Source organism: Poecile atricapillus, chromosome 6 (assembly GCF_030490865.1).
Source record: "Poecile atricapillus isolate bPoeAtr1 chromosome 6, bPoeAtr1.hap1, whole genome shotgun sequence".
NCBI classification, from domain to species: domain Eukaryota; kingdom Metazoa; phylum Chordata; class Aves; order Passeriformes; family Paridae; genus Poecile; species Poecile atricapillus.
In genome coordinates, this window is record NC_081254.1 from 7,919,885 (window position 1) to 8,054,712 (window position 134,828).

The 134,828-nt window shown below is 41.1% G+C and overlaps 4 protein-coding genes across 7 annotated transcripts; all 4 read right to left on the bottom strand.

Moving 5' to 3' along the window:
- Positions 1-23,594: 23,594 nt before the first annotated feature.
- CISD1 (CDGSH iron sulfur domain 1) lies at positions 23,595-34,918 on the bottom strand. 2 transcript variants are annotated; one of them, XM_058840716.1, is made up of 3 exons: positions 34,764-34,918; positions 30,653-30,858; positions 23,595-26,429 (listed from the first exon to the last, which is right to left on the bottom strand). In XM_058840716.1, exons 1-3 carry the CDS (start codon positions 34,792-34,794, stop codon positions 26,340-26,342), a joined length of 327 nt encoding a protein of 108 aa, XP_058696699.1. In that variant the 5' UTR covers positions 34,795-34,918; the 3' UTR covers positions 23,595-26,339. The 2 variants fall into 2 exon arrangements, with proteins under 2 accessions (XP_058696699.1, XP_058696698.1); XM_058840715.1 differs by lacking the exon at positions 34,764-34,918 and adding an exon at positions 34,295-34,593.
- Positions 34,919-41,203: 6,285 nt separating this feature from the next.
- On the bottom strand, positions 41,204-50,179 carry TFAM (transcription factor A, mitochondrial). The gene is made up of 6 exons (XM_058840798.1): positions 49,857-50,179; positions 47,902-47,972; positions 45,869-46,018; positions 44,418-44,513; positions 43,530-43,586; positions 41,204-42,959 (listed from the first exon to the last, which is right to left on the bottom strand). The coding sequence occupies exons 1-6, from the start codon at positions 50,137-50,139 to the stop codon at positions 42,744-42,746; spliced, it is 873 nt and encodes a 290-aa protein (XP_058696781.1). The 5' UTR covers positions 50,140-50,179; the 3' UTR covers positions 41,204-42,743.
- Positions 50,180-52,120: 1,941 nt separating this feature from the next.
- Positions 52,121-68,289, bottom strand: UBE2D1 (ubiquitin conjugating enzyme E2 D1). Of its 3 annotated transcripts, XM_058840800.1 has the most exons (7): positions 68,157-68,289; positions 60,173-60,236; positions 60,058-60,089; positions 57,329-57,406; positions 57,000-57,105; positions 54,685-54,778; positions 52,121-52,994 (listed from the first exon to the last, which is right to left on the bottom strand). In XM_058840800.1, the coding sequence occupies exons 1-7, from the start codon at positions 68,178-68,180 to the stop codon at positions 52,949-52,951; spliced, it is 444 nt and encodes a 147-aa protein (XP_058696783.1). In that variant the 5' UTR covers positions 68,181-68,289; the 3' UTR covers positions 52,121-52,948. The 3 variants fall into 3 exon arrangements, with proteins under 3 accessions (XP_058696783.1, XP_058696784.1, XP_058696782.1); XM_058840801.1 differs by lacking the exons at positions 52,121-52,994; positions 54,685-54,778 and adding an exon at positions 54,785-56,353; XM_058840799.1 differs by lacking the exons at positions 52,121-52,994; positions 54,685-54,778 and adding an exon at positions 56,360-56,918.
- Positions 68,290-78,409: 10,120 nt separating this feature from the next.
- On the bottom strand, positions 78,410-121,700 carry REEP3 (receptor accessory protein 3). Its single transcript, XM_058841436.1, has 8 exons — positions 121,570-121,700; positions 100,530-100,602; positions 96,188-96,264; positions 95,569-95,689; positions 94,150-94,263; positions 86,873-87,020; positions 82,885-83,036; positions 78,410-82,144 (listed from the first exon to the last, which is right to left on the bottom strand). Exons 1-8 carry the CDS (start codon positions 121,674-121,676, stop codon positions 82,088-82,090), a joined length of 849 nt encoding a protein of 282 aa, XP_058697419.1. The 5' UTR covers positions 121,677-121,700; the 3' UTR covers positions 78,410-82,087.
- Positions 121,701-134,828: the final 13,128 nt, after the last annotated feature.

Here is a 134,828-nt window from a genome sequence, read left to right on the forward strand (position 1 = left end):
TTTAGCAGCCTGTAAATACTGCCTTTTCTTTTTGCTGTTTCTTTCCCTTATAAAATTAGCAGATCTCTGTGAGTATTAAATCTGCACTTTTGCTGTGATATATGCCAGTCTCAAGTTCTGTTTAGTATTAGTAGGACACAGAAACAGGAAAAAAAGGCCAGAGACAGGAAAATTATTTAAGATTCAAAATTATTTAAAAAATATTTAAAAATTATTATTAAAAAATATATTTTTGCAGATATAAGTTGTTTTCCCAGGTTGTATAAAATGGCCTGATGCATATTCAAGAATTGGCACTGACATCAGAGAAGCCTCAATATGGTGAGCTTGGCTATTTACCACCCCATCCTGTAGCCCAGAGATGTGGCAGGTGGTTGGGAGAAGTGATGGCAATTTAAGGGATTTACTGGGGAAATTAGAGTATCAGAAAAGCAGGACGGTCACAGGGAAAATTAGGACTTGAAGAGTGAGAGAAAGGAGCAAAACATAAATCTGTTGAAACTGAGTTTCTTAGTTCATTGTTCATGGAACCGTTTGTTTTACACTCTTAATTGGATAAGGTTGTGCAGACGGGAATTGCAACTCAGGAAGATCCTTACTGAAGTAACGAGGCTGGGCAGAAAACATTTCTCCCTCCTGATATCATCTTCTCATCAGTCATTACTGTCCAGCCCTAAAGATTAGGAGCCAGATGGGTGCAAAAGTAAGCTCCTGTCTTCAGATACTTGATGAATTTTCCCAGGGGGTGCTGGCACACGAGAGAAATGCCACAGATTGGCCAACTCTTGCACAAGAATTAGTGAGATGTACAGCGAAAAAAAAAGCACAAGTGTGTGTGTCTGGCAGAGAGGAGGCTCCCAGTCTTGACAGCAGTAACTGCCACAAGGTTTGGATGCCAACCTGAGCCTTGCAGAAAGATATTTCCCTCTGCAAAGATGTGAAGCACTTCAGCTATCTGGGTCTAAACACAGAAAAACAGATGGCATTTCAAACTTACCTAAGTGCCCATCTAACAATGCAATCTGCCTGAACTCAAAATCTCAATGGAAAAAAAAATTGAATTAAAAGGCAAAAAAACATGGAATTTAAAGATTATTCAAGCAGCTAGTCCTCAACAGATAGTTCTAGATATTATTGCAGCTAACAGAAGTGTGCCTGGAGGACATTAAAAGAAATAGGAAAGCATGAGTAATTAGAATAAGCAAACACTGCCTCCTTCCTTTTCCCTGACATTTGCTTTAGTCAGATTTATGCGTATAGAAATCAAGTGACGTGAGTGAGACTATCCTCCACTCACTCATTCCACCCTCACACTTCAGCACATGGAGTTCGCTAAACTTTCTGGGAACTTCTCCTAAAATGAAGCAAGTGAAACAGAGAGAATAGCAGAAATGGCAAGTAATTTCTTTCTCCACAGTGTGATACTGTAAGAGATTGCACTGAAAACTGAACCTACCAGCAAGATTCCTGAGGAAACTTCTCATCTCCAGGCTGTGACTGCACTCCAAGAGAGAGCAGAAGAGGCTGTGAACAGCTCCTAAAGGAGGGGCATTTGTTTGAGAATCTCCTCCAATTCCCCTGATAAAGTGCATTTAGTAAAATTGTACTTAGTTCTGGATTACTCTTTCTCACTGTTGCTGAAAATCAGTTTTACCTCATTCAGTCTGATGACAATGTACAGACTAACAATGCCTAGAAAAACCAGGACTGCATTTGTGCTGCGAGAGGATGCGCCATGAGCAGATTGCACAGTTGCCCCAAACTGAGCTGAGATTACAAAATAATCACTTTCTGCTGAAATAAAGGCCTTTTCTAAACACAAAAGCTAGTTAATAACTAACCACAAGGCACATGGTAGTTTAGTACAAGAAATAAGCTCCTATTAAATGGAAGTGCAAGAGGATATTAGGTGAACAGTAGTGGTTCTGGGTCTTCACCAAATTATCGGTACTCTAGAAGTATGCTGACAGCAAACTCTGCTGGATTTTTCACTGTACTTTCACATGGTTCACAGCCACCTTTTCCATACCTCACCAAAAATACTGCTCTTTTGCCAGAGCAATGCTTTCTGCGCAAGGTCTGTGTGAGAGACATGGATCCTGCTACCCACAGAGCCACTTCCTGTATCAGGCTGCCATATGTGCGTAGCTCCTGCCAGCCCAACAGATTGCAACAGAGCTGGCCAAGACTGTACATGTGGGCATGAGAACAAATGTCCATCACCCAAATCACTTATTTGCTGGACAGGCGGAAGCATCTGCAGTGGAGCTCCTGCAGACAGGGAGGCCTGTCCCACTCACACAATGCAAGACAGACAGCATTGCAGCAGCATGGAAATTGTAGCTGCATTGCAGCTCTTTTTTCTTGCCATTTCAAAGCAGAAGTGTTGCTGTATTGTGACCTCTTAAAATCACTCGGGGTGGTTAATGCTTAGTTAAATTCACCTAAGTTCTGTTCTGTTTTGTTCTTGTTAAGTGAAGGAAAATCTAAACTTACCCTTATCTGCTGCAGCTGTAAAATTCAAGTGTGCCGTCCTGTTTTCTTTCCCAGCTGTGGCCATGTCACTTAGGCAACATGCCCCACAATGATTAATATTTTACCTGGCAAATGGAGGCAAACCCTTTGACACTACTCTCCTCCCTGGTGTTATAAATACATATTATAATATTGGATTTTTGTAAGTATTAAGATGAATATGTATAATATTAGAATGGCTTTGCTGTGTGAATGTAGTTTTTTTCTCCTGCTATTAGCAGAAATTTAGGCATGAGTGGTAATAGTCGATATAGTATGTTAGAACTGCCTGCTGGTTAGGATAACCACCAGTGAAGAGATGATGGGAACCTGGCTGCTATCAACGCTCACCGCCTGTGGAAAGGAGTCAAAGCACAAATTAAAAGATGATAAGGAGAGGATTAAAACTGCAAGCCAAGAAATGTGCATGCTCTAAAAAGGTGGATCCAAGGAGTAGCCATGCAAAATAGTTCCTGGAAGATGTAAACTAGTTAATGGAAAAATTTGAATATGCATAAAGTCTATGAATATGCATCAAGGTGATGCAATAGAAATGGTATATAAAGGGTGTTACTGAAACACCAAACATGCTCTTGGGAGAGTGCCAAGCACCCGGCTGTTATTTCTTTTATTATCTGTGTCTCTTATTGTCTTTATTAAACCTTTTCAATTTTACCAGGAGAGTGAACCTCATTTTTCACACTGGCAACTGGTCCATTTGGGTTTTCTAGAATGAAAATAAAGGCATACTGTCAAAAGTCAACCTTCACTCTCTGTCATAATATGGTGGTAGATTTAAATATGGTACATTTAAAAAATTACTGCAAGGTTAACTCATAACAGTTGTGTATCTTCTGTATCACCTTTTCTACAATCAGAACTGCAGATGTAAATTTGGGGAGGTCTGTTCTGTAATAGTGCGGAGGGTTAGGTTAGTTTGTTCCTTCCCACCAATGGAATTTTTGGCCATTAGTTGTGGGGACACCTGATTGCTGGTACTTGTTGGGTGCTTGAGAAACACAAGGAGTTAGGCTGGAAGCAGGGGGGAAGGGGGGAAGGAGGGCAGGGGAGGGGGAGAGCAGGGGCAGCTAGGGGTTGGCTGGTTTCTTGTGCTAAAGAGTTAGACACTCTCTCGGAGCTGTTGGGGCTTGGAGAAGGGAATTTGCCATCACCCAGAAGGCGCTGCTGCTGTTTCTTCTTTCTTCGTTTGTGGGCCTCGCACCCCCTGTCCTGCCAGGACATGCGGCAGTGCCAGCCACCGCTGCGGAGCTGCTGATAAACCTCAGCCACCAGCCCAGGAGTTCTGCTCATTCCTGCCGTTCCAGCTGGCTAATCTGCCGAGTCCTGCAGGAGCACCGGGACTGACTGCCCCAGGAGGTTTGTGAAGCAAAAGCCTCTCCTCCATCCTTTCCCATCTTGGCCGAGAAGGCTGTCACGGGGTTCCTAGTTCTCTTTTGTTGTTAATGCTGTAGTTAATTGTTTGTTTGCCTTGTTATATATACTACATATAGTAAAGAACTGTTATTCCTATCCCCAGCTCTCTGCCTGAGAGCCCCTTGATTTCAAAATTATAATAATTCGGAGGGAGGGGGAAGTCTATATTTTCACTCCAAGGGAGGCTCCTCCTCTCCCTACAGGACACCTGTCTTCCAAACCAAGACAGATTTGGTGCCCAAATCTGAGAGCCCGAGGCCACTAAGAGAGAAAGGCTGAAAAAGGAATAACAGTTCTTAAATAACATGTTTGGGGTTTTTTTGTGCTGAATATAGAAAGCTCATTAGGTGATATCATATGGTCTAGATTACCCAGCTTTTGGTGGCATGTGGTCACGGCTACACTTCTCCCATTTGCTGTGCCTTACCTAAACATGGGTCCTATAACTAAAGCTACTGTGGCTGTTATTCAGTTTGTTTTATGTGTTAATAAGGTGAGAAATTAATGGATTTTTAACTTTTTCTGGAAGGCAGGCACATGGATTCAGAGCTATTACACATTAACTGTATGTTTTTGGGGTTACTTTAATAATGGTACTTACTGTGAGGAAATGACCCTAGGGGAAATTTTCCCCCAACTCTTTGGGTCTACCCCACCAATTTTTGAAGGGTTCAAATCTTCTCTAAATGCCAATGATATCATACAGTGGCTGGTGTTGCTGATATGCCTGTTCTGTTTAGCATTCAGAGATAAGGGGAGATTGACTTGGATAACCACCCTGACACCTACCCCAGAGACAAAGGATGCTGCCCCAGAGCCTGACCCTGCCTCACAGCCCACCTCAGAAATGAACCACCCAGAATGGATGGGGGCTGTGGTGAGAGAGATACATGAGATGGGCCAGATGCTAAAGGAGTGCATTTGCTCAGCTGTTGGGAAACCCTCCCCGTGCCTCAAAGAGGGAGAGTCTGATGGTGCAGCAGTAGAACCCACAGACGTTACAACCATCCAGGTTCCAGCTGAACCACAAGGGCAGTCACAGCCAGCAGCTGTTGCCCCTGTGGAAACAAGGAAGTCTAAGATGAAATCACAGCACCCTGTCGATAAGCATAAGAAAGAGAGGCCCTCACCACCCACAGGGGAGCCAGAGGTTGAGATCATCACCAAGTCTCTGACATATGACAGTCTCTGTAATCTGCAAAAAGACATTGTGAGGCAGAGGCCTGAGTCTTATGCAACCTGGTTACTTCGGGTCTGGGACCTTATGGGTACAGGCGTGCAGCTGGATGGTGGTGAGGCAAGGAATGTGGGACCCTTGACGCAGGACTCAGGTGTGAATCAGATATTTGTCAGGGAGCAAGGGCCCCTTTCCCTCTGGGAGTGGCTTTTGATGAGTGTAAGAGAGAAGTTTATCCACAGAAAGAAAACAGAAGAGCACTATCATAGAAGGGGCTAGAAAACCATTGAGAAAGAGATCAAACAACTGAGAGAAGTGGCGGTATTAGAAGGCCTTTTTGAGAGGGGTGGACAGCATGATAATGACCCAGACAAAGTCAGGTGCACTGGGCACATGTTGTGGAATCTGGCAAATCTAGGGCCAGGTGAATACACTACCTTCATTGCAATGATTAATGCTGATAACATCCGAGAAACAGTGGCTTCTGTTGCCAACAAGCTTAGAAATTTGGAAAGTATGATCAATGGCCTGCAGCAGGCTCGGGTCTCTGCTGTGATTAAGAGCCTCCAAGAGGAGATGAGGGAAATGAGGGAGGAGATGAGGAAGAACAGTTCCCATATGGCACCAGTGCAAGTCACAAGCCCCAAACTCCAAGCACAATGTCCCCCAGCTAGAGAGAGAGGGTACACCCCACGAGCTGAGCTGTGATTCTTTCTGCATGACCATGGGGAAGACATGGGAAAATGGGATGGGAAACCCACTTCTTCCCTGGCAGCACGAGTGGGTCAACTCAGGGAGGGAACCATTAACCAGAAGAAAAGGTCCACTAAAATGAAGGTAGCCTCAACCTCCCATGACCAAACTGCCAGATATTACAGAAAGAAGGATGATCTGTCGGATCCCATTGAAGGAACCTCTAGCATGTATGCCCAGAGAGGAGAAAATAACCAGTGCTAGAGAGGCCCTGCTTCTAGCCAGGAAGAGGCACAGGAAAACCGGGTCTTTTAGACAGTGTTTTTGTGCTGGATATAGAAACCTGATCGCCATGCACATCAGAGCCACAAAAATACAAAACTTTAGTTGATGCTGGTACACAGTGTACTCTAATGCCATCAGGACGTGTGAGGGCAGAACCTGTTTCCATTGCTGGGGTGATGCAGGGATCACAGCAATTGACTCTGTTGGAAGCCGAGGTGAACCTGACTGGGAAGGAGTGGCGGAAACATCCCATTGTGACTGGCCATGAGGTCCCGTATATTCTGGGCGTAGACTTCCTTCGGAATGGCTATTACAAAGACCCAAAGAGACTCAGGTGGGCTTTTTGAATAGCTGCTGTGGAAGCAGAGGACATTAAGCAACTGAACACTGTGCCTGGACTATCAGATAACCCATCTGTAGTAGGACTCCTGAAGGTGGAGGAGCAACGAGTACCAATCTCCACCTCAACAGTGCACCACCAGCAGTATCAGATAAATCAAGATGCTGTGATCCCCATCCACAAAATGATCCATGAGCTGGAAAGCCAAGGGGTAGCCAGCAAAACCCATTCACCCTTCAACAGTCCCATTTGGCCTGTGAGCAAATCTGAAGGAGAATGGAGATTAACTGTGGACAATCGTGCCTTGAATGAAGTGACTCCACCACTGAGTGCTGCCATAACGGACATGCTGGAGCTCCAGTATGAGCTGGAGTCCAAGGCAGCAAAGTAGTATGCCACTACTGACATTGCTAACACGTTTTTCTCCATTCCCCTGGCAGCAGAATGCAGGCCTCAGTTTACTTTCACCTGGAGGGGCATGCGGTACACCTGGAAACGACTGCCCCAGGGGTGGAAGCACAGCCCTGCCATCTGCCATGGACTGATCCAGGCTGTCCTGGAAAAGGGTGAAGCTCCAGAACATCTGCAGTACATTGATGACATCATTGTTTGGGGGAACACAGCAATGGAAGTATTTGAGAAAGGAGAAAAGATCATCCAGATTCTGCTAGAAGCCGGCTTTGCCATCAAGAAGAACAAAGTCAAAGGACCTGCTTGAGAGATCCAGTTCCTGGGGGTAAAGCGGCAAGATAGACAGTGTCAGATTCCCACTGAGGTCATCAATAAGATCACTGCAATTTCTCCACCGAAGAGCAAGAAGGAAACACAAGCTTTCCTAGGCGACAAAAGTTTTTGGAGGATGCACATTCCCAAGTACACCCAGATCGTGAGCCCTCTCTACCTGGTTACCCACAAGAAGAATGATTTCCAGCGGGGCCCTGAACATCAACAAGCCTTTGCCCAGATCAATCAGGAGATTGCTCATGCAGTAGCCTTTGGCCTAGTTAGGACAGGACCAGTTGTGAAGAATGTGCTCTACTCTGCAGCTGGGAACAATGGTTTGTCCTGGAGCCTTTGGCAGAAAGTGCCTGGTGAGGCCGACCACTGGGATTCTGGAGTTGGAGCTACAGAGGGTCCGAAGCCAACTACACTCCTACAGAGAAGGAAATCTTAGCTGCCTATGAAGGAGTCCAAGCCGCCTCAGAGGTGATTGGCATGGAAGCACAACTTCTCCTGGCACCCCAACTACTGGTGCTGGGTGGATGTTTAAAGGAAAGGTTCCTGCTACCCAACACACCACCGACACTACATGGAGCAAGTGGATTGTCCTCATTACACAGAGCGCTCGTATTGGAAACCCAAATCGCCCTGGGATTTTGGAAAGAATTACAAACTGGCCTGAAGGTGAAAACTTTGGTCTCACTGATGAAGAGGAGCATGAACAAGTGACATGGGCTGCAGAAGCTCCACCATACAACCATCTGCCAGCAGAAGAAACATTATGCTGTTTTAACTTATGGTTCCTGTCACATCATAGGGATGAATCAAAAGTGGAAAGGAGCCATATGGAGCCCCACACACCAGGTCACAGAAGCTACTGAAGGAGAAGGTGGATCAAGCCAACTTGCTGAACTCAAAGCCGTTCAACTGGCCATGGACATAGCTGAAAGAGAGAAGTAGCCAAAGCTCTACCTCTACTCTGATTCATGGATGGTAGCCAATGTTCTGTGGGGATGGCTGGAAAGATGGAAAAGGGCCAATTGGCAGCTTAGGGGAAAACCAATCTGGGCTGTTGATGAGTGGAAAGACATTGCCACTTGGGTAGAGAAGCTACCTGTGAAAGTCTGTCATGTAGGTGCCCATGTCCCCAAGAGTCAGGGTAATGAGGAGCACTGAAATAATGAACGGGTGGATCAGGCTGCAAAGATAGAGGTGTCAAAGATAGACCTAGATTGGCAACACAAGGGAGATGGGCCCATGATGCCTCAGGTCATCAGGGTAGAGATGCCACCTATAAGTGGGCACGAGACCGAGGGGTGGATCTAACGATGGACAGTATTTCTCAGGTTATCCATGACTGTGAGACGTGTGCCACGATCAAGCAGGCCAAGAGGTTGAAGCCCCTATGGTATGGTAGGCAGTGGTCCAAATATAAGTATGGGGAGGTCTGGCAGATTGACTACATCACACTGCCCCAAACCCGCCAAGGCAAGCGCCACGTGCTCACAATGGTAGAAGCCACCACTGGATGGTTGGAAACCTACCCTGTGCCTCACACCACTTCCCAGAACATCATCCTGGGACTTGAAAAGCAGGTCCTTTGGAGGCATGGTACCCCTGAGAGGATTGACTCAGACACGGGACTCATTTCAAAAATAGACTTATAAACACCTGGGCTAGGGAACACAGCATTGAGTGGGTGTATCCTATCCCTTATGCACTAGCAGCTGGGAAAGTTGAACGGTGCAATTGCCTGCTTAAAAGCAGCTTGAAGGAACTGGGTGGGGGGGACTTTCAAGAACTGGGAGATTAATTTAGCAAAGGCCACATGGTTAGTGAACACCCAAGGTTCCACTAACCGAGCAGGCCCTGCCCAATCTGAGCCCTTGGGAACAATAGATGGACATAAGGTTACAGTGGTATATATGAGAGGAATACTGGGAAAACTGTTTGGGTTGATCCTGCATCTAGCAAAGACAGTCCCATTCATGGGGTTGTCTTCCCTCCAGGACCAGGCTGCATCTGGTGTGTGAGGCAAAAGGGTGCATACCTCAAGGGGACCTTGTTTTAGGGTGAACTACCCATGACACTGCTTGTATCTGTATCTGCACATACATATGTATCTAATTAAGTGGATGTTTGTATATAACTTAAAAGTTTAAATTTTGATGTAACATTTTGGTATGGGAAAAAATTCGGGGTGGATAATGTTGGGGGTTGGGTGTCCTTCCTTTTGTTTTGTCTCACCTATGGAAATTTTTGCCCATTAGTTGTGGGGAAACCTGATCACTGGTACTTGTTGGGTGCTTGAGAAACACAAGAAGTTTGGCTGGCTCCAGGGGGGAAGGGGGGCAGGAGTGGGGGAAGGCAGGGGAAGCTGGAGGCTAGCTGGTTTCTTGAGCTAAAAAGCAAGACACTCTCTCAGAGCTCTTGTGGCTTAGAAAAAAGAATTCACCATCACCCAGACAGAGTGGCTGCTGCTGCTGCTTCTTTCTTCTTCGTTTGTAGGCCTCACACCACCCTGTTCTGCCAGGACATGCAGGAGTGCCAGGCACCACCACAGGGCTTCTGATATACCTCATCCACTGACCCAAGATTTCTGCTCATTCCTGCTGTTCCTGCTGTTCATAGTCCGCCAAGTCCTGCAGGAGCACTGGGACTGACTGCCCAAAAAAGTCTGTGAAACAAAACCTCTCCTCCATCCTTTCTTGTCTCAGCCAAAAAAAGCTGTCACGAAATCCCTAGTTCTGTTTTGTTGTTAATGCTGTAGTTTGTTTACCTTGTTATACATACTAGTAAAAAACTATTATTTGTATCCCCAGATTTCTGCCTGAGAGCCCCTTGATTTCAAAATTATTGTAGTTCAGAGAGAAAGGGTCTACATTTTCATTACAGAAAAGGCTCCTGCCCTCCCTAGCAGACACTTGTCTTCTAAACCAAAACAAAGATACAAGTACTATAAAAGTCAGAAGCTCATTTCAAAAGTTCTTCTTGGATCCTTGGATTTTATTTTCTTCTTGATGATCAATAAAGAAAAAAAGCCAAGTGTTTGAAGGAAAAGTTCATTTTTGAACTGAGAGTAGGTTAAGGGCTGGGAAGCAAATGAAAGAGCTTTGATGGAAGAGAAGAGGCAAAGTGGGTGTTTGCTGAGACTGGTTTTAGTCAACATCTTCATTCAAAACCTGCAGAAGGGAGAGTGCACAAACTCTCCAGGTCTATGGGGTTATCCCAGGTATCAGGCGTTCTGGGAAGCCTGTACCTCTCAAGTACCTCAGCCTATGGGGAAAGAGAGAAGGGACAAGTGGCTGGGAATTAGGATAAAAGGGTGGCTGCGCCCTCCAAAAATTTGAGAGACCCCAGGGGAATGCCCCATGGCCTCTTCCTTTATTCGAATAAAGTAAAAGTAAAAGGACTCCTCTCTCTCCTTTTTGGACATAAACCTCTGGTGTTTGTGTATTAATTTTCCTGACAATTTTTGAGGGCTTAGTCCAGGATATTTCCACCGTCCGGGGCGGCAAGCAGCAAGCGGAGCTGAAGGTGCCCCACCCAGTTTCGGTGATCAGCTCCCCTTGGTGGTGGTCGGCACTGGGCGATCGATTGGGTTCCTGAGACTGTCCAGGAGACAGACGAGTGGCGGAACAGGGGGGTCCATGAAGAGTTCACAGGGAAGGACCACTGAAAATCTCACCGGTGAGTAAAATGGGATCTTCAGGGGGCAAGCCTGGGAGGGCACCCATGAAAAGTAGCACAGGCAAGCCTGGGAGGGCACCTGACGCTGCACTCTATGGCTTTCCAAGCCTCGGGCTAGCTCCAAATCACTTGGCCGATGGCAGCGCCAAGAGTGGGGAATGGCACGGGAACGACGGTCCACGTTCCGAACCTCCAGAGCTCCCTGCACTCGGGCCCTGTAGATCCCAGGCGTCGCAGGTTTCAGTAAAGGGATGGAGGAGGCTCAGAGTCTCTTTGTCTTCCCAGGAACAGGTTTTATTGAAGGGTAAAGGGAGTGATGACAGGGAAAGGACTGGGATGGTGAGAAAGGAGAGCAACTGAGCCCTGAACCTCTCTGTGCTACCAAATTTAAAGAGGGGAGGGTACAAACTGAAAACCAATCAGAACACAACCTGGGAGGAGACGAAGGAGGGGTTTACAACACTCGGGACCAATGGGAGGAAAGCATGGGTGGGACGGCAGCCACAACACCAATGGGGCCTTGAGTAGGGGATGAAGGGCATGGAAAACACTGGAACAAAGGGCAGGATTAACAGTGACGGACAAGGGCTAGGGGCAGGCTGAGGGTGATAGGCAGGGAAGGTTCAGGAACAAAGGGAGGGGTTTACAAATTTGACAACTGGGCAAAACCATTATGTAACAGTAACAGGGGGATAACAGGAACATATCATCAAATCACACAAACAGAATTAGCAAACAGAATGCAACAGGCACCCATGGAGGGTAGCACAGGTAGAATAAGGCCCCATGGAGGGTTGCAATGGTACAGCCAGGAAGGGGTCCCAGCAAAGGGGATGATGATCCCATAATACCCCCAGAGAGTCCCTTGGGGAGAATGCTGAGATCTTGGAACAGATTATGCATACACAGAGAAGTAACTATGGAGATGGTGGTAAAATATTGTTATTATGTATGGCCAGAGTATAAGTTGCCAAATGGACTTATATGGCCACCCTAGAAAACAGATAGAATTCATTGGTGTTGAATTCTGTGGAGGTATCTAGAGGAGAATTGGAAAGGATGGATTGAAATGGAATGTGGAACAACAGGAGAAATCTATGTGTTAAGAAAAAAGGAGAAGAGGAAAAAGGGGGGGAAGAGGAAAATGGTGAAAATTGAGGTGTTTTTCAGCATCTTCCCCTGTCTTGTCTTCCGGTGTTGCCAGCTGACCCAGGGCCAGCTGCAGATCCACTGTATCCTCACCTTCCAGAGCAAAGGGATCAAGGAAATGCTGTTCCTACAGCTCCACCTGAGAATAACAATGGTGTAGGGGGAGGGGAGCTGTTGCTGCTGAAGATGAATAGATCACACGGACACAGGTCGAGGTGTGGTGAAAAGAAGAGCAGAGTTTATTTTTCCTCCCAGGATTTATAGGCTTCTGACCATGGCCAGGGATTGGATGGTCAGGATAACACTTTCTCACTGCACTGGCCATGAGAGATGTCCATCACAAGATGTGTAACAGAAAGAATGTACACATATCTATGTTTATAGTTACTGTCCTGAGAAAGTCCTTAGAAAACCATGTCAGCAAGCTCAGAAGCTGAGTTTTCAGGGTGACAGGGAGCAGCATATCATATCACCCCCTAGAACTAGAAGGGGTCTCAAGAATCTACGCTCGGAGGGGAAATAAGGGGCGTCAAGAAAGAGTCTTGACAATAGGGGATGGACGGATTGTGTTGGTGTGCTGGAACAGAATTGGTTAATGGGGAGTGTGGAGAGATATTGTGATAAATGTGGCATTGGATAAAAATTCGCGAAGGAGAATAAAGAAATATATGTTATATTTATAATAATGTAAAGATATAAAATGTAGTATAATCTAAAGATTCCTTTCCGAGTCAAGCGGTAGCGATCCATTCAGGCGGTAACGATCCACTGCGAAGCTTATCAGCCCAAGATAAAGAGCAGGACACGAGCAATCAAGCCAGACAATGAGAGTAGCCCGGCTGAGATATCCATCTGCTTCGCACCGGACCTGGACACTCCACCCCGGGAGTCCACCCAAAAGATGCAATCAGAAGGCACCCAGGACCATTCGTATGTGAAAGGACTCTGCCCAGTTGACTATTGACTCAGCTCGATGGATCCAGGAAATCTATTCAACTGCACATCTAGACTCTTTGTTGGACAGTGCTTACTCTGGGTTTTGCCTCAGGATACGAAAATCCCTATAAAAACCCCCGGACTGCGATCCCTCCTTCGTGGATTTGGGAAAATCTGTACCTCTGGGTATAGACCCCTGTCCACCCGGCGCTGCGCTGATTTATTTTATTGTGTTTTTTTCTCTCGTTGCTTGTGATTGAAATTGTTTTATAATAAATTGCTTTTTATATTAACCTTATTTTGCTATCACGTTTATAACAATATGGTTAAAGCAAAGACCAGGAGCAGAGCTCTGGGACCAGGAGCACTGGCTGGTGGCCTGTGAAGCTGCTGGGACTCAGCACTGGGCAGTGCCTGACCCCAGCGGCCCCGGGCAGGGGCAGCAGCAGCTGCCGGCCCTTTGAGGCTGAGGGATGCCCTGGCCACCTGTGGTGCTGCTGGCCTTGCCCGCCAGAAGCGCCAGAGGGGGGGTGGAGCTGTTTGGACAATGTGGCAAGACAGGGACTGGCTTTGGTATATGGTGTGTGGTAAATAGAGTGAGCACAAGGAGGAAAGGCAAAGGTGAAAGGCCTTTTTCCGGCCCAAGAAGGAAAAACTGCAGGGCCCAAGGGGTCCCCTGGGCCAGAGGGGACGGGGTCGGCCAAAAGGAAGTGGCAGAGGTGTTCTCTCCCCAGCAGGGGAGACCCGACCCAGACCGTGGCTGGGAAAAATCAGTGTGCTATCTGCAGGGCAGAGGGGTACTGAAAATGGCAATGTCTGCAAAAAAACAAACAGCTGGACTTCCGGAGAAGGTCCGGAAGATAAGGGAAATGGATTGTTAAGAGTGTCAAAGGCTCTCATATCCACCAGCCTGGAGCCTTTAACTTTTAAAGTGGGTCTGGATCAAGAAGAGGTGTGTGTCTTAGCAAAAACAAAGATCTCTCGATTCACCTTAATTTTTGTCCCTGAGGGGGAAAAATTGTCTAAAGAATTTTTTTGATTGTTCAAAGGAGTTCTGAAAATTGTGGTTTCTTCTGTGGGTTCTGAAGTTTGAACACATCTTTCTCTGAAAGAATTGTAAAAATTGTAGTAAATGAATTTTGGGATTTAATTCACTTGTCTACATGAGGTTTTGTGCAGAGCTGAAAGGCTCCAGTTTGGAGTGGACCACACCCCTCTGCTCTTTGTATGTTTTGTTGTAAAAATCCAGAATTGGCAAGTTTCAGTTATGAAGCCAATTCTGCAACTCCTATTGAAACAGAAAAATTAAGAATTAGGAATTAAACATAAAGAAATGCTTGACTAAAAGAAGGGGGTTGACAAAACCATACCCTGCTCCACAAGAGCAGGGAAAAAGCGAGACTGCAAGATAAAGAGCTAGAATACACAAACAGGATGCAAAGACAAAGGCACCACAGGATAAGGGGATTCCTTGAACCCCTAACCCGGAAGGAACGGTATCAAAGTCCAAAAGGTGATCAAAGGACTGAAAGAGGCATGCACGAAAAGACAAGGTGAAGAGTTCAGCTAAGGAGAAAATCGCTGACCTCATCCCAAAGACCCCCCAGACAAGCACCAAATTGACCAGAAATCACCAGTGCGCAGCTGCAAAGGGGCGTGGAGCTAATTGTAATATGAAGTGAAGACAGGCGGGTTAGGAAATCAATATGTATTAGGCGTATTGTGCAACCCTAGTTTGTAAGGGATAAAAGGAGAAAGCCAAATCTCAAAAAGTGTGCATGCTTTTCGGAAGAGATATCCCCCATGCACCTCAGCGCTGAATAAATTCATATCTACTCATATAACTACTCTGCGAGTTATAGAGTTCTTTTTCTATCTGCATATCACTATCTTGTGAGGACCCCCACACCAGTCTGTAATTTGTTGTGGAGGGCTAGAATTGGTAAATTCTAATCCTAAAGCAAATTCTGTAGCTGCAACCTTCTAGGGATAGAGTGTCCTATGGAAAGTCTGGGTATTTGTCATGCACTTCCTCTGTGGAGGTTATGGGAAAACTTTGAAGGAAAGTATTTTGTTGTCTTTCCTTAATAAAGGTTATAAATGTTAAAAGTTATAAAATGTTATAAATATTGAGGTTTCCTTAATGAAGGTTAATCTGTTAGTCACCTCCCTACGCCTAGGATGGACTTGATGCAAAAAATTGAGATGGGGAGTGGTTAGTTACTAAAAATGAAGAAATGTGATGTGATTGGCTTGGGTCAGTGGCATTGCTTGCTGCTGAATTAGATCATGTTTATACAGAGTCACCTGTTTTGTTTGGGCAAAGTTCACAAAAGAAAAATGTCGGGAGAGTTTGCTCCACCCTCAGAAGTTAAGTTGTTGCAGTGTGTAGATGATTTGCTGTTATCAAACGAACAGGAGGAGAAGTCATGCAAAAGAAATTTTGGTTCAAGAGCATGGAGGAACACAGAGACCTGCTGCCTATTTTTCAAAAAATGTTAGACCCGGTGGCCAGAGGCTGGCCCCATTGTCTGCAGAACTGTGCAGCCACAGCTCTGATGGTGGCTGAGGCCCGGGAGCTGACAGGGGGAGGGTATTGGTTGTTGGAGTTTCACAAGCTTTGTTTCAAGTGACAGATCTGCAAACTAAAGCAAGGAAAGCCATTTGCAGGATGCTCTGTCATGAATGGAGTGCAATTAGAGGGAGGGGAGGTTACCACACACCTGGTCAGCTAGGACAGTGGAGCTGTATGGTCTTGTAAGAGCCTGTGAATTATACCGAGACAAAACAGTAAATGTTTTTACTGATTCTAAATATGCATATGGAGTGATACATGCATTTAGGAAACTATGGGAAGAAAGAGATTTATTAACCTGCAGAGGAAAGACGTTGGCTCATGAGAATCTCCCGCCTATTGGAGGTAGTGAATTTGCCAAAGGAGGTAGCAATGATGCACATCGGAGGGCACCAGGCGGGGTGCTCGGAGGAAGCAATGAGAAGCAGACTGGCTGATGGGGAAGCACGAAAAGCTGCATTGTTGCTGGAGGTCTCTGGGATACTTCCCTTGCTCCCTGTGGCTGCTCTCTTGCCAGAGAGATTGTCTTTTCCACCGGTGGAACTTTAGATAGTTGGGGAGAGTGGGGCAGAAGAAAAGGGGAGTGGTTGGTTTGCAGGGGATGGTGAGCAGTGGATGCCAAGAGCTCTGGCCTTGCAGTTGTTGAAGCGGCTTCATGGGGAAGGTAGTTGGGGTTCCCGAGGGATGACGGAGGCCTTCCTGAGGATGTGTGCTGCTGTGGGTCTTTTTGCTCTGGCAAAGCGAGCTATTGGGGGTTGTCTGATTTGTGCTAAGACCAATACCAAAGTTAAAAAGAAACTTGCCAGACAGAGGCGGCCTTGGGCAGTACGTCCCTTCCAGAGATGCCGGGTAGATTTCACTGAAATGCCCCGGGTGACGAGATTTAAATATCTTTTGGTAATAGTATGTCAGTTAACAGGGTGGCCGTTTCAGCAACTACAGGGTCAGTTATTAAAGTATTTATGGAACAAATAATTCCAAGATATGGAATTGTGGAAGCAAGGAACTCAGATAAGGGAACTGATTTGCAGGAAAAATTCTTAAAGGGGTGATGACTGCTTTAAAGATACAATAGAACCTCCACACTGCTGGGCATCCTCAAAGCTCAGGCTGGGTTGAAAGGATAAATGAGGAAATAAACACCTTCTGAAACCGATATGCTATGGGTGCGGCTCTTGTCACTGGCTTTAGCAAGAATAAGGGCCAGACCCAGGAGGGATATTCAACTATCTCCCTTTGAACTGAAGCTTGAAATTCCTTATCCTTGTAACTCTCAGCCTGGGGTAGGGGTAGAGATGAGTGATGTGTATTTAAAACAATTTGTGGCCTGGATACTGTCTCTTGTGAAATCTCTTCGACAGGAAATTCAGCTGGCACAGACTCTGCCTTTGGGCAAGTGAGAACCAGGAGATTGAGTCCTAGTTAAGGACTCCTAGATAAAGAGTGAAAAGAAGCACCACTGGTGGCTAAGTAGCATGGACATTTCTAAGTGTTGCTGACCACAGAAACAGCCATCAGGACAGCTGAACACGGGTGGACCCATCACACTCAGGTCAAGGTCTCTGAGGCCACAGAGGTTTGGACATCTCAGCTGGAGGAGAAGGATGGGAAGCCGCGACTGACACTCCGCAGGAGTGGACTGGAGCAGTAGCTGTGCATCGACGTCGGGGGAAGCCCTGAGTGCCTACCCACAGACTGCCTGCTGAAATAGTCTGTATGGACATTCCTGCTCTCAAATCTCCAGACACTGGGAGCCAATCCATGCTGTTGTTGCTTTCTTTATGCTAAACTGTTTCTGTGCCTTCACTTGCCACAGGTGGTGTGGAAGACAACGTGAAAGTGAAAATTAAGTTAGGAAATTAGATTATTATACAATTAGAATGTTTCCCTTAATAATTTTACCTTTATTTTGTTAGTTAGGTTGGAGCCAAAAGTGGCAAAATAATTTTTTAATTTTAGGAGAAGAAGTAGCAAAAACCTTTAACCTTATCAATTGTTGGGTCTACAGAGGGCCAGAGAAATCTGAAAACTGGCCATGGGTGGCTAGCAGGGTTGAGCCTAAATGGTAAGTTAGCACCCTAAGTGATGTGCATAATAGAACAAGATTTTGAGACAAAGCTGAGCTGTCCATGGCAGCTTCATTTTTCTGAAAGATACATATATTGCCTAAATAGAACAAGAAGCCTATACGTGAGAAAAAGCATTTGTGACTGGAATTTATCTTCGGGTTTAGATTATTAGACCCCCAACTGCCCTCCTTAAAGCTGTAAAACAGTGGGGCAAAGATGAATGACCACCTGAATGAATATCAGGTGCCAGAGAATGCATTTATAATTTAAAATCAGATAATTAAGTTGCAAGCTGTCTTTGAAATAATCAACCAGACAGCTACAGCTCTTGACCTCCTTGCTGACCAGTCTACTCAGATGAAAAATGCAGTATTTCAACATGAGATGCTATTAGACTATGTATTAATGAAGAAGGGGGAGTGTGTGGAAAATTTAATGACTCAAACTGCTGTTTGCAAATAGATGACAGTAGAAAGGTGGTAAAACAAATAACAACAGGAATAAGAAAGTTAGCTCATGTACCGGTCCAAACACAGAAAGGATGGGAATGGGACATGTTTTCATGGTTACCTGGTGGCCTATGGGTTAAAAAAATGCTTTTCTTTCCTCTTATGTGTTGTAGCAACTCTAATCTTTTTACCATGCATGATCCCTTGCTTAATACAACTCATTCAACATGTGATCAAAGGGATGCAGGTAGTAGCCATACCTGCTGACCCAGAAATGGCTACAAAAGGGCAGAGAATGACGCCACTGCAAATAACTGCAAAGCCAAAAAGGACGCAAGAACAAGAAGTTAAGTCAATGATAACTAAAGTTTGTAAAGACAATTATTAACAAAATTAAAAGAGGAGGGATTGCGAGGGATGACAGGTTTGTCTTTACCAACAAGCTGTGGGTCTGCTGATAAAATGCAACTATCACTGAGAGATAATAGAAACAATGAGATGGATTCCATAGAAAGATGAAAGATGCACTGAAGAAGCACCATGAATTCCAAAGGAATTAAGAAGGGATTATGCATGGGGCGGGGGGGGGGGGGGGGGGGGGTATCCCAGGTATCAGGTGTTCGGGGAAGCCTGTACCTCTCAAGTACCTCAGCCTATGGGGAAAGAGAGAAGGGACAAGCAGCTGGGAATTAGGATAAAAAGGAGGCTGTGACCTCCAAGAATTTGAGAGACCCCAGGGGAATGCCCCATGGCTTCTCCCTTTATTCAAATAAAGTAAAAGGACTCCTCTGTCTCCTTTTTGGACATAAACCTCTGGTGTTTGTGGATTAATTTTCCTGACACAAGGGACCCCCGAAAAGCCTGAAAACATATAAAAAGAACTCTGGGACAGTCGCAGTTTGTGAAGCATGGTGAAGTGGTGCTAGCAAGCTCCTCCCTGGCTCACCCAATACTGTTCACCTGGTTCAGTGCCAATCTGACTTTTGCTTGTGGCTTTCTACGATTGTATTTTGATTATAGAATAAATTCTTTTTTATTAATCAAATTGGCTACTCATTTATAACACTCAGCATGACATATACTGAGTCTGACTTCCATGTCTGGTCACTCAAAGAGAATAGGAACATACCATTAACTATCAGTGTGAAAGATTAAACCATGATTTGTGGAGAGCCTAAATAGCTGAAACAAGCTTTAGCTGCCTCCAGTCCTAGAAAAGAAGCAATGACAGATGTGTGTGCTTTGACACCCTTAAGAAAGGAGCTGAGCGAAAGGAGCTGAGCTTCTATCTAAAACAGAAACTTCAGATCAAAGTCTTTGGTACTATCTCCTGATCTCATGGCTTACATGCAGACACAGATCCTCCTCTTGTCCTTTTAAACAGGGATTTTTTTCAAGTAAAGTGTTGTACCACTATCCAGGGTGGGTTGCTCAGGGTTTAAAAATGCATTATAGTATTTGGATTTTACCAGTCACATCCTAATGCTTTAGGATAAGCCCAGAATTTGATTTAAGGTGATTAACATGCCTAGCGGTTTATTTAAAATGCCTGTTTGTCTTTCCCTACAGGTGACTTAGATTGCCTCCACCCGTAGTAAAATTAAAGACTTATTTATTGATTAAACTCACTGGCATTAAAAGTCTGTTCTATTAAATTATATGCTACCACCAAAATTTATTTGCAAAACAACAGTCACAACCCTTAAAAAGTAATTTAACTTGCACAGCTGTTAGAGCTAAGAATGAGATTGAAAGAACACAGTTTGAAAAGAGCATCAAATTTAAGAATTACTGCAGTAGAAGTCTGTGCTGCCCATTGTTTTGGTACCCAAATCTTGAGCAAGAGCCCTGGCAGTGAACAGACAGTGCATCTTGAGTATGTCTTACCCATGTATGGTGATATTTTCCAGCTGTAGGAAAGTATTTGAGAAAAGTTATGCAGTGTGACCTTATCATTCATTTTGCTGACTGTTCCTAGTTGACTTGAGTGAACAGAACAAACATTGCAGTTATTGGGCAGACCCTTGGAGTACACTGATTTTTGAATGCTTTATACATTAAAGATGTAATCTCTGGGATGCTCAGGAAGTCTTTTTGCACAGGCTGCTCCTGGAGAAGAGAAGGCACTTTTTTGGGGTTTAACTCTGCCACACATAGTAAAACAGCAAAAGAAAATCACACTTTGTGTGACAAAATAGGATACAGAGTAGAGTGGATTAAGGGCAGTGCAATGCCAAATAGGAAAGAGGGACGGTTGAGTCTTCAGCTGGGAAAAACATAACAAGAGACATGATCTATCTGTGCTTATGTGAGACCTTTGCAGCTTCTATATATTGAAGGAAACAGAAGTTGCTTGAGAAGCCAGCTAAATCCCTTCTTACCACTCCAAACTGCACATGCCAAAGGTAGACTGCATCCTGCTTTGCTAGTCCTGTAAACTTATTGTGATTTTACTGACTTCTGGGAGCATACCAGTAAATACTCCTTCTATTTAGTACTACTGCACATCTAATTAAACAGCTTACAAAGTACGGTGTGGAGGAACAGCAGACTGCTAATGGGACCCACTGCACCAGTGTGTGTTGCTTTCTGTCCAGTATTACGGTATTTCACAAACAGTTGAGGAAGAAAATCCCCAGTAAGAGATGTCTGCTCAAACATATAACCCCTTTAACTCTGAGAAGCACAGGTTTGGCTAATAGAACCACCACTTTATACTTTTTATGCCTGGCTCTGTAAGGGTATATAATGAAATGCAACATACCATCATGTTTTTTGATTTATCCCTTTTTGCTACCATGTAGTACTGTTACTGATCTTCTCTAGCTTAGGCTCTCCTCCCATCCACCACATTTTTTTTCTCCCTTTTTCTCTTCTTCTTTATCTTCACAAATTTGCTTGTTTATTTTTATGTTATTTAGTTTTTATTCAGTTGCTGTCTGCATTAGGCAAGTTAGGCATTAGGCAGCTTGGAAACCATCCTGCCAAGAAATGCACTACACACCCTATATAGCTATAGAAAACAAGCATCAGAGAGTTTGAAGCAGCAGGCCCAGGTACCCATTCTAAATTAATCATGGCTCTAGGAAAATTATTATGGCAGTTCAAAACAAAGAAGCCACTCACCAATGCAGTAAAACCACAGCAGAACAAGCCTGGATACAGAGAACAATTGGAGGAACAGGTATCCAATACTGCTGGACTGAACATGAGTCAGACCTGCATGAAATGTTCTGCCTGGGCTGAAATAGCGATGGTGAACACAAATAAACTCAACTTCCTGGCAGTGGTGTTGGGTATCCTCTCTCTGCCCACAGGCAAGGGGGAGATTGTCCACCTAATCCAGTCAAGGCTCACTGTGGGTTTTGTCAATCTTGAAGTTTCAGGAATTGAAACAAAGGCCAAATTTAGCATGAGACTTCCATGTCCAGGGTGGCTGAAGAGAAGCCAGCTGAAAAGCTTCCTTTGCAAAACCAATGTTTAGTTTCATGCCTACCCTTCCTGCTATTATAAAATGTTCTTCCATTTCTTGTGAGTGAGCAACTGATACGACAGCAACTCATGTTTCCATGTCTCTAGTTGCATTACACTGAAAGGAAAATCCAAGTCTAACCTCTATACAATTGCATGAGGTAAGTTTTACAGACCCCAACAGCATCAGAACAAGACCCAAATAGTAACAATATGGTAATTTTAGCAGGTTCGCTGTCAGGGAATTTGCAATACACCTTCTGGACTCAAAGTATATGAGGCTCTGGCCATGAAACGCTGCTTTCATCGCTAACATTTATGCAGCACTTCCAGCTGCCTGGGCTCAGCCAGCCAGCACTGCTGCTGAAACCCCTTAAATCCAGAGCTGTGGAGAAAGCCCCTAGATCAGTGCTCATGGAGGCCCCACTGCACGGTGTGTTGATTTGGCATGGACTGGTTTTCTGGTAGCAGGGGAGGGCCACAGGAGTGGTTTCTGTGAGAAGCTGCTAGAACCATGTCCACAGAGCAAATCTCTGATGGCTCTGAAGATGGAAATGCTGCTGGCCCAGTTGGAGAGGTTGGTAATGCCTCTGTGATGACATATTTAATAAGAAAATCAAAACAGCGTATGCAGTTTTTTTCCCAGGGCCGGACAGGCACCACCACCAGGGCCATCCCAGTGAAGCACACAGCAATGTGCTGTGGCCACCACCATCTTGGTACAGCCTGCAGCAAGCCTTGCCTGCCTGGCCACCTCTAGCCAGCCACGCTGCAGGCAGAAGAGCATGGGCAGCTTCTCCTTCCCAGCACCCCGCCTAAAGAGAGGCATTAAATAGCACCAGTGCCACAGCAGCTGTCACTGCCTGCATGCAAAATCATGGTGAGTGACTCTCCAGCATGGAACCTAGACAAGATCAACCTCTTAGCACTGAGAGATCCTGCAGAAATCTGAATTAGTGGAACTTGCTGGCAATAGTATAGGCAGCAGTTTTTCTTCTAGTTGGAGAAGAGAAGGAAGTAAGGACATGGGAGGGACAAAAACATGGCAGCACCAAGGTCAGTGGAAAAACAGGGAGGAGGTGCTCCAGGCACCAGAGAGAGTTTCCTCTGTAGGCCTGGTGAGGACTATGGTAAAACAGCTGTCCCGCTGCAGCCCATGAAGTCCCTGAGGGATGCAGCGATCCACTCACAGCTTGTGGAAGAAGTGCGCACACGGGAATGGATGGATGCCAGAGAAAGCTGTGATCTAGTGTGAGATCCAAAGGGACAGAGAGGGCCCCTGCTTCCAGAGATAGAGGGCCCTTGATTCCAAACTAGAGCAGTCTATTCTTAGAAGACTGCACTCCATGGACAAGTGACCCACAACACAGCAGTTTTGGGAAGACTGTTTGCCCACAGGAGTGACTCATGTTGCAGCAGATTTGGTAAGACTGCTACTTATGAGATTACAGCTACACTAGAGAAATTGAGAGAACTGTCTCCAGTACCAAGGACCCCATGGCATTGCAAATACTCCTCTCCCTAAGCAAACAGAAGATGATCTTGAATGATAAACTGACCAAAAGCCCCACACCGTCTCCCTGCACTGGCAGTTGGAAGGAGGGATGGGCTGGAGGGAAAAAAGGTGGTTTAAAGGCTTGTTTTACTTCTCATTAGTCTTCTCTGACTCTGTTAATAACAGATTTACTTTATACATATATAAAAATACTTTATACTTGTTTTAGGGCAACCTGTCTTGCCCTTAGAGTGTTTTCTCCCAGTCCTCATCCCAACACATGAGCCCTTTGTTAATTTTTTTCCCCTCTCCTCCACCCAGCTGAGAGCAAGAGAGGATGAGTGAACAGCTTTTGCAGATGCCTGATGTGTGGCCAGCGTCAAACGATAACACACAGCCTCTGTTTCCATCCAGTGGAGCAGCGCAGCTGCAATGCTGGCTGCTGGCCTCCACCACCTCCCCAGCCTGCAGACTAAGAGTGCTCCAATGGCACCTGGAGGAAGCACCTGTAACTGACAGCCTCTCCCTTTCAAGGATCCTGACTGCAGAAGCACTCAAATACCTGACATTCACACTATTTTGATGAATCACACTCAATTACTCAAGAATCAGTACTTTAATTTCTTGACCTTCCCAACAAACACTTGCATGCTGAAAATAACAATAAGGAGCAGAAACAGTTTTACTCTGCAGCAGGGATTTTTCTCTGCTTTAATTTTTGAAGGCTTTATATTAGGAGTTTCAATCTGAAGTCAAAATTGCACCATTTGCATAATTTCTTTATGGTTAAAACTGGTAGAAATGTAACCAATGCACTTCATACTCTAGAGAGTATTTGAGGAAAGCACTAAAGAAAGAGACTTAGGAGAACATTGCAACAGTCAAGCACTCTGCCCATTAGAACATGACAACCTATTACGGTACTAAGAGAAAAAATTAAGTGCTCTCTGTGATGCTCATTGAGACTGCTTGGTTAAGTTTGTTTCTTCAAATCCAAGACTCTTCTCATCATCACATTTGAACAGCTTGCATAAATAAGGTACAGTACAGGAATTGTATGTGCCTCTAATTAAGATCTGAACACTCAAATGAACATTCAGAAATGCAATACTTCTCCAAAACAAAAGTCACTAGGATGTAAATCAACACAGATTCTGCTTCTGCAACTTTGCTTCCCAGAAATAAAAACTTCCCAAAGGGCCCACTTCCCAAACTCCCAAAAATATTTTATTGGCAAACTCCACAAAATACTTTTATGACTCGGGAGACTCATCTGAAGACCTTAGGACTTCATTTCTTAGACCATTAACACTGGATTTCTATTCCTTCAGGAGCAGCCAGGTTTTGATGTTGACAGAAAAAGGAGTTTCAGATGGAAAATCCACTCCAGACACATGTTCATGACTACAGCAGCACTGCTGTACAGCACTACTGAAAGAAAAAGTATACCCATGAGAACACAGACTAAAGCCTTGAGATTAAGATGAGCTCAAATGGGTATTTGACAAAAATACAGAAATATCCAGTGTCATACTTTAATAATACAGGAGTTACTCTGCTTTGGATAAAATGTATTTGATAATTTTAGGTTAAAACAACTTTCCATATGCATTAGTACTCAGCAAAGTAAAAAATATTGAGTGTCTTTACACTCAAGACAGACAGAAAAGACTAACGTATTTGACTGTAACTTCTTTCAAATAGAGGTCTCCTGGACAGTAGTGCCCTTACTCCAACACTCCACCTTTCTCTACCTGTGCCTCCTTCTTTACATTTTGTGCCTGCTGCCCAAATCCAGACCAGCTGGCCAAGACCTCAGCCTCTGAAAGCCTCACACAGAGACTATGCAAAACATCTTCAGTTTTAACTAGTTGTACCAACCACTCTTAAAAAATAAAATAAACAGAACCTCTCCTGCCCTGATCATCTGAAGAATCCTTAAGGGTCCAGGCTAAAATGCCAGCTTCTTAACAAGGCCTTTCATCTAGCCCTGAGGTAGTTTCTTGTCCCAGGATATTCAGAGCTCAATCTTATGCAGGCCGCAGTTACACTCATGGACTGGATTTAGTACAAAATTTCCCCCTGTTGCCCCACTCTTTGGGTTTTGCTTTGTACTTACATGCATGTTAATAAATCAAAGCTATTTAAGGAAACCAAAATGACAGCTATTAATGCAACCATGCCAAACAAGAAGACAAGTGCCATGGGTAAGGAGGGTAAGAGCTCTCTCTGTTTCATCCTTCCTTCTTGTTTCTGTCTGTTTTCAAAGCCTCTCTTCATTCATGCCAGGATTTTTTGGTAAAATCAGCTTAACCACATTAGCAGCTCAGGGAGGCAGGAGTTAAGACACATAGAACCTAAGCCACATAGTAAGAAAGGTATGCCTCCTCCCTTCTCAGCAGGAAAAGCTTTCCAGAACCAGCCAGTGCAATGGTGAAGCAGATGGTGATGATGGGTGGGGTTTTAGTTTTTATTTTAGCTTCTAGAATTAATCAGCATAGCCACTCCACAGAAGCATCCCATGGTCTGAGGAAGTTGGCTTTGCTGAAAGACTGCAAGCAAAACTAAGGCTCTCTCCAACAGCAAAAACAACCCTGCCACCCTCTGCCCATCACTCTTGAAGCACTTTGTGTCATTCCACTCATCTATTAAGAAATCTCTCAGAGACCATTTCCCTAATCCTACTCTAAATACAGATCTGCGGTTTGGATAGTATTTTCTTGATATCAAATGGAAGTAAGGTCAAGTTTCAACACTGCTGTAAAATCAAAGGTAAACTTGCCCTCTAGCCCCATCTTACTTTCAGCCTGTTGTCTGTTCATAACTAGCAATGTTGAATTTGTTCGTTTACAGAAGCCATACAGCACAGTAGTGTAACAAGACAAATGTGACACCTGCAGAAAATGCAGCATAATCAGAGATTAAGATGACACTGCAATTTCTGCCCTGCCATTGCCTTTTACATGGACATCTGTCCAGCTCTGTGACTTCAGAACCTCTCCAGGGTTTTAGTATTTACCTTTTGATACACATGTATTTGAAAATAATTTAATACCTATTTCCTGATGAAGTACATTCTGTGACTCATTTTAGTTTCACACTCAGTGAGAGGGTACACACACTTTACAGGACAAAAAATTTAAACCATAACTACTTAGTAAATTACACATTGTAGTGACTGAAAGACAAGCACCAGAGAAAATATACATGCTGAAGCCTGATGTATATACTACACTGGGAAGTCTTCAGTGATATGACAAAGAATTTGTGGGTTTTTTCCCCCCAATTACAAGAGAACAGAGGATTTGTCAGACACTGATTCTGTAGTTTCTACTGTCCACTCTATGCCTCCTTCCTCTTGATGATCAGAGGCCCAACGTTGTCGCCAGTCTCCTCGTTGTGCTTTGTGTGAGAGCCATCACACAGTGGGAACTGAAAAAAAGAAAGAATAAACACATCTAAAGTACATCCAGAGTCAGAACTAAGAACCTAGGCTGAAAGTTTATTAGGCATCTTCTCATTAAATCCACTGAAGCCACAGACCACAACTTTTATGCCAGCATCTCAGGTCTCCCTGGGTTTTGGCTGAACACTAACTTTATCCTTACAAGCATAGAGCAGACAAGAGGCCTGTTCTAAAAATACAGCCACCAAACTCTACTCTCTTCGGTGTTCCTGCCTCAAGTGAGCAGGAGAAAACTGCAGCCTGAGCACACCTTCAGCTGTAACCTACCTCGAGTATCTTACTCTCAATCTTGCCCCATGCTTCCTCAGTGCTGCCCTTCAGAGCAACATCGGTTGGAAGTAATTTGAAGAAATATTTGTTCCATTAAAAAAAACCCCAAACAAACCCCACCCTAGAACAGGCTGGTCTGAGCAGGAATTACAGGGACTCCTTTATCAAGCTCTAACAGCACAAGTCACAGAGAAATGATAACTATTGTTCCTGGGAAGCCCTTATCACATGGAAGAGTCCAAAGACATTCTGTGAGGCAGTAAAGTGTCAGGTTGGATCCCATCACTTCTCAAGGATGTGTTTTCAGGGCTACATCAACTCTTCATAGGAGACTCTGGAGACAATCACAGAAATCACACACTGGTATTTTGCATCCAGTTACAATTTTGTTTGCTTAGAAGTAATGGGACCTAAGTTGGGCCTTACTCAGCTCTTGCCTTTGCAACAGTACTATTCTCTTTCAGTACTGTCACAGTCAGTATTCAACGTTCCACTGAACTCAATGCTCCTACTTCAGTCACAGCCTTTGAAAAACATTACTACCCTACCACCCATGCTTAACTAGAATAAAAAATTTCAAAGTACTGCACAAAACCAATACAATGAAACAATATACACAGCTTTAAAGTAATGCCACCTTTTCTGTAGGGTAGTATTGGGAGGGAAGGAGAAAGGTGAGGTGAGTGTTTCTTCTGGCTTTTCACAGTAATGAAATGTCAAAACCTAAGCTAAAAATGGCATGCAATATTTCTGAATAAAGAAACCTTGAATTCAGAGAATGCTCATGTAAGCTGATTCATGAAGAAACTTTCTCATCTCATCAGTCACTTGTGACTCAATGAATAAGTAGTGACAAGATACTCGGACAAAATCTGAGCAAACAGGAATGTATGTTTCTGGGACACTGACCAGCTTTCAACAGCAGATGTTCCTGGGCCAGCTGTTTTTCCATGCAACACCACAGTCCACTGGTCTTCACAGATACAATGACACAGCTTCCATCAAACATTAACATCTCACAAGCTCCAAGGAGGCAACCCAAAGTCCAGCTACATCAACATCATTGCTTCAAGTTTTCAAGCAACAAAAATTGTGGGATTCCTAGGTTCAGATAGCATCCAGACATCTTTAACAGCTACCAACAGTGACTGCTCTGCATTCATCCTACTGGTCAGCTGGTCTCAGAATACTAGCTCCCAGGAGCTGGTACACTGTACTTGAGCTTCTCAGGGAAAAACACCAAACTGAACACCACTTTCCCGGAGCACCACGTAGTCACCTTGAAGATGAGATACGGCATAGGATATTGGGCCTGACACAATGTGTTCATCCCTGATTAAAAGTAAAGCAGGATAGCAGCAACAGTGGCCAAAGCTCAAACACCAGGGGAATTGCACAGTGATATGGACAGCTCAGCTGATTTCCCTTGACATTGAACACATCTGGATTTTCTATTTTCTACTGATAGACTGCAGCAGTATTCCTCAATCCACAACTTGGGGACTAATACTTCTCTGGAAGACATAGAAGCTGCAGGTCATTGTAAAAAGACAGCAAATTAATCTCCGCCTCCCCTAACTCACACCTAAAAATGTAGACAAGTAAGAAAACAAGTGTTCTAACTTTAATTACAGTTTAAAGACAAAACTCTTGCCTCTGGTAAGTTTGAGCACTGGCTTTTTCACTAAACTGGACAATTACAAAGTGCCTGCAGAGCACAACACTGAATAGGAAAAGGTTAATTAAAGAACCACCCATTTATTATTAAGAGATAACTGCATGCCAAGACAAACTTATTTCAAGATACCACATGTGGTTTGTTAAAACACATACATTCCACAAAGACTCTGGCCAGCACAAAAGCCTTTTAAGCACACTATTTCAGAAAAAAAAAAAACCCGGACAAAAACAACTTATTTTTTCAAGAGTTGCTCTAAAATACTCGGGTGTAGTCCAACTGTTTTGTTATTCCGTGTAGATGAGGAACACCATGTGGGGTCAGGTGTAAAAGCATGCACATCATCAGTGCAACAGAAACATCCTGTGGCTCCTAATGCTACTGGTTCTACCAACAGCCTCACGCCTCAGGTGAGCCTGAACCTCTTAAGAAGTGCACAGAGTGACACAAAAGGACATTTCTTCTAGCCTATATGCACCCATTTAACAAAAACACAGCAGGTACTTAATGCATTTGAAGTAACTGCAATTTCCTGCATTGAAAACACACACATTAAAACACACAACTAAAATAGTTTGAGAACTCTAAGAGCTAGATAATGCTAGCTGACAACTTCCAAAGATGACAAGCATGTAAGAATTATGTATTTTATTACTGTGTGGCAATAACAAATGTGAGAAAAACACAAACCCTATTAGAGGTTATGCTACCCATGCTGCAAAGTCAGCCCATCAAGGCAAGAGGAAAGCAACAAAACTGGAAAATATAGTCTTTGAGGTGGAACATGTTGACTAAAATACTTATCATTAAACAGCAGTAAAAGGAAACAAATACCTTCCAAAATTTCCAGCAACCTCCTAAATGCCTTTACAAGACCTTTCAAATCAGAATTCTAAGAATGTACTCATTATAGCCTCATCTACTTTCTTTCTAACTCAGTGGAGCAAACTGACAATACCCCTTAAACATATGCCAAAACATACTTCTTAAGGTTTTTATCTCACACCAAGAAAAGGGTAATATCAAACAATAGTAAATAACTGGTAGGAGCTGCAATGCAACCGGAATCAGACACTATCTTTCATTTCTGTTTAGAAGATCTAATAGAAAGCAGAAAGCACAAACACCAGGGTTCAAGTACGGTTTTTTCAGTTCAGACTCCAGACAGAATAGAGAAGACAAGGCCACCTCCACAAGACTATTTCAGCATCAGATCATAATGCTGTTTAATCCTTAGCAGTGTTACACTGCAAAACCAAATTCAGGTACAAATGTGTAAGCTCCTGAGTTACCTGCAAGGTAATAAAGTCAGATCTGACAACAGAAAGAACCCGAAGTTACAGCATCTGGAAATTGCTGAGTTTGGCCTAATAAGACCAATGTATAAGACTTGAGAAGTTGTGTATTTACCTCCCTGAAGGAGAGAGAGCTAAATTTTAAGGCAGTTATCTGGCTCTGAAGGTCTGTATTATTTCCATCTCCATACACTGGCACCTTCTAAAAAAGCTTTTAAATGTGCACCAGTGGTAAATGGACAGGATTAATCATGCAACCTGCTTTCTCTCATTACAGATCCCAAAACTACCATTATAGATAAAGTACATACATCTCAGCTAGATCAGGTGTCACACATCTCTAAGATCAGATGTAAATCTCAGGTATTGTTATTGAGACGCCAGGTTATCACTAATTTAAGGCAATTGAAGCAACCCAAATTCAAATGCAAGCAATCTGGAACAATATTTAGGCTCAAAAACAGGAGCTTAAAGTATATCGCTGTGACTGCGCTGGCATACGCCATGTACTACCAGCAAGGTACTTTCTGACTAAGCTTCCAACTTTCTCCAGAAAGAGGTGTTTAAGATCCTCACAGTGTTATCTGTGCTCCTATTGCCAACAGGCCAATAGTTTTAGACTTCAGTATTAGCACAGGTAGCACACAAAATGATATCTGTCGTTCATGACCATGCTCCACACAGTTGGTCTCTTTTCAAGAGATACTTTTAAGAGCTAGAGAAAAGTTATGTCCACTGTTAGCACTGAACTGCAGGCTTTACTCTGAGCATCAGCACACATCTGTAGATGTGTGCTAGTTCTACAGATTAGAATATTGCTACATCTCAGTGCAGAATAGTTTAGGTGAAAAGAGGTTAATTTTCTCTAAAAAATGCAGTTTAAAAATAGTTTTGCTGAAAGATAGATGCACATGAACAACACTGGACCCATTCATTCTTCTCTTACCTTCTTAGACCTCCAACAACGACAGTACACAGCCTTGTCTCCCAGATCTTCCATGTCAAAGGCATGGACTACCTTGGGGTTATCCTTCTGGATATGGGGATTCACCATTGCTTTGCAGCATTTGTCTTTAGAGATAAATTTTTTGTAAGCTAGATATCCAACAGCAGCTGCTCCAGCAGCTAAAGAGACTGCAGCAATCCATTCAACTAGAATAAAAGAAGAAAAAAGCAAGAGACTGTCATGTTTTGACCAAAACATTCTATTAAAACTATTTAGCAGTGTGTTCATGCTTGCAGCAACACCTTTTTACTTTCCAACAGATCTTTTTGTTCTGTAGTAACTCTCTACTTTAGAAGCGTATTTTCCTTTGACAGTCACCTAGTTAATATGCTCTTTTCTGCTGATTGGAGTTCTACTTCACCCAAGTCCTTTCTGGACAAGGGTAAGAATTAAACTGGCAGAGATTTCCTGTTTTTGTTTTGTTTTTTACTTTTCTGTTTAGCAAACTCTGATATTAACATCAGTAGTACATTGTTTTGAAGTTCAGCACATTAAACCAGGTGTAAGTACATCCTGTAGCAGCAAAAAAACACCTGTGTTGTTTGTTTCAGTTGCAAGAAAGTCACTAAAGAGGTTAGCACCAACAACCCAAAACCAGGTTTCTCCCCCCAAAGGCATGGGCACTGAGTAGCTTATAATAAAATGCAACTTGTAACTAAAAAAAACTAAAGTCAGCTGTTTGGCAATGGGGAAATTATTAAATATACTACCACCAGTAACAAAAGCCACCTTAGATTAAATCCCTACTGTGGTATAGAAGAAAGAACAAGGATCCAAAAATATTACATTTAAGAATCATAGCACATGTTTATTTTAACTAGATTAAGTCCTGAATCTCTGCAAGACAATTTTCATTAAAAATCCTCTTGCCATCACTTCTCATCCTCACTTCTCCTCCCTTTATTTACCAATAAAATTTATGCAGTCTTAGTACAATGTCCATTCCTGCAAGAAGTTTTTCTACTTTTTTGTGGCTCTACTGCTTTCTCTCTGCTTCATGAAAATATGCTGATCTTTGGCTCAAAGGTTCAGGCTGCAGCACTAGGTCTGGTTGTTTCCTCTCAGAGTAACAAGTGGCTGCTCTTTCTTTGCTTTTTATCCACCACTTCTATATATGCATATACTGCAAGTTCTGTTTACAGACAAATAAAAAGGAATTTAAATTTTAGCACATTTACAGAACTTAATAAAATTAGAACAATCTCCAGTTGGAAATTTCTATGTTTTAATTGGATTTGTAAGATGCCAAGCCAGATGGCATCTGTGAAGCAAGAGACATTGCTATGTCCAAGTCTAGAAGAAGTTAGTTCTTGCTACTTTCCACGACCAACTGACTTGCTGTATTTCCACTGTGAGCTTGGACTAAAAGTATCAAGGTTTTCTGTCCCTGTCTCACAGACTTGCCTAAAAATCGTTATCAAGCCCTTCCTCAGCTAAAGCACTGTTAGCTCATAGGCACCACACTGATCCACAGGTGTCTGGCTCTGGCAATACGTGGAATTAGACAACTATCTGTACAGTGTCTGCAGCTCTGTAAGATCAGGGAAGGCAGGCACCACTTTAGAGTGTTACTGAAGGAGTAAAAGATGCAGAAATCCTCCAGAGTTAATTTTCTTAGTAAATGACACAGAAAAGACCGACATACACTGAGACCGTCCCTGCTAATGAGTGACAAACCCTTCCTGTAACAGTAAAGTGATATTAAGATACAGAAAATCATTTTAATGTTGAAGAATTTAGGGCAGGCATGTTTCCCTGCTCTCCAACTCCTTAAAACAATAAAAGCCCCAAAGACTATACTGTGAATGCTGTGTTTTATGTCCATCCAGTGAGTTCTCACCCTCTATTCCCCAGAGTAAAGCAAGACAAGAATGGCAGTAAGACACTGATAGGGATTTATTATTTTCTTTATTCTTTGGTCATATCCTAAAGAAAGAGACTTAGATCACAGTTTCTCCTCTCTTCTTTCTCTAAATATCTGGAACACTGATTTGGATGTTTCCAAATCTATGCTACAGAGGGAGTTTTTGGATCTGCTAGAGAGCTCTGAGAGACTTTATCCACAGGAAAACACACATTTAAGATCTGCATTGAGAAGTGGTCTAAGAAACTGAGGTGGTCTTGCCTCCGCCAACATCCTTGTTAAGAACCCAGATCAATTTACATTTTAGCAACTATCAACAACATGGGGGAGAGCTACACCCTGACAAAGTTAGTCCAAGACCATCCTAAGAGGCAATATTCAAGTTATCTCTTCTGCTTAGAAAATATTTGTTATTCAAAAGTCATAGAGTAATAACTCTAGACATGAAGAACTGTATTTTATGTCTCCAGAAGTGCTTGTAAACTTTCAAGTAGTTTTCTCCTCATGTGCCAATGAACAGACTATTATTGTGCAAGAGTTGCTCATGACAGTGCAGTGGAGTCACCGCCTACAACAAAAGGCAGTGCTGGAGAAACACATTAAACTCATTTACTGAAGAGTGATCCAGGATAACTGGATGCACAAAAAGCCTAACAGAAAAAGCCAAAATCACTTCTACCACATCACCCACAAAAAATGAGATAATGACTGGTGGGTTCAATTGAACTGAAGCTGTATGGTGAAGAAGCCACCTGAGGGAAAAGGATTGTTGGATTTCACGAATAAGCAGAAAAAGACAAGTCACCGTGATCAGATCTGTGGTTGGTGTGAGGTCACACCTGCAAACCACACCTCTCAGATAAAATGCATTAGCTGTGCTACTCACTGCCTTCCAAAGGGCACACATGCACAGAAGCAATTAATTCCCCCACTGCTACCACGAATTAAATCTCACAAAAATATGGTAAGTTTCTGGTGTCTAGTTTTCAGTAGAAAATAAATTATTTTCAAAATTCATCAGCCTGAGACACATGCCAGCTGGAGGAAGAAATGCAACATGCCAGTCACAAGGCACTGATTGAGTTTGATCTCATCAGAAATCACAAAAAACTAATGCTGTCTCCTTCTAAACAGAGCACCCTCCAGACTGGTCCCATCAGCTGCTTCCATGCTTTTATTTTTCTTAGATAATGAGGACATTTCCAGTTTATTTAACAGCATGTTCTAGGAACTGTTCTAATTTTTACAATATTATAAATGACAGCAAGCTACCGTGGGGAACACAACCTGGATGCAAGCTGTTACCAAGTCATCCTCAGGGCTTTGATTATTTTAATAAGCATAGACTCCCATTACTGTAGCCCATTTTATACGAACGTCTTTGCTACCATCCTTCGTACCGGCAGCCAGCACCCTCCCCACCTCTCGAAAAAAAAAACCGCAATCCATTCGCCCACAAAATTAACGACATAAACCATGAGCAGCTTTGCAAGTGGAAACCCGTCATGCACGTGAGGCTCAACTTTTTAGAGAAAATTAGGTAATTCAGCTCTCTATTCTATCCTCCACCCGGTCCAACTCTTTCATCCTGTCCGGTTGTGCAACAGCATTCAGAACATACAACGCTATCTCAAGCACAGTTCAAGTCAATCATTACACAGCAGAAATGTTACCGTTACCTGTACGTACAGTACCAGGTATTGAGAGCCAGACATTACCTCTGAAAGTTATAGGTTTTAGCGAAATTTTCATTCAAACAGGTGGAAAACAAAAATAAAAGCCCGTCTGAAACGGGCTGTCACCTCTACAGATAAATCCCCTCTGTGAGGGCCGAAGCAGCCGCAGAAGTCGGGCGAGGACCTCGGCGGCTCCGGGCCCTCACAGCTCAGTGGGGTGGGACAGGTCAAAGGGGGAGCTCTCAGGCCGAGCCAGCAGACCCCCCCTCGCTGACCGCAGCAGGGGTTTTACTGATGAGCGGATCCCACCGGCCGCTTCCAGACCCACCGCAGCCAGCGGGGACGGCGCGGGGACGCCCGCCATCTTGTCCCGGGGGTCCAGCGGGGCACGAGCCGCGAGGCGGAGCCGCCCCCGGAGGGGCCCCCCCGTCACGCCTCGCACGCTCCGGTGCCCCCAACCCTGCCCCGCCCCTCTGATCAGCTCACACCTCCAACTCCCAGCCGGCCATACCCCTCACGGCGCTGTTCTGTCCCGGACCCATTGCTCCCGCTCCCGCTCCGCACCGCGCACGCGCCGCTGCCCAAGATGGCCGCGGAGCCGCCCCTTAAAGGTCTCTCCCCCAGACAAGGGGTTAGGGGACAGGTGGAGGTTACGGGATATGTGAAATGGCACTGTGGCGAGGAGGGGGAGGGACAGGGACGAGCGACGAGTGACGAGCGGACGAGGGCTGTCACTGGCCTTACGCCCGGCAGAGGGCTCTCACTGAAGCTTCTGCAGCTGTAAAATGGGTGTTGAGCACCGCTGTGCATCCTGTGCCGACACTAGCTCGGCGCGGCGTGCCGCGGCCCCGCCGTTCTCTTCTGCTTGTGGCGCTCTTTGGTGTCCAACAACAATGCAAAATGCTTAGGCCGAATCGCTGCACGAGCCCTCTCCTGTGCAGTTATGGAAAGATGAAGCTGCAAAGTTATAGCATCTGAGTGACAGCCGCCTCGAACCTCATAAACTTGGGTATTGACGTGAGAACTACTATTCTTTACTGTAAAGTATTATCGAAGTTCTGTGTCTGATTAAGGACTCACTACTCTGGAACCTCGCTTATGGTTGGACTCGCTATAGATGATAAAATAATACAAGCATTTGCATTCATAGATTAGCTTTTGCATCACAAGCATTTTGATATGGTCCTGAAAAGAACAGGCAAAGAGACCAGCTTCTTTTTAATGCCTTTATTGAGGTCAGCTCTACGTGGGGCATCTCAAGAGGCTGCACCCCCGACTGCTGCTCCCAATGGACGACTCAGAGAAAGAAATATTCAGCTTTGTCGCATGGCAAAGCTGGGGCTTCCATCTTTCCAAGAATTCCTAGGAACGCTTCGGCTTGCTGTAAATCTAGGGTAGTCAGGCACAGCAAGTGTTGTGTAGGTATGGCGACAAGGTCGGGAATATCAGTAAGTAGCATAACGTTCTCGCTTGCTCCTCAATGTAGTTTGGAGTCCAGTTTGTGCCATGGCTCACTGATTCTAGGGGTCTTTAGATGTTAATCCCACTTCCCCTGGGTGCTAATCCCCGTGGGAGTTTGACTCATCTACATACCGGGCGGTGTCACCAGTTGCCATTAGGGGGTGCCTGGAGCAGCAGAGGCAATATGAAAGGTCAGGTGGCATTTAACAAGGCTGTCAGAATATTTATATTTACCAAACAGGACACAACATGAGGTATTTAACAAAGAAGGCACCTTATGGTGAAAATATTCTACTTTTCAAACTGTAAACATCTTTGTATACTGATCAGGTCACATATAACTCTACAGTACAACTTATACTTCTAACTGCTTTGTATAATCTGTCAGTTTATGTATGCACTGTATAGTTCATATGAAAAGTAGTGTAAAAATATATTGTAGGCCTTAGCAAAATGTCAAAATAGACACCAAAATACTTCTATGTAACTAACTCAGAGAATGGTGTAAAGCAATTATTCTGTTTCTTACATCTATGGGCTAGACTCTCCAACTAATAACAGTGACAAGAAACAGAGCATGAGCATCTGGGAAGGATTTATTGTCTCTATTGGCACTATCAGGGTGTGTGAACCAACAGGATAAACCTACAAGAAGAAATAAAATATATGGACCTAATTATCCCATGGACAAATCAGAGGTTAAAACCAAACAACAGAGTTCCTAGAACATCAAAAACTCAAAGCAATGTTTACATAATATATAAACTAATTAATATGCATGTAACCCCAGCAATGTAATGCTGTCTAGCGAACATGATTTTAAGCTACCTCCATGCTCTTTGGTGGGGAGAGAGTGAAGAGGGGCACCGGTTGTTCCCTCTCAGGGAAGTACCGACGGCCCCGGGAGTGATCGGATTTGTGAATGTACCCCTTAACACCGGAGACGTAAGAGCATTTAAGAAAGAGATGGGGCGGTTGTTGGATGATCCTTTTGGTGTGGCTGAGAGGTTAGATGAATTTCTAGGGAGTAGTATTTATACCTTGGACAATCTTATGGCAATCCTAAGATCATTGTTTAATCAGGAAGAAAGAGAAATGATTAAACAAGCTGGTATCAGGGACTGGGACAGACGCAATCCACAGGGGACGCCAGGCAACCAGAAATGGCCTAGCGTAAGCCCGAGCTGGAATGCACAGACAGAGGAAGGCAGACGGAACATGGTAGATTTGAGGAGCATAATTATTCAAGGTATAAGAGAAGCGGTTCCTAGGGGCTAGAATATTAGCAAAGTTTTTGGAGAGTGTCAAGGGAAAGAGGAATCACCCACAGAATGGATCGAGAGATTACGGCGAAGTTTGCAGATCTACTCTGGAACTGACCCGAACTCTCCTGTGGGGGAGGTTCTGTTAAAAACGCAATTTGTTTCTAAATCTTGGGAAGACATTAGGAGAAAATTAGAAAAGATTGAGGGATGGCAAGATAAAAGCCTCCAGGAGCTCCTAAGGGAAGCTCAAAAAGTATACATGAAGAGGGAGGATGAGAAGCAGAAATTGCAAGCTAAGGTTTTAGTAGCTGCAGTAAAGGAGGTCCAGAAACAGGAGCTGGCACAGGGTAAGTTTAAAACACTGCCCAGAAAACCCCGAGGTCCTCACAGGGCAGCCCCGACCCCACGGAGAGAACTCCCTGAATGCTACTACTGTAAACAGGTAGGACATGTTCGGCGAGACTGTAGACAAAGAATAAAGGACAAGAAGATTTTTCAAGAGGATTAGGGGTGTCGGGGGCTCTTCAATTTGGGGAACAGAACATCCAAAGAGCCCTTGATAAAATTAAAGGGGGGCCCCCAACGACAGGAGGTAAGTTTTCTTGTGGATACTGGAGCGAAGTACCCTGCAGAAATTGCCGTATGGATGTGTGGCTAGCAGAGAAAAAGTTTTTGTAATCGGTGCAAAGGGAGACCCCTTCAAAGTGCCTGTAATAAAGGATGTAGAAATAGAATCTGAAAATAAAATTTGCTTAGGGAATCTGTTATTAGTAGAAGAAGCTGATTATAATTTGTTGGGGAGGGACATGATTGTCACTTTAAGAATTAATATCATTGTTAAAAATTCTGAATTAGTAGTGAAAATATTTAAGCTGACTCCTAAGGATGAGGAGGAGATTAACCCTGAAGTATGGCATTCAAAAGGAAAGCTAGATATAAAACCTATCAAAATAGAAATCGAGAACCCTGAGGACCCTATAAGGGTTAAACAATATCTCATCCCGATGGAGGGGAGAAGGGGGTTGAAACAAGCAGTTGATGACCTCCTAAAAGGGTGTACTTTAGAACCTTGCATGTCTCAACATAACACCCCCATCCTGGCTGTAAGGAATACGGATGGCAGCTTCCGATTAGTCCAGGACCTAAGAGCTGTAAACGCTAGGACCCGGACTAGGTTCCCGGTGGTGGCCAACCCCTATACCTTGCTAAATAGACTCTCACCTGAAGATGTGTGGTACAGTGTGATTGATTTGAAATATGCTTTTTGGACTTGCCCTCTGGATGAAAGGAGTAGAAATTATTTTGCATTTCAGTGGGAGGACCCAGATACAAACTGGAAGCAGCAGCTAAGGTGGACGGTCCTCCCCCAGGGGTTCGTGGAGTCTCCGAACCTTTTCGGGCAGGCTTTAGAACAGTTGCTAACCAATTTATTCCTGAGGGCGGGACAAAGCTTTTGCAGTATGTAGATGACTTGTTGATAGCTGGACTGACTGAGAAAAGTGTGAGGAAAAGCACAATTGCCTTGCTGAACTTTTTAGGAAAGAAAGGTTTGAAAGTCTCAAAATCCAAGCTGCAATTCACAGAGCCTGAAATAAAATACCTAGGACATTGGATATCTCAAGGGAAAAAGAAATTGGACCCTGAGAGAGCGGCAGGCATCCTTGCGTTGCCTGCACCAAGAACAAAAAAAAAATTAGACAAGTTTTAGGGCTCTTGGGATATTGCAGGCAGTGAATTGAGGGTTTCAGTGAGAAAGTGAAGTTTTTGTATGAAAAGTTGAACACTGACACTTACTAAATATCAATTACTGTGAAACCAGCACACCAACCTTTTGGCTCTCAGGCACAGAGATTGGTTCCAGCCAGGACAGGGTTAATTTTTTGTAGTAGCCCAGAGGTGCATAGCCAGAACCCAGAGGTTATTCTAGACCATCTCTTGTCATTGGCAGGGGCAGGGGGAAGGGAGTCTCTCCTTTGTCTGAGGAGAAGGGGTGTGGACCTGATTTTCTGAGCCTGAGAGAATTTTCAGACTGTCAGTGGCTGATCTGTTCCCAAGCAAAAGTTTCTTGAGAACATGTTTCTCTCAAGGACTGTTTTTTTGTAAATAGGTTGTTTGGTTCCCAAAACATTATCATACAGATATCCTTAGTGTTTTCTCTTGTCCTGCCAATGGGATGAGAGGTGGTGTTCCCTTTACCAATCATGTTAAACCTTATAAAAGGGGCTGAAAAACCCCAAAATAAAGCCTTCTTCAGACGAAACCTCTGCTGCTGTACTTGAATCCACGCTCCTATTTCATGTCCACTAGCGACAAAGGGGTTCCTTTCTGTTTAAGTAAGCATGGTGCCTCTTCCAAGCTCTTCCAAGAGAGAGCATTTTGGATGGCATCAGTTCTATGCAGGAGGGAGCAGTAGGGGTGGCATGGCTGCAATCTGGTCAGACTCTCTGGAGAACATTTTGCATGCAAATCATTCTCTCTTTTTAATAACAGCTATTAATGTTGTTTCTATTACCGTTTGTTTCTTTATCTCATTGCTGTTTCCAGTAAATTGTTATTTCAACCTAAGATCTTCGCCTTTTGTGCCTCCAGTTGTCAGCTCCAGCCATCACAGGGGAGGAGAAAGGGGCAGGAGTGAGCAGTGTGTGGTTTCTTGTGGGTACACTAAATTGTAGTGTCTGATTCCTAGATGTAGGGAAACATTTTAACAGAGTAAAAGCATGATATTTTAGTAAAAGCCTGTCTGCACAAGCCAGCTTTTAGTCCAGGCGACAATATTAAAGGCAGTGTCCTTGAAATTCCTGGAGCAGCGAGAATAAAGAAAAACAATGACATTGTGTATTAGGAAAAGAATGTAAAACAGTATGTATTAACCAATAGTAGCTTGTTAAGCTCCGCGAACCCTGTTAGACCCTACAAAAGTGTGCTAAAGATAGAAATAAACGACATTTGCTATACTTCTGTGAAGACTCAGTGAATAGTCTGAGCGGTTTTTCAATACCTAAACCATGATAACTTGAACTCAAATAATTTTGGATGTTGTATTTGCTGCCTTGTTGTGCTTTGTGTGTGTTCACGGTGTTGTATAACATTACACACTCATTATCTAGGGAAAATATTGAAAAGCGTAGTTCAGCCAGAAGGAAGGCATGTATCAGCAAGAGTTCACCAGGGACAGAATTGTATGCACCCCTTTGAAGCAGGAACACCAAGAGAAACATAAAATTGCATCAACTGTAACTTCACTTTTTGCCATTCCTCAAAGAAAATAGTGTAATTATAGCTATAGTGGGAAGGGATGTCAGAGAAGACTCCAGTGTAACTTTCGCAGTAAGCCAACAGGCTGAACCTGTATTCTCCTCCATGGGGGTGACTGTCTTGCCCTACTCTGCACTGATGTGGCCTCACCTCGAGACCTGGGGGGCAGTTTTGCACACCATAGAACAAAAAAGACATTAATTTATCAGAGAGCATCATAAGAAGGTGAAGGATGGTGAAGGATCTGCAAGGGAAGCCTTATGAGGAGAGGCTGTTTTGCCAACTGACAGGGGTGATTTAGAGGACCCAGACACCAGTAGAAAGAATGGTCTTATATTACTATGAATATTAAGGCAACACAGAAGTAAAATGATATATTGAATAAAACAGCACACCTGGCTTTAGCAACAAGGAAAAATAAGCAATCACTACTATATGAGAGAAATGAAAGAACAGTGATTAAGATACATCACCAATTGCCCAAATAGTCCACAATCATCCAGAGTCCATGTTCTCTGGGGAGCCCCATTTTGCAGTGAGGACCTGGAGAACCCTTCCCAGCAATTGAGAAACTCTTGTGTGGTTTGTCCACCCACAGGTGAGGTGTCTGAATTTGCCCTGAAAGTGGGTCCAGGTTTTATAGGCCCAAATCAGTAAGCTGAAGTGACCTCATTATATTTTTAGTGCAGAAGCACCTGGGTTTGATGGCATACCTCTCATCCAGCAGGGGCCAGGGCTTGGCCAAAGCCCCAGCCTTGGTTGGGAGGGTTTCCCCTAAAATATCCTATTCAAGCACATCTATTCACGTCAGTTGTGAAAATTTCTTAAAATGATACATTTCTTGCAATTAACTACACAAGGTTATGTGAAAGTTTCTAAAGCAGCTGGTTTATGTGAAACAGCTAGAGTGTCTCATTCATCTATTTTTAGCCAAATAATACTGGTGGTGTCAGTCATGTAAGGTTTTATCTAGTAAGTCAACTCTGGCTGAGGCCTGATGCACAGACCTTAGCACATCTGAGTCACCTGGTTTGTTCAGCCTGGAAAAGTGGAGATTGAAGGGGAGACCATATTGAGGTCATCAACATCCTCAAGGGGCACTGGAGGGGTAGGTACCAATCGCTTCATTCTTGTGACCACTAACAAGGCCTGAGGGACCGGCTGTAGCTGTGTCAGGGAGGATTAGGTTAGGTATCAGGAAAAGGTTCTTACCCCAAAGGCTGGTTAGGCACTGAAGAGGCTTCCCCAGGGCAGTGGTCACAGTACCAAGCCTGTCAGTATTCAAGAAGTGTTTGGACAACACTCAGGCATGGGGGGGGAATTCCTGGGGTGTCCTGTACAGAGCCAGGAGCTGGACTTCATGATGCTGATGGGTCCTTCAACTCAGGATATTCTGTGATCCTATGTGCACTGAATCATTAGCTTGAGCTGATTTGCACTGGCAATCAGAGCTCATCTATAATTGCTTCAAATTTATTTCTGCAGTCAACCCCTGGGCATCGACAGACTGATCAAACACAAAGAGTTTGAGGAAAACCCCATTTTTTAGGTGATGGTGTCCAAGGCCAGGTTGGATGGGTCCCTGAGCAACCTGATTTAATGAGAGGCATCCCTTCCTACGGGAGGAATGTGGGAACCACGTGATCCTGAAGAACCCTTCCAACCCAAGCCTTCCTAGAATTCCATTATTATTTTGAGGATCACTCAGAATAGATGAGATCCACCGAATACTGAAAAAGTTGTCCTGCGTTCTAAAAACGGATTCCTCAAAATACCTATTTACTTTAAGATGGAGAAACCACAGGAAAAAAACCAACCACCTCTAAAATATGTGTATCTATTATACCAAAACTCAAAAGTCCAAACAGTTCACATTTTCATTTTTTCTTCTAGGTCATCCCAAATGTGACAACAGCAAGATAAAAACGTTTGTATGGATCCAAACAAAACCAGGAAATAAAAGGTATGTTCATACAAAACTCATATGGTTTTTAAATGCAATATAAATGGCATACACAGATTAACAGATACAAAGACAAATGCATAAAATAAAAGCTAGCATTTTACATTTCTTGTGCCTATTGTTGAAATGTAGAACATCTCACTAGCAATAACATGGAGGGAATAAAACACAGCAGTGTTAACTCAGATTTCAGCTCATTTACAGAATTTAGATGGTAACCGTGCAGAATATTCTTTCATAAAGAATCTTTTTTATTTTTTTTCATTAAAAACAAAAAACTTATAAAAGCTGGATATTATGTACCATTACTGGAGAGCTCTGCTGATGTCAGTAGTATCAGTATTCACAGCTTTATTGATTGATTGCTGTTCTACAGTTCAGGCTACATCCACAGTGATTATTTCAGTCAGTTCTGAGAGACAGTAACTCCTCCCTTACCTGATCACCTTTCCAAAGGGCCATTCATGGGTTTTCCAGATTTCAGTGCTAATGCTGACTGCAGCATTAGCACAGCAGGATAGAAATAGGACAACTAAAGGGGATTTTTTTATTCTTCAGATTTTTTTAATTTTGCCTTGTTTCCACCTGAGGAAGATTTTTTTTTTGTTTCAGCTTGCTTTGCAGTTTCAGCAGGTTTCTTTTTTAGCCTTTGCTTTTTGGAACGCACCAGGTCTTCACGTCCCAGTTCAATCATTTTTGCTTCCCATGATTTCATTTCATTCTCATACCGAACCTTATCATCTTCAGCAAGCTGCAAGTATGGCTGAAAGAAAATAAGGTATCAACAAGTTACAGAAGGGGCTTTTTCTGAAAAACTGCTACGACACAAAGGTGACTTAGAACAACACCTGTGCAGTGAACAGCCCAGGCGTTTGCTTTCACCGCTAGCTAATTGAAAAAAAAATTTGTCTCCCAGACAATCAAAGTTAATAAATTACCCTGTACACATCACTTGTAGATTTCTGTTACTTTCCCTTGTAAGAAGTCTTTCCATGAGCAGCAAATCCTTACGCTGGTGTTTAAGAGATATTATGGATTATTAGAAAAAAATCAAATTGTTGCATATTATTCCACCTTCTTCTAGATATTGCTTAGCATACACTTTAAGGCACACCAAACTTCCATCCTATCCCACTGACTCACATTTCAACAACACTGAATTAAACAGTCACCACTGGAATAAAGGTTATCAAGATGCATGAAAATCTTGGAGTATTTTCCTCAGTATTATATTTTGAGCAACTGAGTTCAAGATTTTGTATGAATTTATCAATTTTGACTCAAGTTTTTAATTCTGATTAGATCACAGTTTCATCTAAATCCTCTGACATACCTGCTTTTGGGAAGTAGACAGTTTCTGCCATGTATCAAATAGTTTCTTCAGCTTTGCCTAGGGGATACAGAACATGCAATATGTGAGAGCTATTTTAAGAGCAGACTGACTTCAGAGAAGTACAGATGAATACTGCATGAGGGAAAGTCAAGCACAAACCAATGCAAAAAAGCACAAAGTCACAAAAGCTTGCTTCCCCTTATTTACCCTTTTAATGTAAGTAAATAATAATCTGTATAGTTCAACACAAGCTCCTGGGCATCATTTAGGCCACATTTACAGTGCGGGCCTCAGCTGACTGAAAAAACCTGCCTTGTACATGGAAAACTGAGGAACAAACTATATCCACCATCCTGACCTACTGACTAAATGTGTAGGGTAAGGAGCACATGAGGCACACAAGGTGGGTTTCTAGCACTTCAAGTGCTAATAATCCACCAGTGTAACTTACATCATCCCAAATCACAGTTTAGTGCAAATTTGTGAGTTTGCTGAGAAAATAATGTATTTCCATAACACCAATGGAACCATAGGAGGTACAATAAACTGCTACTGCCAGAACAGGAGCACACCACCACAACTCCTTGAAAAATTGAATTTCTACATCAAAACTAAGGGAAGAATAATTCTCTTCTTACAAAAGGAACAGATAAAGTCCGTAACAATCAAGTGCAAAATAACTGTTTTAAGTCTGTATACCCACGCAGCACTTTATACAGGCCATGCTAGCAGTATAGCCAGATCGCCACAGCTTAAAAAATATAACCTAAGGAATCCAGCATCCAGATAGCAAACTACTGAACAGTATCTTTGAAAATGACAGAATCTAAACTAGATTTTTTTGAATACAATGGTTATATTTTAGAAAAATAATCTTTCCTGGCTTACCATAGGTGAACTTCCCTCACTTTCTTGAAAATTTTCTGACAGGAAAATGTTAAAGCCACTACGAGCTCTCTTAGGTTTCCCAAGCAGATTCAATTCCTTTAAAAACAGGAAGAGAAGTTACTCCATCAACCAAGCATGAATTTGTTCCAAAACTAAACTCAGCATTTATCTTTATATTTTATACAAAAATCAAACACAAACTCTTTCTTTGGTGTTTTATTGTGTAAACTGGACTGTATGTCAAGACGCTCTTCAAGTGCTTTTCAAGACTAATGTTAAACTACAAAAAGCTTACAACTTGAGTTTTCACAGGCTGTTGTAAAAGCATTTAAAACTGATTCTTACTTCATTTAAGTCTTCCAGAAACAAACAGTGCTACTCTGTAAATTCAACTCTAAGAAAGTAATGATGACAGGTTTTCTATTATTCTTCAGTGAGGCTTAATTTCTGAAGTGAAATACTGCCTGTGTGCAGAGAATAGGGCAAACACTTATCTGTTGGAGTTAAGAAGGTAGAAGAGAACTGTGTTTCTGCTATCAGAATGCTCTGCCTACAGGGCTGATGGCTAGAGAATGAAAGTACAGCAAGTTATAGATGCAATTACACTTCCTGTTTTCCCCAGTCCTGACATTTTGACTGGAGCCTAGGTGCTGCAAAATTAACATCTGCTTATATATTAGATATGCCTACTCAATTCCTTGTGGTGCCATACTCTAAAAACAATCAGCAGAATCATTAAGATTAAAAACTCCCCTCTAACAACCAAATTTGTTTTGCTTTTGCTGATGAGAGAAATGTCACAGTTTAATTCAAAGAAATAAATAAACAATACATAACCCCTTTGATTTTTTTCCAGACAAACCATAATATTGTACCGTTACAGATGGTTCTGTCTCTAAGGATTTATACATAAATGAGCCAAAAAGGAATAGGGAAGAAGGTCCTTATGAATATGCTAGTAAAAGACACAAATATATGTCACAGCAGCAGCTACACAGTGACAGAGCCCAAAAAAAGGAAGGAAAAAAAGGCTACTTCAAACAGCTGCTACCTTGTAGGGCCTAATGAGCTAACAGATACAAGGTCTCTGTAAAAAGCCATTTCCGGATGTCTTCCCAACCAAAGAAAATGCTGCTGGTCCAAATGTCTTTTAGTGTATCCTTTCACTGGCAGCTCTAGAAATAGGGAGAAAAAAACCATAGAGATGCTACTTCTAAGAACAAAGATCCATGCTAGTTCTGTGCTCTTCAAGCATGGGAAAGCCACTAAAATAACTGCTAACACCAGTAATTATTTTATTACACGGCATTTTGGGGGATTTGTGGGTTTTGTGTGTTTTATTCTGCGCTGCTTTTGTATTTCTAAAACATGCTTCAACTCTGCTTTGTATACCAGACAAACAGACTTCAAGTTCCTTAAGAGAAAAGAAACCTGAACTTCAAAATACTTACTCTTTTTGCCCTCATTGATTTTCTCTTTGCCAATTGTTTTCTTCTCTCCTCTTTCAAAGCTGCAGCCTGGGCTGAAGTCAGTTGGGCTTTATAAGCGGCCAACTGCTCTCCATATCTTTTCCAGTCTGTCTTTCTTGCTTCCTCATAAACCTACAGCACAAACCACCACCAGTGTTAAACTTAAGCAAGATGCTTTCAGTCAGAAGCACTTAACCATTAGACAAGCTAACAATTCTACCCTATGAGCAGAAAATTACAGACTAAAAAACTTACACCAGAACATCAGATTTTCATGTTTGATTTGCTGTTCTACGTTTCAGAGACACAAAAGGAAAGGTACACAGAGGGTAGTCCAGAAGGGATGTGAGAGCACCTCAGTTCTACTGAACAAAGATATTTCCTTTAGAAAACAGAATTTAGTCCTAACTGCCTCTAATTGCTAACTGCAGTCAACGAAGAAAAATCATTACTTTGCTATAAATAGCATTTAAATTCAGCAATGATCAGCAAGTCCTAGAGTTGCTACTTTGTTATCCCTTGAAACTGCCACTCACAGAAACTTCACTACTTATGACTTAATCTGATGACTCTTAAAAGAAATTTACATGAAGTAAAACAAGTTGGTACTTTCTTCAAAATTAACTGAGGTTTCAGCTACCTTATACATGAGAGTAGAACAACTTTACAAAACTTGTATTATACATGTAATGCAATACTGCCATTCAAAAAGGAGAAAGAATTAGTTTGCAGCCCTACAGTTACATGGAAGAGAGCTGTCATTTCTCTGGCAACAGATTAAAATTGTTAAAGTCAAGGTCAGGTGCAAGTTCAAGTAGCAAAGTATCTTCCTGTATAGGGTTTGCATGGCTAGATTTTGGTGGCAAAGGGGGTACAGGGATGGTTTCTATGAGAAGCTGCCGTGTCTGCTGCTCCATGTCTTGGAGCCAAGGCCAGCCAGCTCCAAGAGGCACCCACTACTGGCCATCAGTATGGTGGTGGCACCTCAGGGATAACTGTTAAGAAAGCGAAGAAGAAAACTGCACAACTTCAGCCAGAGAGAGGAGGCAGACCATATCAGAACATTTCTACTGATCCTAAGGTCAGGGAAGGAGAGGCAGGAGATGCTTCAAGCACCAGTTTAGGTTCCCCTTCAGCCTGGGGTGCTGCCCATGGTGAAGCAGCTGTGCCCCTGCAGACCATGGGGGAACAGAGATCTACCTGCAGCCCATGGAGACTACATTGGAGCAGGGGGAGGCATAGAGGGGGCTATGAGCCTGTGGAGGACCCACAATAGAGCAGCCTGTTCCTGAAAGACAGCAGCCAATGGAAAGGGACACATGCTGGAGCAGTTAATGAAGAACTGCCGTCCATGACAGAGACTCACATTGTGAGCAGTTCATGGAGGATTGTCCCCTAGGGGACAGACCCCAAGTTCTCCCACTGAACAGGAAGGAGCAGCTGAGGTCAGTCCAACACATGATGGACTGACCTCAGCCCCCATTCCCTATGCTTCTGCACTGCTGCCAGAAGGAAGCAGAGAAATTCGGAGTGATATTGAGCCTGGGAAGAGGGGAGAGTAGGGGGGAAAGTATAATAGGGTACAAGGTTTTATTTCTCATTATCTTAGTCTGATTTAATTGGTAACAAACTGATTTCCCCAAGTGAAGTTTGTTCTCCCTGACAGCAATTGCTGAGGACCTCTCCCTGCTTTATTCTGACCCACAAATGTTTTGCTTTGTTTTCTCTCCTCCACCCAGCTGAAGAGAGCAGCCAAGAGTGGCTTTAGTGAGCACCTGGCATTCAGCCAGGGCCACCCCATCACACTTCCCTTGAGTTATTCAAAGCTCTCCATTCTCCCAATTGTTTTGATGCCTGAACCTTTGTACACGTGTTTTTTTCAAGCCCTTTAAAAACAAACCAACCAACCAAAAAAACCCACCAGACTCAACAAAAAAACCACAAAAGACACCAAATCAAATAAAACCCCACCACCTGTAGAGTTCAAAATACTCAGGGAAAGGATACAACCATACCTGCTTCTGTGATGCTGGCAACTCCTTCCATGCATCTGCTATTTTTTTAATCAGTTCCAGGTTGCTCGCTTCTGTACATTAAAATGAGAAAGCCCAGAAATAAAGATCAGCACTGTATCTTTAGTAAACTTCACTTTTTCCCAAGGAAAGCTGTCACAGGTATCATCTTCCTGTACAAATGCATTTTCATCCTTTCATAAAATGAACTCACTGTGGCACTTAAAGGGCACTACAATATTTGGGGGTTGGGGAAGAGTCACTGCTCATCTGGAACACAACACACAGTTATAAACTGAAGCACCATTTTAAGGCAGCTATTATTACCCCACAAAAATTTCATATTTTTTGCCTTTTGAGCTGGATCCTTTTCTATACAACACAGGACGGTCTGAATTTGGAGGGGGGAGCAGAGAAGAAACCAAAAGTAAAATTTCCAGTTCTAAGTTTTTTAGCAAGAAGAGTCTGCTGAATTCTTCGTTCAAGCATAATGCGATTTCATCCACTTGATATAGCACATATACTTTGATTTTATTATCCTTTACTTGCAATACCATTCAAATGAAGTTTAATAAGTAATTTCCTTCTCAAACAAACAAAATTAGTGACTTCAGTCTACTTTGGTTTTTGATTGACTGTCTTTGCCTCTGGCTCTCACACTAGGGTGATTTGATGAGACTTCCATCCAGACTTGAATTTGCAAAGGGGAAAAGAATAATTAAGACCCAACCAACAACAAAAAAGCCCCAAGCAAACAAACCCCCAAACAAACCCAAGTGTGGTGCAAAGAGGATGTAAGGTTTTCTTTTCTTGAAAAATCCTTTCCAGGCTCTCCCTCTACTTCATACTAAAAGAAAAAATAGACAAGCTTCTTCTCCTCCCTCAGACAACGCTCAGCCACCTCAATGGTGGAAAAGCATAATTAAGCTCTTCTCAGTGACCTGACTTTCAGAATTCTGGAAAAACAAGGCAACTGCAAGGTTTTAGTGCAAGTAGATCAACTTCAAAACCTTTGAAAATATGATTCTTTGACCACTGAAAAAAAGATAATAAATTATTGGGTTATTTTTGACCACTACCTCTCTTGGAACTAGAAATCCCTGAAGTCTCAATTTGTATATCAGATCCAGTATGTTTATTGGCAGATTATTCAATTTTTGGAAAAATGGAAAACACTGGTGTGATATGTAAATACAATATACTCTGATAGTTCAGGTACCAACCTAAGAGAGTGTGGAACTCTTGAACTAGTAAGCTAAACAGGGTATCATATGGTTTTACCTACTTAAATCTTCCTCAGGATTTGCCCAATATGACCATAGTTCTTTAAACATTTTAACCTTTAACAGTATTTTAAAACCAGATCTTTCTATGCTGCAGCTCTCTGGCAAGATCACTGCATTGCCTATAAGTGAAGTTTTTGATAGTAAATCAAACATATTGACAGAAAAACATTTTTCTCTAAAAACACTTTTTCTTCCATATACAGTGACGCAATGCAGGACCTCCAATTTTCAATTACTAAGCCTCAAAATAAAATCATACACAGCTCATAATATCAGCAAAAATGTACTTCAAATACATAAGATATAAAATAATTGAGAATCGTAAATCATTGTATTACCTACATGGGATAGTTCATCAAGCATTTTTAAAGTTACACACATACGTTCATTCTTTTGACTTCTGAAGCACGGAAGATCAAGAAGGCATTTGCAGGCAATGAGTATGGCCATGCTAGATTCACTTGGGGAATGGTATGGGTGAACAGACGGTTTGGGTCTCTGAGATCACGACTTCGGATCGCTCTCGAAGTTCAGTTTTACAAAGGGACGGGTTGTTCCGGCGTCCTGGCTCACCTCACTCTGGGGGGCGCTGACCATGGCCCTGCTCTGGGGAGCGGCGCCCTGGCGCCCAACATCAACAACCGCGGGCTCGCCTCCACTCAAACCTCGTACCTGGGTTTTTTTCCCTAAAAGCCGGACGGTTGTCCACCACAAAACGAAGATAGGCGGTGAGGGGCCGCTTTGGGCGCTGATCCGAGCTGATCCCCCGAGACAGGCGCTGATCCGCCGCGCCACCGGCTCTGCACACAACGGCACCGCCGAGGAGGGTCCCCGTCCCCCGCTCGCGCAGCCCCACTCCGGTCCCGCACCGGAGGAGCCGCCGCCCGCCCGTGGCCGCGGCTGTGACCAGGCCCAGGCCCGCGGCCCGGCCCAACAAGGCCGCCGCCACCGACATCCCGACCCGCCGCGCCTGCGCGCGACCAGCGCGCGGCACCCTGGGACAGCAGCGCGAGGGGCGGGGCGGGGCGATCGCGACACGGTGACCGTGACGGGCCCGAGCCTCGGACATGTGAGGGTGTGAGCTGCAGGCCAGTTCAGTTCAGCGTGTGCGCCCGCAGAGGCATATGCGGGCAGGAACTGGAATGCAGATCAGAAACCAAATGGCCACTAAGTATTTCTGTTGATTAGGTGTGCCCAAAACTCCACAGCTTCACTGTTTTGTCTTCGCAAAGGCTAGCTCTTGGGCGCAGCTGTGTCTGAAAGAGCAGACGCCACAGCTCCACAACAGACGAGTTCTCGGAGAAAAATAAATATTTACTTCCTTCCCTCCCCCCCCCCCCCCCCCCCCCAATCGTAGTAAACATCACAGAATAAAGTAAGCTTTTCAGCCCTGGAAAAAAAAAATGTATAAAAAGCATTAAGGGAGGAGCTCTGAAGGTGCAGTAGTGGAGGCGTTTCTCTCCACAGACTAAACCCAGACACTTCATAGCATGACTGAAGTTTTAAATAATGTATTTATCATTTCATTCCAGTAATTTCAAAAGCAGAAAGGCTGAACTGCTAGGAGTATCATAAGAATCAAAGACTTAGCTTCACAGCTCTAAACCAGCATGATATAAGACAAGTTCCTTTTTTAATATTTACATATGCTCAATAATACATCTTACACATGGGTGTTGATTTTCAATCCTCCTGCTGGTTTCATACTGTGATGCAAAGTCATTCATGCATGGCACAAAGCAGAAACATTACCAGTTAAAATATAAATGTTCTCAAACCATCCCTAAGACAAAATGATAAATCGAAAGAAATCAAGTCAAACTTCTGATTTCACACAGTTCAGTACATACTCCAAAAATTTAAACTTCTAGTACAAACAGATTACTATTTTTACTTAGAAAAAATAAAAACTGTGAATGCATTGTGATGGCCAGTTTTCTACAATAATTTGAGCAAGAACTATAAATGATGTCTTTGCCTTCCTAGCTACATTGCCATAGTTCAAGTACAATGAAGCACTCACAACATAAAATCTATTTATCCACCTTGCAAAATGTAGTGAATAGGGATATTTTAAGATTATTAGAACCACTCTCAATCTTTGCTGTTTCAAATATCACCATTACATCACAGATAAAACTAGCACAGAAATCACATTTTCCTGTATGTGACCAACTTAATGTCAGCAAATCAGCAAACATGAAGTTAACATTCCACTGGTAGGAATAAAAACTCCTACTGTGCACACTTACCACCCATACCCCATGTTCCAGTTTGATGCATATTCAAATAAAAAAAAACAACAAACAAAAAAACACCAAATCAAATATATCTTTCATCTTAAAATATATTTTATGACAAATTTCCCAGCTGAAAGTAATTTTCCTTTCATGTGCAACATACAGAGAAAAACATTTTGTCATCTTTTATTTTCAAATAACCAAGAAGAATGAATGGTGGGAAATCAAGAGTTTTTCTGCTTTTGATCTATGTTTTAAAAACAGATTGCCCTCTCCAGCACTACTGGTTTTCCACATGCATAGTCTGAAGCAACTGAAGTGCAAGTTAATGGAAAAGTTACTTTCAAGTATATGGAGAAAACACACTTTCAAGTGTGAGTTTACTGTAACATTCTGATATTGCAAATACACCACCTTATCAGACTTGTGATTATCTCCTTCACAGATGAGTATTGGTGTAGCATTGCATTAACCTATTTGAAATCCTATATCCAACAATGAGCATAGTATGCTAAATCCACTAAGGTAGAACTAGCATAAAAATTAACTGCAAACCAGTTCTAAGTAGTACATGATGTATGGCTTTATTGGCTATTCTGTCTACAAGACACATACACACTACTGGCAATTCTCTATTAGAATGTTAGAACAATCACTTTAAGAATATGCATTAGATAAGATAAAAAATAAGCCAGGGAAAGTAGAAAGTGTATTTTATTTATATGGAAAGGGCTACATCTGGATTTGTAAAAGGTCTATGATAGTATTATGCTGCCCACACATCAAAAATCAGTTGTCAATAGCAATAAAATGGTTACATATATTTCTACATATCAGTGCAACTAGTTCACATTGGGATAAAATTATGTCAAGTATGCAACAGAATCGAAACCAAGTGTTTCTCCATAATCAGCACACAAAGATTTAGAGTGCAATGATCATCTTAGGTTTTAAGAAGTCTGCAGTCAGTCTTCAGAATATTCTAATGAGTGAGACACTCCAATTATTTTCACTATTAGCAGTTTCACCTTGTCAATACTGTGCACAAGCAAGTCTAAAATAAAATTACTTACAGTGTAAATAAAAAAGTCTATACAGTAAAAAAAAATACAAATTATATAAGAGAACTAACAAAAAGAAACTTGAACACACTTATGAAACAAAGATACTTCAATGACACACATACAGTACTCATCACCTGAAAAAAGCTACTTTTCCCAGCAAAAATAGTTTCACTGATTTACAACTGAATTACAGATCTTGTAGTCTGAAGATGCAGCTGTCCAACTCTTAAAAACTATAATAAATGTCTTCTGTAAAGCATACAAAGAGGATAAATATTCTTACCAAAGTCATAAGGTTATTTTCAGAAGTTTGTTCTCTCTTGCTCCAGAAACAATTACATGGGTGAAAAAAAATTCAAGGGGTGTCACACTGAAACCATAAACTGCTCCATTTCCTTATAATTTTGAAAAAAACTAGAATTTACAGTACTCTGTGGTATATGAAAACGTCTTCAAAAGTTTACATTGCATATTTCTGAGTCCATTCTCTTGCATGTCTGTTGTATCTGTACGTGCAGAAAGAAGGCATTACAGTGAAGAGCTGTTAGTGATACATTGACAATGGCCACTTATTTACTTAATATAGGTGTTACTGAGCTTTTCACTTCTGAGCAGAGTCAAAGAACATTGACACAGTCTAAAACCCAAGAAGTATATATCCACTACACATTCAATTTCTAAGGTTACCTATCACAGCTATTCAGACTCAAACCCAACTTCACAGGTTTGCATTGAATTGCATAGCATTGTGCATCCTTCATTTGTGTTTCACAACTGGTTCCCTTATTTGCACCTTAACAGGAATTTGTTCTCAAATTGCTCCTAAAGGCATATGCTATTAAGAGTCTAACAAAATTTACACATTTTAGTTCCATAAAATTCAGTATAATTAACTGGGATTTTATTCTTCATTCTGCACTGCCAGCTGCATTTCAGAACTTGAAAAGAAAATTTTCTGAAAAGCATTTTTTACCAGGTTTTAAGTCTTCAGTCTTTTCCTTCTGGTACGAAGCTGATTATCTTTTAATTCCATAATCCTAAGGATAAATGTCCTTAGAGAATTGATAGAATTGATTCCCCTCTGGTCCTTACATTTGCTACACTCTACTTTTTACACTGGATTCGTTTTCTTGAGTCATCCAGAGAACAATACTGACAAGTTTTTAACTCTTTTTCTTAAGATCAGTATAGCAACTCATGTAGTAATTGGTTTTCTTCTTAAGAATATGCTACCATACAAGTCTTTGGATCTTTACTTATAACAAAATACTCATAGATAAATGCTATGGGGTAATCAACCGTATCTTTAATCTCCTAAATCCAAGAAAAAACAAAGAAAAATTTAATATGTGATCATCATAGAAAGACAAAGCTATAGTCAAGACTACACATTTTCTCATTTTCCCTAGCAGTGATTAAATTTTGAGGTTTGGAGATAGAAAACCATCCCTCATTCACTTCTTCCACAAACAGGAGGCACAACAGCTGAAACCACTAATAAATAGGTGGGTGGAAAAACATTGAGTCACAAATGGGAAGAAGCTGATGCACAACATCCTCAACTTGAACACTACCTACTTTGCAGAATAGACTACAGCATTCAAGCACTTCAGAAGTTACATGATTTGACTATGCCAGACAATGAACTATGAGAAAAAGGCCATTTTTATAATTCTTAGTCTAGGCAGAGAAATACTAGACCACAGACGTCCATGTAACTTCTACATCACTCCTTTGCTGTCTACTGCCCAAGGTAAAAGCAATACTCAAATCTTCCTGAATCTGGGACATGATGAGCCACAGGCCACTGCATACACTGCAAGAAGTCTTCAATGGCTCAACACTAAAAAACAGGTACCAAACATCTCAGTTAAACAGGCTAAAAAATCTTCTGTACAGGTTTTACAACCAGAGGGTTGCAGTAGCAACAAATAATTAATATTTGGGAAAATGATTTCTCATGCAATAAATCTGTTGCACAGAAGCATGAAGGTTTTATGTAACTAAGTATAAAATAATCAGTTACCAACAGTTGTGTATGCCTATAGTTTTCTACTGGTTCCATCACTATTCTCAATATTTAAAGAGCTAATCTTGTAGAAATCTAGGAAATGAGTATTGCTAAAGTTAGTATTGAAGGTGCATAGCAGATAGACATCTGCAAGTACCACACACAGTTATGTATATTATACTCACTTTTCCTTGTCTGACTTGTAGATCTGTGCAATATCTGGTACTAAAGGATCATCTGGATTAGGATCACAAAGTAAGGAGCATATGGACAATAAAACTAAATAAAAGAGACACTAGATTAAACAAGTTAGTTTGCTTTATTTCTATAATTCTTTAATATATTCCAGTATACTGAAGGAGGGTGGTAGGAGGGTATTGGAAAAAGAACACATATTAGTATTAAGCTGTCATTTAACAGTTCTGTGCAGAAATCTTTATACAGCATCATTTCTCTAGGGCCTAAGACCTGACACAAGCCCAGGGAATTTGAACATGAACCTGTACCTTTTGTAATGATCTCTCTCCCACATCCTAGCCTAGGAACGTTAGCCAACCTACAGACTACACAGTTACATATAGATATTTTCTCAAACTAAGCTTTCCACCTGCAGTTAAGGTAACTAATATTATTAATATTACATTGCCATACAGTACTCTATTTGTGCATATCCTTTTCCACTTCTGTGCTGACAGTTATTCTCTCAGTCATAAGAACATCTTATCTAAGTGTGAGTTCCATTTTGGGAAATACTTGATCTGCATTAAATACAGGTATTCACTTATAATTTCATATTAATTTCCTGGTATTGAACCAAGGAGGTTTGATTTGTTTTCCTAATATTTTCAGGCCATACTTTTCAGGCAATTTTAATTTTTGCAGTCAGAATTAATATGCATACAAGAGTACACAGTGAAATAATTCTAAATATGTGATAGGGAACTTCATGCTACCATAAGAATTGACTGTAGAATACTTTTTTTCCTCCCTGATTTATCTTGTTACCCAAGAGCCCACACCCATTTTCAGGAGGAGAAAGTTCAGCCACTTCAATACTGACTTGTTTTAAGTGCCAATAATATTAGAAAATCAGGTAAGAATATATGGTCATATACATGGTCAGAGGTGCTACAATATTCTAGAAACTTTTTATTCAGCTAAACAAAGACTAAAAAGGAGAAACTTCCATGAGTCATTGAGCTAATTTCCAGTTTATGAAATACATAAAATGCAAGCAGGCTAAAAGCACAGAATATATGAACATGAGACCAGCAGACCGCTCTACATTTATAACCAAAGAAGTACTGAACAAGTAAAGAGATAGAAAAATGCTGAAGATCTAAAAATCTTACTAGTTTTCAGTTGTAGATACCAAGTGTTAAACCTAAGTGCCAGTTTTCATTTGCTTAACAACTAGAAGGAAGACAATTTTTGGATAACTATAAAACACCTAATTTATGTGAAAAAAATACACCAATTACACATAAGAGTAATTGATATCTTCAGCAATGACTTCAGGAAGCAGTATTAGACTTAGATTTTATATGGGTTGTGAGATTACTGCATAGGGCTGTAAGCATGAGAAGTTGTTTTTCCAAGGAGGTACAGCAACTGGACTTGCATAGAGCAATTCCACTGGACAAAGACCCACCATTTTGTCTTTGCTTGCACACCCAATGCATTCCACTTTAGCTTAGAGAGCTCCCAAGTACATCAGATGTGATACAGCTTGACCTTTTGAGTCACATGAGAAATTTCCATAATATGATTAAGTGTGCCTTAGCATTTTGAAGATGGGTGAGGAGGAACAACAGCACCCACATTTTAAGCAGCTTTTGAAGTGACACAAAATACCTGCAACAAAAGAACTGCTTAAATGTTAAATCAATCTTCCAAAAATCTACAGTGTTCAAGTTTTGAGAAAGCTTAACTACAGGATGAGAATATTGTAATGAATCTTTTACTGATGACTGTGAAAGGAGCTACATTTTAAAATACTCATCTTACAAAGGAATGTAAACTAGAACAAATTATCTCATTTTAAAATAAAGTGTAATTAAGACCTTAGTCCATACAAGGATGCTCAGGCAACCTAAAGAGTCATCAAGAGGCAATCGTGTAAGCTCATACAAGATCAGCATCAGGGTTTCACATTTACTTCCAAGTTGTCATTCAGAAGCCCTGCTCATCAGTTTATCCTCCATTCAGCATGCACAGTCAGCTACCACATTTCAGGCTAATTGTACATTTATTATCTTACCCAGCTTGGTTTAGAATATTTCTTTACTGTGTACGCTTTTTTTTTTTTTTTGTAATGTGACACTCCCAATAAACTGGACAGGATCTTGGATCATAACAAGAATTCCAGTAGAATTTGCCTCTTCTGAAACATGCAGGATATAGGAGTTCCCACTGCTACCTTTAAGACAGTGTAATAATACACAAAAAAGTGCCATGGCAATGTATGCAGCTTCAAAAATGCATTATCAAATCAGTTTACCTTTAGAAACAGTCAGAGCTGGTGACCATTGTGATCTCAAGATATCAAGACAAATACTCCCATTACTGTTTATGTTTGGATGATATATTTTTGTTGTAAAAGCAATCTGCAATAAAAAATTACATCAGATTAGGGTTATTACACTTGGAATCCTTAACATCATCCCTTCCTTTCCAGTCATCAGATCTGCCAACACAGTTTTTTTACAGTCTTATCTGCATCCATTGTGAACATGTATACTACTGCTCACCTTTCTGGCTTAACTCCCAAAATTAAGCCTCAAAGTATAAATTTTGACTAAAAAACTTTCCTTAAAAGAAAGGACTTACCTTTGGTGGTTTGAAAGGATAGTCTGTTGGAAAGTGCACTGTGAGAAAAAATACTCCCCCTTGATATGCACTATCAGGCTGAGAAAAAAACAAAACACATAAAACATATTAATATATTTTAGCTGTTTTGGAGTTTCCCTTCTCCTAGAGAAAATCCATTTTTTCCCCAGTACATAATCCACTATGGGCCATAAACTGGAAAGGCACAGAGGGAACTGAACCCTCACACTGGCCTGCAGAGCTAGCGTAGAGCCAACTGTGGCTACTACTGCAGCATCACAACAGTTAATGAGCACTGCCCTTCTGGGGAGAAAAAGAGAGGGAGATCAACAGCTTCACTGCACTGAAGGGAATAAAAAGCCAGAGCAAGTCCTCCAAATCCTTTCTCCGTGCAAGACCACAGCTGCTCATCCATTCTTAAGCTACAAACATACTTATCCTAAGAAGTCGTTTCTCTTTGCAGATGCAAAGAGTGGGATTTCCCAACATAATTCAGTTCATCATAATGGTATCAGAATTTTAAAACACACATCTTTATGACCTGTACAAATCTGTGAACATGGATTTTGTCAGACAACATGCGCACAGGTTTATGTCCAGGTAGCACACAGTTCATAGAAATGATTTTGTTGTAGTCATCTGTTGAAGAACTTTCATTTTTATTAACTAAAAAGGTGACCTGGAAAGTCTTGAGGCTAAGTGATAGAGAGCAGTTTTGCCATTTCTGGTTAAGAGAAAGAAGAAAACTGCTCTCATTACACAGTAAGTTTACAACAACCATGTAGGAACTCAATTGCAGCAAAGATGAAGATCAAGTTTTTGGGTTTTCTTATGAAAGGAAAGGCAGACTACTTTTAAGTAAAAGCTTTACCTTGGAAATGAACAGTTTTAGAGATGGCTATATGGCTGTAAGAGGCGATGTCACAAATGGTCTGCTAAGCCATGCTGCCTTACATGCTCAAAGTGCAGAGAGGGCTGCAGAGTAAGATAGGTTATATACTGTCATGCTAAGTCAGCATTAGGTGACCTCAGAAGATTGCCACTTTACTTCCAATTAGGTTTGAAAGGACCTCTTGCATACTAAATGGATTTTTCAAAGTTACAGTAAGCTGAAGATGAGAAGTTCAGCATCAAAAAAGGCAAAGTGAATTCACCCTATGTTTTATGAGCAAGGTATGTAAAACAAATTGATGATGCCCATAGACAGAAGAGGTTACCCTACTTCCACACATAGGAAGTGAATTCTGAAGGTAGGCTTTAGTTCTATACTTCCCTCGGGTCATCAGGAAACATACAGAATGTGCACCCTCATTTCTTTTGTTATTAAGATAAAGGATTAATATGTGTAGTGTTCTGTTCCTATATATCTGCAGATACAGCTGAGAAAAGCTGGCAAGAGATGATCATTCTTATTCTTAAAGAGACATCTGAGGAACTTAAAGCAAATAATATTTTCCACTACAGAATATGAAAGCTGAACTGCAAGCTGGAAAAGAAAATGGAATTTAACCCAAAATTTATGTGGTAGTATTTCCTTTACTCATGTCATAAGAGTCATTCAGGACAGACATTATTGGTGGCAACCAGCACAAAAGCTTTTGTTAACTCTGTCACCACTTTGCCATTCATCCTCTGGCAGTTTAAGAGGGCAAGAGTCAGAAGGCCTTGGTATGTGGAAGAACATACCAACATACTTGTTGTTCAAGCAAAAGGGCAAAAGCATTAGCATACTACAGAAAACAGTTGCTGCTGGGCCATGGACAAGCTGGACAACAGATTCCAGCACACCACAAGCAAATTAGTACCTGATCTTTCACTGCTTGAGAACAACTGTGCTGAAAATGGAAGATTACTCTCAAAACAGACACTTTTTCCACTTTTCTCCAGGATTTAATGCTGCATCTTAATGGATTAAGTATTATCTCAAAATTTCACCTCACACCGTGACTCACCTCACTCTCCGAACTAGAGACTCTTCTTTCCAAAATATTAAATCCAAAAGGAAAACACGAGGAACACAAACTTCTTACCAGGATATTAATAAGCACACCTTCCCTCAGATAATGTTGTTCTTTATTATTTTTCTTGCTAAAATTATTCTCAGTTTTCCTTCAAAACCTTCTGGTTTTAAAGATTTTTTTGTCATTTCTTATGTCATTACCTTCACAAGAGTCATAATTTCCTCAACTCATGGAAAGCACCTTTCTTGCACAAAAACCAACAAAAGCACCCCACTGCTGGCCTACAAAAGCCATGTGCAAAAACTTTGCAAAAGTTTGCAAAAACCACATGCTTTCACCAGTCACATCACAGCTATCAAATAAAATTAGCTCTATCTAAAAGCCCCCTGCAACTCCACTCTTGTTTACAGTTACCAACTTTAATATTAGATTTCACCCACTCTTCCTCCGTTCAGACGGGGGAATCTTTCATTATTGCTGTGACTGTCTATGAAAAGCAAGCTCTTTGCTTTGTAGCCCGGATAACCAACTCAAACACCACAGCTGACTAATTAAGCAACTCTTAACTTCATGAAGAGGAGGGATTTTTGAGTTACAAAAAGCAACAAAAGTAGCAGACTACTAAGAAAACAGTATCACCCTAAAGTTTCAAGCTACACTCAGCACAGCTGAATGTGGCTGTTGTATTTACAGAAACCCAAATGAATCCTTCCGTAACAAAGGAGAAGCAAGGTCTTACATTTTAAGGGGCATGATTCCTATACTTACAGGTCCCATAATAGTTGCTTGCCAATGAAACACTGAAAAGCAAAAAGATACAACAATTAGAGATTTTCTGAGCCTTTTCAGAACTGAAATTACTGAATGTACTAGGAAAGCTTACAGTCATCTCCAACAGGTCCAGCAGAACAGTGGGCTGGTGGATCTCGCTGCAAATCACTTAGTTCCTGCAAGAAACACAGAAATATTTGAAAGACATGAAAATCCATACCACTTGGCAGTGTCCCTTCAAAAGTGGGAAAACAAACCAATTTTGTTAAACCCATGGGCATTTTTTGTGCTATTTTGATAAGACAGTCAAAATTTGAAAGGTCCATTGAAACGGAGAAAGTTTATTTGCCAGATGGCCTGCAGCTAACACTGTGCTAGAAATTCATATCTGAAAGAATTTAAGAGAGTTGCAACCAAGTTCATAGTAAGTTCAGTATACTTGAAGGAAGCAAAACAAATAAAAAGTTTTTTTTTGTCCTAGTCTATGGACATCAACAGAGCTAAACTGCAGCTTGCCTGGAAATGATGTAGGAATATAATATAAAGGGTCCTAACTAAATTTGAAACAAAAGGAAAAATATTAGCTCTACACCTTATTTATTATACCTTGATTCAATTCCCTGCATGCCTTTTTTTTTTTTTAATGACTACTAAAAAAACTCCCAAGTTGAAACTTAAGCACTCAGGAGCTTTTGGTGGTCAACTGATTTATTTCTCTTGCATGAGTCCACACAGTCCCAGGTAATTTAAAATTATTACGTGATTTCACAAAACCAGCTCATTTGATTTATCATCACTATTTGAAAGAGAAAACAAGACAGGCAGTAATGTTATCTCATTTTCCTCATTTAATTCAATATACTTTTTTTGATATCTGAACTTTTATTGTATTAAGGACAAACAACTTTTTCCAGTTCTAGGCTGATAGAAACTGTGCTGTGAGAACTTTAACAACTACATGCAAGTACTTCCTTTGAAATAAGTTAAAAGATGTGTGTTAAACCACTGTTTTTAAGTAACTCAGTTTGTTACTCAAAACATGCAATTTAAGTGAACAACAGATACAAGCAGGTCTGTGAGTTTACCTTAAGGAGTAACACCGGAAACATTTCTATTCAAAATACATTAATCAAGGCAACTACTTACAAAATCAAGGTTTAAAGGAGCAAAGTTTAACTCAAGTGTAGAATTGGTGTACTTATTGTGATCAGGCCTTACATATAATTTGAAGGGTTAAAAATCTGCACTTCTCAACTGCTGTGATATATTTTTCCATTTATGACATCCAGTAAATATTTAAACTCAATTTACCATGGATCTGACACCTAAATTCAGCCAAACTTACAGGTGCACACCTGGCCCTGAAATCAAAGAAAAGCACTGCACCATTTCTTACTACTGCAAGTCACTTCTCACAATCCTTGCAATTTAAAATAAAAGAGACACTTTTTAATATACTGAAATAGCTCAGGTTATCAACTGGCATTACTCGTCTGCACTTTATTATGTTGGTGACACTGTATGCTGATCCAGAAACAACATTCTGGGCTAGACTGTAACTAAAAAAGGCACTTTAGGGGTGCACTTTCCCTTTTAACTTGCAGATTCAAATTTCATTAATGAGCGATTCAGAAAACCATCTATTTACGGAAAGCCAAGCCACTGCCAGGACACACAGGGAGTCAACAAATCTCCAGTTTCCAGCAATCACCAGAGGCAAACATGACCAGCAGTAGAGCTGTTACAGGCACTGTCTTCTCTAATTTGCAACTCAAGATCTACCCTAACGAGACAAGATTAGGTCTTGTACACGCACTTAAACAACCCAACCAAAACAAAACAGCTACATTACAGTGCCAAAACAGAGAACTCAGACTAACAATCATGCATTTTTTAAGTCATTAATGACTACTAAATTCAAGTTAGTAACTGGAAAAATATGTAGCTTAAACTTTTCAGAAAGTCTCTAAAGTATATGCAAACATTCCAAATGCATATAGGAACTACCAGGCAACCACTTAGAGTCACAAGTCTGTAACAGTACTCTTGTTGCTAGATGTATTCATCAAGATCTTTACATACCCCAAAATCACACAAATTTGTTTTCTTTGATATGTACATAAGTACTTAAGAATTAACAGAAGTGGGGAATGCTCCTTGGGTATACACTTCAATTTGATCAAGCTAAAAAGGCACTGACATCTGTCCATGATTAAAAAAACCCAGGAAATATTTTTAATCCTATATTGATGAGACCCAGAACTATAAACCCCTGTTATAAATTTTTCCTAACTACAATGAAGTAAAGGTTCTCTTCAATAAACTTCACCAAATGACAGCAATGTTAACAAATACATTAAGAGAGCTTTGGCAGCTACGTAACACAAAGCCAAATCAAACTTCAAACTCAGTAGAGCAAATTCAAGCTGTATTTTACATCCATATGTGAAGCTAATGTGGTTTAAAAATACAAGTGGTAACATGATCCAACAGTATGAACAGTTTGAACCTTTACATACAGAAATTCAGATCAAGCTGTGATAAAAATGAAGAACTATTCAGATTTATATTGTTGATTATGATGTTTAAGCTTTGGGTTCAAAGCAAAATTATCTGGAGAGCTGTAAGATTTAGGCTTCAAGCTTTCCTACACCTTTTTGAAATAGGGCAAGGAGATACTCAGATGTCCCTGAGTGCCCAGAACAGTACCCAGACAATGCCCAGAATTGAACACTGCAGAACAGAAGTGAGGATCCTCTAAATAAATACATGTAGAAAAACTTCTTCATGACTTTACATATTCAAAAAAAAAAAAGAGACGCTGAATAAAAGAATTCTTCATACAAAGCACAGATGCTCTTTAGAAGGAGGCCAAAATTTTGCTTTTTTATGGAACCAGGCTGAAGATTCACAAAGCTTAATGTGCTCAAACATCATCAAGAAGTGCATGATAACTGCATGTGGGGCACTACACAGACAACACTAGAGATTCACCTGTAATTTTAAGTTAATTGGTTACAACAGCTTTGTCCAAGCTTTATGGATTATTACCACGTAGCTGTATGACACAGGTCTGGTCACTTGAAGGGCCTGCATGAATACTTTTAGTCACTGGTATAGAAAATGCTGGTACAAGACATACATAGGCTGACAAACAGGGTCTATAGCTCAAAGCAGTGCAGATTCATTTTCAAAAGAGAAAGTCACCACTCTAAATTATAATGTACACTGGTGCAACATTTTTTATGAGAATACACAACCCCAAAATTCTGTCTGCAAGAAATGCATGAGAAGTACAAGTTATTTCAAACACAACATGTATGTGAATGCGACAGCATAAAAGCATCTCTGAAGAGCTCCAACACATGCCACACTATCCCAGTATAGGTAGGATAAATGTGTATGGAGAAAAATACCTAAGCTGGGGACAGAGGTAGGAATGAATCTTCTAATCCTCTCATACAAAACATTTCAGGGTAGAATAGAATACTAATGGTTAACATACTACTGGAGATGGGCAAAGCCTCCAAACTATCGCCTTCCCTTGCACTACACACACTCCTGAAAAGCCCTGTAGATAGCATGAAGTAAAAATTCAAGTTTAACAGCTGTAAAAAACAGGCTGTGGTAATCTATAAACATTGGACACGTTTCCAAATGTGCAGACTAATACCCATGGTCAAAGAATAATACAGGATGTATTTCATAAAAGTATGAAGACTGCAAGGCTAATTTAACACTTACACGCTTGATTAGCATCCAGGCTTCTCTCCCAAAAAGCTATTGGAACAACACTGTAAAGGATACTTTGGTGACAAGGAAATAAACGTTCTCAGCACAGAAGTCCTAAACATGTCTTTTTTCAGTCTAAAAAAAAATATTCAGAAAAAAAGACTGCAAATTATCTGAAGACAAAAATAAATTGCAGACAGCATCACTGAAAGCTATTTAGCTATTTTTATTTTCCAAACAATACAAAACCATAACCGGCATCTTTCTCCACACTATTATTTAAAATATAGATTTATATTTCTCAGCTATGTTCTTAATTTCTTGCACAAAATGCACTGTAGACCACAGACTCATTTCCTACCAATTCCATGTGTACACAGCTGTTTGGAACCATTTGTCAAAAAACCCCATAGTGATCATACTTAAGACTAGTTAAAAAATTCTCTGTTTCTTCACAAATTCTGTAAATATAGAGCACATATTTATAATAAGATTTATTGCTATCATGGTTACTCAGTAATAAATATTCTATTTCTGTACATTGTTTTAATGCAAGAAACATGTTCCTAAAATATGTAGTATCACAGCTGAGGTTTTGAAAGCAAACATTTTATGTTAGAGCCAAAAAAGTCTCCTTGTTATGTCAATTACCATCTAAAGATTGCAGTTTTAAAGTCAAAATCTAAATTACAAATATCATTAATTTATATTTAAGTCAATTTACGATGACAGAAGTTATTTTCAACATAACTTTTCAAGTTAGTATGTCCTGTTAGACTATGCACATATGAAACACATATTGAACCACAGAGACATATAGTTCATTGAAACAACTAAATGTTTGAATGCTTCTATTCTTACTGAGTTGTAGGAGAAAAACAATCAAGCACTATGTATCAATTAGATAAAACCAACAGCTATTCTTAAAGCAATGTTCAAATCTATCTCCTTTCTGGTTTCAAAGTGTCTTCTAAAATCTCTTTAAGTCTGATTTTTTTTTTTATGCCTGTAAGAAAAATATTTACAAGACAGCCTGAGCATTAGCAAGCACATCAACCTCCCACTAACACTGGAGGAGCACCCAGGTAGGTACAGGACGTATGATGAAAACAATCTCAGCTGTGATATGGAACTAAGAGGATGGCAAACTCTGCAAATTAGATATGTGAACAAAGAATTTGGAACAGAAACTCCAGAAAAATGGTTCTGCATAAGACAGATGGACAGAACTGAGACCTACACACTATTCTGCAGAACCTGACAGCCTGAATTATTTTCCACCTTTCACAAAAGTATATCCCCCCTTCTTATCCCCCCCTTTTTTTTTTTTAATTTTTTTTTTTTATTTTCCCCTCAAATATAATTGAGGGGTTTTTGAGGGATTTATAACGTTTACATGGTTGTGACAGTATTTCACTAGGGCTGGATAGGATGTAGATTCGTTTAGGATGATTTCTGGTTGCTAAAACAGTAGTTTATGAATTTAGGGAGGTTCAGGGAACTCGAAGTTACTATTTTCTCGTGGCTGGTTTGTCAGCTCTTGTGAACACAAGGTTTAAAAGGTATAAGGTGAGCAAATTTGGGTCTCGCAGGGATTGCAGGACTTTGGTGTTCGGGTCGCCGGAGGCGACGGACACGGCACTGAATCTGAGGCATCCCCTGGAGCCGGCACGGAAGGTCCCGGCGGGGGGGGGCTTGCCGCTCTCTTTCCCTCCCCTGCTGCTTTTCTGCTGGCACCTCGGATGGGTGAGGGGGGCCACGGGGCCGCAGAACTCGGCCCGGCGCTCGCAGCACGGTTCGCACATGAGCGGGCCGTGCGGGGAGAGCGCGACCGAGCGCGGAGGGAACGCGACCGAGAGCGGAGGGAACGCGACCGAGCGCGGAGGGAACGCGACCGAGCGCGGAGGGAACGCGACCGAGCGCGGAGGGAACGCGACCGAGAGCGGAGGGAACGCGACCGAGCGCGGAGTGAGCGGTGGCCGCGCGGAGCGAATGCGGTTGAGCGCGGAGTTAGCGCGGGGCAGCGGAGGTGTCTGTGCGGGCCCCGCGGTCCCGTGCCGCTTCCTTCATACGTGATGTCACGCTGAACACACAAATTATCAAAACTGCTGCGAACAATCAAGCTTGCCACCAAAATCTCTTAGCTTTGTTTAAGCACAATTCTGAACCACCCTGACCCAACCAAGCTTAACTTCAGACGGTATGTATAGACTGACAAGCTCCCAAGCAATACCACTGTGTTTGCTGACAGCATTTTGTTCTCCAAGGAATTCCTCTAGCATTCTGAAACCACAGCATGTCCTCTACTCCAGATCTTATCCCTTCCCATCCCTGGGATACAACATAACTATCAACTTTACAGCCAGTCTGAAACACCAGGAAAGTAGATGAGATAAACACACCAGCATACAAATACATTTCATCTACCATTAAACTTGCAGTTCTATAATTTTCAGGAAAAATTTCATGTGTTACAGAGACATCAAGATAGTTTATCTTTTCAAACTTCTCCATTTTAACTTTCCATTTGAAACAAACCTATTTCCTTGCCATTCCCTTTCCTCTTCTACTTCTTCAGAGATAGGCTGCTAGCCAAATCCCTCTACTAGAATTTTTTTCTTCCCCTGGAAAGGCAGAAGAGAGTGATGAGGGTGGTTAATGAAAAAAAAAAGAAAACCAACAGTAGCCATTTCTGCAGCAAACTAGAAGCAAAGTGGTAACTAGTTGAGAATTTAATCTCAACTTTTCTCAAAGGTCCTTACCTAGTATCTCTTCATGTTTCAGGTAGAAGTTATTGTATAACCAGGAAATCTCATAGCACCTTACAGTCATCAGGTTGGAAAGCATCTCTTCATTTTGAAAGAGTAGAAACAGAATTAATAAGGCTAACAGAATGAAAGACACTTACATAAAAAGTCTAACCATAATTTCAAGTCTATCAAAGTTCTTAAATGCCACATTAAAGAAAATTGTGGCTTTCCAATATGTATGAACGTCTCTAAAGCAGAAAGAAAAGTTACGCAGGGAACACGATAAAAGTATGAAGAATAATCCTACTACTTGGGCCTCATTTGGAAAGCCACAAGTGGTGGTTACCACTCCATCTCAAAAATACTAATTACCAGACCTTCCCTTTTGTCTGTCTACCTTAGCAGAAAGGAGCTGAACAAGAATTGGAAAGAGACGGTATTCAGAGCAATCCTTTCCTTGAAACATGAGGGTAAGGAGATATTCAAGAAACGGTGGGAAATTGAAATGGCAAAAAAAGGCAAACCATTCCTACAATACATAGAAGCACAACAAAGTTATTGCTAAAGAAAACCACTGTAGTTATTTGTTAATATTTGATATAATGGTCAAATGCAACATTCACTACAAACATATGATACAAAGGTACAAAATTGTCCTGTAATTGCACTACCTGTAAAGGCATAAGCTTTGCAGCATGAGACAGGGCTACCAGCTTCTGGTAGAAATCCATCCAAATAAACTGGTACCTACAGTAGGGTATCCCAAATCTGCCTACTGTGGGGTTAATTGGTCACTATAGAATCCTATTTCTGCAATACCAAGGGCTTCCAATAGCAAAAGGGAATCCTGCACAAGAAATAACAGCACCATCCCGTAAACAGGATAGCACTAATGCCGCCTAAACATGGCACACCGACAGCAACCACACACCACGGGTTCTGTTCCAGGGCCAACTTAACTAACCTTAACTTCCCTCCCGTGCTGGCCGCGATACCCGGTACTGTACAGCGATCAGCTCAGCCTTGCCAAACAAAAGGAAACGAGGAATTCACAACTTGAACCAGGCCATTTGCAAATACCAGCCCAAAACACTACAACTGGGATACGTTCAAAGGTCACACTAAGAACTATACTGACAGCACTTCTTAACCCAGGCAACAGCCTGCGCACACTGCGGACCAGCCGTGCACAACAGCAGCGCAACGTGTGGGCGACTGATGTAGTCCCTGTGCCTCTGCTAAAGTCTCTCCATGAGCGCCTTGGCTTTCCCTGCTGCCGCACACCGCTCGGAGCACCGCGGCTGGCCCACAAACGGCGCCTTAAAGCACCGACTCGGGCTGCGGGGCCTTCAAGGAGGTAGTGCCCCGAAACCGCACGGCGGCCGACAAGAGCCCCCCTTCTCAGCCTCACACTCAATTTTCTTCCCCGGCTACTGGCGAGGGAAGGACGAGTCCTGGCAAAGAAGGTGCGCGGCTGCGGCTGCCGCGACAACTCTCGCTGAGCCCGGTCCGGCCGCCGCCTTAACCCCCGGCAACAAGAGGGGAGGCAGCTCCAGAGACTACCCAAAGGCAGGGTGCTCTTTCCGCCCCCTCCCATAGCTCAGCCCAACTCACTTTTTGTATCCGCTTCAGCGCCATGGGAACGCGCAGCGGAAGCGCGAAGCAGGCGGCGGGAGCGCGGCTGGGGCGGGCCCGGGGCCGGAAGCGCGCCGGGGAAGCGGGAAGGGCGGGTATGCAATCGCCGTGTCCTTTGTGTCCTCCTGCGCCTGCGCAGCCGCGGTGGCGCGCGGGGCTCGCCGGGAAGCGCAGTCCGCTGGCGGGGCGGTGCGGCGCGCGCCCGAGTCTCGGCTGGCCCGGTACTGTTCCGGCCCTGAGGGTCTGCGGGGCTGAGTGAGAAACAGCTAATGTCCGTGTCCAGTGAACAAGGGTGTGAGGAAAAAGACACAACTTCGGGAGTTCAAATAAACTAGGGTATTCATTAAGGGAAAGAAACAAAGCGGGGGAAGGGATAATGGGTGAGGGAGTAAAGAAGAAAGGAAAGAAAAGAAAAAATAAAAGGACCCGGGTCTGAGGATTGAGGAATCCTCTAGCAGAACCGGCGTTTTGGCCCCAATGCAAGGATTCAGCGGCACTGCAGTGAATGCAGCTAATTTGCACTCAAATTTATATAAATCCCTCTAAAAGAGGTGTAAACTGTAGTCTGCAATGTGGGGTCCTCTGCTGCAGCTAATCCACAGTTAGGACAGTTCTTCGAATCTCGTAGTTTCTTTTATAATCTCTGTCCCCTCAATTTGTTGTTCGTAGTCCCACCCCAACAGTTTCTGTTGATTGGTGCTGGTAAAACCTTCTCCTCCAACAGTCAGCTGTCGTTGGGGTAACTGAGCTTTTTGGCGATAAAGTTTTTCATTAGTATGCACTGTTGCCGTGGTGTCTACAAGTCTTCTGGAGCAGGCTAAAAATCCTTTGTACAATGCTGCATGCTGCTGGCTAGGGGATTTGCTTTGAGGCCTTCAAAAGTGATAAACTTAAAAGGGATTATTAAATTTACAAATAATGTATCAATAGCAACAAACAAATGAGCAAAGGATTATAAAAATAGGGACAATGACTATCACAATTGATAATCTTGTTGACAGAACCATTAAACATTTAATTGTGAGAAGGATGACGGGTTTGTCTTTACAAACAAGCTGTGGGTCTGCTGATAAAATGCAACTATCACTGAGAGACAACAGAAACAATGGGATAGATTCCACTAAAAGATGAAAGGGGCACTGAAAGAGCACCATGAATTCCACAAGAGTTAAGAATTAAGAAAAGATTATGAACTGGGTGGGGAGGAGGTATCCCAGGTATCAGGAGTTCCAGGAAGTCTGTACCTCTCAAGTACCTCAGCCTATGGGGAAAGAGAGAAGGGACAAGCGGCCGGGAATTAGGATAAAAGGGTGGCTGCGCCCTCCAAAAATTTGAGAGACCCCAGGGGAATGCCCCATGGCCTCTCCCTTTATTAGAATAAAGTAAAAGGACTCCTCTGTCTCCTTTTTGGACATAAAACTCTGGTGTTTGTGGATTAATTTTCCTGACAATTGGAACACTCAAAAAACCAACCAGTACAATTCTATAGTGACTAACTTTAAACAATCTTATATACAAAAGCCAATCGAGGGGTTTTATAAATGACAAGGGGGTGAAAATCACAGCCTCCGCCAGCACGTGGATAGGTGAGGAAAATAACTGTGGCGCTTCAAAACTGAATACAAGGAAAAGGTATGTCATATTCATGATGGTGTGTGAGAAACAGCAGATGTGTGTGGCTGAAAAGTCTGCCAAATAAGTCATAGAATTATTAAAGTTGAAAGAGACCTTTAAGACTGAGTCTGTGTGGAAAAATCACCCTGTGAAATTTACTTTTTAGAATTTTTAAAAGTTTAATGAGGGAATAAAAAGGGACAATTTTTAGTGCTGAGGTGTTTTTGGCTATTGGCTAACAAACATGCTGGTAGATTAAGATCGTTATCTCTATACTGTTACATTACCGAGGTACAGGTTTATTTATGTATTTCATACATTATTCAAACATTTTTGTGAGCTTTTTGACATTTCCTTGCTTTTATACTTTGACTTATCTGCATGACATCTTGTGGGTTAGATGAATATATTTTATTTTTTCTTATCTTTTTATTTTGTTGTTTCACACATCCTGTTAAGGAGTTAACAAATTTTTTCTTTAATTTCTCTCTGGTGCTCTGGCTTGTGTCACTGTTATCCTATTACTTGGAGAGGTCAGTCAGCAGATGTGGGGGAAACCACATAATTGCCTTATACTATTCTTTTAGTTACATAGGAGCATTTTAATATTTTGTGTTTTGTTAAGGCCTATGATATAATACATTTATTACACTACTATTTCTACAAGCTATATGGTGCATACATAGATGTATTTATCACATCACTATTTCTATAAGCTATACAGTGTAAAATTAATAGATTGTGTTATACTAATAAGCAGCTAAATGGAGTTACAAATTGTATTATATTCAAATATTTATGATCAATAACAACATGTAAAATCTAATACATAAATGTGAAAGCCAATATTATACTGTCATTTTTAACAACGCCTCCCCTTTTTCTTTCTTATTTTCATGAATAAAATCTCTCAAGAAATCCACCCCGGTTAAAATATTGTGTTTGGTTGTGTCCAGTTAATGTTCTTGTTCCATTTGTAAACATAGTTTGTTGTACCTCTTGTTTACCCTGATACTTGTTAGTAATGTTAAGTACTTAGCGGTGGTTGAAGTGTTTGAAGAGTTCCCTTATAAGATGTACCTCTACCCCTTCCTCTTACTTCTCTGTTCCTATGTAACAAAGCTGCTTCCAGGGGGCTGTGCACAGGAGTCATATGCAAACTAAGGCATGCCAGACACCAAAACAATGAGCTAACAAAGGAATAAAAGGACAAAGAAACATATTCTAGCAAGCTATGATTAAAGATCATCTTCCTGCATCACCTAAGCCTGCTAAAAAAAAAAAACCCAACCAAAAAACCAAAAAAAACCACATGTTTTTGCATCACCATGGCCTAAGAGGACTGGAAAGAACAGACCCCCCCCCTGGGCAATGAGCCAGAATAACAGAATAACCTCCTGGTTGCTTCCATGAGGACGGAAGCCCCAGCTCTGCAGTGTGTGCTGCAAAGCTGAATTGTGTCTTCTTGGAGTTGCCAGTGTGGGAGCAGCAGTGGTGCAAGTGGCTCCTTGGGCCCCCTCTGAGTCCTAATAAAGGCATAAAACAGGAGTCTGTCTCCTGGAAATTTTATTTCATTATGACATTTGGCTTGAGCTACAACTTCTGACCTTTTGCACTCATAGTATATTGCAACTTTTCATACATTTAAAATGCTTTCTTTAGGTTTCCATCTTCTTTTGTTTTTCTCAATACTATAATGTTGCCACTGGAGACAAATAGATCACATGGACACAGCTCGACATGTGGTGAAAGGAAGAGAGAGCTTTATTTCTTCTCCCAGAATTTATAGGTTTCTGACCACAGCCAGGGATTGGATGGTCAGGATAACACTTTCCCAACCAAGCTGGTCGTGAGAGATGTCCATCACAAGATGTGTATCAGAAAGAATGTACACATATCTATGTTTACAGTTACTGTCCTGGGAAAACTATGTCAGCAAGCTCAGAAAGCTGAGTTCTCAGGGCAACATCTCACCCTTTTTGTTTTAAAGAAAAAGAAAAATGAACAAAGAAGCTAGCAACATTCTAAACAATCAAAAGGAAAAATAATTGGAAAATACAATACTCCATACAATCAGAAGGCTGTAATTTCAGGGTGATATCTCACCCTTTCGTTATTACAAAAAAAACAAAACAACAAAAAAAAAAGTGAAAACATCAACACCTGCTCGTGGATGGCTCTCAATTTGGTCATGGAGGCAGAATCCATGGCCAAATTGAAAGGTGCCTGGGAAAACTTCTGAAATGCTATGACAGCAGCCCATAATTCCACCAACTGGGCTGATCCAGCCTCATGACTCTCCAAAACCAGCCACTCAGATCCATCCTTCCAGGTAGCAATGGCCTTTCTAGTCCTCCCTGAACCATCAGTAAAGACAGTGGGTCCTTGCACAGGCCCCTGACCATATTTGGGCTGCAAAGAAAGTCCAGTGAAGTTTGCCACTTTCTGTGGCTGACGGGGCAGGAAAAACCCCTTCCAAGACATGCAAGGGATCAGACCACTCATCATTTCATTGGCCAATGATACCTGTGGAATGCAAATCTGGAGTGGTAAGTGGTTCTCAGCATCCTGTGTTTTTGCAGACCCTGCACCAACTTTTAACTATTCTAACCCTTAATATAGCTAAGATTCCTGTAGTCAATCAGACATGGCTCGAATGCAGTACTGTCATGAACTGGGATTTCTGCAGTTGAAATTACAGGAAATTCCTCTCCTCTTTATTTTCTTAATTCTCCATTTTGACCCTAAAGTAGTTAAACTTCCCCCATTCTGAGTTCTCACTTGGCCTCCAGCATTTGCTTCATCCCTTCACTGGCTGGTTCCCTCGCAGGGAGACAGAACCTCGGTTAGACGGATCCCGTAATTCACTTCACACATCAGGGACTGTCCCATCCACATTTCATACACACACACACTCACTCACACACACACTCACACACAGACACACTCACACACAGACACACACACACACAGACACACATGCACTCTCTCTCCTGGATTTCTGCGACCCCCTTTTTCTGCAATACACTCACCTGTCTAGGTTTTTTGTGCAGAAATTAGGAGTTGCTGGGGTTTCTTAGGGTGTTTTACATCTCTCTCTCTTTTTGTCCCTTTTTATCTCCTACCGAGGGTTAAACTTGCAGACTCTCATAGCAGCAGGGAAAGCCTGGGTGATCCACTTAATTAAGCAGGGCACCTCCTGCCCAGGACCTTCAGAGTCACACAGACTGAGGTCTTCATCTCGGTGGGACCTCCAATCTGTGAAAAACAAAGTTTACTCTTTAGAATTTTTAAAAGTTTAATAAGGGAATAAAAAGGGACAATATCTAGTGCTGATGTGTTTCTGGCTACTGGTCAAAGAACAGCTTGGTAGATTACGACAATGTTATCTATATATTGTTATATTACTGACGTACATGCTTGTGTTTCATACATTATTCAAACATTATTGTGAGCTTTTTGACATTTCAGGAACTCTTTTGTTTAGTTTTACACTCTGACTTATCTGCATGACATCTTGTGGGTTAGGTCAGTATATTTTATTTCTTCTAGTGTTTCCACCTTGTTTCACACACCCTGATAAGGAGTTAACAAGTCCTTCTCAAATTCTTCTTTGGTGCTCTGGCTTGTGTCACTGTTACCTTATTACTTCGAGAGGTCAGTCAGCAGATGCAGGGGAACCAACAAATTCTGATTTTGTTCATGTTTTCTTTTAAAATGACAAGTTGTTTATGGATTGAAACAGAATGATCTGACGAGTTAAAACAACACATCCCTTCAAACTCCTCACAGCCATGACCTTGTGCCAATAACAAAAAATCTATGGCAGCTCTATTTTGTAAAGTTGCATGTCGAATACCCTCCGTGTCAGCTAATATTTCAGATAACATTTCTGATGTTAAATTGGATTGCTTTTCAGCCCAACATGCAAACGTTTTTATAGTTTTATAATTCATGGCTGTCATTACTAATGGCACAAAAAATGATGCTGCAATGGCCTCTGCTTTACTAGGAATATTAATATTGTCATCACAAGTTTTATCAAAATTCTTTACTTCTCTTCTTTGTTGCATATCATTTTTGATAGGATAGTGTTTACCCACCATAACTTATTAGGTGAAAACATAGTTAATCTTCCTAGATAACATGGGCCCCCTACTGGTCTAAAGGGAATGCCTTGCTAAGCCCTATTCCCACAAATCAAAAAAGATACCGTCTGAGAGTTCAAGTCCTCCTGTAACATTCACTGCAAAAGCTTCTGAATTACCAATGTTCCAATTATAAATACTACTGACATTTTGATAACCAATAAATTCTAAAGCAGTTTCTGCATCTCCCTGATGGATCATCCAAGTCTTCCATGGATTACCAAAATTGCTGACTCCAGATCCATTGAACATGGCCAAGTTCAGCATGGTACTACAGCTAAGATGCAATGACGCATTCTCATAAGAACCAGGCCAAACACTACTCAATAAATTTAATTCTTGTGGAGGCAAAGGCAACATCTTATTTAATGATAATATGGTTACAAATAATAGCCTGTTACCACAATCCATGTCGTTTGAATGGCTATTGATACTCAGTGATGTTGAGACACATACAACCACAGTTGTCCCTTCCCTGTGGGCTAGTATAATTGATGGATAATTCTTTCATATATCCTAAAAAAGTTTTGTTATTTGGATATAAAGAAAATCCAATAAAACAAGTTTGAAAAGGATGTTCAGGAGTAGCTAAACTTAAACAAAAATCGGTTAACCCTGAGGTGCCCATGTCACCCACAAATTTTGTCTGGTGGGTATGTGGATCATCCCATTCCCTGATAAAAACAGGTGACACAAAACTGTTGAAGAGATTGCTTTCAACTCTACCATCTTTTCTTTTGATGCTCCCATTCGTTATCTGTCACAAACCAAGTTTGAGGAACCTTATTCCCTATTCCACATTTCACTGCAACAATTTTATTTTGCTTGATATTTTCTTCTCGTGCAATTATTTTTAATACCGTTAAAAGCAACTGCGCAACCACTTTTTGTCCTATATCTTTGATTAACTGCAAAGTGTTTAGAAAATTATGATACTGTGTAATAAACAAAGGTCGCTCCCCCAAAGTGCCTTGTAATAAAGCTAAATCTTGCCCAATAATTTGTTGCAAAAATTGATAGTGATCAAAACGTATGATAGTATGATAACACTGTTCACACAACCAGTGTGTCTCCTTGTCACATATTCGCACTACGCGCCACTTACTAGTAAGACATGAATTGCACCAAACTTTAATCCACAGCCTTCAGGCCATGCCATGTGATATACAACAATGTTCTAAAAAATCTTTTTGTGCTCTAGTGAATTTCCTAATGTTGCAGGCACTATGAAATGTGTCTAAGTCAAGTAACGCTGTTACTGCTGACACTGCATCTGGGTGAATTTTCTTCAACTCAGGGTATAGCGTCTTCTTCAGGCAATGCAACTGGCGTTGATATTCAGCCGGATTGAGATTTGGAATCGTCTACTGCTGGTTGTACCCACTTTGCAGGGACCCACCGAGGTCGTGCTTCTTCACCTGAAATAACACAAGCATAACTTCTTCCCCATGTAATTAAGGTCTGCAGACCTTCCCATATCCCAAGAATTGGATTAAAAACCTGTACTATTACTTTTCAATCAAAATTTGCTTTTTCGTTTTCTGACAAATGTAATTTCGCTGGGACTTCTTGTTGTTCATTTCTAATATTCATCCAATTTAAAACACACACAGTTTTGGCCACTATGTCATGGAGAGACAGTTCCCCCTGTTTTTGAAAAATAGGAAAAGAGCATTTCAACATTTGGTGAGCACATTCTACAATTCCAGTACTATTGTAAGGAATACCTATTGAATGTGATATTCCCCAGTCTTGCAAAAAAAGTTCAGTAGCTTTGCTAATATAGGCGGGACCATTATCTGTTTCTATAGATTCAGGCTTGCCTAAGGCTGCAAAAGCAAGCAACCAATGGTGTTTGACAGCCTTCGATGAGGCTGACGTGTGCACAGATGCCCACAAAACATGAGAGCATGTGTCAATGGACACATGAACATAATTCAACCGACCTCTATCTGCAAAAGGCAGCAGCGGAACCGGGGGGGCCAACACCTAATATCTCTAGCTCATAAAACAAACTTCTCAACGTCCATATCCTTCACTGCTTCTCTTAATATAACGATAAAGTTTAGAAGCAGTTCCTGATGCAGGAAACCCATCCATTCGTTGTGGCCAAGAGCGGGGTAGAGCCGTGACTCTTCTTTAAATCCTCCACCCTCAGTCTCCCCCAGGGGTACGCCTTCATACCGCGCTTCCCCAACCACAGGCTCACCTGCACAGTACCGATCTGAGTCTGTGTCTCCCTGCTCAGGGATGTGCACCAGCGGCTCTGCTGCAAAATTCTCTCAGCCAACAAGAAGTTCCTAATAGGAGCAGAAATGAACTCCATCAATATCCAGGGACACATTCTCTCCGCGAGAAACAGCAGAAAATTCCAGAGATCTGACTATGTAACAGCAAGAGGTCATTCTCTTCCAGTGCACACAATGCAAAGAACAATTGCGATTACAGGCTGCTAGAGGAACGACAGTGCTCTTCGCCAGGCTGCCAAAATGATGTCAGCCCTGGTCTGGAGGGTGTTCAGCCACGGCTTCCTTGTGCTGCTACTTGTTGCTGTTGCTGCTCTCTGCGGGAACGCTTGCGCTCTTTCCCTTAGGCTCTGGGATGCATTGACATGCCCTGAGCAGCGCAGACGTCTGCCTCACTAACTGCATAAGAGCGTGGTCCAAATCCATGTTTGCACTACTTGAAGGAGAATGCTACACAAATATCTCTTGTTTTGGCGCTCGTTAAGCTTGCCTGACACAGTGGAAAAGCTTTCCTCTTTCATGAATACCAAGAAACACAGGAGCCTGGACTCCGGAGCTCTGGGGAGAACATCGTCATTGGTGGGTCATTGGTGGGTGATCCTCCTTCGGGAGAAGCAGTACTCCGGAGCGCTTGGCAGCCATCACAACAAATGATGCATGTGAGAAGATGCTGGTTCACACCCAGGATTAAAATTAAAAGATGATAAGATAGAAAATAAAACTGCAAAGCCAAGAAATACGCATGCTGTAATAAGGTGGAATCATGGAGTGGCCATGAAAAACATTTCCTGGAAAAGTTTGCATATGCATGGAGTCCATGTAGCACAACACTATATATAGGGTGTTTCCAAGACACCAGGTGTGCTCTTGGCAGAGGGCCAACCACCCAGCCATTTTAACTCTGCTGAACCCGGAGCAGGCGGGATCCCCAGCGGGACATCTGCAGCAGGCGGGGGGCCATGCAGGAGAGGAGGGGGTAACACTGCTAAAGAGTCACAGCTTTTTCTTTCCTTTTTTCTTCTTCTTTTTTCTTTGATATTTCTGATATTGCTAGAATTTTTACTCTCTCAGGGTTTGTGTCCCCCATCCAGCATGCTGCATATTCTTTCTCCTCTGCATTAAACGGTTCTTTTGAATTTACAAACACGTTTACAGCCTGACAAATCCAAGTTTCAAAAGAACCATATCTAGGCCAACAAACATGGTCGGATCTTACTTCCTTATTTGCCCATTTGATCATGCAAAAAAGAATCATCTTTACTCTATCCTTTTTCCTTGTACTTGAGGTAATATCCCAATTAGCTAACGTAACTCCCAAAGGGCTATCTTGGGGTATTTCTTCTAGCAATTTCTTTTTGCCTTTGTTTTTCCCCAAACCTGGAATCTTCAGGTGGATCTTACCAGCATCAGGAAGACAGCTTTTAGTCCACTCTCCCACTACCTGCTAAACATTAGTTGAAGAAATAAAGGAAAAAAGTCAGCATTACTTTCTGACATCCACAATTTCTTGGCAGGGTGCTTGTACTGCATGAACTTTTCTGACATCAGAAACTGAATCATGGTAAGGTCCCTTAAGAGTCAGTCTGTGCTTCTGGGATGGATTTTCGTTATGCTTAAAAACGATTTATTGCTACTGTCTTTTAAATCTTTCTCCTCAATGAACCATATAAAAAAAATATTTTATTTGAGGTTTGAAAACAAGCCTTGAGGAAGCCTTGCAAACAAGGCCTAGAAAATGTGGTTACTGAGGTTTTTACTTCAGTTTTGGTAGGGGTGTTAACAGATGACTTGAAGGGAGGTTTGAAAAAGGAAAGGGCCAAATTCACCTATGCATGTCCTCCTCTGGACTACCAGAAGAACCCTGACTAGGGAACACAGAACAAAATCAGTTTTAAAAGCAGTTCCACAGGAAGTTACACTCTTTTGGGACACTGAACATCTCAATTTAAATTTACTCTGAACCAAGCACCTAATCAAACCAGGTGACACTATAGTATGTTCAAGTTGCCTCTGGCAGGGTACATTTCATTTCAGCCTAAATCAGCTTCAGACTTGGTGGCAGAAAATCAAGAGTAGCTTAGTCATACTTCAAAGAGTTTTAAAAGTTTCTCCAAAGTTCAGATAGATTGTTTTTGTGTTTGAACCATTACAATAAGTAACAGAATACAGATTACGTAGTGACTAGGTTTATAATACTAATTCAGATAATAAAATATCCACTGCATCTTGCTCAAAGCAGTATTTATTAAAGACAGCATCAAGATAAGTCAATGCATAATGAAGTTTCCATCCTACAAATATGTAAACAAGTTGACAGCAAGTTATTACTATAATATAAAAATTAAAGCTTACATTGCATTTTTTTTAAAGCTACTACCTTCAGTCCAAATGTATATTCTGTGGTTTGTAGCATTTAACAGTATAAGTTCTTGAAAAATGTTAAAGTATTGCTTTTGCACATACATTTTTGTAGAAAAAATACTTTAAAATACCAACTTCCTATTAATAAAAGCAACACCAAAAGTAAAACACATTTTTGTCATGAACAGTACGTTGAATGTGTCCAGAATTTTCCCCACCATTCTCTTTTACTAAGTTACCTTTTATTTTAAAATTCATTATATTTTGCAAAATGTATGTTGGATATTATTTGGTTAGGTTCACATACCAAAGGAATTAGCAATATTGGCAATTACATTCTAATCAAAGTCCAGCCTAAGCTTATTTGCAGCTGAGGCCACCAATTTAATCCTCATCTCAGACTGGGTATTTTAGAAGTACAGTAGGCTCTTGCTAAGAAAGCTGTCAGTTCAGATATATTCTGGAAAGGCTTCAAACCTTTATATGATTTAAATGGAAATACATATTCTCCTTTATAACACTTTTAAACCCCAAGTCTTTGTTTAACTACACCAGCAGTCCTGTTGGTGGCAGTCAGTCAGTTCTCAGGTAACACTTTTTTCAGAAGATCAGATAATTTGACATGAACAACATTTTACATTCCAAATCCACAATGAATATTAAACATCAATTTTTAACATTTTTTTCAAGAAGCTTCCTGCAAGAGATAGACAGACAACTTCTGCAGTTGCTAAGGCAAGAAAAGTTTGAAAATTTCCTGTAACTAAAGTTAAAAGATTGTAATATTTCAAAACCAAACTAAACTAAATTCAGCAAGGAGAGCTATGTATCACTGGAATGAAAGCTAATCATGCCATTGTGTGCATTGTTAGCATCAGCTAACAATGAACAGTAAGAAGAAAAAAATTAAGATAATCCAGTGAACAAGTTTGAGGATGAATTCAAAGACCAAAATGAGTCTGAGATATAAAAAGAAAATATTTTTATAGTTGGCTATTAGAATGAAGACAACAGCTAGGAAAACACTGAAGATTTGATTATGTAGGATCTGAAAGAACAGAAATACATTTTTATGCAAACAGTAATGAATATTAATAACACTGCCAGCTTTCCTAATTCCATGCAAGTTCCAGAAAGAGGAGGATTTATTTAGTCTTTATCACTACTGAGCTGGCAAGTTAAGTCTGCCAGAAGTTACAGACTCAGGTACATAGAGACACATAGAGCAACTTCCTGACAAGAGTGTGCTAGACCCTAAAATACTTCAATGATCTCTAGTCCTAGAGATGGGGTAAAAACACAACTCCCATAACAGGATCTACATGAACTTGTAACAGGAACTGTAATTCTGAAAAAACAGCTTACCCTACTCCTTCATGCAGGATTATGACTTGTAGAAAAAGGATCTTTTTTTGCCATGCTTGCTGGTAAAACAAGCATGATTAGTTACAGAAAAATGTGTCAGCAAATGCTCAACTATACAGTAAGAGTTAGAGTGTCCATCTCAGGCCCTGGTTAGTCTACTATTCAGAGACTGGTGAGATGCAAATACAAGAGCTCTAGGTTCCTTAATGTCTTATGTACCTTAACATACAGACAAGCCTCAGGGAAACAGATGAGAAGCACAAACACTCCTGGGGCAGAAGTCCCACACTCCCAGGGAGGTTGTTTTTGTGATCACTCCTTGCCTACAGCTCCTTAGAAAAGCTGGATAACTAGGTACAGTTTTGTTTAGGGGATGGGAGTTTTGCACTGTACTTACTCATTTGGGAGACAGCAGCCTTCCTGTCTTCTGGTATCAAACTGTGTTTCTGAGTTAACTATTACAAACTTTAGCCTTTTAATCACACATGGCCTGCTGGGACTTCTCACTGAAGCACCAAGGTTCCTCAGAGATGCTCTAAGTGCTGTTGCATTTGAGCACAGCTTTGCACATGCCTTGCAGACATTTCCTACAGCTAGAGAGGAACAACACTAACAGCAGATGATTGTCAAGACCTGGGGGAGGGTCTGAGGATTGAAGTCAGAGATCCAAGGATATGAGGAATCCATGCTATGTTCTCTTTGAGGCAAGTAACAAGGTCTGTCCCAAAGATACATAATAAAGTACTATCTGCAAAAAGTGAGTTGTTTCTCCCTAAAGCCACAGTAGAAATATAGTCACACAGAAAATTAAAATCAGTCTAATTCTCAGAACTGCAGAAAATAATATCAAAGGTGACCTAAAAAAGTAATTTTGACAAATCACTGCATTGAAAGACATTTCAAAATTAATCTCTGTGTAGATATACCATGGGATTCTAGGTTATAAAATGACTGACTTAATCAACTAGACCATTAGAAAGAGCTATTTATATGCAAATATTTTAGTAATAACTTTAGCAATAAAAAAAGTACTACACAAACCATTTTAGAACCCACATATAGTATGAAATATACACTCATACATGTTCTAAAGTACATATATATATATAAATATACTTTTTTCTTAAAGCAATGTAGAGCAAAACTAAACCAGGGCCTGACTAACCTATCATATATGACTTTATGGCAGCATGACTTGAACACACAGCTCATGGGCTGATCAGATCCCTGAGGCGCATCACTGGAATTGCTACAAGTTTTACTTACTGCAATTTTAACCAAAAACTGACTTAAATCATGTTATATCTCTTTAGATGGAGGAAGACAGACACAAACAAAACAACCCACAAACAAAAAAAAAACCCCAAAACCACACAGACAAAACCTACACAGCCCAGTAATACATAGAAAGGCACCTGATAATATCATTAGTAGCAGATATCTACAGCATCCTAAGTGTACTTAAGGAATCAAGATAAATTTTAAAAATATCATGAAATACAAGAATTGCTGGCATTCAAAATGTAACTCTAGCCTATGTAGCAAGTCACTAAAATGACGTGCAGTTGTAAATCATTAAGTGTGCAAAACCACACAGTTTTGCATAAAGTGCTGTATGTACCCCAGTTTGCTAAGCTTGGCAATATGATGCAAGATGATGATGTTAAGGATGTATCCTACCTCATCTTTCCTTTTCCTTTCCCACCATCACCCACTGTCCTTTAAACTGTACATTTAAAAATTACACAAAGGCCTTTTCAGGAATTGTAGTTCAGAAAAATATTTCAAGTATATTTATCTTTCAGCGTAAACTTGGGGACACTATGGTTCAATTTTCACAAGCTCTACATACTTACAGCTTCTCTTAATTCAATTGGACTTGCAATTATTTCAATCTGTTCAATACCTCTGGCAAAGGAGTATTTCTTATTACTCATTTAACTCCTATTTAAGGAGTGCTAAAATTCATGCTGTAACTTGTCCAGATTTAAATCTAAACATGACACAATTATAGAAAAACAGAGTAATACTTTATCTGATCACTTGGACTCACAAAACCAAGTCCTACCATATCTGTTCATACAGACTCATTCCAGGCATTGTACAGAGATCTTTAACACTTGAATTCAAGTTACTATAGTACAGCAGTTTCTCTTGCAGGAATTGTGCAGTACACTTAAAAGTATACAGCGGGTCTCTTCTTTACTCTGTATTTTAGTGATCCATATCGTATCTGAGGGGAAAACCAAAATTATAATGAAGTATTGAGTCGCATGAAACAGAAATACGATTCACCTCCCCACTAATCCTATTTAGCAAATGTCTTCCAATGTGCTTTGGACACCCAGTTTCACTAAGAGAATCTACCTGTGACTGAATAAGATAAAGTTTCAACAGAATTGGGCAAGAGGAGTAAGTATCAATTGTTTTCCTGGAATGACCCAAAAACTTTTATAAGACTTCACAGAGATTTATACTGGAGTATCTTTAAATTTTGTGATGCATGCACTAGGATGCTAACTAGGATCTTCTCTTTGTAGATCACAAAGAGTCAGGCTGTTTGTCTATGGCAACTAAAAAATTCTGAATATTCTTTATCTATTGAACAGCAGATGTTTAAGTGTGCACAACACACAGATAATATGATTGTTATCCATACCCCTTTCAAAGTGAACACTTCCTGAAATTAGGCTTGGTGGTGCCAAAATTAGCATCTCAAACACAGAGTCTGCTTTGTCTCCTCTCCCTTGCTCCTTGCTTCATTAATTTCATACATCTATTTCCCCTAAACACTCCAAACTACAAAAGCTCCAAACTTAGATATTGTTGTCACGTGCTTTCTTCCCCATTTAGCATTCTGGAACCCAGTAATTGTTGACAACTTCTCCAATATTAAAAATAAAAATAAATTTCTGCACTATGAATAATGCCAATATACACTGAAAGAACAAACTCAACCAGGATTATACTTACCTCTTTACGGCCTTTAATAGTTTTCACAGATTTCATACTCTGAGTTCTGCGGAGGCCTCTCTGAGCAAACATTTCATCCTCTGAATGTGTCCCCTCCATCTCTTCATCTGTTTTATCATCTCCAGGATTTTTTTCCAGTGGGGTTTTGTAACCTTTAGAAAAAAAATATTTAAAAAATAGTAGCTGTAACTTTTTGACTTCTAAGAAAGCAGTGATTTTCATCTTTAACACACATGATTTATGCTTTTAGATGATGTGCTCATTTCAAAACTGAAACATCTACTTTGCCATGAGTTTGGTACTTCTAATCCTGCCACTTGGTTCCACAGGTATGTAATGCAGTGATTCTTCAGTTGTCAAGACTGAAATCACAAGTTTGCTGACATCTTCTGCTTTACACTGAACTGCAAAAACTTTAGTGATCATCTAAAGAAGTACTTAAGATTTTAGGACACAATTCACGTGAGAGGGAGGTTACACTTATAATAAACCTTTAAAGATCCCTCCCAATACAAACCATTTGATGACTCTCATTCATAGGATCTTTCTTCATACACTCATCCTCCTGCATTTTTTATACCAAAGCTCCTTTCATTTCGGTAACACACCAAAGTACTGTTAAGGGTTGTTAACATACTACAAAACCAGGACCAAGATTATTAGCTAAGATTCTCACTAGAGGGCACTAACTGCTTAAAAATACACTCCAAAAGCTCCTTGGGGTCCAACAGCCCCGAATCTCCACCACAGACCTATCACAAAGCTACCAAATCCAGTCTGATTCCTTCCTCCACCAAACACTCCTTTTATCCCAGAATCTACTGGCTGTAACACTCAGGAACACCTTTTAGACTCTAAACTAAATTTTATCAATTACCTGTGTACATTTCATCTTAAGTTAATATTTTATTTAGGCTTAGCTAATTTTTTTGTCAATTTTTTTTTTCCCTAGAAATTAGAATCACATCATCCATTCCACAGCTACTTGAGACTAACATTCTGTCATTCTCTTCTGCCATTTTAGAGGCAACATATCTCTGCTTCCAGTACAGTTTCAATTAATCTTTTTCAATACAGAAGATTTGAATCACATCTCTTTCTCTGTTTCAGAGTAGCAGTGTTTGCAGTGACACCACTACTTTTTTATCTGTGTTTGTAACACCTGATGCATCGGCATCCCATCTGCCTTTTTCACAGCAAGAACACTGCCAGCTCACCATCATCCTATGATCCACATCCTACAACTAGGCCTTTTAAATCAATTTGCACAGAACTCCTGGCCCAGACAAAAAATAAGATCCAGCTAAGCACAACAGAATATTGCTACACAGTGTTCCTAAATCTATGTGTACTTTTGATCTTTTTTAAGTTCCTAATGCTGAAGAAAATTCAAAGAAAACATGAGAGGTGTATGCTAGATGAGACCAGGACCAGAAACAATTAATTAAGTTCAACTAGCTGTAAGAAAGCTTTTTGACATTTGAGATTGAATATCACAATCAGTGATTATTTATATAGTATAAACTGAAGAATTTTTTTTAAAAATTAGAGCATTTTTAAGTAAGTAATGCTCTCTTACTGAGGAACAGATCCTGCACAACAGCTGCAGTGACATCATCTCTAGTGCAGCTCTTCGTGAATTCTTGGCTTTCTCTCCCTCCAGAAGCTCCAGTTCACACCGCCCTGCACAGGATACCTTCTGGAAACTCCAATTCAGATTAGGTCCCTTCAGCTGGTCACCTGTTCCTCAGAATGGACTAGCACACTATTCATGAAATTCCCTGGACCCCACAAATGCTATCCCTCCCCAAAATGGAGGGATGAGAAGGAATGACAGGCTTAGGTGAAAAGAAATAGCCCAGACCCAGTTCTTTTGTGGGAAACAGCAGTTCCTATACATCATAGTCTTGCTATTTAAAAATTATGTAGTTACCAGATCTCCAGCAAAACCTTCTTTCAAGCATCAGCAGCTCAAGGGCAAAGTGATGATGACAATAACAGTATATGTAATACAATAATGAAATAATAGTATCTTTCAAAAAACCATATATTGGCCACCACACACCATCTTCTGAGTGTTAATAGACATCAGTCCATTATGACAACTTGATGCCTTTATTATTCAGATCACCATATACAATTTTACATTTTGATCTATTACTACAAACCCGGTGTCATGGTTTTAAAGCAGTAACTAAAAAATTACTAGAAAACTTACTTATTTCTTGCTGTGAGATATGGATTAGAACAAGAACAAAACAGGCTTAAAACGTAAAAGGAACAAAGAAAGTTTATTAACAAAAACTACAAGAATAAGAAAACCAGAATAAAACCTCCAGAAAACCCTTTTCTCCCTCACTACCCAACCACTCCCTTGTTCACATGACAACATAGAGACAAAAAAACTTTGGTGGTTAAAACACTCTCAGGTCTTGCTATAATCCTTTCATCAGTCTTTGTAGAGAAACAGAAATCTTCTTCTGCTATCTATGGAGTTTCTCACAAGAAAGCTATTTCTCTTATAGTTTTCTATTTCTCTGATGCCAGCTGCCCGAAAATCCTGCCATCAGTTCTCTCCTCCCATTTCACATCACTCTGAGGTGTGTTATGGGTCAAATGAGTCTAGGGATGTAATTTTTAAGGATGAGTTATTCAAAGGCAAAAGTTCTCTTCATCTGTTTTTGTGAGCTCCCCTGGAAACAGGAGTGTTCTCTTTGCCTCTCAAAGGCCACAGATCTTCAACTATTACTTCTCCCTCTCTGTTCCACTATCTCACAGTATCACAACCACTTCACCATTTGCTTAAATCTACACTTTGAAATACCCTATTCTCCCCAATATACTCTGTCATGAATTAATGGAGGTTTTTTTTTTTCAGAACACTATTGTCCATCTCCATAGCTTTAACAGAAAAATATTTCAGCTTATTAAAGCATCTCCTTATTCTCTACCTCTTCTGAGGCTTAATTCCTTTCTTCACTATCTTTGATAGTTTATAGGGTCTCTTTACATGTTGATTACTCTCTCTTTCTCTCTCTGGAAAAAAGGATTAATCTGCAAGTCTCATCTTGGTAATGAAAGGGTTAAAATCTTGCCCAGGCCTGGTAGCTGCTTCTGTTATCTCTGCCAGAGCAGTGGCTGGAGCTGTCTGCGATGGCCTCTCCTTACTTGGCAGTCTCTGGTAAAACTCAGCAGCGGCAGAAACTGCAGCCGAGCCGGGGGAACTGGCCTGACCCAGCCTGGGCCTGCTCGCCTCCCCCCGACTCCCCTCCGCAGCCTTGTCTGGTCTGGTGGAGGGGAGGAGGAGGCCGAGCCAGAGCCTGTTACCTCTTCAAAAGCCAGAAACCAAAGAGAACAAGAAATTCCTGGACTTTTATCTTAAAGTAGGTGTTCACAGGTTGATCTCACTTTTCAATGGTTAAAACCACTGTCAGTTCTCAGAAATGGCCAGTCATTGGTCAAGAGAAAAAACTCCCATCAGCCTCCAGCAGTTTCAACTTCCCTAGCTCTCAAAGCTAATATTAAAGGTGCAGAACTTAACATATATATAAAGCAGGAGACTGGGAATACCAGTATCATAAAGTCACCCCAGGACACCTGGTAAAGTAATTTCTATTAATTTTCTCTTTTATTTACTGAGCTTCCATATGTTTTCATGTTTAACTTCTTTTAGATTTGTCACAGAAACACTACTTAATCACATAACGTTTGACTTCCAATTAAGTTTTACTTTGGTAATAAGTTCTTGTTGCCAATTGGCAATGACAGGAGTAATGAATACAGTATGATTACACTGACAGTGGATGAGAGTAGAAAGTAATTCAGGAAGAATTTAACTGCCATAATTTACTTTGAGTGTACTCTGTTTAAGTCTACTGGAGTTCTTTGAGGCCTTTTCCGTTTAGAAACAGGTTAAATGCATTTCTGCTCTTCCACTTTTGCTTTGGGTGAATTGTTCTTTTAGGCAGGGAAAAGAAAAGATACATACCTGAAGATTCACTTGCAGAGGCTCTGGTTTTCCTTTTAGCTTCTGGCAATGTCTGATAAGGTCTCTGTCCAACAGACTCATCTCCTTGTATAGTAGTCAAATCATGCATACTGAAACTTCTCAGTTTCTCAGTTATTGCACCTTGGCTCTGAAATACAACAACAGTATCTTTGGAAACCAGACAGAGATTTAACTTTGCTGCTCACCTTGGGTTAAGATGTTTAAGCCCATGCTTCCTTGCTGCACAACAAAATACACTGAACATACACATGCAGCTGCTTTACATCTGATTAAGGTATTGCTTTTACCCATGCTTAACTGTACATTGCTCGCAGATGACAAAGTTACACAAGCTAGCAGCTTAATTACAAATGCTGCATTTCACTCCTTTAATCTGCGCAAATGAAGACTTCTTGGGTGAGGGCAAGTGTTTAAAAGAAACACACATCAGAAATGTTAACTTCAAATATAGCAGCTCAAGGTAGCATGACAGTAACACCTGCACTTTAAAGAGTATGGCTGAAGATAGTTTTCTGCTATTTTATATTTTATCCTCCACAAATCTGAATAAAGTTAAGGAGAAACATGTTAAAAATACACTCTGTAACATAAATTCAAACAACTGAGAAACTGGCAGCACTACAAAAAGAGCTCCAGTTGCCAGGAACTTGACACTGCAAACCAAAGAGGTCCCAGCCTGGACTACAGGATAGCAAGTTCTCTTACTAGTATAGCTTTACTGACATAATACCAATGCAAAATCTAATGCTACACAGGAGAATAGTTAATCACATATGAACATTAAGTATTCCTTCTCCAATTGTCTTCACTTCTTTCCTGTATGGAACATATGGAAATTTCCCTGTTGGAAAGAAAGGTCATCCAGCAGCTCTTTCATCTTACATTAGATGATGTTACTATTAAAGCATTAAAGATTAATTTATTACACAAGCAACTGAAAGAATAAGACCACGAGTAGAGTACTCAAAGTCATGTTAAAATAACACTTAATTCTTCCCTCTCTGGCATAAGGCAAAAAATAACCATTTTAGGGAAAGGTTAACAAGCCTGTGCATGAATTCCACTTCAAGCAAGTGTTAAAAAACTTAATTTCATTCTTACAAATGAAGCTTTTAAGTAAAATTCTTCATTTGATCAGCATGTTAGCTAGCAGGAGCAGAAACCTGGGTACAATTCCATACACCTTTTTCTGCAACAGCACCAGCAGAAGGCAATTCTGGTGTTGCTGGCCACAGCCGTTTGTTCCCACACTTATGACAACAACTGCTTGCCATTGGTAGACCAGCATACTGAATTATTCCATGCTAAAAATAGCCATGTAAAGTGAAGAGACAATTGAATGAAAGCTCTTTAAGTCTGCTTGGGTACCAAAGGGCAGGGGGGAAAAGTGGCTGAAACCTAATTTTAATTTCCTAATGACTAGCTATTAGTACAGCATATAAAATTAACACAGTGGACAGAGTGCTATTTAAGCACAAGAAACCTATTATAATTCTTACTCCACCATTCATATATTGTCACCAAACAATAACAAAGAAAAGGTTTCTTGTGAGAGAAGTAGAAGCCTTAACTTTTCTATCTCTTCCTACAAACTTGTAGGATTACTCAGTTCTCAAAAACTTAAGTACAGCCTGCCTTTGAGTTAAAAATGCACTATGAACGCTGTACAGTGTCTGTATTAAAGATTATAGAAATTCTGAAGTCAAATTTATTTCCTCAAAATGGCTTAAGACAGGTCTCCTAAGGTTCCTCCTAAAGCAGCAAAAATCCTGCCCTTTCACTACTCCACTTCTTGCACTGAAAAGCATTTCAAGTAAACTACATCAGGAACCAGCTATACTTTATCAGCTGCTAGGACATGGAGAAGAGAACTGGGGAAAGAACTGCTTCTTTTGACAAGTAACAGCTTACAGTATATATATTACTCTGCTATAGCATAAAGACTGTTCATCAGTCCATGTCCAATGCTTGAAGAGGACTTAAGTCTCAGTCACTGAATGCTGGTGAATATATAAAATGGACCTAGTTGGTTCACAGCAGAATCCATACAAATTCAGCACAATTCCACTCACCAAATGTGAAGAGTCTGCTTAAAATAGTGACAGAACCTGGTTTTGGCCAGCACCAGAAGTATAGAAAGACACTTGTTTAGTTGCCCAGAAAGTTCATTCATCATGTGATATACTACAAAAAGACATTTGGAAATTGTATAGAATGGTGCAATTAAGATTATAACAACTAAAACACTAAGAATTCACATTACAAGCCTGTATTTCTTATTCCACTGTAGATAAAGGACTAGATCCAAGCTAGGAACATTCAGCCCTATTTTCCAGTGAAGCCTTTGGACACAGAATTTTGTTTTTCAAAGGGGAAAAAAAGTCAAGTATGTGCCATAAAATAACATTGTGCCCTTAACCAAACTGCATGGTTGAGCTGGAGCTCCTGTGGCGCCTCAGAGAGGACATAAGGGATTTATACAATGGGCCATTGGTTTCAGAACTACTTGCCAAGATGGAAAGTTTTACTCAAGTTACACACAGAAAACACTGAGAAGTTTGAAAGAATATATATACAAATAAAGATCCAGTACACATGCCTGAGAGTCACAGTAGGAATGGGAGTTGCACAACCACTGGACAGTCCCCATCACACATACTAACCCTATGTAGGTACTCCCTACAGTGCCCCCAGTCTCTATCCCACCCCGGGAACATCCAGTCTAGCCAAATCAAGATTGATATCTACTTTAACTCCACTGCATAGACTGAAGGACAAATTTCAAGGTGTTCTGTGGGAGTGTACATATCACTGTGCTCACACTGCATTTAAGACTTAAGATTCTTCCACCCCCATGCCCAAAAGCAGCAGTTGAATTGCTTTCTGCTGAAACAAAGCATTCTGTGAAGATCTGGATTACTATCGGCTTAGGATAAAAGTCTGTCTGAAAAATATTAAATTCCTTCCTACTGCAGGAAATGTGTGATTAAATGTTCTCCACTGCAGGAAATGTGAGAGTAACATTCACATTTAAAATAATGCTTTAAGAGCTTTGATATTTTGTTTGAAAGGTCAGAGTTACAGCTTGAAAGCAACTTGTTTGCCCTAAAAACTGAAATTCAATTGTAGGTGGAGCTGAAGAGGACCTCCTGCTTCCACTCCCATGCCATGGATATGGCAGCAGCTGCCACCTCTCCCCAGATATACACACTCCAAGATGCTGCTCAGGACAAGATGGCACAGCAGTTACCGCTGGTGGCCTGTTACATTGACAGTTCCTGCCCGTAAGGAAGGAATACATTAGGCTGCACTCAGGCCAGAGGCTGGTGACTAAATTACAGCACAAAAGACTGAGACATATATTTACAATGCCAGGGGCAGAAAAAAAAATTAAAAGAAAATCACACAACTTAGCACTAAAATTTCTATGTATGCAAACACTGAAGAGAGATGAACTGTGAAGTCTGTGTGTTGTCTTAAACAAAATGCAAGTCTTTGAGAATGATTTTTCTTCATTATTCAATAGCATTTCCTAAAACATACTAACCATTTTTTGGAGTCCATTCATTAACAGTGACCAATGTGACCAATTAAAGTCATAATATGTTTTTAAATCAATTTTTTAAAATAAATAAAGCCTATTTAAGGGTCTTCTTTCAAGACTACTCAGCTTCTAGTAAACTATTAGTATGCAGTCTCATCTGCTGACCCTCATATATGAAATTACATTTTCTATTCTGTTATTGAGCATGTAATTTTATAGTCTGTATGCTTAACCCAGGGAAGTAAACAAACACCACATTGTCTGCCTCAGGGACTCTTTGTTCTTTAAACTGGACTTGCACCCCTCAGTGGCCAGGATCACTGACAGAAGCTGCCTGCCTCCCTTGGATGAGTTCTCAATGGACTCTACAGCATGCAGCACCCACATTCTCAGCTGTTCTCTCCCTGATCCAATCCAAGCTGACAGGGAATGACTTCTGTTCCCTCTCAACCTGGAGAGGGACTCCTGTCCCATGAATGACCTCTGCAGCATGACAGGCTGTCCCAGCAGGGAGGTGGATGAAAGCAGTATTGCTCCCCATAGTGATACTGGCTGTGTGCCACAGCTGGCTGCAAGATACCTCCTTCCTCTGCCATGTCCTGAGTGGGAACAAGGGGAAGTGTGAGCAAGGTCAGGAGAATAATACTCAATTAGCAAAAGGGCAGCAGATTCAGGATGACTAGAAGGCATTCAGAAAACACAGCTCTCAAAACATATTATCATCACCAATAACACTTTACAATTTAACACTATTTGTGTAACCCCATAAAGAGGGACAGAGTATTTCACAGCTTAATTAGCAGTCCCCCTGCTCATAACGATAAAGACACCAGTTTTCACTAGTAGCTCAAGAAATCTGAATGCATGGGTTGGCAGAAATTGAAACACAGAGTAACCATCATCTCAGAAGACCTGAAAAACAGATGAGTATGAGATGTATCCAAGTATGAGATGTAGCACTGGAACTTAAGCAGTGTGAATATAATTCCCCCAAATCCATAAACGACTGAGCTATTGAGGCATCTTGTTTCTGATTCCTTTACTTATAAAAATTTCCTTCAGTATATACAAACTCAGCACAGACTATCTTTCATCTGTAAATCTCCTGAAATCAGGATTTCACAAAGATTTGTTTTCTGACATGCTTATTTAACACTGTTTTGCTAATGTATTTAGCAGGTTTTGAAACACTACATTTTATATGACCAGTGGCTAACTAGTACCAGCTAAAAATACAGTATGAGAATGTAAACTATAAGTCAATACTCTTGCCAAATACATTTAAATTTAACTATAGGGGAGCAGGTTTAAATCTATGTCAAATTTCAGTAGACTGACCTGGCCGGCTGTTCCAACCTCCCTAACAGAGCCAACAAGCCTTTTAATGGTAATCCCCTATTCCTTTGACAACCCTTGAAGAAAATCACTCTCTCCCACATCTAATATTCAAAATATTTCAGCAAGTTTCCAAGCCATTTTTAACACCCTCCTAAAGTCAGCATAAGCAGTTTTCTTGGACACTTTAGTGTCTTTTGACATAGGTTTAATCTTGCACACGTTTAGCCTCTCCCCCTCTCCTAATTCGAGATCTGCTATGTCAGAATAAGCATATGTGCTCTATTTAAAAAAAAAAAAGAATAGTGATGAAAGTGTGTCCTCTTTCCCATCAAACCTGATCCCACTACTTCAATTCCATTCCTGAAATCATATAGCATGCTCCGCCAGCTCTTGGTGAAGGGATAATCATTTCACCTGCTAGAGGCAGCAGTTAACTCTTGAAAAACAGGGAACAAAATCAAAAACACATGCATTGTGTCCATTTGCTTGCATGAAGCAGGCATGCTCAGCATTTTGGAATGACAAACACAAGAGGCTTAACATGCCAAAATTTTTTTTTTTTTTTTTTTTTCAGTGAGTCTTCTCTTTCATACTGTTTAAAAATCATGCCTATTTTAGGTCTTTGGTATTGTGGTGGTTGTTTTTCCCAAGCATCTGATCTGCACTGAACTAATTCTGTACAAATATTCATGAGCGTGTTTAACAAGTTTTAACAAATAGAGCAGGCATCTTGCGAGTCACAACTGAATAGCAATAAGGTCTAAACACAGATGTTTCAGAAAAAGTTATTCATTATTTCAGAAGAAACTGAGAGGAGATATTGGTCTTATTTATTTTACAGTACTTCTGTTACACCCTAAAAGTTAACAAAGAAATATCCAACCATAGCCAAACACAAAGAACACACACAAATCATAGGAATCCTTACAGGTGCTTCTTGTAATAAATTTGTAATACAAAGAACTTGCATTTTAGCATTTAGCAATTAAACTTTATTTCCCCATAGAACACTTTGGGTGTTTGTTTGTTGGGTTTGTTTGGCTTGTTTAACTAACCTATTTTCACTCTGGATACTTTAATTCCTTTGGAGGTGCATTCTATTGCATTCTAAATTATTTCATGTCTTAAGGCATTATTAAGAATTTGAATAATGAAGAAGAAACCCACAGTGATCAAATGCAATCACTTTCTCAGTATTTTAGGCTCATTATGACCATATTTTAAAACAAAAAGTTACAATGCTATGCCACCCACATGCATCTCTAAGAACAGAGAAAATGAGAAAACAAAATATACATGACTACTTTTCCAAAGCTTTTTGAGGTAGCATGTAAAAGTGTAGTTTTTAGGAATGTCTTTTATTTATAATGCAGGAAGTTCACATAGAAGCCCAGACATTTAAGTTAAATGCCAGCTGTACATACTCAACTTTGACAGCCAGGGATCTCTTCATTGTTTTCTGTTATCTACAGACAGTGTTCAGGTTTTCAGTGCTGTTACTATGAGCACAATGGTTCCATTTATTCCTAGGAAGAAATTATTCCTGATTGCCTTAAACCTGTGATTTCACTTGGACATACAACTTTTTCTCTCTATACCTTTTTTTTTTTTTTTTTTTGTGTGTGTGTGTGTGTGTGTGTTTTGGTTTAAATCACTATTAGGTAGGATACACATTGTCTGAAGTATATTCCTTTCAGTGGTGCACAAATTGGTTACAATCTTACATATTAGCCTGTATTTTGTCTTTCTAGACCCAGAGCCCTCTGAAATATTACAGGTTGTGAATTTTTGTGGGAAGGTAATCTAGGAAAAATGACAGATTACTTCATAATTTAATGGAAAATCTATGGCAAAGCAAATGCATTCTAAACACCAATAGGCAGGCTTATGCTTAGCATAATAATTTAATAATTCACTCAAGTTGCAAACAGGTTAATTGTGTCAAGGTAATTTTTATCCATGGTAGTAGTCCTTCATGCCTAAATTCATTATGTGGCATTACCTCAGGTTGATTGGAGAAAAACAGCAGAAAAGCCAGAAGTCCTTTAAAAAGTTTGTTTATCAGTAAGAAAGCACAACAGAGACAGAAAAGAAACAATGGACATCTTTATTAAAAGCCTGCACAGAAAACTTGAATGGTAACTTTTGAATTTAGAGTAAACTGATACACCATAATCCAAGAAATAACTGCAACCATCTTAAACAAAAAAACAACAAACATATTATGAGAAGAGGGCTGCAAGCCTTTAATTGTGTCCCAGGATTTCAATACATTTGCAGAATTTATCTTTTTTATATAAGAGTGGTAAATCTGCAGTGTAATGACACTGTTTGATATCAAGCTCAAAAGCAATTAATGCAAGCAGAAACTTACCTTTACAGCTGCTGTCACTGCAGCAGTTGCTGCCAAATTCAACCCCTGCCTTCCAAAATTCACCATGGTCTCATAGCCTCTTTCTTTGGCTTGGACAATGTACTCATCAATCTCCTAAAAGAAAAACGTATTTAAATTTTAGAAGGCCGTTCATAAGAGAGCAAAGTTACCCCACAGTATTATTTTCCCATCAGTAAAGGAAGACAGAAGAAATATTTAAGAAAATATTTAATGGGATATATCTTTGTATACAGGTGTTTTATTCATTACAACTCTCTCATGTAAAAAAATATTATATGTGATCAAACAAGAAGATAAAGTACATCACTTCAGTACAGCTCAGAAACATTGCAAAAAGTTCCTTAGAGAGTGTAAGCTTAACTTGTTGGACAAAAGTTTTTCAAGAAATATCATACATTTCAAGAAATAACATCATCTTACATGAGGAACTAAGTCAGCTCCCTAGAAAGGTAGAGTCAACTTGCAAAGAACTTCCAAAACCACAGCTTTGAAATAGTTAAGTACCAAGGACAATACAGTTACAACATTTATCTCCAGCTCTGGTAAATGCCTGGAGTTGAAGATAAAGTCTGCAAGGTACTTCCCAATAGTTTGCAGAGTACAGGGAAGTATCCCTCTAGCTCACAAAGTTGCAAGTTGTTTATTGCACAACATTTAGAATGTCAAGATACTTACTCTGCTCCTATCAGTGACAATCTTACTACCTGCTTTACCTAATAAAGGCCAAGCCTGGCATTGACCTTCAGGAATGTTATTTTCTGTAGTGTGAGGTTTCTCAGTGCTTGTCTTCAGACCTTTGCTAATTGCTCTTTCCCCTCATCCAAACAGGATGCTGAAAAAGAGCTAAGCAGAGCTGTGTCCCTGTCATACTTTGATTAAAGCAAACCATCTTCTGGCTATTTTTATGTTTGGGTATTTACTGTTGCAGACTGGTTTACCCTTTAAACTCAGTAACAAGACTCTCCTCTTGTCAGTTTGCAAACCAAAAAAAGTCATCGATGTCAATCATCCTGAGAAGTGTTATTCCTCGTTTATGCTAAAAAAAAATGTTAACATTAACAGCTTTTAGTAAAGCTGTGTTCATACATTCACATGCTTGCAGTAGAAAGTTAAACTGCATCACTTCCACTTAACTGGACTCCTCAGAGTGCACCAAGTAGAGCAGGGAACATGAAGCTCTCATGTCAATAGGAAGCAGGACCTGGTCTGCTCAGGCAAGTTAAACAGAAGCACAGACATGGACAATCATGTGCACTTGATTCCACTAGTCCAAATTCATGCTGCCTGGCAAGACAGTAACAAGCTGCTCTGCTCTTATACTGTATCTAGCAACAGCTTTTATTTCAGCATATGTTGTTTCCATATTAGGCATTAGAAATCTGAGAAGTTATTTCTTACCCTTTCTTTAGAAGAAAGCAGTGGGTGGAGGAATTTTCTGTAGATTAAACTTGCCCCTCTAGTATATGGGGAAAGGAGCCAGATAACAAAAGCTATCTTCAATTCATAGTACAGTGGAAACCTACAGACAAGTTAAAGTTTGCACAAAATCAACAACTGCAGTAGAAAATGTACAGCAATTAATCTTTATAAAGAGATCTATTAAAAACCCACAATTATATTAGCATTTAGGATTCTTCAAATACAAGAAGTTGCATTAGATAAAAATTAAATGAGTTACGGATTTATGGACTACTGTCATTTAAGCAATTAAAACAGTTAATATGCTTGTTTTTCATTATACACTCCTACAGAGAGAAATTCTAGGCCATCCTTATAAGAGTTCCATTCTCGTATTCAGTTTCTACAGTGGAGCTAGAAACGTTATAGTCCTTACTTCAAGTGACAGTGTACAGCAAATTTGAAAGCAGATGCTGTTCACCTATGCACCAAGATCTTTTCCTGTAAAAAGGGCTATTAAACTAGCATGACTTCTTAATACAAAATAAATCAATACAACTCAAAAAACATCAGAAACAAATACAGTTTCCTCTACAGTTCATAAAAAGCAGGGTCTTACCAAGAGACCGTTAGGTCAGTTATCGTTTCGGTAACTGTATAAAGAGCAAACACAATCCAGTACATCATCCAGCGAACCTGAAAATTAAAATAGCATCTTCACTAAGAGCTTTAATTTCACTTTTAGACATAATATACTATACACTGTACAGTTTTTTCAGAGTTATCAAGGCAAGACATTCAACACTATCTCAGTCTTCCTAAACCAGGTATCAGGTGAAATGATCAGGTGAAGATTCCAAAAGATTTCTGTTCATAAGTAGAATTGGTGGCAGCTGCAACAAGCTCAGTGAAATGGCTGTCACCAGGATCACAACCTCACATGGGCTGATTTCAGATTTGATTCTGTCTCTACAAACCTTTAGCGATATAAAAAAACCAGTGCAAGATCAGTAGATTATCCTAAGTATGGAAAACAAATCCCACCATAACACTAACAGATATTTCATTCTCTTCTACACTTAGCCATATGTTCATACCATGCACACGAAAGTCAGCATTAGTGAAGCATCCCTTGCTTTCATTTCACAGTATGTGTTATTCAGCTTCACATTACCATTAAGTTCCACGTGTGAGATTACTGGTATGGTATTAACATGGAGGCAAGGCAACATAAAGAGCATTTTCATGGAGATTTTAATTCTATTTATATGCCAAGAACTACAAAATTCTTGTCGATTAAAAAGTTTACGTGTTAATGCTTCAGAGATTTACATGTATAAACCTATTTTTGTTTATGGCTTATGGTATATATCATTGCTTTGAAATCAGACAAAGTTCTTAAAATAGTATAATTTGTTTTTGTAACAAGTAAGAGAATCACTACTTTTTCTTGAGCATTTGTTCAAATTTGGTTGCATAAGCTGATTACATGTTTCAGAATAAATACTACAGAAATAGTTCCTATGCATTTGTCTTCCCTAAGCTATGAGATGCCAAATGCAATGTATTTCCAAAATAGGTCACTGCAAACCACCATTGGTTATTTGTACAAACTGAACATCCACATGTTCTTTAAATTCCTAGGAAAATACCCTGCAACAACACAAAACCATTTAGAAACAAACAAACCCCCCAAAAACACAAACCAGCAAAAACTAAAACAAAACCACCACAACTGCTAAGAGACTAGTTTGAACCCTAAATTCATGGTACTCTCTTTCAAAGGGAGGATATATATATTCCTCCCTTTGAAGGTGTGTGTGTGTGTATATATATATATACACTTACACACCTTCCCACAGAGGATGTGGCTCAGATTTAATCTTCCCTTTTAAAACAATCTTATTTGAAGTGGACTTAAGTAACTACTCTAAACCTAAAGATACACTGCTGCCTATTTCATGGATGTGCATTATAGTTTAAAACCACTTCTTCTGTCAGAACCTGAGACCCATTTATCTTAAATGCTTTTCTGTGTTTCAGTTTGAAAAGAAACTCAGTCATGTGATAACATTCTTCAATTTCTCAGAGGATTTAGATATTTTAGGCTTGAATAAACAAAGACAAATGTACACAACAGCTGAAGTTATTGCTGACAGGCCATGTGATATTTAGACTGGTGACCCTTCTATGAACCAGAGTCAACACCTGAATGAAAATTAAATCTAACCTTGCCCCATCAACTTAAGCAGAATGCAATGCAATCTTTAAGAATCCTTCCAAGACTGTATTTTCCCCCAATATAATTTATCTAGGTTGTTCCTTCTTTAATCAACATCTATTAATCCAATTAAGAACAGTGTAAGTGGAATTTCTCCTGAGCTTCTAGGAACAGTAAAAATGTCTTGCAGGAGGGCACATGAGATCTGCCAGGAGACCTCCTGACTGGGCAAAGATTCTATAAACCACAAATCATATTCTAGTATGCAGTAACTAATGCAGTATATACCACAAGTATCAATGATGTAACAAATGAACATGTGTGACTTAGGGGGGTTTTCATACCAGAAAAAAAAGAGAAAAGGACATGAAAAATTGAAGGTCAGATTTCACACTACTGAACACTATCACCTACTTTAAGTAACAGAATCTTCAACTGAGTTTTATTTTTCATGTTAAAGAAAGTGATTACAGATTTGTTTAGTTGAGGGTTTTTTTCCTAGCATCCAAGTGTTAAGCTCATCTTTGTTGGTTTTGTCTGAAGCACATTCTTTCAGGTCAGGATTTTGAAGCCAATATTTGAAAAGGCTGGTCTGCTCAGACATATAAACTACATTTCAGATGCTTATTTCAAGTGCTTTGGTGCAATACAGTGAAAAAACATCTCAAATATCTTAGCCAACTCCATTAAACCAGGAAAATTACAAGAACAAATAAATCTCCTCAAAGGCCCAGATTCTAATTTTTAACACTGAAGTCCATAAGTTTTTTAAATTACCATAAGCAGCACAACACTTTTTTCCCCCCCCAGAAATAATCTTTGACCAATTTGCTGCATCATGACCTACACAACAAGTCAAGATGTCTATTCTTTTTGTTTGTTTGGTTTTTAGTGGTGGAAGTAGTGCAACAGTAAAAAAAATATTTTACTGTTACAAAGCTCTTATCAATTCAGCAACAAACACAGATGGCTCCTGAGCCACACAAAACCCTGCAAAGGAAGTTGTGCTTGGACCATAATGTGAGTGGCAGCAGACTTGTGCCATTTGGAAAGCTGCGTTTAAATCTAAACCCTTTACTGTGAAAGAAGATTACCCAGTTGAGAAGACGACAGCCATGGGTCATCCCTAAGACTTATCTGGACAGTCAACACAACCAGCAACGGAATGATAACTCACTGACGAATCACTGTCATGCCCTGCTAATCAAAAAATCACTGTGATGGGTCTTATCCATTTTGGCCCCCTGAGTATTTTGTATATGACTGCAAGTTCTGGGACTATTCAAAAGACCAAAGGCACACACTAAAAGAGCTGAAAAAATATAATTCCAGGCCCTGTTAGCAGGGGTCCTGTGTAACGACGCCCAAGAAAGACATTTAGGTCATGGCTAACTGGACAGCTGAGAAAAAATTCTCAGTATTGTAAAAGATTACTTTTCTTTTTTCTAGAAAAGACAGTGCAAGAGGCAATGGTAACCTCTTAAATTAAAGAGACTTCCTTTATTTTGTTTGGAAACTGCTATGCCCTACTTAGCCTGTGGATTCATTTTGAAGGCGCAGGGAAGAAGAGTAGATTCTAAATTCTTTGCATTATAGAGTTTCCTGACAGAGTAATACAAGCATGATACAGAAAATTCACCTCTTAGTTTTGATGAATTTTTTTCTCCTATGAGTTTAGCTCTGGCAGGCACCAGCTCTATCTCACAAATTAGTGCTAATCAGCTTGTACACAGAAATCAGAAGTACAAATACTAAGTCCTTTGAGGCCTTGATAGGGTGATGAGGCTGAATTAAGACATTCAAGGGGAGGAACAACAGCTACCACATTGTACAGCTACAGTGAAGTACAAAATTAAGACATCACACATCAGACAACAGCCTTAGGCAACGGCTATGGTTAACTTATGGTTGAGTTAAGAGTAACTGATGGCCCTGACCCCACCCTGAGACAGGCAGCCAAGTTAAGGGCAAGATTCAGGACAGGTGAGTTGCTGAAATCAAGTCAGGCTGTCTCTTAAAATAAGGAAGTAGCTCAGTGACTAAGTGACTAGCTCTTTGTGACTGCATCTGGTTAACATTCTCGTGATTGTCCTCATTGCTCACACTGACAAGTAAATAATTTAATAGCTTAATTAAAATCTGAAGTAACTATAACTGTGTTTTTCTCCATCTTTTTCTTTCATCCCTCTTTTCTCCACACCACTTTAACCAAATCTTTTCCTTCCCTGGTTATGTTTTCTCCACATTGAGGAATAATAGATTAACAAGAACTACCCTTTTCTTAGGTAGGTTTTGAGTCTCCTATTGAGCTATGATACTAAGCTGCTGCTCTTCTAGTGGTAACTGTGAATCAGTTTGTCAATACTTATACTTGAAGTGTTGGCAGAATTAGGAAACTTTCATTCTACCCCCTGCCCAAAAGTGCATTATTTCTTGTACTTTGCTGAAATGGAACCAAGACTTTAAAGTTTACATTAAAAACACTCTTTAAAAAAAAAAAAATCTATATACAGCATAGTGTCTTGAAAATGTTTCAGCACAAAACTATGTAATGTATGAGATGCCTTAACTTTAACCTTCCAAACAAAATCAGAGGATTACCACTAGATTCACATAGGCATTGTATCTAACAGTAAAACAGTCAATTCAAGCTTTCACATGATTTATTACACAATGAAAATGTCACATATCTATGTCAGCAGAGGCATGCAATTAAACAATTAAAACGAATGAGACTTACATATTCCTTCACATTTTTTGTCTTCACAGCTTTGTATGAGTAATATGCGGGATACAGCATCCCAAACACCAGCCTATTGAAAAACAGAAACAGCCTTCAGGATTTGTTACACTGTATATGACAAAACAGTGACATCATTAGAACAATGCAGTCACCTTAATACAAAAAATCCTGTTCTCTAGCAATTAAAAAAAAATTGGGGGGTGGAAAAAAATCAGTGTTATATGTTCCTTGGATGAAGTTTCATTATAGGCAAAACTAGAACAACATGAACAGAAAAGGGTGTATGCCCTAAAGTCAACAAACTGTTTTGTAAGGCTGCTTCTGATAGATAATGTAAACTGGTTGTTCTGGTTCATTTACAGGTAAAACCAGTCCTACAGCCTTTCAACACCAGAAGACATCAGAAGATAGTGCTGGCAGTGCTATGACACTTGAAGAACCTCTGAACCTATCAGTAGTTTATCACAATCATCTACTTTTATCAGACTACCAGAAATTTATTTCAAGACAACACTGACTTACAACATTTCATCTCCTTTTGCTAGGAGTCTGCAACAGCAGCATTTAGAAATGGAGGAAAATCAGGAATTAATCCACTTTTGCTCAGACAGCCAATTGCTGCTGAAATTCATCAAAAGCAAGATACAGAGCAGGATGAGAGGGTGCCAAGCAACCCATGATGAGAGCACAGTAAGAACGAAGATCTGCTTTAACTCAACTTTGTTACAACACAGTACTTTCTAGTAAAAGTCTTGGCCATAGACTAGAACAGTCCTTTATGAAAAATGAACAGCAGTAGTTACCATCTACTACCTGATAAATGCAAGAGCTCCGTATTTCTATTTCACTGTGGGAAATAAGAAAAGCCTTACAGAATTATGACCTTTTTAAGCTTTGCTAAATCCTGTTCACTTCTGTTCACAAAAAATCACTCTGGGAAAGGGTTCAGCTGCCAGCCAGATGGCTGGAGATTGGGTTGATAGTCACCTCGTGTGTGAGGCAATGATTGGTTGGGGAAGCATGCGGACACCACTTGATCAGAGCTGAGTGGGTAAAGGGATGCACTGAACAGTGACACTGCACTGGCAGGCAGCCAATGCACACTAGTTTTGGTTAAACTTCATGTATAAAAAGGCTCGGTTTGTTACAATAAATGATCATCACAGCTAGCAAGGAGGTCTGTGTGTCTTTGTTCCCCATTGCTATGTTTCACCACCTTGCTACATTTTGTAAAATTAAGCTAATCACCTGCCTTTAAATTCCACCTGGCCTGCAACAGCCTTTAGAGAAAAGTCTGGCTACACCTCTATAGCATCAGTAACAACTTGCTCTAGGTGGTTACATGGGAGAAATTTGCACTTGTAGGGATATCCAAAAATCCTCAAAGTTCAGAACTTAAAAGTAATTTAACATCTCATAGTTAGACAAAGGCAAAGTTATTTACCAAAGTAAATAACCAAAATTTTGTATTTTATTGTTGCCCCAGGCAGCTTTAAGGAGTTCTACCTACACAGCCACTGCAGAAGACTCTGTGATACTACCACAGAGCTTTGTGAGTGTACAAGACAACAATGTAAGTTTGGATTCAACCAGGTTGATATACACCATTTTCCAAGCATCACTCTGGTATGTATGCAGAAGTCTTCTGCTTGGTAGGAAGCAAATTTAGAGTACTAAACTCATTTCCAACAGTTAACGTATAATACATAAGTGGGGGGAAATGGACTTGCTAAAAACAAAGATTAAATACTTCCTTCTATATCAGACACCACACAGACTGTTTCTCTACCCTTAGTGCACAGAGTTACCCCTGGAAGGAAGCCTCTTTCAGTGGGATACTGGCAGAGGTTCTAAAGTTAAGCTGTAGATGCCTCAAGCAAGAGAGGTTGATAAAATTATGGAAGCATAATTGCAGAACCCTTCATGTTCTGAAGGGTCTTGAAAAGTCATCTAGTCCAATGTCCTGCTCAAATCAAAGTCAACATCAGATTTCAACCAGACTTCTTAACGATTCAGCCAGTCAGGTCCTGGAGGCTTCCAAAGAGATTCCACATCCTCTCTGGGCAACTTATTCCAATGCTGAATGAACCTCTTTGTGCAAAAGTTTAGTTGTATTCAGCCAGAACCAAAAGTTCATGACTATTGTATCTTTTGAGTGAGCAGCAGAGCAAAAGAATGGGCCTGGCTCTCATAACCACCAAGAAGTTGCATGAAATTGCTCCCAGTTCTCCTCAAAGTCTTCCCTTTTATGGCTGAACAAGCCCAGTTCATTCAGGCACTCATCACAAGTCATGTGCCGATGACCTTGATGGCCTCCACTGAACTTTCTCAAATAAATTAACATCTTTCTGGTATTAAGAAGCCCGAAGTTGAGCACAGTCAAATAAATAAATTTCACATCTACATTGCCATCCTCGTCAACACATAATTTCCTCTTAATTTAAAAGTTACAAAACCCAAAGAAAATCCTGTATTTTCTTAAAGAGCAAAGAAGGCTCTAAGATAAACAATGGGTTTTAATACAGAACAATAAAAAAATCACTACATGATTATAAGTAAGACTTAAAGCTAGTTAATCATATATAGCTCTTCCACAAAACAAGGTGAGATTTGAACAAAGCTTCTGAGTCTCATGTGCAATCCTGGCATGTATTGGGCTTTTACTCATCCAACAGAGTTGTTAACTGCTAGTACTACAGAGGAACCAAAGAGGACTTCAAGCAGGTCTCCGCAAGATTAGATCCCTCTGGAGTGGGAAGGGATGGTCACTTCAGATCACTCAAACCAGTACTGATATGGAAGAGGATTAACAGGTGCACCTTAGTGGCACTTTCACACCTGGATACAGGTGTTCAGGATTCCACATTTCATGTTACACTGGATGTAACAGAAGATGGATCCTGGAGCTGTTTAATATAGGAAAGGCAAGTTGCTACTCCACTGGAGCAAAACTTACCTACACTTAAGATGTTGAAAGGCCTATTGATAGAGTCAAGACTACCTGAATTCCAGCTCAACAATATCAACAACTGTGTTGTAACCTGTAGAAGCCTATCCAAATACAGCTCTGCTGCAATCCTCAGACCTTTTAACCTAAGGCCAAGAAAAGCAACAATTGAAAAACAAAGCCTGAATGGTTTTATTCCGAGCTATGAGAAAAGCCTGACAACACAAGTTAAAAATCTCACTTCACCCAAATAACATGAGATCCAGAAACAGAAGGAGACCAAACACCTTTCATTTTGTTGGAATTCTGCAGACAGCAGCACTTCCTTTGATTTTTGTCCCTGTGGAAAACCCTGTTAGGTAACACACCAGCTCTAATGTCTCTCACCTTCCCTTGTTCTGGCTGAAATTATAACAATTAAGTATCAGAGATAAGAAAAGCGTTTGTTAATCCTTTAACCTATAAAACAGACTTTATATGGGTGGAAATTATTTGTTCAAAGAGAAGACACAAAAGAGGTTCCTGAGTACCATAACCACCAACAACTGTCTCACATCTCCACCAGTTACTGGTCATCTATGCACCTCTCCCTAATCCTAAAAATACCACTCCAAATGTATTTAAATAATTATTAGTAGCCTGCTCATGTGTCTTGCAATGAAGCATATCAAAGGGAAACAGCTTGGGTCTTTCAGTTTAGAGATTTTTCAGCTATACTTTTCCACTCACTTTACTGTCATGTAGCATCACTTCTATAAAGACAGAAAACAACATACTTTTAAATGGCAATTTATCCTCTAAACATATCAATCTCAATATGCTATAAATATAAACTAGGACAAAACAATTTCGAAAACACTTCTTTGGAAACAACTGATGTTAAGCAGAAAGCTTACTGCAGCAATAATAAGTCAATCATAAAACTAAAGATGACATCAAGTTAAATAAGGACACAAACATAAGACAAACAATAAATGTAGCCAATTTTTCCCATCTAGAAAAAATCTGTTACTCAATACTAGTCAAATCAGGAGTTAAAAAATACCTATTTTAGTAACGACTTTGTTTTAAAGAATTTTTCCAGAAAACACTTTAAAACAGAGTGCAGAGTGGTTAACACCACAATATAGCATTATTATATTATTCTGTAATATTGTTATAATTATATATAAACCAATATATAATAATTCAGTAGCATTTTCAATATTGCTATAAAATGGAAGTGTTAGAAAAACTTGTTTTCTAACTAAAACTTCTCCACTGACTCACTAGAAGTCAGTAGATATGATTAAAACAAAACACCAACACATTTAGTCAATAATAATAGGAACCAGTACTGTTTTTATCTCCTTACAGCCAGAGCTGACATCGAAAGTGTGGAATGATGCTGCTGCCAACTCTGACACCACTTTCTTCTTCACACACGCGAAATCCTCTAACTTTAGTTAAACCGACCAGGCAATTTTACAGTCCAAAAGCCAACTTGTCAACAGTGAGTGTAGCTGAAGGCCAGCAACTTTTACCTTCCATCTATGTATGATTGATCAGTATACTGGCAAAAGAGAGACCATTGGAGCTGACTGAGGCAGAAAGAACAGGAACAGCAGGGAACTTGGTCACACAGATGGCTATAAAAGCCCCACATGTTCTAGTCCCTTTCCTTTGGATCTGTATCTCCAAAAGTTCAATCCGTATCTCCAAAAAGTTCAAATCCGTCAGCAACACCTACTGCTACACACTGGAAGTACATCTATCCTCTGGAATTTCTACAGCAACCATACAGCTACTTTAAAGATGTTCCAAATTATTCTATGGCTTTTCAAATTTAAAAGCTCGAGTGCTATTTTTAAAAGTGTGGTTCGTATTTCTCACTGAATATGAGCACACTGCACAAATGTAGCAGACAAAAAAAAAAGGCAGTTTCCACAGATGGAAACAGGTTTCAGCCAACTGTGATATAATTTACTTTATATTACTAGTAGATATGTGAATAATCCTGCTTACCAATGTAATTTCATTGCCAGTTTTAAGTCCAGCTATTTCCGGTTTTCAGCTGTACTCAGTAGCTACCATAGCATTCCATTTTAGGTATAGTTACCCCCTCTACAGATAATTTTACTCATGTAAAGAGAAACATTCCTCAAATTTATTAGGAGATTAAAATAAAAATACAAAGAAAAAAATATCAAAGAGCCTTTAAAACTGGATAAAACAATCTGTGTATCCATATAGCTGTATTTTTAAAAAACCCAACCTACTGCCTGTATTATCACATAATCTATGGTCTTACAGTTTTAAAAGTGTCAAAGTGAACAATTGTTTGAAAGGCTCATTTATGAAGCAAAGCAACCAAGTTTGCATCTGACTGAACTGAAAAGTCAGTCATCCATACATATGTTGCTCTGGCACTGAGCATATTTGACCTGGATAGTAAACAACTCTAAAGCCACAGTTTCAAAATAACTATTAAATATGAAATAAACTAATACACAAAAGCCACTATGCTGCTCAAAAGTACTACTTGAATACAGACTCCTCAAACACGAAGCCAGTAACATTAACAACAATGCATTTAAGGGTTCAGTCTGTTCACATTGCCGAAGTACTGCCCAAAGCATGGAATAGTGTTTGGCACTTTATTCTTTCATTTTTACAAAATGCAAAAAGGGAACACACTCTGTTCCTTACCTAATAGCTAAAGCAATCCAGGAAACTCTGAGTATGAGATGCTTTGGAGACAGCACCATTCACTAAATTCCCTTTCCTTAAAAATTTTGTAATAGAGATGACACCCATTTATCCACTCACTTAAAGGCTGAGAATCTCCACAGAATGATACAGAGCCAGACACTCTATTCCTCACAGTAGGAATATTTACCTACATCCTTGAGTGGCAGGCTGGAGAATAAAAGAATCCTCCATGCCTCCACAGAATGGAACTGAATATAAACTTTGAATAAACTAAATATAACTTTGCTGACCAAAGCAAGGCAACATATCAGGCTTTTATATTCAGTTCCATGGTTTGATTGAGTTCCCCTTCTCAATACTAAGTTGTTTCCCAGTTATGTTAGGAGCAGCCTTTTATCCCTCTCATAAACATACAAGAGTTTTTTCCAAGACATGGTCAGACAACATGGAAATACCAGAAGTAATGTAGGTGACACTGTATTATCTATGCATAAATTAGGTCCGGTGGTGGTAATACAATTTTACTTCTAGATGAACTATAATTACTATTCCACATATGGTAAGGAAGTTTAGCCTAAGCAAGATTTCATTTGAAGTTTGCTAATGAAACTAAATAGCCAAATAAAAATCTAAAGAAAAATGCTTGAATCTTTGGCTGGTTGTTCTTTGCTGTAAAAAATGCAAACAGAGCCATGCACCTTAACAATGGGATTTCAATCAGCACACACTGGAAAAGCAGAAGCATTTTTGCTTAGATTGTATACTGCCCATATACCTCCAAGCCACTCCCATCAAAGATTAGCAGTTTGGATTTTTCTCTTTTTCTTTTGGCTACTAAGCAATGAAGCTACAGTTTTGGAGTAAGTTCTAGCTGCTGTGTACCTCTGTGGCACTCTCAAGCTCAAAATAAGGCATAAGGAGTATCTGCGAGAATCTTATTCAGGGGAAAAAGCCAAAAACCCTGCATTGTGTTGGGTTGACCCAGGCTGGGCAGGAGGTGCCCACCAAAGCCATTCTGTCACTGCCCTCCACAGCTGGGCAGGGGAGAAAAAATTGCAAAGAACAAAAAGTTCAAAGGCTGTGGGGAGAGATAAGGACAGAGATCACTCACCAGTTACTGTCGTGGGCAATTAAATTACCAAGTCAGTTTGGGTAATTTGATTGTTTATCTATTACCAATCAAAACAGAGTAGGATAATGAGAAATAAGAGTAAAACCTTGACACACAAACCCAATACACTGCCAAAAACGCAAGACTCTCAAGTCATGCTGGACTCCTTCCCCTGAGTGTTACAGCTAGCTAGGGATTCCTAGACTAAGCCAGCTACCAGCTATGGTTCACATGTCCAGACAAACAAAAGCTTGCACTGGCATTTTTGTCCTGAATGTTTTTCAAAAGCACTACACTAAACAAAGTCCTTCTGTCCAGCACCTGATAGAATTTAGTTCCATTTTGCTATTCAGATACACAATACTAACCACACATTCTACAGAGTAAAACACTACATATTCAAGTACCTACAAAAACTACAATGACTAAAATGCTAGTCTGCTACAGGGATAGGGGAGCATGAGGATCAGTTCCTGAACCCACAAGAAATTGTATCCTACTTTTTTTTCCAACCCCCCTGCCTTGGGCAAGAAGTAGGGAAAATCACGTAAATCCTATTAAAAGGACATGTCTGCTAACAGTAGCTAACTTTAAATTCAGCAACTCCTTTAGCAGATTAGAGTCACCAAAATGCAGGAATGCAATCAGAAACAAGTCTGTTAAAATTCTTCATAGCATTCTTATGACCAGAATATAAAAGCCAGAGGAAAAAAGTCTTAACAGTTAATGAATATACCCAGAAGCACTGACAGATCTGATTAAAGCACATTCTTGAACAGAGCAAGGCAGCTATTAATGTTCCAGCCTAGAAAGATGGAATTCTCCAAAGCAACTGCCAGATTCTTCCGAAGTACAGCATAACCAATAGTAATGTAATTACCCATATAGTCAGAAACCACTTTAGAATTTTAAGAGGAAAAGTGACATCCCTACTGATTCCTCCAAAATGTGGGACTTTTCTATGCCAGGAACTTTTATTTAATGGGTCCCAAGTATAACTACTGCAAGCAGTCTAATCAGAGACAATTAAGCCTTTCTTCTAATGCAGACCTCTAGGCTCTAAGTATCCTCTCCACTCGTGTTTATGGACTAATTATTGATCTACCCCAAATTAGGGAACCTGTTGCTAGATAACTCTTCAACTTGTCTCAACATGGAAATATCTCTGCCTGAACCTCAAAAGAAGTCTAAAAAGAGCACAACAAAAAAATTACCAAAAAAACCCTCTTCTGTAAGGGATGTTCTGCACTGGAATCTGTGTGCAAGTGTTGATGTACTTATGGGCTCTAACAAACCTGTGTCTCAGGGACCCATGGCAGTCTGGAACAAGGGACTGCTAAAAAACAACTCCCAAAGCAAAATCCAGACTACCCTCTCTAATGAGTCAGCCTAGAAACTCTTTCACATGGTCAAGCTGCATCAGTGTTTTAACATAGTTCTCAGTCACTCCTCACAAGTTGACAGGGCATTACTGATACACAAAACCTGTGCATCAACTTACCTCCTGTTCACTATAGATCATGTACAGCACAGAAGTACTTGGGGAGAAGCTATTTGCTTATCATTCTAACTCAAAGAATCTGTACCTGTGCCTGCAGATAGTCCCCAAAACTTGTGTCCACAACTGAGCAATTTTTCTTGTGCTGCTGGATAGCCTAGGCATAAATCTGGAGATACCATCACCATGTCATAAAAAAACAAAGCAAATAAACCTAAAACCCTGCCAGATAACAAGTCCTGTTCAAAACAAAGCCAAAAGGCCCAATAAACCCAGTTGTACAGAAAATTCCAAAAAGCTAGTACTGGAAGGCAAATAGAAATTGTTATAAAATCCTTAGTCACTTCTCTGCATGACTACCTATTCACCTCTTGCTTTTATGATACATGTTTGACTCCTGCTGTAATAGCGTCCTGCCCATCCCAATACTCCTTCCTGTTTACAGTCTTAGAGAGCTCACCATATGTGCAGGGCAGCCAGGTGAGCTCACACCTTCCAAGCATTCACACAGAGGAACTGAAACCACACCATCTGTAACACTTCCTCACAATAAAGAGCAAACATTGAATGCCTTATAAGAGAACTTAAGTCTCCCACCTAGCTCTTACCTCAAACTCAATAGCAAAATTTCATCCCTGTTGGAGAAGTATTCATTTTCAAAGCTGCTCACACTTACTTAAATCTCAAGTAAGTTATTTTCCTTCAAATACCTGAAATCATCTCCAGTTTCTCCACTGCTAAGACTGCTTACCACTGGAAGCAAAGTGTTTGTGGCCCCCTGACAGCCAGATGTGGTATCAGAGAGGAGCACAACTGAACACAGAGAAATAGCCAGCAATTAGGAACAATTGCAGGTACTTCTCAGACAGCTCTTAAGACAGCCTTACATATGACTTTACACATGACTTTGTTCAAAGAAAAAGATGTGTCCTTGTACTAAACTGTGTTTTCTTCTAATGACCAGCAAGGACTGACAGCTGAATTAAGGACATCAGAAGAAAGAAATTGACTACTTTGTTATTTTTAATCTTTTTAAAAACATCAAACCAAGCCTAGTTTCCAGGAGATATTTTCTATTTTCATTTAGTTTATGCATGAATAAGCTTATTTCATAAAGCAGGTGAGCAAGATACAATTAAGACTACAATTTTTTTTAAGTTTAAAGATGAAAGCTGATACTTACTTGTATGTTCAAAGAAACTGTCACATAAAGAGTTTACATAATAAAGGTAATTGACAGATGACAGAGAAACACACTTATGAGCTTCCTTGCTTTGGCAAAAGTTCTTTACACTTACTGCTCTTGGAGATATTACAACCTACACATGCAGTTTTCATAAGCAACATGATACTCTCCATTTAGGCTACTTCTGAGAGCTCCTAAAAGACATGGATATACTAATGCAGATGATGTGCTGAACAAGATTAACAGGAACATTACAGATCTAGAATGAGGTGTTTCATTTTGTTATAAGGTTTAAAGTTACATATACACTTGTTAGTTTCCTGGCTTCCATAAATTTAAGTAAAAAACTACCACCTCTCTTACTTATACTACTTAGCTTTATGCCTAGTGTCTTCAAAATTATGTTAGAAGCTTCTACAGATTTTTAGGTCTTTATTTCTGTGTAAGAACATTACATCCTTCATATCGAGAATACTTAAGAATCCAGAAGGCACCTTTAAATCTTCCATTGCAATCTAATTGGTATATTGGTGTGATAGATTGGCATTTAAGAAAAACAAAGTAGGAAACATCTAATGAAGTTAAGGCTGATGGAATTTTTTTCTCCTGGCCAATAACTGACCATTTCTGAGAACTGACAGTAGTTTTGACCATTGAAAAGTGAGATCAACCTGTGAACACCACCCTTTAAAACCTAAGTCCAGGTTTGGTTTCCAGCTGTAAGAGGTGACAGAGCTCTGGTTCAGCCTCCTCCCCCCAGGCCGGATAAGGCCGCGGTGGGGGAGCGGGGGCTGGCTGGAGTTCTGCGGTTCTTGGGGAGGATGGAGACTGTGAAGTGACAGGAGCCCCTTCCCAGAGGGGCTGAGCCCCTCGCAGGGCTCGCTGGGCCTTGTACAGCAGGGCTGCCAAGCCAGGCTGGTCCCCGGCTCAGCTGCAGTTTTCTGCGGCTGCTGGGTTTCACCAGAGACTGCTGAGTAAGCGGAGGGAAGGCTCTTGACCTGCAGCATGATGAGAGAGTGGCCACACTCCCCCAGAGCAGCCACTGAAAATCTTCCATCGAGGACAGCTCCAGCTGGTGCCCCAGCAGAGATCACGGGACCATCCACAAGGCCTGGCCAAGAGTTTAACCCTTTCACTAGGCAGATGAGACTTGCAGATTAATCCTTCTTCCAGAGAGAGGAGAACAGAGTGATCAACATGTAAAGAGACAACATAAACTATCAAAGACAGTGAGGAAAGGAATTAAGACTCAGATGGGAAGAGAATAAGAAGATGCCTTAATAAGCTGAAATATTCTTTTGTTAAAACTATGGAGATGGACAATAATGTTCTGAAAAAACTCCTTTAATTCATGAAAGAGTATTTTAGGGGGGATGAAGTATTTCAAAGTGTGTATCTAAGCTAAGGTAATTCATTGATAGAGCTGAGCAAATGGTGAAGTAGTTTGTGATCCTATAAGATGCTGGAACAGAAAAGGAGAAGTGAGAGTTGTTGAAGATTTGTGGCCCTTAAGAGAAAAAGAGTAAACTTCTGTTTCCAGAGATGCTCATAGAGACAGATGAAGAGAACCTCTGCCTTTGAATAACTCATCCTTAAAATGACATCCCTTGAATCATGGCCCATGAACACACCTGAGTGGTGTGAAATGGGAGGAAAGGACTGATGGCAGAGTTTTCCGGGCAGCTGGCATCAGAGAAACAGAAAGCCATGATAAAATGGTTTTCTTGTGAAAAACTCTCCATAGATTGACAAAAGAGAACTTCTTTTTTTGCTACAAAGACTGATGAAAAGCTACTATATAGTTGGGACTACTTCAACCACCAGGCTTTGTCTCTATGCTGTCAGTTGGACAAGGGAATGGTTGGGTGGTGGGGGAAAAAGGGTTTCTGGAGGTTTTATTCTGGTTTCTTATTCTTGTAGTTTTGTTAATAAACTTTCTTTATTCCTTATAAGTTTTAAGCCTGTTTTGTCCTTCTCCTAATCCATATCTCACACCAAGAAATAAGTAAAATTTTCTAGTGAATTTTTAGCTAGTGCTTTAAAACCATGATAATTGGAAAATTGTTCATTACAGTAACTTCAGCTAACTTGTTTCAAGTCAGCAGCTACATCCTCTCAAAGGTTTCTCTGCTCTGTACCACAGCAAATTTTGAAACAAGGAAAGTTAGATGGATGTTTGGAGAGACAAAGCTACCATAAAGAAAACAGAGCAAAGACTCACCTCGGAACTGCCAAGTCCTGCACGTTTTTAGACATGTTTATCAGTCTTAAAGCTTCAGATCTTGGAAGTCGCAGATCTCAGTCCTGGTGAAATGACCCAGGTGTGGGATATGGGGTTATATTTGTTAAAGTTGTTAATGCTTATGTTCACCAGGATGCCCTGTGGGAAAGGTGACTGCAGACAGAACGTTGGTTGGCAGTTGAGAGAGGCAGTTATGAGGAGAAAACACTGGGACAGCATATGAGCAGGAAGCTGACTGGCTGATGAGACACGTGGACAGCAGTACTGCAGCTGAGCAGACAATGGGTGCCCTTCTTTTGTTAAGTCTGCCAGAAACTAAAAGTATAAAAGGGGAGTGTTTTCTACAGTAAAGATTTCCTTCGCGCGCACAAGGGGGTCCGTGCGTCTTTGTTTCACCATTGCTACAACCAGGTAACAATCAGATTTGCATACAAAGATGGTATTTTATCCAGCACAAAATTGGAACAGAAGCAATAATGCAGCATAGCTGAAGAGAAGCAGTATTAATTGACAGAAGTTCTGCAGGTGACAGAAAACTAAAAAAAAACCTGCCAAAAGTACATGAACAACACATCCCTAGAACAAAAGTCAAAAAACCTCAGCAGAATACATTCTCATTACATCAACTGTACTTAAGGTTTAAAGCAGCCTCATCCATTTAATGTATGCAGGTTCCAAGACAAGATAGACAAGATAACTCAGTGTTTTAAGTGGCAGTAATCTCTTTCACTGCTGTGGGGAAAAAAAATTAAATAAAAAAATCAGTTGCCTGAAAGGATCCAAGGCCAGCTTTTTATTTATTAATTTGGGCATATTTACCCTGAGTTATATTACCTTCAGTCAAGCTATGTAGAAGTCACAGTGAGAAGCCCATGTATAATCACACACTATAGACATCCAAGTCTCAACTGCAGGAGATGGGGACAAATTCTTTGCAAAAAAAGTGTTCAAGCATATTTCCTCTATTGTCTCAAGCAGCTGCCTAAGGAGAAAGTTTCCTATGTACCCAATGCTTAAACTGTAGGTTCAGAAATCCAGTTCTCTAATATTATTTTCAATAGTAGAGGAATCCCAGTTTAGATTCTCTCAAGACTCTGAAGTCATCCCCATTCTCAACTATTTTTCAAATCTAAAGCTTTATTCAGCTTTGACAAGTGGCTTCAAAGCTAGGTACTCCACTGGAGTTCCTCTTCCAGGCTTGGCCACCATTTATGGCTGAGGCTTATTCCCTCTAACACCTCCACGTGCCATAGTCAAAAAATGGATTTCCACTTGGATTTTTACCTTTTCAACTTTGGTTTTCAGCCTACATTAAGTCTGCTAGACACTTGAGCTAATTTCACAGTTTAAAATTCACAGTCATTGTTTGCTGCTCAAAGAGTATCTTCTCTATTTTTGAAGTATTAATCAACATCAAAATAACTGGATATAGGAATCTAACACTTAAAATAGGATCAGTCCCAAAATTCCAAGAGAAACCACATTTTATTTTTGAGGTGTCTGTTAGTATAAAGCAAACCACACTGCATGTAACCACCTATTTATATGGGTTGCATTTTTTAAAAAAGTGTCCACGCTGCTATAGGTCACACTGGGTGGAATATTAATCTGCCCAGGTAGTTCCAGAGAGAAAAGTGAAGTTCATAACCCAAAGGCTCAGAAAGGTCCTACTTAACCATTACATGTTCTTGAACCCAAGGGTGTCATCAGAAACCAGCCTCAATGTCCTGCCTCTCCAAAAAAAAAATGCTACAAAAATACCACAATCTGAGCAAAGTGGTAAGTGGAACCATATAACACCAACTCATGAAGTAAAAGTAAGCATGTCTTATGTCTGCCCCAGACAGCTGGTGGTTTTGCTTCTAATCATCCAAAGTTGGACACTTTAATTTTTTGCCTTAAGGTCCTTGATTCTCAAACAATTCTGTTAATCTTATAACCCAGAAATGTACTTCTGAAACCTCTTAGAGCATTCAAAAAAACAAACCTTTCCATTGCACAGAGGAAAAGGTTTCTATGAACTTTGTATTTGGCAGATGCTCTTAAGGCAGCATCTGGACTTGTCATTCCCTAGTATACATGTTTCCTTAATTATACCTGGTATGTAGAGAGCTCTGAAGATTCTGTTAGATACCAAGTTAAGACTGACAAGCAGAATCTCTACCAGCCTTATTCATGCAGTTCTATTAGTAACTTAACCTTATTGTCAAAAATTCCATGCTAAAAGATATCTTAATTTCCTCCCTTTTGAAATCATATAATTTATAGGTTTTTCTTTAGAGACTCATGTATTAATTAGTTCGAGGGTTAGGTTTTGCTCTCAAAAACAAATAAAGCAGACTACGCTGATTAACCACAAGAGATTTTTTGAGAGAAGAATTCTGTTAACACAAGTATGTTTCATTGGTTATATGTTAATGGGCTAAGAAACCAGAAGATACAAAAGAAATGTGTGCCTTTTCAGAAACGTTATTTTCCAAATACAAATGTAAGACAATTTGCCCAATTCACATTATCTTCTTTATACAAATATAAATTTCATTTTGTCTCAACTACTCAAGGGTAACTTTTAGACAAGAAAAACTACTCCTCAAAGTTCTATAAGTAGAAAAGTAAAACCAAAACTATATACACTACAAGTACAGCAAATTAATGACTGCCAAAGCAGTCATATAAAACATATATTTTATGTTTCTGTAAGTAGATTGTCTTCCAAGTGAACCATAAGCTGTTCACTGCTGAAAATTTTGAACAGGTCAGCCTCTAAAACATTCTAATATTAAATACACTGCAACTGAGTAATCCTAGACATGCCTTTAGACAAAGGAAATTATGCATTCCAGAACAAAATCCTATTCTGGGGGAAGAAATAAAAATATTAGCAGACAAAAGTGAATAATGACAGCACAAAGCCAAATAATATTTTTTGGGGATTTTTATATTGGTTTAAGGTAAAAATTAATCAGGACATCTTTAAGCTAGTGACCATCTTCCCCACTCTCTATAGTTTTGATCTATGAGTTACAAAACAGGGTGGGGGAAGGAAATAAAACCAGACAGTGGTAGGAAGGCACAAGCACAAACTGTTTTCTACTTTCCCATTTGAGCACTGGAAGTTCCAATAGCTTTAAGACAAAAAAGAACATCATTGTATCAGTCTTCTGACATCAGGAAAAATTCTGCTTGCTAAACCCCTGCACTTAAAGCCAGGTTGCAGGCTTTCAAAATAAATTGCACCTAGTATCCAACATCAAACACAAGTTCCATCTGTCTTTGGGATGAATGAGCAATGTTCCAAAGATGATAAACACAGGACAAACATTCATCTAGTTAAACCTGCCTCCATGTTGAAGCTTGCAGACTGCTAGGAAACACAAGATAAGCAGAAGTAACGCTGTATTATTTTGTCAGTGATAAACTGACCAGCAAAGCAACAGAGATGGCTGACCAGAAGCTTAGTGCAGATAGCCTCTGTGGGGTGTTTTATTTCCCTCATATCCAAAACCATCTTGTCAGATTGGTTGTTCTGGGCCACCAAGGCCAGTCCTGTTTGAAGTCATACTGGTCAGCAAAAAACCTGCAATTACCTTTTCTGCCTAGACTCTACACATCTCACCTCATTTGTCCTGTACTAAATTTTTATGATCCAGTCTGACAAGTCTTGACAACAGAGGGATTATACTGTTGGCCGATGTAATATTTTCTTCTGTAAAAACCTAGTACTTCCGCATGGTTCAAAATTTTGGCATTTCATAAAGCAGAATAAAAAGGACCAAAAAGTTCAGAGAAAGCTCCTTTACACATGGAACAATGGAACAGAGGACTTTGCCAGACATGTTTTTATACACATTTTGAAGATAATTTTTATCAAACATTAAAATTATTGAGCCAAAGCAACTTTTTTTAAAAAAAATAAAAATCACAATTTGGCTAAGTATCTTCTTCAGTCTTACACAAGCATATACAGAGCTGCCTCTATATACAAATCCAGGAAAGACAAGCTGTTCTATCCAGACTGCAGAAATGCTCAATAGTCTACAATGTGCTCACTCAAAGCAGACACTGGTTTGTGGAACATTTCAAGAGTGGAGATTGTTTGTTTTAATTAGAAACATCCTTTCATGCCAGATCATGCACTTCTTGGTATTTCTTTATCTATAACGCATAGGACACAGATGTGGGTTTCAGCACATTTTGTAACAGAGTACATGCCAAGACCATTAAGAAAGAATGTCAGACTCCACAGGATACCTCTAGACATGCTTCATCTGTTTTGAGCAAGCTTCAGTCCAGCTGCCTGCCACAGGCTGGGCACACTGACCACCCATGCTCTGCACCTACACAGTCCTGTAAACATGGGAGAGAAAAGAGCAGCTAGGCTGCAGAGCAAATGTTGATTTAAGGCAAGGTGTGCCAGACAAGCAGTAAGGACACTTTTTTCTAACAAGTTGTCAGAGACAGTAATTTTGCATTGTACTAACTCAAGAGGTGTTACAAGTAACATACAAGTGAGCAGAAACTTCTCATCGTATATATTAGGACTGCCTCACTGAGAAGCTGAACTACTGGAGAGAAGTGTTCTAAGCAATTTCATTGATTAGTTATGTAAATGATTTTAAACTTTCACACTGTCAGGACAATACACTTAATCCCTAGATTTATATATGCTTACAGATTTCAACCCATGAAACTGAAAACCCTTAAAAAAATCTGACACCTTGTTTGATTAGAACAGCTGCACTGTTATTACTGGAACTAGATTCACAAGAAGAAAGAATAAGCAGCAATGTGAAAGCAAAGAATGGAGTTTCAGAGTATGCTTTAAGCATACCCTAAAAGCCTAAAATAATGCTGGTTTTGTCCTGCAACCTTTTATTCTCAACACAGTACTTACCTAGCAACTAGCAACAGCAGCATGAACTAATGCAGTTCATGGCAGCTAACAAAAGATTAACTTCTGTCAATGTAATTTTCATTCTAGTTGACAAAACAACCAGACTTACACAGTGGTCACAGAGTAACCTTTGGATCCTGTGGAAAATGAATGAGGAGAGGGTGAAGGGAAGGATGGCCCCTCCCAGCAAAGGACAATGAGATCTATTTAAGCACAGCATGAAATGCCAAGTTTAACTGACACACAGTCATTGATTCAGTCCAATTCTGTGGTGAGACAGACACTGCAGCACATCTCACTCACTCACTCAATGACAGCAACTCCTTTTCCCCCACAGGTGCAGCAACAACTTATAGGCCTTTAAACTGAAGAATACCATCAGAAATTCAGCATCCAACAGCAGTTCACATCCTTCATACTTCAGCTGCAACCATAATACCAGAAAGCAGGCTACAGTGAAAGAAACTCTCCCAGAAATGGCTCTTCTGACTTGAAGATTAGGCTATTAAGCTATAGCTATTCCTTCCACACATGATGTTACTGTTACTTGATTTCACCCAAGGAGCTGTGATCACTTCAAGACATGTTTGACAGCATGTTGATTAGCAAACAAGAGGGTAAATATTTTTGTAGTTTATGCTTTTAATTAAAAAAATTGTATTCCAAGAACAAGACACTATCTGGGTTTACAGTCAAAGCATACACAGTTACATAAAACATCACCTACAGTCAGGTATTCCTGACAACAATCCAATCAACACAGAAACTTCAGCTCCAACTTATGGCTTCAGCTACCCATTCTCAGATATGTAGTAGTTCTAGTGGCAGCTGGACATCTGTAAATGTCGAGCAACAACAGAAGCATTAAAAGATAATGCCTTGGAACTGCCATTAAAGAAACGGCTCCAATCTGTAAAGCATCAAAGGCTGAAAGAGACTAATACTACCTCCTAGCTTCAGATCACCTCACGTGTCTCCCAGACAGTCTTTGTCCAGCTTAACGTATTTAATTATAATCTAATATCAGAATCAAGGAATATTTGCAAGGCTCTAAAACTGCGGTGGAGAAGACATGAATACAAACAGAAAGCTAACTACTAGTATCCAAGACAAATACATCCTTCTGTGCAGCACTGCAACTTTCCCTTCCAACATTCACAGATGCTGACCTGCTAAACTGGAAACAAACCATGTACTTAAAGATGAAGGGAGAGAGTGTGTTGCAAAGCAATATGGATGGGGGAACTTTTATTTTTAAGTGAGGAGGGGAAAAAAGTTAACAGATTACAGCAGACAGCCTGCTTTAACAGATTGCAAGAACAAAATGGCCATCCACTTTGTATTTAGGATGCTTTCACATGTTTGCTTGCCACAAAGAGGATGGTCTGATCTCATCCATACCAGGCTGTGACTGACAAGTATTCAGTGTGTTTACTATTAAATACTGTCTCAGCAACTGATGTGTACACAATTGCTCAGATCTTACAAATTAGAAGAATGAGTGATCCAAGCAGACTAAAGGTCAGTCACAAGTTCTATTTAAGTTAACAAGATGGGCAGTCACAAATTTTAAAAAAATATTTCTACTATTAAAGACTAAGAACAAGATGTGCCACTCTGAGAAGTTTTCTGAGACTCTGCATGAAATAATCTATCTTCTTGTTGGTTTTGTTAAGTGAAAAATAGAAGAAACACTGCAGGAAACATTCCAAAAGGTGTTGCAACAGCCAGTATGTTTGAGAAATAATAATTAGCTATACTTACTACAACAACACCCAATTGATGCAGAATTTGAAAGGGGAAAGATGTTTTAATTATGCAATTCAAGTCTTCTGCTTCTTGACAAAGATATACAATTAGTACAAGGTATTTCACAAGTTTAAATATTTAAAGAATAATAGCATTGATAGAGCAAAGGGAAAAGATTTCATTAAAACAAAGTTCTGCTGAAGATTATTATGTGGAACAGCAAATTTGAACCACTCCCTGTTTACTGTGCATGACTCCTCAGGACAATTCACATTCAATTAAGAATTCAAATTCTTTATTAGATCCATTCCCTAGTTCCTTAAATAGTTAACCAAACTATTTTAGTGGGGTTAATGAATTGCAAATTGCAAAGTCTCAAGTTGAATCAGAAGGCAATTTGCTCGGGACACAGTTGTCAGGACAAGTCCACCACGTCAGAAGTCAGCAGAGGGCACTGTGTCACACCTGCAAATAAATATTTTGCTGCTCTTCTGGCCCTGAAACATAGGAGATCAGTCAGGAGTGGAGAACTCTGCCACAGACAGAAAAACTGCTGCTCCTTTCCATCACCAGTCAAGATGACAGGTATTCTTAATGGCTGCACACACAGAACAGGGCTGGGCCTGCTAAGGACATCGCATCAGGAAGTCACCACACAAGAATAAAAATGCTACATCTGGTTCTTAGGGCTTCTAAGGGAAAGATAGTATACACCTTCCAACCTCCAAACATACAATTCAGAGACCCAAAGTCACTAAAATAGGTATATCTGAAAAGAGATCCGGAAGGAAAACAGATCAAAAAAGGAAGATAACAGACACTGAGAAAATAGAACAAGAAGGACATTCTCAAAACCATTGAAATTAAGACCTCCCTCCCATGTTTCCATGACCACATCTGTTTCCATGCTACTTGTCACCTTCTGTTTCCACATGAATTTTGCTTTATTAGCAAAGTTAAATAATAATCTTAAAGCTGTCCAAGTTCTCATTGAACACTTTCACCTTCCTGAGAAATTGAATACTGGCAAACTACTTAAATCCCACATCTAGGAAACAAGGACACAAGAAGGTGGAAAAGATTTATAAATAATATTTAGGAATCCCTTTTTAGCAAAAATAATTAGGGCACACAAATGGGTGACCAGTGGCAATAAAGAAACCAAACTACACAGAACTGCACAGTACATTATCGTTTATTGCCTTCTGCAATTAATCTGTGAAGAACGGTAGCTGTTCTCTTCATTCCCTGTGCAATTGGGTTAGGCTCATAGAGGACTTTAACTTATGCAAATACAACCCTTAGGGATTCAGGGGGAAAAACCACAACTACACAAGAATTTAGTCATCAGAAATTCAGGTGCTCAGCATTGCTGCAATTCCCCTGAAATCAACACAGTAGTTAAAATAAGAATTCTCTGGTGCTCTTATGTAACAAAGCAGAAACAGGTTGAGCAGCTCCAACTGATGTACAGAAAGCAAGAGTATGCCTCTTGCCTATAGCACTGTGTATAGCCCATGGGAAGACCACACTGACGAAGTGCACCAATAGCAATTCCTCCCACAGACCCTCTTCCAACCCTCTGTCGTCCTTTGCCAACTCTGGAACGCGATGTTCTACTTTGCAAGTTGCAATTATGTGACAAGTCTCAGGGAGGGCTGAAAGAGAGAGAAGGACGGCTACTTATCTAAGTGGTTGGACTGCAGCAGGAAAATATACGTGTCAGTATGAGAAAGCTTCCTGACAAAGTTTTCAGATGAAATTACACCAGACAGCTTAAGGGGGATATCTGTCACCAACAAAACAGGAAAATCCTATTATGCCCTGCTCTGGGTCACACACTCCTGCTACATACTTTATGCTAATTCGGATGTTTGTTGGACTGTTTTGTGAGCAGATTCACTTAATTTGTCTGGCAAGAACTCACACACAGCAAATCGCAGCTCAAACGACCCAATAATCACTGGAGACCCCAGAGTCACAGTGCTATCCAGCAAGGAGCATGAGGAAGACTCTGCTGCCCAAATATTACTCAACCTTTATGAGGAATTCATATTAAATCAATGCTTATTCAAATGAGCACAATAACTCATCAGTTTCAGGAAGGAACAGTACAATACCTATTAAAAAAAAAAAACAGGTCGCACTGCAGTTTACTCTTTCTCAAACAGAACTTACACAACACATAACACGATGCTTCTCGCCTAAGAAAGTTTGCCTCTTTAGCTTTTATAAGCTCAAGTTTATGAAGTCCATAACAACACAACAACACTGCCAATCTACCTCTTCAGCTGATAACCTATACTCATCACAGACCGCCATCTCACACTCGCAAGCGTTCCTCTAGTCCTCTCAACTCTGCTACAAGTTAAAAAGTAAAAGTTACCAGATTTTCTATAGGTTACTTTGCGTTTACAAGCAACGGTTGCAATTTGTGCGTGACAGGCACAAGCAGCGCGAGTTGGCTGGCCCCGCAGCCCCGGGAAACATGCACTTAGAGCAGGAGACACACGAAGTAACCATAAGCCCGGTGCAGGTCTTGCGGAAGATTTTGGGAGCACAAGGACTCTTTGAGGCACACAGACCCCGAAAGGCAGCGCAGAGCACCCGGCTCAGGAGGCTGGGGGAAGGAGAAAAGCCGTCCCCCGCCCGCCGCTCATCGAGACCACTCCTGCCCCGAGAAATAAGCCACCTCCCGCAGCCCCAGCCTGGCACTCACACGACTGCTCGGGAGATCATCCAGGACACCATCACGACAGCAGCAACGGCCCGTCCCCTCAGCCGGCAGGGCCGCAATGGCCGCAGCCCTGCCCCACCCTGCCCCATTGGCTCGGGGACTGCGCGCCTGCGCTGTGGGGCCGCGCCCAGGGGGCGGTAGCGGGGCGGGGCCTGTGTGCAGACATAGGTGGGACATGAGAGAGATCAGAACGCGTAGGCCCGGGGAAGGTGCCTACTCCTGCCTTTTCACCCAGGATCTGTCTAAGCAGCAGTTGCGTCGATCCTAGCCCCTACACTGAGATAGCATTTGCAGAGGAAGAGAAAGGAACTGATAGAAGTCGTTAAGACTGTAGTGGGACACCTTTCTCCTCTTCTCACCTCCTCTATTTGAAACACAGCGACCAGCTCTATCAATAAAAGGGGTAGGATGCTCACTCCTTGCCTTAGTCTTTGCCCTGAGCTTCCCATGTGTTCACAATTCTGTAGGATGTTGGATAAGCCAAAACATCCATGTCATACGGTGAAGTCACCTCAGGTTGGCCTGCTGCCCTGGAGCATGCTGAACCGCTGGTGTGCTGGAGGGGTTAGATGTGGGTGCTGTTCGTCACCCAGGGACACCAGCTGGAGCCCTTCCTTCAGAGCAGTGGGGGATCAGCCCACTCCCTGGGCTTCTGCACCCCTCTGAAGCACTGTGAGAAGGTGCAGAAGCCTTGCTTCTTGCTGACAAGCACTCAGACCCAAAGACTGTTTAAGGTCACATCCTTAGGTGAGCCACACGGACTGCTACATGTAGTTAATCCAAAACTGCAGATAACCAGGAAGATACACATAGAAGTGTTAGTGCCTGTCTGCCTTATTACTTTTGTTTCTTCCCCTACACATCTTTTACCAGGTGCTGCCCAAGGCCCTACAGCACGCAAGACAGTCCACAGTAACCCAGTCTGGGTACTCTTGCCAAGGTCATGGTCTGGCAGGTTGAGACATGCAGGAGAAGCTGATTGCTCCCTAATACCTTAGTTAATCCATCTCTGCATATTACTTTTACACTTCCTGCAGAACTGTTTACACACATAAAAGGATGTATTTTGCTGAAACCGACTGCTTTATCTTTTCTCAAAAGTCTAGTTTGTGTGAAGTTCTGCCCAAGCCATCTCTGAAAACATTCCATTTTGCTCTTCAGATTTCAAGATGTGAAACAGAGCAATATCCAAAGTGATAGATGTTGATGCTACTGAACATGCCACTCAGCAGCTAAGGTAGGGAAAGAGCAGATTACAATTACAGCACCATTCCTGCTCACAGTAAATGACCTGTCAAAGTCAGTGTCATAATCTCTAGGAGAAATTGATTCTTTAACATATCTTCAGGTGGGGCTTGTAATTTCCCAGCCTGCCATACAGAAAGAAGAAAGAGCTTAATCTGTGTAAACTACTGTCTTATTCAGATGAGAGGTGCCAGGTAAGTGCAGGATGGTTTCTGTTCCACAGGCAAGCACCAGAATTCCTCACCTCCTCCCACCACTGAAACTCAGCCATGGGCATCTTCACTCCCTTGCAGCCTTCAAACGCACCACACACAGTCAAAAGGCCAAAAGGAGGGAAAGAGAGAGAGTAAATAAACAATTGTGGGACATTTCAACAATGACAGTGTTTGAAAACTGTTGTTATAGTTGTATACTGTGGAATTTGAAACCTGAAATGAGAAAGTAGACAATGTAAAAAGAAATTATGTTTAACCATTCAGAAATTCTTGCACAAAATGATACTGCCCATCTTGCGTGTCTCCTCACACTGACCTTTGTAGGGGGTTACTGATGCAGGAAGAGGTAGAGAGGAATTTGTGAACAATTTAAAGTACACCACTCATCAATCTTATTTTTGAAACAGGCCTAACCTGAAAGCATTCTTCCTTTCATTCAATGAAGGAAAAATCCAAACCACTGCTTCTGCGCTCTTTGAATAACAAACCTCTCCAGTGGTAGACTGTGCAGAGAAAATTCACACAGCAAAGCATTTGTAAGATAAATTACCTGGCAGAGATTACATTTTAGGCTCCAGTTCTGTAAACTCCTGCTGCCTGCCTGATGCTCCGCTGAAGTTTGTAGCATTCCAGTCAATTTAGAGCAAACTGAAAGATGAGAGCTCTAGTTCACAGCATATGAAATTAAGTATACAATACATTTCTTTACTGCAAGCAATTATGTTTGGTACTAGCTCAGAGATCCATTCCAGGAAAAGACTGATACTCTTTACTGTCTGAGATTGTGTATACAATAATTCTGTAGCTGCATAATTTATTTTTATGGAAAATGTTTATACAAAATAAAATGTGGTTTTCCTCTAAGAGACATTTATTTTTCTTGTGTTTGTTACCATGGCAATACTGTCTCTGGTGGAAAGCTAAATTTACATTTAAAGAGACTTTTTTTTTTAAAGGGTAAAGGCAGATGGCTCCTAAGAGCAATTTATCTTGCTCAGAAGACTACGCTTTATTTCATAGAATGTTTTCAGACTTAATTCAGTGCAACAAGCTGGCTGGTGGTTGCTGGGCTCTCAACAGACAGGCACAGGGATGTCCCATGAACTTCCCTGTATTCCAGTTCACACATAATGCTAATCCGTTCTCCTGCATGGCAGAAACACAGGCAGTAGCATAGCAATTAAATCCATGCCATGTACTTACTCAAATGTGGTGTGTCTTACTCATATGTCTATATATTTCTGTGTAAGGAAGAGACTTACAGATATCTCATTATAGGACATTTTTAACACCCCTTGCAAAAGCCACTTAATATAGTTAAAAGTTTCTTGAAATAGTTTTTAAGAGTGTTTGAAAAATCATTTGTAAAGGCCACCTAACTTCTGTGATATAATACAATGTATGTATATGAACATCAATGTTTAGCTTTCACCTCTTTTACAGATAAACAAACATTTTAATTACATTGCAGTTGTGCAATCAGCAAATGAGCAACGTTTAGGAAGACACAAGATAGACCCTGTGACAGAGGGATTTAGTTCCCTGAATTACAAGGATATGCTCCCTAAAGACAGTACCATTTGCATTACATATATTAAAAATACACATAGGTTAATCACAAGGACAGGTTTTTCTTAGCTTCACTGTTTTATATTCATCTATCCTAGATGAATAATTTGAAAAAAATAGAGATTTCTTTCAGTCCTGAATCATACCACATACATTTCTAATTTTGGGATCAGAACAAAGATCCTGCCAGTTAATCTGTTTAAACTGCAATACAGTATGTGTGAAGATGACTATTTCTTAGGCTACTCTAAGCTGATATTATTACCATAACTGATTAATTAATGTGGTTGAAATTTATGGTTTATACTACCTTCAAGTATTTAACTCTTCATCTACCTTTCCTATGTGTGAAGCAGCAGCAAAGGTAGGCTCTGATCTCTAGATAAAAAGCCCTTCTGCCCTAACGAGATTTAATTTTATAGTGAGTGTTGGGCAACGCTACAGACATTTTAGAAAATCAAAGCAGCTAAAGCTTTTGCATGGAGTTCTGGACATGCCACTCCTTGGTCACACGTATTTCAGCCTCCCAGCACAGCATCTTGCTGAGGAACTTGGCAAAGCCAGTTGGTGTCCAATACACCTGTGTATTAAGGTTTTTTTTATTCCAGTATGCAGACAGAATTCTAAGAGGCCATAAGTTTATTTCTTTCAGAAATGTTTGTGTGAAATTTGTTAACATTCCAAATTAGGAATGTAAAGCACCCAACATAATGAAAAATCAAAGTTCCAAATTGATGTTTCTGCTTTTTTTTTCATTTGGCAGGCTTAACCATTGTTCTCAGTTTTATTACAGTCTGACATTCCTTTCAAAACTCTTGCTTCAATATGAATAAGTAAAAACCTTAGGTTTTGAATAATTTCTTGCCCTCATATTCACAGATATACCTGCAAATGAAAAACCTGAAAACACAAACTGCAACGTGATGTAAAATTCATGGTTTTTAAGGCATTTCTTGACATCAGTTTCCTGACTTTCAGGGCCCTGACAATTCCAGTTAGTATTGAATTTTAAGCAAAATAGTATTTGGAATTGAAAACGCATCTAGCTGGAGTTGTAGGATGACTGCACTGTGTCACTGAGGGGAATCCTTGCAAGCAGATGAGTTAGCAAATACAGCAGTGTTTCGGTTTTGGAAGACAGGTGTCTTGTAGGAAGGGCAGGAGCCTCCCTTGGAATGAAAGAATGTAGACCCTCTCCCACCGAATTATTATAATTCTGAAATCAAGGGGCTTTCAGGCAGAGATCTGGGGATAGGAATAACAGTTCTTTACTAGTATAACCAGGCAAACAAACAACAATAACTACAGCATTAGCAAGAAAACAGAACCAGGGGCCCCGGGACAGCTTTCTCTGCTGAGACGGGAAGGGATGGAGGAGAGGCTTTGTTTTCACAAACCCCTCGGGCTGTCAGTCCCGGTGCTCCTGCAGGGCTCTGAGGAACAGTCGGCTGGAACAGCAGGGATGAGCTGAGATCCTGGGCTGGTGGCTGAGGTGTATCAGCAGCTCCTCAGCAGTGTCTGGCACTGCCACACGTCCCGACAGGACAGGGGGTGCGAGGCCACCAACCAAGAGGGAAGAAGGAGAAGAAGCAGGAGCTCCGTCTGGGAGCTCTCCACCGCAACAGCTCCGCGCCCCAAAGTGTCCTTCTCCGAAGCTGAAGAAAGCCTGCCAGACTGTCCCCACCCTCCTGTTTTCCTGCCCCCTTCCCCCCCGGGCCCGGCCGAGCTCTTTGTCTTCTCTCATGCACCCACCAAGTACCCACAGTTAGGTTGTCCCCGCAGCTAATGGGTAAAAATTTCACAGGCAAACCAGAACTAAAAAAAAAAAAAAAATAAAAATAAAAAAAAAAATAAAAAAAAATAAAAAAAAATAAAAAGACACCTAACCCCCAAGAAGCAGGCCCAAAGACTGTTTTTTCAAGACTATGAAAGAATGATGTCTAGCACTGTTAATTCTGTGAGTTGTAGGTCAGGAAAAGCAGATAAGGCTGAGACAGAACACTGAAAGCAGTTCAGAACAGTGCTGTCGTGGCTGGGTCCTGGGGGGCCTGTCCGACCCCCAGCTTCTGCCGGCAACAAGCCCAGACAGACGTTCCGGGGTAGAGCCGCCATCCGGGGTTTCCAGGCAGTCTCCAGCCAGGGGTAACCCTTAGGAGCACAGGCAAAGGCTTCAAGTGACCAGCTCTTTTAGAAGGTGATTTCTGCTCTGTGATCAGCTCTGTTCAGCCCAGCCAGGTCCCTTCAGGGGTTACCCCAGCCGACGCAGACAAGAGACGGGAAGATCATATGGCGTTCCACAGAACGGCTTTAATGCAGGCTTCAGTGAAGGGGGGCAGTGATGATCTAACCACTGATCTGGGCAAAAGCTGGGTTTTTTATGGGGAAGGGAAGAATTGGGAAGGGGACCAATGATCTGAGATGGGGATAAGATGACCAATAGTTAACAGGGAGATAACATGTGTCCTGAGGCAGGAAGGGATCCACAGCACAGTCACCACGACTAGACGGTTTTATATTATCTTAGGGGACAGATCTCCAGGGAGGATGCCTGTCAGAGGACTGAGCCTCCTCCACAACTCCTCTCTCCGTATTTAGTAAAAAGGCATCTCCTATAGCACTTTTGAAGCAATGGAGAAGGCATGAGAACATAGCTAATACAATAATAATTACAATAAAAATCCACAAAATTCCCTTAACTAAAGATGACATCCATTCCTTTAGTCCCCCATTGACCAAGAAGGTAATTTTCATCTTTGGGCAGAGATGGGGCTTCTGATAGCAAAATTTGTTACTATTATATTTTCTTTTATTTTTTTTTGTGGGAGGAGGGAGGTTTAGGGTTTTCTCCCTCATCCCTTTTCCCTGGTCTTTTCCCCTCTTTTTCTATTTACTAGAAGCTGAGGATGAGGGAGGTAAGTACGGGGTTTATGAAGGTTCTGGGAAGGGTCGATAAAGGGGGACATGAGGGTTTTTTGGGATAAATGGGTAGCAATATATAAACCAGGGAGTAATTTGTGGCTAGACTGCATCTGGCCTATGGCTTCAGTGATGCAGCAGCATCTTGTTCAGTTCTCTGTTTTGTCTGCTCTCATGTGATGGGATGGTCTTCTCTCTGGGTTGTGGATGCTCAGCAACGCCTTCATCTCCATGCAGAGTGGGTCTGGTTTTGTGGAGGTCTTGTACTTGACTCAAGAGAATTCTTGTTCCTGTCCATGGGGGCAGTGTTTGCAGTGCCTAGATATGGTTTTATGTTTTTTCCTGGGAACCGTCTAGGGCCCAATGCTAAGGAAACACAGGCATAGCCTCTTCCCCAGGTAATCAGCTGGAAAGGCCCAGAAACCTGATGTGTCTCTGGGTCTTTTACTAGCACTGGTGGCTTCCCAGTGAGCTTAGCTTGGGCTGAATTTGAGAGATGATGAAGGATTGGAGGGTCAGGCTCAGATGCTGTACGATTTAGGAAATTAATCACATAGAGGACCTTACAAAATGTAAGGGGATGTAATTTCTGCTTCTCTTTGTTGTTGGAGGACTCTTCTGAGGGTTTGATGAGTCCTTTCTACAATGGATTGCCCTGTGGGATTTGCAGGTATGCCTGTACTGTGTTTTATTCCCCAGTCACTGAAGAACTCTTTTAACCTACGAGAGGTATAGGCAGGTCCACTGTCTGTTTTGATGTTTTTTGGAACTCCCAGAGTAGCAAATGCAAGAAGAAAATGATTGATGGTGTGAGTGGCACTTTTTCCTGTGTGAGCTGATGCAAACACTACTCCAGAAAAGGTGTCAACTGACACATGCACATATTTAGACCTTCCAAAAGATGGGAAATGAGTCACATCAGTCTGCTACAATTGACACCTGTTCAGGCCTCGGGGATTGACCCTGGTACCCATAGATGAGACTGGTAATTCTGGCAGTTTGGGCACATTGCAATAATAGCTTTTGCTTGATCTTTTGAGAGCTTGAACATTCTGATGAGGGCAAGTACATTTTGATGATAAAATGCATGTGACAACTTTGGCTGAGAAAAGATGTCAGGGACATTAGCAGTTTCTACTGGCATGGCCAGTGCATCTGCTTTCCTGTTCCCTTCTGTGATGTTCAGTGCATGACCTCACGTGCATGATATGATAAGGTTGCTTTCTGCGGGATATTAAGCTAGTTAATGCAGAGATCAATTGGTGTAATTTTGGATTGGAAACATCTTTGAGAAAAGCGTGTTCTGCCCTCATAGCATACCAGCAACATAAGCTGAATCTGTGACCAAATTAGAGGGTTCATCTTCGAATTTCTCAAAGGCTCTGATGACAGCTACTAACTCGGCTATCTGTGGGGATCCTTCCACTATTTGGACATCAGATTCCCACTTTTGAGTCTTGGGGTCCTTCCAGGTCATTACAGACTTGTAGGATGACCCTGAGCCATCTGTAAAAACAGAACTTTGAGAGATGCCCTGCTTTGGACTAATTTTGGGGTCAGATTAAAGGCTGCATTAAAAAGTCTATGTTTTGGTACGTGGATGGAAATCTGTCCTGTATAGCTATCTAGGGCGAACTGGAGTTTTTCACTGATCTGGAGCAAATGCTCTAGGTCTCCAGTAGTCAGTGGCAGGTGAATTCACACCCTGCAAGGGAGTGGAGGTGAGTCCTGGCTTTTTTAATTAGATGGGCCATGATTTGTTGAAAGGTGGTAATTGTTTTTGTAGGCTGGTTGTTGGTAAAGATCCATTCAAGTATCACCAGAGGGTCTCTGAGTTGAGGGTCCCATTGGAAAATCAGTCCATGGAAAAGGGGGGCCTTTCCCAGAATGACAAACTGGAAAGGTAGGCTGGGCTTGAAGCAATGGGTTTGGCGTGAAGACAGGACTTCTTGGATTTTGGTGATGGTATCTCTGGCTTCTGGTGTGAGGGCAGGTGGAGAGTCCAGGTCTCTGCTGCCACAGAGAAGATGGGACAGGGGGGCAAGGTCTTCTGTTGTAATTCCAATTGGGGGATGGATCCAGTTGATGGACCCACAAAAACTGTGCAAGTCCCTCAGGGTCTTTGGATCATCTCGGATGGCAAGCTGCTGGGATACAGTGGTCTTTTCATGAGTTCAGAGTCCAAGATACGTCCATGGGCTGGTGTACTTTGTCTTCAAGGATTTCAAATCCAGCCTTTTCTATCGTCTCAATGGTCTTTTTAACTGCTTTTGCCAAGTCAGTCTTTCCTGATGCACAGACTAGGATATCATCCATATAGTGGTGGATGACTGCATCTGGGAATAGTTTCCAGACAGGGGATAGAATGTGAGTGACCTACCACTGGCAGATAGTTGGGCTGTTCTTCATTCCTTGCAGGAGATCAAGCTGATGATATCTTTTGAGTGGAGCCTCTCTGTTAAGAGAGGGAACAGAGAAGGCAAAGTGGGGGGCATCTTGAGGGTGCAGCAGGATGCTGAAGAAACAGTCTTTGATGTCTATGATGGCAAAAGTTGAGCCTCGAGGCAGCATCGATGGTGAGGGCAGGCCAGGCTGGAGGGGACCCATGTCCTCAATGATGTCATTGATCTTGTGAAGATCATGTAAAAGTCTCCACCTGTCCTTTCCAGGCTTTTTCAGCACAAAGACTGGGGAGTTCCAGGGGCTGGTGGTCTCAATATTGTGGCCTTTGGCAAGCTGCTCTTCAACTATGTCTTGTAATGTGTGCAATTTCACCTTTGAGAGGGGCCACTGCTCGACCCAGACCGGGTCCTTACATTTCCAGGTGAGCCAAGGGGTAGATGGCAGCGTACAATCCTCAGTGGCCCCAGTCAGAAATTCCGGCTGGGAATGCATAAGGAAGCCCCACACTGGGATAGAAGGTCCCTACCCCATAGGGTGATGGGGGCCCTTACCACGAATGGCTGGATGGTTGCCAGTTGCCTTCAGGTCCTTTGACAATGACATTCCACTTGCTGTGCATAGACACTGTGGCTCAACCAATCCCTGAAATCATGCCTGCCACAGGCTGCAGTTCCCAGTTTGCTGGCCACTCCAAGCGGGAGATGATGGTCACATCTGAGCCTGTGTCCAGCATCCCTAGTCAGTAGATGTTCTCTCCCTTGCAGAATAAGTCACACTTGATGGCAGGCTTATTTGGGCCCACAGCCTGTGCCCATATTATTGTGGGGTTGAGGGGAAGCCATTCCTTGTGGTTTGGTGGGAGTAGAAAAACTTGTGCAATTGGGGTTCCCTGTGAAAGGTAAAAGGGTGTGTGTGTCCATGCAGCACAGCTGGACAAAGATTTCTTGTCCAGGATACACTGTTTGTACCTCTGGAAAAACAAAAATTTCCTTTGGACCATGGAAAGTGTCACCTGTAATTAGGATGTCCCAAGGACCATCTTTTGGTCCATGCTTTCCTGTGGGAACACAGTAAACATTTTCATCTGTAAAGTCAATGGACAATGCAGTTACCAGCTGGCACCTGGTTCCCATCGGAATGTTTCCATATGTTGGATCCTCCTCATGTGGCTTGGGATCTCCTGGGATGATGCTGTGTGATGCTTCCCACCTTCCTGGTCCCGGCTAATGTGAATCTCACAGTTGGGATGGAGTGGGATGGCTTTTGATTTGTTGTCTGCATGTGAGGCCTTATTGTGCTGTGCTGGGAGTTTCCCGAATGCTGCTGGTATCACTGCGGTCTCTGGGGCCTTTGGTAGCCAGTGTGGGGGTGTTGCTGCTGAAGATGAATAGATCACACGGACACAGGTCGAGGTGTGGTGAAAGGAAGAGAGAGTTTATTTTTCCTCCCAGGATTTATAGGCTTCTGACCACGGCCAGGGATTGGATGGTCAGGATAACACTTTCTCACTGCACTGGCCATGAGAGATGCCCATCACAAGACGTGTAACAGAAAGAATGTACACATATCTATGTTTACAGTTACTGTCCTGGGAAAGTCTTTAGAAAACCATGTCAGCAAGCTCAGAAGCTGAGTCTTGAGTAGGTGACCTCTCTGGGCAGTCCTTTATAAAGTGTCAAAATTCCCCACAATTGAAACAGCAAGCATTATCTCTGGAAGTTACCACTGCAAATGCAAACCTCTTCAGTGATGCCTTTGTCAACCACCTGGGCAACTGTGTTTTCAGTGGACAAACAGTGTGTACAGCTTTCTACCATTTGTTCAATGGTAGGTTCTGTATGCAAGGGTAAAACCCTCAGAATAATTTTACATTGTTCATTAGCATTCTTTACAGCTATTTACTCAAAAGTTCTTTTCGTGCCTCTATACTCTATTTGTTTTCCCAAGGCATTCTTTATCCACAAATTCAATAAAACTCCCATCTACCCCTTGTTTGATATTAGCAAAATGTAGCGTTGGTATAGAGTCATCTGGAGTGAGGAGCAATGATGTTTTTGCTGCAATAGCCATGTCTTGCAGTGTTTCCTCAGGTGAAGTGTTAGCTTGTTCTGAGGGTTTAAATGATTTTCTCTTGCTAGTTGTTCAACAGTAAAATTTTGCCTATTTGCATCTTTAGAATATTTGTCAGATAACGATTTTAATTGCCTTTTCCAATGCCTTTCCCATAGCATATATTCAGCAGGGGAAAGGAGGCATTGAGCACTATTTTTGACATTGTGGGGTATATGCACTGAGACAGTGGCTTCAAGACAATTTCTAAAAATATGTGTTCCTTGTCCATATTCTTTGGCTATTTTGCGAAGGTCTCTAAGTTCTTTGTTAGTAATAGGTTGCCACTGCACTCTGTAGCACCATTCTTCCCCTTTTTATAAGTTAGTGGAAAGGCAGATATGTTTTAGGCTAATTCCCATTCCCCTGCCTGAGTGCCTTGAATTTATTTATTATCCAGGTGCCATTTTCATCTGAATCAGAGTCAGTTGTGCTGGTATCACTGTCATTCTCAGTAGAGAATGCAGGGCGTGCATCTATGCGATGTGTTTTTGAGGGCTCCAAGAGTGCCTGGAGCGAAGCGGCAGGGGGCCGGCGGGGCACAGTCCAGCCACAGGGAAGGTGTGGCAGTGTGGCAGTCCTAGTGATGCTGGCTGAATAGCAGGCGAAAGTCTCAGGGGCGCCAGGTATGGGGTTTTGGGAGGGAACAGCGGCAGAAGCTGCGCCTGCGGCGGCAGAAGCTGCATTGGGTGGGGGAAAAAGCAGCGTGAGGGAAAGCTGCAGGTGGGGGAAAATCGAAGCAGAGGGGAAAAGGCGTGGGAGGGGTGGGGGTAGTTGCGGGGGGGACAGGGGTAGCTATGGGAGGGTCGGGAGTCGTGCGCACCGTGTGGGGAGGCGGCGGGGCCTTAGGCACGCAGGGCGGGGGTGGCACCCCATCCCACTCCGACTGTGGCGCAGTCAGGAGTGGCAGGGCAGCCGCCTGTTGTGGGGAGTGCTCCGGGAGACATGGGGGAATGGAGGGGTTCGCAGTACACGGCAGCGCGGAGTAGGGATAGGGACAGGATGCGGTGGGGTGTTGGAAAGCAGGGTACACAGCGGGGATGGGGCGAGGGGCAGGGTCGGAAGGGTCAGAGTTGCATGTGGTGAGTAGTGCCAGGGGAAGGGGTTTGGGTGGGTGTGAAGCGGGTCCTACTCTCCCTGCCCCAGGAAGCGGGGCGGGGGAGGAGGGGGCGGCTCCCAGCGGGAGCGGGGCGGATCCCCGGCTCTCCGGTCCTGGAAGCGGGGCGGATCCCCGGCTCTCCGGTCCTGGAAGCGGGGCGGATCCCCGGCTCTCCGGTCCTGGAAGCGGGGCGGATCCCCGGCTCTCCGGTCCTGGAAGCGGGGCGGATCCCCGGCTCTCCGGTCCTGGAAGCGGGGCGGATCCCCGGCTCTCCGGTCCTGGGAGCGGGGCGGATCCCCGGCTCTCCGGTCCTGGGAGCGGGGCGGATCCCCGGCTCTCCGGTCCTGGGAGCGGGGCGGATCCCCGGCTCTCCGGTCCTGGAAGCGGGGTGGGGGTTGGCACTGAGGAGTGTGCCTGGAGGGGGAGGGGAGGCTGACACTGGCCCCGGAGGGAGCAGGGAGACAGACAGTGGAAGGGGGTCGACATGGAAAAACCGGTTTCGCGAGTTTTAGGTCCGAGTCAGAGTCAGGGTCATTTGCAATTGTATATGGGGGAGCAAGTCTACATCAGAGCGATGGGGGTTGGAAAGAGAGGTTTTGAAGTGAGAAGGGTTTTTTGTACAGTTTTAGTTACAATGTGAAACGGGGGAATAAAACGTGTAACAGAAAAATCTCCGTTAGCTTGACAGGCATAGATTTTGGTCCCAACACTATCCCAGAAAGAGTTGAGATAGATAGTGTCCCCGTTAAAGTTTGGAAAATGCTGAGAGAGCCAATGAACAAATGCTTTTAGGTTAGAGAGATTTCCTTTAGAGAAAGAGAAATTGTTAGCAGATAGGAATTGTAGAATTTGGGAATATAGGTCTTTCTCTGTGTGGGATCGCTGAAACTTTTGTAGTTTTAACCCCATACTGGTAGTCCAGGTCCCAACCCAGCAGAAAAAGGAGAAAAAAAAACAACAAACAACAACCAAAAGATCCAACAGAAATAAACTAGCATGCAGAAAAAATTGGGTTAATGAACAATATTCAGCTGGTCGGATCAAAATAAAATGCTGGCTGGGTGGTCGGCTTTTTGTTCCAGTCCTCGGGCTTCTTCTCCCAGGTGGTGAATGCGAGGGTGTTGGAACTGCCTCGTCAGATACTCTCTGTTAGAACACAGAGGGTATCTTCGGCGGGGTGACGATTCAAACAGCGCTTTCAGTCCCGAGGCTGCTCTGCGGGATGATGCTCTGATTTCCTGGGCTTCAGCTGAAGAGTCCAGGAGCTGTTCGGGTGCCACTTTGTCGTGGCTGGGTCCTGGGGGCCTGTCCGACCCCCAGCTTCTGCCGGCAACAAGCCCAGATAGACCTTCCGGAGGAGAGCCGCCGTCTGGGGTTTCCAGGTAGTCTCCAGCCGGGGATAACCCTTAGGAGCACGGACAAAGGCTTCAGAGTCCTATCAATAGAAAGCCAAAGCATTTTCATTACTCCAGCACCAGTCTGTTTTGACTGCAGCAGTCAATTCAGACAGAATCCAGCTAATCTTACAAGTACAAATATTAAAAGGGTACTCTGTTTACTATTTTAAAGAAAATTCACCTTGCTGTGAAAAAATTTACCATGCAACTGCTGATTGCTTTTATCAATTTTTAATGGGTTGTAAAGGGTTAAGTGCCTCCACTTTCTTCTTAGCAGAAACATAAAAG

Excerpts from the sequence above, each read along its gene's own strand:
- CISD1 (XM_058840715.1), bottom strand. The coding sequence starts at position 34,328 with ATGAAAATTTCGCTAAAACCTATAACTTTCAGAG. Across the intron at positions 30,859-34,294 it reads AAAACCTATAACTTTCAGAG|TTGAATGGATTGCTGCAGTC; the intron begins GTAATGTCTGGC and ends CTTTTATTCTAG. Across the intron at positions 26,430-30,652 it reads GTTGTTGGAGGTCTAAGAAG|TTCCCACTGTGTGATGGCTC; the intron begins GTAAGAGAAGAA and ends TCTTTTTTTCAG.
- TFAM (XM_058840798.1), bottom strand. The coding sequence starts at position 50,139 with ATGTCGGTGGCGGCGGCCTTGTTGGGCCGGGCCGCGGGCCTGGGCCTG. Across the intron at positions 46,019-47,901 it reads TGCCAGCATCACAGAAGCAG|GTTTATGAGGAAGCAAGAAA; the intron begins GTATGGTTGTAT and ends TTTGTGCTGTAG. Across the intron at positions 44,514-45,868 it reads AATCAATGAGGGCAAAAAGA|GAATTGAATCTGCTTGGGAA; the intron begins GTAAGTATTTTG and ends CTGTTTTTAAAG.
- UBE2D1 (XM_058840799.1), bottom strand. The coding sequence starts at position 68,180 with ATGGCGCTGAAGCGGATACAAAAA. Across the intron at positions 60,237-68,156 it reads CGCTGAAGCGGATACAAAAA|GAACTAAGTGATTTGCAGCG; the intron begins GTGAGTTGGGCT and ends TGTTTCTTGCAG. Across the intron at positions 57,407-60,057 it reads AAGCAACTATTATGGGACCT|CCTGATAGTGCATATCAAGG; the intron begins GTAAGTATAGGA and ends TTTTTTTCTCAG.
- REEP3 (XM_058841436.1), bottom strand. The coding sequence starts at position 121,676 with ATGGGGCAGGGTGGGGCAGGGCTGCGGCCATTGCGGCCCTGCCGGCTG. Across the intron at positions 96,265-100,529 it reads CAAAAAATGTGAAGGAATAT|GTTCGCTGGATGATGTACTG; the intron begins GTAAGTCTCATT and ends TTTAATTTTCAG. Across the intron at positions 94,264-95,568 it reads TGCTTTCTTCTAAAGAAAGG|GAGATTGATGAGTACATTGT; the intron begins GTAAGAAATAAC and ends TTTTTCTTTTAG.